Here is a 144,179-nt window from a genome sequence, read left to right on the forward strand (position 1 = left end):
ACCTCAAGATAAGGAAGAACTTTACACTGAGGGTGTCACATGACTGGAACAGGCTGCCCAGGGAGGTCATGGATTCTCCTTCTCTGGAGATATTCCAAACCCACCAGGACATGTTCCTATCTGCTCCAGGCAACCCTGCCTTGGCAGAGGGGTTGGACTGAATGATCTCCAGAGATCCCTTCCAACCTTAACAATTCTGTGATTCTGTGAGGTGCTACCACTGTTACTGATGGGCTCAGCCTTGGCCAGCAGTGGGCCCATCTTGGAGCTGCCTGGCATTGTCTCTCTTGGACATTGGGGAAGCTTCTGACACCCTTTCAGAGAAACCACACCTGTAGCACCCCCGCTACCAAAACCTTGCCATGCAAACCCAATATAACCTGTCATCTGTAGGGGGACTACCACAGTACCCTGAAGAAAATAGACCCCCTTTAAGTGGTTTAGTTTAATTTTTTTCAAAAAAGGAAATGAGTAGCAACAAGATCAGGCTGTTGCCCCAGAAGCAGCAGGTAATTCTCTGACTAAAGCAAGGCAGCAGGTCAATGAAAATATGTTGGCTCAGTGCATGAGAGTTTTCACTGATCTCAGCAGTGGGATGACTCACAGTGGGATGGGGTTGGGACAGAGCTACAGAGTAAATAAATCTATTAGCCAAGCAGGGGGCACCTGAGAGTGGAGTTTTCACTCAACAGCTTAGGAGAGACAGTTTCAGGGATTGCATCGAAAAACAGAGGCACCATAGGGAGACTGTCCCTGGCAGCTCCTATAACCAGAAGCCATGTGCCCTCTCCAGCAGGGAATTATGGTTTATGGGCAGGGTGAAAAGGAACAGTGACCTTCCTGTCACTTAAAGGCCTGTTACGCTTTTTCCTGGCAAGTGGCCATCATAAGCACTGCCAAAATTATTGGCTCTCCAAAGAGCTGATATCTCCACAAAAAATCCAAAGGGAAGGGGAATGTAGCAGGTCGACCTTGGCTGGCTACCAGGCATCCAACCAGGATGCTCTCCTTCCTCAACAGGGCAGGGGGAGAAAACAAGACGACAAATCTCATGGGAAAAGATAAGGACAGGGGGATAGTTACCAGTTATTGTCATGGACAAGCAATAATTTAATTTGTGGACAATTAAAATAGAGTTGGATGGTGAGAAAGACAATAACGAAAATACCCTCCCCTTTCCCCCATTTCTTCCCAGGACCAACTTATTCCTTTACCCCCAACTCCTCTGCCTCCTCCTTGCTCCCCACCCCAAGTGTTGCAGGGAAATAGGGAATGTGGGGCTGTGGTCAGACCTAATGGCTCCTCTCTGCCACTCCTTCCTCTGCACACTCTTCCCTTGTCTAGCATGGGCTCTCCATGGACTGTAGTCCTTCAGGAAATACCCACCTGCTTCACCTTGGGATCCTCCATGGCTGCAGGGGATCCCTGCTTGGGTACATGGAGCACAGCAGAGGCACCCCCTCCCCAAGGGATGCACCCTGGGTTTACCATATTTACCTGTATCTCAGAGTGCTCCAGGGAGGTGGAAAAAGCCACTGAGAAGTCTGGATCAAGGTTCTTCAGGCAAAATGTTTCCTTTTTTGGAAAATAAAAAAGAGATGTCAGTGGGAAAGACAAAATCCCAAATCCATGTTTCTCTTCAGAAAATAAAATTTCTGTTAGCAAAAATCTAAGTCTGACCAAAGCTCTGCCAGCATTGATGCTGACATGGAGAAGTTCCTTCTTTGCTTTTTGGTCATGTCCTTTTATCCTCTAACTCAGAAAAATGAGGTATAAGATGTCACTTGCTCTGTAAAGGCCTGAATAAATTCTGCCAGACAGATGTATAATGAGGTTTATTTAACAGATCCTTTTGCACTTCAGATGTTTCCACAGCCAAGTGTGCATGTGGAATCCATCCATTTCACTGGAAGCCCATAATACCCACTTGAATTTAGAATACACACTTAGGAAAAAATTGCACTGTATCTTAATAACCTCAGGGGACTTTGGAGGTCAGGAACACGAGTAGACAAGTGGCTATGTTAGCATCAGGCAATAATTCTCTTTTGTAAGGTCTAGCAGCACATGTGGTCCTTGACCTGCTGCAGCACAGTGTTGATTTTCCAATCTTGAGTGGGCCTTTCCTGACCAGAAATGAGCAGTTGTAACAAACTGTACTGCAATTTAGTTAATCAAACAAACATCCACTTGACACTGCTGTTTTCACTAGTGACTTGTTAATACCTTTGGTCAAATCTTGTGCATAGTGCCAGCAGGGGACGGATTAAACGGTAATTCAGAGTTCAAGGCAAGGCTCATTTGTGTAACTCATTTGTGTACCATCAAGGTTACCCATGTAGCTGCCAAGCTTCACATCAGAGTGAAGAGAGAAAAGGAATAGCCAGCACAGTCTAAGTCATCCGTGAAACACTTCAGTCAAGAGATTTCTGACAGCATCCCTTTATTTACAAAACTACTGATTTTCTTTCCTCAGTGCTCACAATGAAAGGTAGATATGGAAAAGCACTCCTGACATCTTCCATATGTCCACGTGCCTTCCAGTGGGCTGGGAGACATGTGTGAACAATTCCTTCTGGCAGGACACAGCTTTCACAGAGGTCCTGGTCACGAAAGCAGCCCCAGGGCGTCTGCGTCTCCCAGATGTAGGGTCACTCCTGAGGCTGAGAGTCACTTCATCCCTTAGTCTTGGCACTGCCTGAAAATCTACTCTGTTTGCAGTTTGCAGGACTGCATTCCCAGGCTGCTGCCTGAGATCAGGTGGAGAACACTCTTTTGGGAGTTCATTTCTCTGGCAACCTGTATTTATTGTCCTGTTTTCAAATTATTTACACAATCTTTTCAGCATTATTCAGTCAGTGCTTGATTAAACTTGGTTACAAACCTTTATATCTAAATAATTTGTATCTTTCTTTTCCCTAATATAAACAAACTTCAAAGCAGGTATCACAGCATAATAATTACGTGGGCAGCTCACGTGTGTAGAAGAATATTTCATTATGCCTTCAGCTTCTTTTTACTCTCAAGACAAAAGATGAAGGGATCAGGCCATCCCAGAGGTGTCAGGAGCAAAGATTTTGTTAAGCAGCCCCTATTCAGGCATAAGACAGTAGGTTGGTAAGACAAAATATTTGGGTTTCTCTTTTTAGCAGATGCAGGTGATGGGCATGGAAGGCTCAGAAGGCTTCGAGGTGCTTGTTGACTTTCATCTCTGCATCAAACTTGTCAGAAATAACAGATTTCTGGGAAACCAGGGTAACCTTGACTGTATATTGCCTTCTCTTTTAGGGTTGAGTAGGTTAGTGATTTACACCTGCACGTTGTGGCAGGTAGAATGGGAACTTTATAGGCAAAGTTTATCAGGGAAACCCTCCTGTTGAGTCACAAGGTGCAGAAAGGATTCCCTTGCTTTCTAAACTCCTCAGAGAGGAGCCTGGCTGTGGCTGGATCCAGTTCTAATCCCAATCCCAGATCTGGCCAAACATTTATGTCTAAAGGATTATTTAGGTGTACTTGAGCCTTTATACAACTTTGTCCTACAGGATTAAGGATGGTAAAACAAATATATTTATGGAAATAAAATAAATTATTTATTTAAATTGACCATGATAATGATTATTATTAGTCTAAAAGATCTTGATCAGAATTATTTACTACACAGTATGGGTAGCTATAACTATTACTATGGTGCACTATTTTTTAAGCAATACTGAAGCAGTTGTGTTAAAGGTAGCAAACCAAATTATTAAGTGGAGGTTGATGGGCAAAACAAACAAACAACCCCCTCCCACACACATATGCACACACATACACATTATCAGTAGTATCACCTGCTGGTTCCTTTATCAGGTGCTTCGACTGTTACATCCTCACCTGTACCAGTTTCTATCAGTCAGGAGACATTGTTCTTCCTCAGGATGTTTAACTTTGGGGTTGATGAGTCAGGCTGATTTTAGCATTCTTTAACACCAAAGGAGAGTGACCCTCCCCTTCTCTGTTACCGCTGACAGATTTGCAAATAGGGTATTGTTTGAGCTCCTTTATCCCCCCCTCCCGGCAGAACATCCTGCCACACACATCAAAAGCCTGCCAGAATCCAGAAGGATCTGTTAGATCCATGTGAGAAGAAGGCCAGTGTTTCCCACTACTCTGCTGCCTTCGTGGCTTAGTGACTGCCTCTGCCCAGTCTGAATTGAAAGGAAATAAGCTTCGCCTCAGCACCAGCAGCTGGAACCCGCAGATGCCGTGGGAACTCATCTGAGTATCAGTGTTTCCGCGCTGTGTCCTCGATCTGTCGGTGTTGTTTGACATCGGAGCCTGGAGCAGGTCGCTGACACCAGCCAAACAGTGTAAGTAATGTACACAGTCATCTGTTTGGGTTTGCTTGTCTCGAGAGACAGGATTCTTGAAAATCCGTGATGTGCTGTCTTGAGATTCAGCGTGATTGTGGATACTGGTAGGAAGCCTCAGAAAAGGAAGAATATCATAGTTTTAACAGAATAGGGGACTGATATGGTGGTTGAAGAAAGGGGGGGACTTTCTGTCTCGTTAAAGCATAATGGTTACAAAATGTGAGATTCCTGTGTCTCTAAATTACTGCTTACTGAGGCACTTCAGTGAATCAATCTCTGCAAATAGCTATCCCATTTTAAGTTCTCTCTAGGCATCCACTAACCCGGCCTCCTGCTCTGACTCTGAATGCAGGAATTGGCTGCCACTGGCTACTGAATTATAGGCTCCAGCATCATCACAGTGACATTTCATAACAACAAAAATTAGCCTGGGTTTAAAATGGGAAAAAGAAAAAAAAGGAGAAATCATCTGAGGGGAGAAGGATGATTTTCCTTCCAGTTTCCGTACATGTGACAGCATGGCACCTTCTAAGTCAGCGTGAGCAGGACTTGGTGCCAACACACTGAGATGAGCCGCCTACCACTTCTCACGAAATTGGAGGCGAGAGGGCTCCCCTCCAATTGTCCAAGTGTAATTTTACCAGCTGCTGGCATTCGGGAGATGTGCAGTGGTGTATTGCGCATGCTAAGGACACACAGTGGTGTTGGCTGAGCCTCCATGTCTCTTTACAAATCACATTCCAGTAAACCGAGAAAGGAAAGTTTTAGGGATCGGGGAAATGCTGCGAGCACCTCACAGCATCAGCCCTGAGCTGCCTCTGAGGCACTGGTGCCAGGGTCATTGCTGCCAGTGCCAAACCCAAGCTGAGAAGGGTTTGTCACATGCAGGTACATGTTTCTGTCTCCCTGCAGTCTTCTCCTCTGAGTCCATACAACAGCTCAAGGGGACACAGCTTTGAGAGGATTGCAGAGCTGATCCAGCTGGAAAGTAAACCAAGCAAAACGTACTGTGAGGATTTTTAAAAAATAATTCATCTATTCTATTAATATATGAAATGATATATTATGTCATATATCATTGCTATGTATGTTTTCATACATGGAAGTCTATATTTTTTACTATACCTGCCCAAACATCAAAACTTGCCATTTTTAACCTAGTTCAGGTTAGTTCCATGGCTTAACTTCCTGTGAAGCGTAGCATTTTTAACACACTCATATTTCACAAAGCCTCTGCTGTGCACTGTTGCAAGTTCATTTTGATCTCTGGCACTGCTTTCCAGCTGGGAGTCCAGGTCAGATTCTGCCACCTCACAAACACACAGCCCAATAGCCAGGACACATCCTCCCTAGCAAGCACAAAATCCAGGCAGTGACAGTGATGGCCACCCAAAAGGTTACCCATTTGAACAAGCACTCCTGGCTGGTCTGTGACCTCTCCTCAGGGAGACACAAGGCACGGGGGTGTTCCCTGTGAAACCTGGAGGTGCCTGTTCTGCTCAGCTCCGTGGCTGTAGGAGAAGGGGCAGAGCAGGAGGTTGGTGGTGGTTCCCTCTCAGCCTCCTCCCAAAACAGAGCTGCTGAAGGTTGAAGGTCTGTGCCCGTGCCCTTTGCAGGGGCCTGGCCTCGCTCAGGAGAAAGCCAGGGTGTCTCTGCTACTGTGGGAGCTGCAGCCCCAGAGTGGTCCCCGACTCCTCCCACATCTTCCATTCGCTAAAACATCAAGTTATGCCATAGTGTAACAGCAATGACTTTTAAATTAAAACAGCCCTGCTTTTGAAGCCAGAGGTAAAGAGATTATGAGTCTTTGGAAACAGCTCATTAGGATGCTGGAATTATGCACAAGTGAGTAGGAATCTTAAAGATAATGTTCTTTTTTTTTTCTTTCAAATTATTGATACTGCAATCTTCTATTAATTTCCCTGTAATTTGTATATGCACTTAAGAGAACATATACCCTCCATCCATCTTGTCAGGCACATGCACCCAGGATTTTGCCAGGAAGAGACTGAGAGCACAACCCAAGGTTAGTAGAGGAAGCTGCAGCAGCACCCATGGTCATAGGGAAATCTGATGCTCTCCAGCAAACATATCAGAGTTCTGTGACACAGGAGGCACACGGACCTTGTGGCTTCACAGCTTTTTTTCACCCCCGCATTACTTCAGTGGAAGTGCTTCAAGCACGCCACTGAAAATGTCAGAGAACAAATCAATATCATGGAGAGGGGAGTGGTGTTGATGCACTGCTGTATCACGTGTGAAGGGAGGGACTCCTGTCTGCTGTGGCTTTGCTGCTGCAAATGCTACAGCCTGACACTTTTCCCTTAGGGAAGAGAGAAGCGTTGGGATTTTAGTCTTACTGTAGCTAACCATCCTCACTGTAATTCAGCTCAAAGCTCAGAAACCATGACAAGCTGTCTCCAGAGTGTGCCATAGCAGGCAACCAAAGTGCTTGTTTAGGAAGGACAGGAGTGACTTTCATATACTTGGAAAAAAGCCTGGGTTGAAAATAACAGTTTTCAATGGATTCATGGAATTCACTACCTGCTGCCCCAGAAGACACATCTTGCCTGCAGCAAGGAAGGCCAAAGCTCTGTGCCCACAGCAGCAGCCGGGGAGGAGGACGGGCATTCATCCACCTGGGAAGATGGAACCCAAATGGGCAGCTTCAGAAGGATAAAGATGCAGCAGCAGCAAGTGGGAAGCTCTGCTGGGCTTTGGGACAAAATGGTGTGAAGCAGCATTAGAAAAAATCCAGTAAAAACAAGTCAGTGGTTCATACTTCTCAGCACAGTTGTGCCAGACTCCTGAAAAATCAGACCAGGGGCTGTGAGAGTGCTTTGTCACTGTGTCCCCCAGCTCTTTGTCGCTCTGTAGGTACCCAGTTAAGCAGTTAACTAACACATCTTTCTCACAGGAAAAAAACAAAGGAAAGGGTCTGTCTTCAACAGAAAACTTTGCCACGTGGCATTGTGTTATTCTGGTAACATAAAAGGGAATTCTGACAACAAACAGTTATGGAAGATGAAGAGGGTTTTTCCCATTTTTTTTTAGCATTCTGCTACTTGCCGTTACTTGGTAATCTTCTGTTATGCTTCCCTCATGTGCTAAGCCTACCCATTTTATACTATCTATACATTTATATACTGCATAAACACACATACTTAAATATATATGGGCATTTTATACCCCCAACTATTTCTTTGCTTTTGATCTTATAAATATTTTTCACTTGCTTTCCAGAGTTTTGAGGCTTCTTTGTGCTTTTGCATGTTATCTTCTTAGATTTTTCCGGGCTTTGTTCTGATGTGGAACACGACCAAGCTCCATGCAAAGTCTTGGAGCACGTTCACCGTTACCTCTTCTTCTGGATTTAATTTCCCCCACACCCTTGACAGCATTCTTCATGTGTTTCTTGGCTGGCAATAATCTACTTAGGATGCAAACGCTTGATGACTCTGCTGAGAGCTGGACAAGAAGAAACTTCCCCTACTGAGCTGCCGTGGCACTCCCAGGCGGCCCCTCTCATTTCTCGAAGGAAGGACGTGGGCTGTCAGGCTGCTGGGAGATGTCCTCCACCCATCCCCAGCTCCACAGGCTGCAGCAGAGATGTCGGGAAGGGCCGAGCCTGAGGCTGGCAGGTGGCCACGGTCAGGGGTCCCATGCCCTGGGAAATGCCCCACACCATTTGTGCCCCCACACCACGGGCTTGGCTGCCCACTGCTGCCCACACGGAGCCTTCAGCTCCGCCACGTGTGTCAGTGCATCTCCCTCCCACACCCCTGGCACACGTGTGTCTCTGCTCAGGAGCATCACTGGATGCTATAAAGAGTGCTGGTGTTCTCTCTGGTGTGTTTGAATCCATTGTCAGAGTGACATCAGCTGGGAAAGGCTGGTACTGGAGCAGGACTTTATCTTTTAAAGAAGTTTCTTTCCACCCAAAACTAAGTTCCCCCTACGGTGTGTAAAAAGACACCTCAGCTCTTCTGAAATCCAAAAATCTTGGGCAAATTATTACTTTCCATAATCTGAAAGCAACCAATGACCTCCCTCTTCAAGAGCATTACCCAGATTAATACCAAATGAAGTTGTACTTTAATTATTCATCATCACTGTAAATTCTTCATAGATGAAATGAGCAAGAGCAAAGTGGAGCACAGCAGTGCAGCTGAGGGACAGAGCTGGGCACAGGGGGGTTTCCTCTTTGAGTCACACAGGAATGAAGATTCAGAATCAGCTCTTGTGAGGGCTGGAGGTGACAACTGTCTTACAGAAGGGCTGGCTGCCCGGTGTGGTTTTTTTTTCTCTGGTCCTTCTAGAGATAGTAACTGTATTTAATGTTATATTAAGTCTACAAGCTTCTCATTACAAGGCAAGGCAGTTGCAACACAATACTAAGGGATTAACACATGTTTATAATAATTTTTGCTTCTGGCTACCAACAAATTATTATGGAAAAACCTAACGTGTTTCATATCATCTGGGCATAAATCAAGATTATATCTCTTTCTGGAAGATATCAACAATTGCTGTAAAGTACCATGGAAAATTCTGGCATATATAAATGAGCAGGAAATACAGCAAGATTTCTTCTTTGGCAAGAAAGCATGAATATTATATTTCTGAGTATTTGATAGACGTGGGTGGAGAAATCCTTCTCAAAGAGGAAGATAGGTTAAGAAATTCTTGGAGGCTCAGATCAGCATTGAAAAAAGTTTCTTCTTCTTGGGGCAGCAGGCTAATGTTTATGAAATTTTTCAGCCCAAAATCTCCATAGGTGCAGCTGAGCTCATCTTTTGGGAAAAGAAGGTCTAAGAGCTCTCACTGTTGTAAGACATTTGCTGCTCTTACATCTATTATTAATTTGCTGAACTACCACTACCAGGGCTTTGGATTAGGATTTTGTTTAATGACTAAAGTTTTCAGTTCTAGCAAGTGACAACATATTTTCTCTGTCTAAGATAAGCCTTGCAAAGGGAAATTGCCCCTTTTCCATACAGAAAACTGATTGCCCTGAAGGTCACAGAGAAAAAATGCATTTTCTAGATAGAATCTATTTTAAGAGATGATGGAATTGTCCCCTGAAAACCATTCTGCGCGCAGCATGTCTTCTGGAAGAAGGGAAAAAGCTGAACTTTCCAGGAGAACATCACTCCTGGACTTGTTTTGGCACCAATGCCCTTTGGCAAAAAGGCAGGTGCTGAGCCAGCACACCCCCTGGGAGCATTGACAGGAAAGGGGAGTGCTTTTGTCTTCAGTTCTTCCATTTCATTGAAGACTTTCCAAGGTGATATAAGTAAAAGGAAGGGGCAAAGTGCTTACTGGAGTAAATAGCTTCAGTAATTCCCAAACTATTTGTGAATATCAGATTGAGTTGGTATGAAGTTTATGAGTTTCTCTGCAGTGAACAAACTTTAATGTTGCTCCTGTTTGAAATAAAATTGTCAGTGGTAGCTCAAGCAATGGAAAATTGCAGCAAAAATGTAGAGCATTAAAATATGCTTCTCTCTAGCGAAAGCTCCTCTACAATCACAAGGGCAAATACAGTTAAAAAACCCCAAAAGACAAGATCCTCCAGTAGGCAGAGGCTTCAGGATCGAAGTCTTTAAACGGGTCACTTAAAATACTTCTCTGGATAAGAGTGTACTATAACTGTGTTGGATGCTGTCTACTCCCTGGCATCACTGCTCCCCAGACATATCTGTTAGCTGATATTGAAAACAATTCTGCATAGGATGCCCAAAGTTTAATCATGGCAGATTTGCAGAACCCTTCACTGAAACCCACATAACGAGAGATGACATGGTTCTAGGTGTGCACTGTTGAAAATGATAGAGGGAATACTCGTTTAACTGTTTACTTCCTGGCCCAAGGGCATAATCAAGGCCAGTTCCTTCGGTCAGCAGCCAGTGAGAATAAAATCAAGAACTACCTTGACACAACCTGGTTTAGTTACAGAGGCTCTGTGGGAGAGGGAGCCAACAGGACACAGTCCCTTGGCAGCACCAGGCTGCTGCCAGCCAGTAGCTACGGCTCTTACTGCACTTTTCTCAGAGCTGCTTCAGCTGAGTCAGGATTTCTTTGCTTCCCTGCATTTTTATTTTTCAGTGGATGGCTCTATTTCTATCCCCTCTGGCTTACCTTGCACGTTCAGCCAACATCAGTGTTCTACTTGCATTTATATTCAGTCTATTTAATAACTCCTCCAGCCTGATAGTTGACATTTCTGAGCAGCTTTACACCTCTAAGGAAGAAGTTTTTATTTTTTCCCTCAATTTGTTCTCTTTAGACAGATCTGACTTAACAGTGATTAAAAAAAATTAAAGCACTCCCTGTTTTCAGCTTTCTCTACTGCACAGTGAAGTCCCAAGGATGCAATTCTATCTGACCAAGCAAAGCCTGGGGGGACACACCTTCCCCTATGTATGTATGTAATTTATTCATATATTTATATATTTATTTTAATATATTTATTTATGTATTTATATCTATATGTATGTATATTTATAAACTTGTACAGCACTTTTCTATCGGGAAATGTTCAGTGCCTCAACTCAAGCCAGTTTTACTTCAGCCCTGGGCAAAGCCCCTTGATTACTCTGGCAGAGCATCCAGGCAAAGCTCCTCTCTCCTCTTTGTACCTGCCAGCATGGTCTAGTTCACCTTCTGGTCCAGGGCAAAAGTCTATTGCCACCTGTCTCTTTTTATCAGCTTTTTACAAAATTAATTCCTATTGCTCTTTTCAGTTTAGTGTCCTAAACCAGCTATGGGCAGGGTACTGTGCTCTGGCTCGTTACTGCCTCTCCTTGAAGAACTATCCTTTTGACAAAGTATTTCAGCGAAACTAACTGTTGAAACCTGTTTTCCAAAACAATTGAGGCCTTTCCATTCTGACATATGCAGGCCCATGAATCACAGCTGTCTGTTTTTTTTTCTGCTTCTCCAGCTGCGCAAAATTCACCAAGTGGCCACAACAGCATGCTGTTGATTGCAAAAAGGCTGAATTAGGCTTTATTTTCCTACCTGGGCACAATAATTTGGGCATGATCACACTGACCCAGCTCTTCAGTTTCACAGAACTTGTTTTTCATGCTTGTAACCCTTTAGAATTAACTGGCCGATGGGTGGAAAAGTTAGCAGAGCAAGAAAGACAGACACCAATCTTCTCCATAAAAACTCCTCTACTCTGAACTATCCCCCAGGTGATTTTTTTTCTTCTCATTCTTACAAAGCTCACTTTAGATCTGGTGAATTATTCCTGAGGACAAGTTCAAGCTCCTGTTACAGCTTCTAGTTCCTTGTTGGGTACAGTTCAGGTCATCTTATTAATTTATGGTTCTTAGCCAAGCTGCTTCCCATCAGTTCTGCCTCCCTCAGCTCTTTTTATGGGACAAGAGCCAGGAAAGACTCAAGTTTCACAGTGAGTTTCACTCCTCTCTGACTGTCCCTGACCTCCCTTTGCTGCTCTCCATGGGGACATCAAAGTCCCGAGGTGGGTATTATGGATTCCCACACGGAGCACTTTCTGTGGAGCCAAACGGGCTGGACGCCACAGGATGTGGGAGTAAAATGGCTTTGAGTTCCTGGAATAAAATGTTGCATTGATGGAGGAAAAAAATTAATATCTTTTCTATCCAAACCCTGAAGTTTGAAGAACTGCACCCCGTAGGTGTCTAATTAATGTCTGGTTAATCTCATTAAATCTCAGCTCTCACATTCTCACTCTTCCAGATTAACTTTTGTTTGCAGCTTTCACCCTGACAAGATCTGTATAAAACACACTGATTTCTCATTGCCTTCTGCAGCTGAAGGTTTATGCAAACCCAGTTCCTGTGAAGCAGCTCCTGCAGAGCCCTTGAAAATGAGAATATTGAAAAACAAGCTTAGCAGGATGAAGGGGGAAATAGCTAAGTCACATATTTTCATCCCAAATTACCTTTCCCTAACTGGGAGGAATTTCTAGAAAACAGATCTAATTTCTAAGAAACACTTTTAATGCCATCCATGTTTGCTTCCATTATAATCAATATATACTCTCTCTCTCTCGACATATATATACTCAATATAATCAATATATTACATATTCTTGTATATAATTTACATAATTTGCTTTTTGTCTACTGAGATGGGGGTATTCCACCTTGAGCAGTGAATTCTGACAGGTTGGTCCCATAGACTAGAAATACAGGTCTTAAATGCTAATTTCTTACATTTAGATTACAAGGCAGGTTGCAAAGGTAAGAAATAAAAAAAGATGTCTTAAGATTTCAGATCTATTATGGACAATGTGGGGTTTTTTTGCTACCAAACACTCCCAGCTCATTTAAATAATTAGTAGCAAATGCCTGAAGCAACTCAATAGACAAAATTAAATGTTTCCACAAGTTTTCTCACTCTCAAAAGCTGTGCTAAACTAAACAAGCATTTTTCCTGATGTTTCTAAACAATTGTTTCAACTTCTGCAACCTGAAAATGACTGTAAACTAAATTTTTATTACTATCTGGTGTCTAGCAGACACTGTTTTACGAGTAAAGAACAGTTGGACAATGAAAAACTAATGCTCTGCAGGGAGTTTCAGCTTTTCTGGTAACAGACGACCACTTACATGCGGATTCCAACTGTTTCTGATACAGAGTTATCTCCTCTTCTAAACTGACTTAATTTTTATTAAGTAACTCCACGAGTAAGTTGCTTAAAACTATGATCAATCATTAATTCTTCGGGTTCTTTCTTTCCCATCACAGCCGGTTACAGCAACACCTCCTTCAAAAAGAACTCATGTGGATGCTGTGTGCCACGAACCACAAACCCAACAGCTGATACCTGTTTTTCAAAGTAAATGAGAACTGGTTTGTGGCTCACAGATCTATCTTCTGGTACAACTGCCATTAGCACCATTTAATTCTGGTTTCCAGAAGACCAGCTCCACAAGTAAAAGACAATTTTAACTAAAAGGCAGACCCTCAATACTTCTTTCTCCCTCCTCAGTGCTTTTTAACTTTAGTTTCAAATCATTAATGGCTGAGATGTCAATAAAATTACAAGATGATAAAATTTCAGTTTGGTGCCTCATTAGATTCTGTGGCCTCCAATTCTGAAATAATGATGCAAAATGTCACTGAGTCATAATATGTCTAATGCATGGGGTTCTGCATTACAACCCTCAAACCCAGTCAATCATTAAATCCTCTCCTTTAATTATCTCTTATTTAGCATCATTCATTTAATTAAGAATTACCTCCAAAAGAATTTATACAGTATCAACCCAAATACATTGTAGCAGTCTTGATATAGATATATTAAACCCACAACCCTTAAGAATATGTATGATCTTGAAAGACAAAACACTGCAGTCTAGTCAGTAAATATATTCCCCTTAAACCTTTGTGAATGGACCTTGTAACGCTCTTCTTTATCAGGCAACAGAGTTCCGTGTCAGCTTATTTCGCTTGCAGGCTGTCTGTTGTAATTCCCTACACTGCTCCAGTAACAATTTCTGTATGAGAATAGGAATTGTAAAACCAGCTCACACTGGCATAAAGATATTAACACCTATAAACACAAATAAAAGGTCCTCGATTAATACAATACCAAACATTTGTTAAACGCACTTTAAAATCATGGAATCATTTAAGGTTGGAAAAGCCCTCCAAGATCACGAAGTCCGACAAGTTACTGAAATGTTCTAAACCCAGTATTTTCAGTCCATTACATGTTGCTGGTGCTAAGCTAAACATAAACATTTTGAAATCAAGTGATGTGGCAGGTTTAAAGGTGACAAAATATTTCTGTCTTGAATTTGGCAGTCCAGATGGAGGACTTCAGAGGTATCATGAGCAAGTTTCTACTGAGAAACAATTTTAAAATAAAGTAATAGCAGCATAACTAGAATTTTGTCTTCGTTTTAACAAGGACAGTACTAACAGTTGAGTTAGCAGGGCCACATGAAACGAGTGGGGACACCTGCAGGAATGAAAAAGTCCAAAGTTTACAGATCAACATGAATCTTTCTGATTTGAACACCGAAAGCATAAAATGAACCATTTCATAGGGCTCCGCTTAGTCTGACTATTAAGTTTTCATAATTTTTTTTTAATCAAAGCATCACTTCGAGATTTACAATGAAGATATTAAAGAAAGCTGCTTAAGAAAGAAAGGAAGGACACCAAGTTCCAGTTTAAAAGCAGAAACACACAGCCAAGTATTGAGTCAAAGAACATGCACCTTCAGAATATAAAGTGAGTGCCTTCTTCCTGTTCTGAGCTTCTGACCTTAAAGAGAAAAGATAAAAAATGGCAGGTGAGCTGCTTGCACCTGAATGACATTACAAATGGCTTTCTGAAAAATTAAGGAGTCAACAGGCATTAGCTGTATAACATTTTTATTTTACTATATTGACATTTTATGCACAAATATTTTATCAGAGTAAAAATAGAAAATAATTGTTTCATGTAAAATTACCAAAAAAAATGCAAACCACAAAAGAAATACGTAATTATTAGCAGAGTATAAGTGTCTTTATTTAAAGAGTAAAAAGTATGCAAAAAACGTTCTGTTTTACAAAAATTGGGAATATTCTTTCTGTGTTTTCCTTCTGGCAGCAACAGAACAACCTTTGACAATATATTCTACATCTTTTGTTTCATTGAAGACATCAAGTTAGTCACAGACTTCTCCCTCAACTACAGAGAATGTGATGATGATTTTATACCATTTGAAAGATTCTTTCTTTACTAATTAGAACTTGGTGGAAAAGCAGATGGAGGCACAACAAAGAACCCAAAGGACCATCACACCTACTAAAAGCTGCAAAACAATAATGGGATGTATTTACAGACAAAGGGGGGGAGCAGGAGTTTCCCCCACTGGACTCATCATGTAACAAGAACATGCAAGGGAATAAAGTTTTGATTAAATTTCAATTTTGCTGTTTATCCTCCCATAGCCCAGTTTGATACAGAAAGCTGGTATTTTAAGCTTCTCTTATTATACTGTATTTTAACTAAAAAGGCTTCTCAACAACTCTGCTAAATAGAACCAGTGACTTGTACTGGACTTATGTTTAGTAATTAGAGCTGCTGCCACCAAACTACCGCCCTCACATCATTCTTGGTAAGCAAACCCTCATCTCTCTGCACAAGCCACCTTGAACACCTCAGACTGCTCTAATATCAATAAATGGACTCATGTTGACCTCTCATGAACAGATGCACTTATATTTTTTGCTCAGGGTTTATGATTTTTTTAAAAAGCAAAGTGAAGCCAGCATGCTCAGCAGATGGAGTGCTTTGAGAGCGAAAACAATAGTGAGTGGTACCAAAAGAATCTGGCAAAAAAAAAAATTAATTTTATACTCCTAGTGATGATGAAAAAAGTAAGCTAGAACTACATGCAAGATTTCTAGTTAAGGAAAAACTATCTGGAGATGAGCATCCACCTACAAACAAAAAGCTTTGTCCTCAAACACATCTTTAAAATACACGAGTCTTGACGTTCTCTCCCTTCTGCCTCCAAGTGTGACCATTCCTGCTCTCCCTACTCAGCACAAACACACTTTATGTTCAGAACCTCACTGTACAGGGACTTTGGGTTTAGGAGTAGCTGGATCCCTCAAAGAATTAAAGGTCTTCCCTTTTAATTGTTAAGTGTTACCAGAGGGACTTTCACTTACAAAAAGTTGGTAAATACCAATGGTGACATAATAATTATACTGTTTAGCAACAGGAAGGGGAAAAAGCAACCCCCAAATCGCACCATTTTCAGCCATCAAAAGCAGCACTCATAGGCACCAGTACAGAAGCTAAAAAGCTGCAGCCTGCTTTTTACTGCATGTGTAAGTTTGCATGAAGCATAGCTCAGAATTCAGGATACGTTCCAACTATTTCTAATTATCATCCCCTCTTCAAATTGCACCCAGCTCTGGGTCATGCATTTGGCTTAAGAAGCTTTGAAAATACCACTTGAAGTTCAGAGAGAAATAAATTTTAAATAAAAAATGCCTCTTTGTATTTTAATATATACCAGACTGTACAATGATTGGGAAATCAAACTTCAGCTCTCTGTAAACTACTTTCAGATTGCTTTTTGTTCCTAACCAGGGACTGCTGACTGTGATTAACTTAAGTCTTAGCATACTAAGGTTGACTACTGTGCTGGTTTCAGCACCTTGCAGAACACAGCATTAACCCCTTCCTGCCCCCCCCCAAAACCAAACTGCTCTTTGGGTGAGGGCTGTTTTTTCAAGTTTTTGAATGACCTGATGGGGGGTGGTAGTGGAGGAAGAAGTTTATCTTTGCTTTTTGTTAAATGGCAAATGTCAACGACATATTTCAAAACAGGTATTTGCCCTCATATATGCATATTATCTACATATTACAATGAAATACTCATAATTGGCTTTTCACCTAAGCCAGATCTAAACCTGGATCTCCTTCTTCAGCACTGATCTCCAGTTAAGCCTAGTCTTAGTTTCCTTTGCTACTCCAGAAGCTATTTTAAGAACCTGATGCTTTGTAACATTGAGTGTGTCTTTCGGCTCTGCTTGATTAACTGAGAATAATGAACATATTTTAACTTTGAAAGCATCAAATGCCATTTGGTAGTTCAGCAGAGAACAAAAGACTGGGAAGGGCTGTGTTCAGACAACTCGTCAGCCTTTTTGCTGTGAGGACTTATTTTTGTTAGAAGTGCTGCAGAAATGACTTTGCACAGCCATGGTCACAGAACCCGGAGCGGTCCCAGCTCTCACCAGCTGCACACCACGGAGGCCCTGACTCACAGCTGCAGAAGTTGAGGGGATCCCTTAACTTACATTGAAATATATGCTGTTAAAAGATCCAAATTTATGTGAGTCCCAGTTCTTTATAGAAAATCATGCCCTACATTGTACAGTCAAGAAACAAAGGAAGTTTCCAATTCTGATAAAGATGGGAGCAGCAACTGCTCTGGTTACAGAGGAAAGGCCTCAGGTTGCCACTTTCAAGTCCCAGTGCTTAGTTATCTTTCTCTGCTTGCAGGGATGCTGTAGCCAGTGCCACTGCTGTCACTGGCTGTGCAATGCCGTGGAGCTGCATCTTGGCCAGTTTCTTCTGCTCGCACTCCGTGACCAGCCGGTTCAGCTCCGCCGCGCTGTACCCGATCAGGGTCTTCAGGTCACACACAAACTTGTACACAAACCTCTTCCCCTGCACTTTGCAGATCATGTCTCCGTCATAGTAATACCTGCAAAAGGGAAACGGAACCATCAAGGCGAACTTTCAGCATCTGTGATTTCCATACACATCAGTTATTTATTTAAGGTCGCTCAGAGGCCAAAACAGGATTCCTTTTCTCATCGAGATTCTCATAATTTCATATACCAAGGCAGTGTTTAGGCATTTTCTAACATGAGAAAAGGGAAGAGGGTTGAAAATTGTCCCTGCACTTTGATATGTTAAGGAGAAATAAAACATAGTAATTATTTTATAGGCAGTCAGAAGCACCAGTTCAGAAATAAAAGTCTCAGAGCAGTTTAAAAACAGCTCGAGGGGGAAGAAGTTATATATATAGTTTATATGTCAAACTTCATAGCTTTGCCTTAGTAAGAAAATATTGTCTCCCCATTCATTATTGTCCTTTGCTTTACTCTTGTCTCTGCTTTTCTGAAGAAAAAAAAATCGTGTTGGAAAAAGGTTGCAAATTAGCATTGTGGTTTTTATGATAGGAAAGCAGCCATTCTCCCCTTACTGTTTTCAAAGGTGGTAATAAAACTATAAAAGCATGGGTTGGATTTGGGGGGTTTTTGTGTTGTTTGGTTTGGTTTTTTTGTTCTTTTTTTTTTTTTCCCTTTTTTTTTGTCTTGTAGGGTTTTTTTTTGGTTTTTTTTGTTATAGTTCATATGCTGGCAAAGCTAGATCTTTGCCTTCATTTACAACTACAAGTGACTTCTCTAATTACAAATACTTTTTCTATTGTGTGACAAAAGAATTATCAGACTGGGCAGAAATGCAATAAGATAAAGCCTACATGACCCACTGCACCCCAGAGATGTTATAAAACTTTAGGTTGCACTAATAAAACAGAAGTTAGAATTGTGCAGTTTTGTTGCTGTCCTTGTCTCACTGGAGGCATTAATAGAATGCCTGTCACATTTCTCATTAAGCAAACCTAAGTGGCTGGGGTGGAACTTGGATTTGATGCATTTAAGAAGCTTGTGATAAATTTGGAAAAAGAAAAAAACAACCCAAAATCCAGCCCAACCAACCAACACAAATTGCACAATTTAACTGCCTCAAAACCATCACCCAAATGTAGCACAAATGAACCCGGATTTCTTGACTGCCTAAAACTCAATCCTCTGAGTGACATGTTTATCAAGGAAAGATGATCCTCATTCACTGGAAAAATTGAGTCAATTACAAGAGCAAGTTTGTAAAATGTGGCCATGGCATGTCAAGTGCCAGTGTTCATAACTGTTTTAAAGTTAGCACTTACATTTATTGTACAATCCTGTACAATAATGCCTGTCTCAAAATAACGTAGAAAAAGCCTTTACAGAGCTGAATATACTTCAAATTAATTAGTCTGCGTTACTGATATTATCAGAAAGGAAAAGGACCCCAAGAAATCAGATAACATTTATGTGAAGGCCCAGAACCATGCAAGATTCTCTTATCTCAGGCTAGAAACACTCAAGTTGAAATCAAGGCAATGTGGCAAGAGGATATTTTCAATATTACGTTGAAGGTGTTTCTGATTACAGCATTTGCTTATTCAAAAATATAAAGAGCTAAAAACAAATACCCATGCAAGTTTACAAAGCCTTAGTTACTGGAACGTTCCAAGACACATGAAAACTTTGTTTCAGAAGAATACAGAGGATGAATTGCTTTCCTTGAGTCTCACTTCCCTACTGGATAACTAAACAGATGCTGATTTTTAGAAAATTTACCAAGGTACCTGTAAGAAAAAAAGCTGCTCTTCCCCTTCCCCCCCTGCCCTAATTTCTATGTTGGCTGCTTTCCCTACAGCTGGGCAGAAGAGCCAGCACGTTTCTCAATAATAGCAACATCATTTTCTGTATTAACCAACAACTGACACAGTGATTTCAGTACATTAGCAAACAAAACACATCACTGCTTAATACAACATTAGCTTGGCAACAATGTTTATCATGGGAGTAGCAAGAGCCATTAAATATCCTTTCAGACATTTAGGTGTTAGAAAACACGTCAATATTGATGCAGCTGCCAAAATGGCAACAACTGTGAGGAATGTGATTTCTGTAATTTTGTGACTAAAATATAAACACCAAACTTCTCTAATAGTGATTTATGCAAATGATTGTGCAGACATCCCTTTAATATCCCAGGGATAAGAACATTATTCTGAAGTTCTTCAGCTGCCTTCGAGATCTTCCGCAGAGTTTGCTGACAGAACCCAAAAAACATCAGCACAGTTTAAATGATTTTTATGTTCCAGAATGTTTTCATATATGCCTTCAGTACACAAACTCACAGATACACAAAACCAGGTTGGAAACAGGGGAATGGTATTGCAACAATACAGGCTGGGCAGCAGCTGTACTGGGAAGGTTCTGCTTTGGGCAGGAGGTTGGACCAGGCACCTCCTGAGGCCCTTCCAACCCAAGGGATTCTTGAAAAAACTAACATTCTAATTTAATATACAAATAATGCAAGAACAGCCACACAGGGCCAGACTAAAGATCCATCTAGAACAGGAATAGACTCCAAACAGACCAAAACATGACACCTAAGGAAAACCAAGAGAGTAAATATATATCAATGTTCTTCCTTGCTTTCAACGAGCTGAGGCTCAGGAACTCTTAGAAGTTGCATCTTTCCCCACCTAACATCCTCCAAAATATTTCCCTTTCATTAATTTTTTTCCCCTTGCCTCTCAAACACATAAAATAATTCTGGCATCCACAATATTGTGCCCAAGGAAATTCCAAGACAAATGAAAGGGTATAGTTAAGCTGTGTATCTGGTGCCTGCCAGATGTTAATTAAATCCTCCCTACAAGACTAAGAAAGCCAGAATACGGTAACTTCACCATCATTTCTTACAGAGGTATTTTTAAAGTAGAAATTGATTTGTTTTAAACAATGCTAGAGATGTTTACTTAATAAAACCCTCAAAACCCAAAAAACCAGCAACAAAAAGTAGTCAAAAGTGAAAATGCTGAAGAGCAAATCACAGATCTCAGACTTCAGTCAATATGCAACTTCACTCATATAAAAAGAATTCCTAAAACTGCTTAAATAATTTGCAGGATTAGGTAATAAACACCTTTCTTGAAAACAAAACAGGAGAAATATATTTAACCATATCACAACAAGAAATCAGAAGTTCACTCTTAATGATTTTAGGAAATTTGGACGAAGTTTCAAATGCATCCAGAGACCAAAATAATCAGGGACAAGAAGTCTAAAATTCAGGAACTTGCACTATTCCCCCTCCTGGAGTACATCCCCTACAGTGATTCAGGAATACAGGTCCCTTTTACCAATGTCAAACTATAAAATCACACTGGAATGAAGACACTGAAACCTTTCCACTTCTTCAGATGAGGAAAGTTCACTGTGATGTTGAATTGCAGCTGTTGAAACTTACCTGTCACCTGCACTTTTCAATTTAACACCCTCACAATAAGAACAATGAAAGGGATTAATGAATATGTGAAGTTAGAAAAGGCTGTTACGTACTAACAATTACATAATTACAGGAAAGCATCTGCTTTATTCCATAACAAGAGCAAGAGGAACAAGAACAGTAAAACATAAAAAATAATAATTCACACACTTCTGTTTCTTTCACCAATAATCAATACTGTTTGGCATGCTACTAAGAGCATAAATGCTGAAGATAGAAAAAAAAAAAGCATATTTCTGAAAGTGAGCTACCCAAATTAACAATCTTGAAGTAAGTCTATTTTCTTTGAATCTGATGGGAAGAACTAGCTTCAGAAGATTTATTTGTTCCTTTATTAAAAAAGCTGCAAGTCTTGCACTATGGCAGTCAAAGATGGAAGTAGCCAAATGAAAGCAGATCATATCTGAGTCCCTGAAGTTTCTTACCTCAAGGCCCGACTCAGCTTCTCGTAGTTCATCGTGGGCTTGTTTTTGCGCTGTCCCCACTTTTGTGCAACCAGTTCAGGCTGATTCAATTTAAACTCTCCTTCGTCCCCAACCCAAGAGATACAGTCCCGAGCGTCTTTGTCAGTGAGAAGTTCTAACAAAAACTGCCACAGCTGGATCTGCCCATTGTTCCCTGTTGAAATAGGAGCAACAGGATCCAATTTCAACTTGTCTTTTTTTTTATGTTCCCCTCACAGATAAACATTTTCGACCAACATATTTAAGCAGAACAACATAGAATATAGGACGGAAGGAAAACCTGCACTTAATTAATCTCTTCTAATGATTCTTTTGCAAACATTTTCCTGGAAAGTCACCAGTATACATCCATTAAAAAAACTGATAAATTCAGGAAAAAGGTAGTCAAGATTTCTCATAAATCTGTCCCTAGAATTTAAAAGAAAACCCCCAAAAAAACCTCTACTGAACAAAATCACACAACAAAAACCTCCACAAAACAAAATTTAGACAAATATTTATTCCTAAAATAGAACAGATTTAGCAAGAGCTGCTTATTCTTCTTCACACATTCCTCTTCTGTAATAGAAGCCTTTTTTTTAAAACGTAATTTGGTCTCCAATTTTCAACATGAAATATTAAAAATACAAAAGAAACTCCCAAACTTCAGCTTCCATCAACATCTTTCATGTCCAATCATTGAGATTTCTTTCTAACTCAAGGACCTCTAGTAAAATTCCTAAATTCTCAATGAGATAAGGAGAGCAGACTTGATGACTAAGGAGAGAAATACAAAGTATTCCCTGCTAATGTCAGCCAATAAAACCTTGGCCTAAGAATTCTGAATGACATAATTATAGACTTTTATGGACAATCTGAAACAAACAAAAACTAAAGGAGGGGAAAGGATTTAACAGAAAAATTCACAACAGTGGAGAGAACCAAAACAAAAATGACAGCAAGAAAAAATAAGGTAAAGAAATTAAGATGTGTTAGTAATAATGAAAGATCATGGAACAAGTAATTCCAAAAATAAACTGCAGATTTAGTGTGCAGTTTTCCATGATGTGAATTCTTTTAACTAAACAAGAAATATGAAACTTGCTAAATTTTGAAGTCACCAAACTGGGGGGGAACAGAGGAGAAGGGGAACAAGTAGAGCAAGTACCAGTTAGGCTGGGTTTCTACAACATGGAGTTCATTTTGTCCCCTTTCTGCAAATGGAAAGGAGTTAAAAGCCTGAAGAAAAGCTATGCAGTGGTTTCAGAGGACAGACTGTTAAAGGATGGGGAAAAGAAACCATTTTATGCATTTTATTTACTGCAGCACTGAAAAGCTGCAGCACCACATCAACATGGTGCTGGTGTGAGCTGACCAACCTGCCAGGGCTGCACGTGCCTACCACGCATTCTGTTCCTTTCCTACCACACACCTCACATTTGGTGCAACAAAGATGTGTTCCACCAAACTGTAACTCAAACTAATGAGTTAGTGTTCGCTGCATTTCCATGTAAAATTAATGGAGACGGTACCTGTTCTGTTCCCAGGGGAACTCCTGTCTTCCCCAGAGATCCTTGGAGCTCTCTGCACTTTGGCTGCCTTTGCACTGCTGTTTATCACTTTAATGGTGGTCGGGGTAGCAGGTTGTACAGAGGCTGGAATAATCTGCACAGCTGTGGAGCAGAGAACGTTGCAGAACATCAATTATAAATGGCACAGAAGCACGTATATTTTATTTATTACCTGTATTATCAAAACATCTAGAAGCTTGGGGTTTTTTTTTTCCTTTGCTAAAAAGGCACACCGCATAAGTCACAATGCTAAGTATAATTTAAAGAATTTTTATCTCTTACAGTGAAAACTGTAGTTTTAGATTCGTTGTAGAAGCGCCACATTACAGATAAAACATCAGCTTTATTTTACTATCACGTGTGTTACATGTTTCCATTAGAAAACCTCAAACTCCCTCACGCCTTTGTTTTCATCTTTATGCTGTTCCCACAGGATCTGCCCTAATGTCCTTTTCTCTACAGTCACTGTACCACCCTCCAAACCTGGTATTCAAACAGTAAACACCCTTCTATTGCCATGGAGGAGGATCCAAATGGCCTACTCCAGCTGGCTTCAACCAGACACGACCCCAGCACGTAACACACAGTCTGTCTATTTAATTTAAGCTGCTTACAAGTCTTCTGAAAATTGATTCATTTTAATAATGGATGGAACTTTTTCAGCTGACAGAATGAGTTTCAAATAACAAATAACTTCAAATATATTAAAGTTTCTTTAATGTATTATTTCTAGTATTGGTTTATAAGTAAATTTTCCCTTCCACACGCCCCTTCAGTTTTTTGGAAATCCTTTTTTTTTTTAAATTAAGTATTAAAATTAATACTTTGGTATATCTGTTCATTAATGCAATATATAACCTAAAATCCCAGAATAACTAAAAACCTCAAATATGTATCCCAGACAGCTTATTTCAAGTGGATGGAAAATCTACCATCCCAAATGAAAGTTATAATCTTCCACAGTTCAGGTTATACACCACCTTTCAGTCACCGACAAAACATAGAGAAACTCAACATTATGTTTGGAAGTTTAAAATATGTCCTCCTCCCCTCAGAAAACTACTCTCTTAAGTGATTATCTAAATGCTGTACTATCACAGAGCTGAAGCAAAGGACAGTGCTAAACCTGCCGTGAGAATTAACGCTGATAGAAGCACTTACGCTGATCAATAGTAACAGTTGCTATTTCTCCAGTGTGTTCTTGACTAGCCAACACATCTGCAAGTTAGAAACAAAACCAGTACGTTTTTATTTAACCTACAAATTTCAAGTCACTGAAGATCAAAAGCTTTCATCTTTCAGAGAGGAAAAAAGTCAAAATTTGGTATCCATCTACATGGATAGCTCGTGGTCCTATGAGTAGAGGCATTTAACATCTGTCACTCAATTTTTAGAAATAAGGGTGTACATGGCAAATTTCAAGGTATCTCATGCATTCTCCATCCCTTAAAACCTTTGGCTATATCATGTAAATGAAGATGGAAATAGCTTTTAGTCTGCCAAATTACATCCAAGCATGGTAAATGTGAAATGCACATATACATTAGTGTATTATGCACATACAATGCATCACTCATCAGTTGTGTTGTGTACCATCTAAGGGTTTCACTGCCTCTGCTTAATAATCTTTACTTCCATATGACACAGAAATGTACACTAAATAACTCATAATTGGTATTTAATTACAGATCAAATTCAGCAGATGCACAAACTACAAATCTCTATTAAAAACAAAGGAGGAATCATCAGTCACTACCTTCTACTAATGATGAAGTTTAACAAAAGACAGGCAGTGTTTAGTATGCAGACATCTTCCATGGCAGCAAACATTCTCTCTAATACCTCCTGTTACCTCATTTTTACTTAATATTAAGTAAAGGAAAAATAACTGCTCACAACTGGTTTCATCTTTAAAGAAAGAAAGGGAAACAGAGAAGTGGGGAGGGGGAATAAGCAAAACCAGTTACAGAAAATTCGGCCGTACACTTTCGGAGAAGCTCCAGGTGGCTCCAGAGGATTTCTCCCCGCGGGACACGGTGGAAGAAGTCTTCCTGGCTGAGGCTGCAGAGCTCCCTCCCAGGAATGCTGAGCGTGCAGAGGTCGATGTCGGTCATGCTGAACTCCTTCATCACCCACACCACCCAGTGCAGCACATGGTCTGTCGACCACTGCACTGGGTCTGCAGAGAGAGGGATGAAACTGCAAATCACCTCATTATGTACTGCAAGGTCCCTCCTCAATTATATAACTTCCATAAAAGTAAATGTGTAACATTAAGAAGTAGAGTTGCCATCAAGAAGCAGGGTTACTGCGACCAAATCTGACGGGAAATTTGACAGCTCTTAAAATGCAGAGGGAGTGGTGTGGGGTGGTGGAGAGATGGAAAGGGCAAAAAGGGGATATTCCTTAGCAAACATTTTTACATCTGAACAGAGCCTCACATATCTCAAACATAGAAAATAATTACTTTTCTTTTTCCATGCATCTTTAGTTTCAAAGTAGTCTCTCTCACACAAGGATACTCTCCTCAAACATGTTGATCAGTATGCAATTCTGACAAAATACTACATTTTAAACTTGTTCACGTTATCCCACTTTCTACAATAACAAGTCACCACTGCACTGTGTTTGGTTGGGATGGATTAATTTTCTCCTCATCATGCTGTGTTTTAGGCTGGTGACCAAACCAGTGTGTCATAGGTTTACCTGTTCTAAAAACCAAGCAGGGAATTTTTCTTTCCCCTGCCTCACTGTAAAAGAAAGATGTTGAATGGGGGAGGGTGGTTTGCCTTGGGTGATTGATCCCCACAAAAGAACTAAGTGGCAGGCCTCAATTCCAAGCTGAGGGGCTCTCCTATTGACTGTGGGGAGGGGTGATGATTTTTTTTGTTTACTTCTCTCCCGGGAAACGAGGGCACTTCACTTTTGCCTTAACTCGGGCAAGGTGTGTGTTGGGGGGACTCCGAGATCGTTTTGTTCTCGGCCTGGTCACCTGGCTGTTTTCTGACCCCGGCTTGCCTGCGACCTGCTCTGGCCCCAGCCCGGATCTGCTCGGATTTCATCGGGAAGACTTGACCTATCTTCAGGGGAATTTTATGGGGAGGAGGTTGCCCTTTTCCCTCCTCCGCTTTGTGCCCACCGACGAAAAGGGGGAAATCCTGGCCACAGCCAGCTGCGGGCAGCGTTTGAGTATTTGTGGGAAAAACCTGCCTTCTTTCCCCTTTTCCCCTTCCCCTTCCCGGTGGGGGGGCGGGATCTCCATTTTCGGCTTCTCCCGTGAACCGGAGCCTCATGTGGGCACCGCCAGAGCCCGACAGCGCCCCCTGCCGGCCAACACAGAGCACTGCAGGCTCTGCCCCCCCCCAGTGATCCAAGAGCGTTCCCCGCCGGTCGTGACTGGAATTGCACCAAAGGACGGGAAGGATCGAACTGTTTCCTTTTTGAAGGGGATTTCCGGGTACAGGATTATTGTTTAGTTGCTTTTGTTGTTCTGCCAACACACATATTTCCTTTAGTAAAGTGTTATTTTTCCTTTCTCCGCACTTCCTCAATTGGAGCCTCTTAATTTCGGATTTACAACTGCTTAAAGTTTGGTCTTCCTCATAACTCATCCTCCTTAGCAAAACACTTCTATCTCATTAAACTGAGACAGGGGATCTTCTTTAGTAAACGTTTTTACATCAGAACAGAGTCTCACATATCTCAAACATAGAAAATAATTATTTTTCTTTTTCCATGCGTCTTTAGTTTCAAGAAAAGAGTAGTCTCTCTCACACAAGGATACTCTCCTCAAACATGTCGATCAGTATGCAATTCTGACAAAATACTACATTTTAAACTTGTTCATGTTATCCCAGTTTCTACAATAACAAGTCACCACTGCACTGTGTTTGGCTGGGATGGATTAATTTTCTCCTCATCATGCTGTGTTTTAGGCTGGTGACCAAATCAGTGTTACAAACACTGAGATGTTCTGGCTACTGCTTAATAAAGGGCAGTTACACAGCATCATTTTTCACTGATGTAAAACCATGTAATGTAATCCTTTGGCAAAAGACACACCACAAAGGGTTTGGTCTTCAAAACATTATCAGCAGTGAATTTTTGCTAATTTGTTCTCATTGACAGAACACAATCTGCAAGGAAACATAAACCATTACTTTTCCCTAACCACTTCTGTGGTTTCCAAGCTTCTGTTGCTCCCTTTTCTGGTTTTATTTCTCTTAACAATTAATACTTTACTTTTTCCTAGGGACCTTTGCAATGGCACCAAATATTTGGATTCTAATGGCAGAAATTCTTTTAAGAAATAAAAAATTGTAATCTCTAATAAAACCCACCAAAACATGACACAAAGAGAAAGCCACATTTTAAAGACCTGCTATAAGCTCATTCTCCATCTGCAGCAAAGCTGAGAAGCCTGTAAGGATGAAAACACTGAACAACTACCTTTCCAGATGATTATTTACTGACTGGACTCGACTTTTAATATCAACACCCTGTAGTCTGAAAAGATTCAAGAAATAGTTTCAGATTATACTGTAGAACCTAGGGGTACCTGATTTCAGCCCAAGTCCGTGCAATATCTACTCAGAAAACATTTAAAATGTTATTCTTTCTAGGAAGGCACTTTAACATATTTTTCAGATGTCAAGGGAACACAATTATTCATAATAGAGAGACCTCTGTCATAATGACCTAGCACGATTTTCCTGAAAAATCTGCACTCCTATGACCCAAAATACATTAAAATTTTAAAGCCACAGTTGTGGGTTATAGGGTTTTCTTAAAGTATCAACATTATGAAAGTTTATTAAAAACATTTTCCAACATAACATCAGTTTAAGTAACTTTCTTCTGATATTAATGTGAGAGCATGCTGAAAAGTATTAGTCTGCTCCTGATAATCCCTCACTTTTTTTTTCCAACATTTTGCGTCAAATCCCTGATTATCAACAGACACAATATGATGAAAACTATTTTTGAAGTGCTTGCCAATAAGAACAACAAAAAGCCATGAAGAAGCCATTGCTTTAGTTATCAAAAATACATTCAAAATATTGGCAAGCTACATGTCCTGCAAAGACCTGTGACTTGACTGGAATCCTCAAACACTTCCAAATATCCCACTTGCCAAATACATTCCAGTTTTACGGGTCTCCTCAGATACTACAGCTTCCTGTGCTGAATATGCCTTGACAGTACATTTCTGACAGCCACAAGAAGCAACTGAGCTAAATAATCTCCTGAACATGATACAAGTCTAAACCCCACAGTTTCCGCTCAATTTTAAGCAGGCATTCAGAAATGTTTGTTTCTAAGCTACCGTTAAAAGAGGAGCCTGCTAAGTAACACCATTAATTCAAAGGAGAGGATCATCTACCAGAATATGTACTGTCAGTTCTGAATCATCTTCTTCCAGTATGCTGAAGTCCAGTATGGCTTTCCATGCAAAATCTGATTTAACACCAGATTCAGCATCCTCCTGTCCATGAACAATTTGTTTTGCTATTTTAAGAGCAACCCCCACCGAGTACTGAGTCCAGTTCAATTTCACACACATGTTAAGAGCTTTATCATTAACATACACCTTTTTAAGGAGGGCAGGAAAAAGAAAAGGGCTTTCTAAAAACTGCATTGACAAAAAGGTTATGGAGCAAAAAATTCTGGTTTAATAAAACTCTTACGAGCATTCACTGTACTCCTCTTTAGTCTTCAGATTAGGTATTGAGAAAAAATTATTTCCTGTGAGGGTGGTGAGGCCTTGGAACATGTTGCCCAGAGAAGCTGTGGCTGCCCCATCCCTGGAAGTGTTCAAGGACAGGTTGGATGGGGTTTGGAGCAACTCGGTCTAGTGGGAGGTGTCCCTGCCCATGGCAGGGGGGTTGGAACAAGATATCTTTAAGGTCCCTTCCAACCCAAACCATTCCATGATTCTACAATTCCCTTATGCAGATACTTGCACTGTACTTACCCACAACCTAAGCTGCCTTCTCTGAGGGCCTGAGCACCAATCCCTCTAACACAAGAACTCAAACCCTGCCCAAAACACACACCATGCTATGTGTTATTACCGTAAGGAATTCCAAGGCGCTCCTGCTCCTTCCGGTAGCCTTCCAGTGCTGCAGCCCATCGTGTCACTTGCTCAGAGGTCTCATCTGAAATTGTTGCAATATGTTTTGTTCCATCCAAGGTTATCACTTGAGCTTCCTCAACAAGGTGAGCTTCAGCCTCTCCAGTATGAGCATCTGGATCAATCACCACCTCCACCGTCTCCACAGGCTTCACAATTTCAAGGATGTTCAACTTGGGCTCTATCCCTAGTTATGGGAAGAGCAAACAAACAAACACAAAACAAAGCTGGTAATGCCAATATCACAAAAACATTGTTTTAAAGCTTTCTGATTAGTAGGGTTAGCATACTCAGGGAAGAAGCAGGACACAAAAACAGCATTAAATTTCTGTGAGAGTCCTAAATTAGAATGACACATATCTTATTATACAGCATATACTTCAGCAAGGTGAATACAAAGCTGTTCCTCTTTCCTCCCCCCAGTATTACAGCTTCCTTTTCTATTTAGGTGATCTGTTTCACAGATCTTGAACAGAATGTTAAGCATATGGGCATAAAGTATAAGTATTTGGGGCTATAAGAAATATACCAAATAATAAAAAAAAAAAACCACATCAAAATCAGCAACCCCCAAGAAGACCCAGAACAAGCATCCAGCCCTTTCCTCCAACCACGAGGCATTATTTTCAGCCTTTACAATACTCTCTTGGTATCTCTGGGGTCTACACACAGCAGCCAACATTTTTTTTCAGTACTCTGTGGCAGGCAGTATAACAGCAAGTTAAAAGAAAACTAAAAAATTCTCTATATTTCAAGCTTCATCAGCTATTCATGTTTTGGCTTTATGTCTGTCATTTCAGATATTAGATCATGGAGCTGGAAGGTATGTCTGTAATTATTCTGCAGCAATAAAGAACACATTCACTAATGCTTTGTATCACCACCTTCTCTGCTGTCTTCTGAGAAGGTATTTTGTCCAACTGGTGCCTTCACCAAATTTCTGACATTGTATTGAAGATTTTTCAAAATAATTTCAATTTTTGTGACATATAATTTCCATTACAACGGCATTTATATTTCCACTGTAATGACAGCTAACTTTAAAGATATTCTTATCAAACATATTTGCACAGAAAAAAAACCCTTTAAAATTCCATCTTATTATCACTTGGAAAACCTTGACTAGGTTAGGCAGATGAAAGTAGGATTCACAGAACATGATATGGCCAGGATAACTTCAGTATCTTGAGCCATAAAGTCTTACTTTTTGTCCCTCCTGTCTAATCTGCATTAAAGCTCGATGTGAGATGGTAAGTTCTGCAGGTAACAGCCTTAACAGCTGAAGCTGCAATCCAGTCATAGCTTAGAAGGGAAAATAAATGGAGTACATACCAGTACTACAAGTAAGAACAAACCAAGTCTTTTTCAGACAAGCATTCCTCTAGATTTTAAAAGGAATTCAGCTTGAGAAAAACATGAGAAAGGGAACACAACAAACACCCTAAGTACAAGATGCAGTGATGTGAAATCAAGGAAGTGAAAATAGATGCAGACAACCAATAAGTGGTTCATTAGATGAAGAAGCAAAAATGAAGGAAAAGCAAACGAGTACCTTACTTAGGAGAGTGTTTTATCTAGGACATCTAAAATTAACATGCAGAGCACAGGCTTCTTTCAAAATCAGATAAAAATGGGTAAGGGAAAATACTAAGGGTTAAGATGTTAAGATTCTATTTTTGATCTTCAAAAAAGAAAGCAAAGAGAAAGTTTTCTAGAGAGGAACAGTTCACCATTGCTCAACAAAATAATTCACTGTCTGTCAAATAATTACATGTCAGAAGAACTTTGTGCTTTATCCACAATACAAACATGGAGATCACAGCAACGAGTCTCTGTATAGTAATCAGCTTACAAGTAAAAATGTTGTGAATTAAGTCTGATACCTAACTGACTGTAACACTAGAGCAACATTAATTCCCTGGGTTTGTCAGCATCTCTCCTCACACCTCTTCTCCCTCTACCTACTGCATACGAGAATGGATGCCCAGTATTCCTCGGACACACCTAAGCTGTGGAACAAAACAACACACACCCCAGAAGCATAAACTGGTACAAGGAGTATAAAACTTCAAGGACATGAGCTACCAAGACATGTGCAGATGTTGCCAGGATGTGTCCCTTCACTGCCAATTGTCTGAAGGTAGAGAACATACTCAGGTGAAGACTGACCTACAGGCAGCCTGTTTTTTTCCATTCTGAAATGTCTAGTATTAACCACAGTCAGACACAGGACATCAGTCAAACTGCACTGTTAATCTAGATCAGAAATCCTCATACTGTTACTGTCACTATTGGACTCAGATTTATTTGGGGTTTGGGTTTATATTTGGGTTTTTTACTTACAAAAGGATATGAAGTTCCTATAAAAAAAACCCACTTCAAATAGCATTAGTCCATGACATTTATTTTAATTTTACTACTTATAATCACAGTACAAAAGGAAAGAGATTCTGAAGCTCCATGAGCATTCAGTGATTTTCTCAGTTTTACAGCTAGGAATAGGAGATTAGGTTTGCTCACAAGTATTCCTACAGTATTAGCTTGTCTGTACAACACACAAACATAACTGCTTACCTTGCCTGGATATCACTTGCACACTGAGTTGCACTGTTCCATCTGTTTTCACTCCTTGATCAAAAAGGCTTCGATTTGGGTCCAGCTTGATAAAAGCATTAAAAAAAATTAAAAAATATGTATTAGCCTCACAGTTACAAGAAACTTATTCTCCTTCAAACTTTTGAAACGCTTGGTGCCTGCAGCAAATCTGAAGTGTGCAAACATTTTTAGTGCTATGTAGACATAGTACATGACAAAAGGAATTTGATCTGTATTTGAAACTTGCTGCTCTATTCTGTTTAAGGCAGTTTCATGTAGAGGGACATTTTTTGACCTAAAAGAAGCAAAGCAATACTGGGGGTACCTTCACTACCTGAAAACTATCTACAGTTCCTTTTCTGAGTTTTAAACACCTTCATAAAAATTCTTGTCTTTACAACAGTATTCTCCTGTTCTTTCTGGAAAAGCCACAGATGTCTGATTATAACAACAAATAAAACATGTAGCTATACAGAATGCAAAACAGTTATACTGTCTAAAACGTGGTGGGAGGGATTTCTTGAGTAATGCTTTGCTATCTCTACACCTGAGGAATATAAAAACCTTCTCACTTCACTCAGATTTAAGACAAGATTAAACTTACAGAAGTTCAGGCAGCAATGAATGATGTGGGCTACCTCAAGGCAAAGAAGTATTGTTGCCCTCATTCTTCATTCACTGGCAAGGTGCTTTCTTACCCTTACACCAGGAACAAAATAAAAATATTTTTATTTTATTCACACTGAACTTGTGTGTATATATTAAATGGTCTAATGATAATGAACCTGGTGTAAAGTTAAACTCTTACTTGTAATTAGCATTCCACATGAAGCATGAATTCCACAGAAGGGAAGAAAGGGACAAAGTATTTAAAACGCTTCTCCATTAAGAGGTTAAATCTTTCTTAGCCTTTCAATTTACCTGGATATCTTGCAGACAAATTTCATGTGCATCCAAGGAACACTGCAGTCTGGGTTCCAGCAACTTCTTAAGATTCCCAACGGGTTCATTGATGTCAATAGCCTGACTCACAAATTCTGCTGTGGTGTAGGTTTGCTCGACGATGCTTTAATACCAATTTAACAAAAGAAATCATTACCTACATGTTACTGAAGCAGGTATAGGAAAGCTTGATAAAAGTTAGAAGTAAACTAGATAAAAGTTAATACTGACTCTGAAATCTTAATACCATGCAAATAAACTCTTAGCTTGGGTAGAGAGTGAATTGGTAAATTTGGTCTCATTGATTTTACAGTTGTGTAACTCTTCTTTCACCCTGTCACAGCTGAAAACCTGGGTTAAATACCAAGATTCTGACCACCTTTTTCAAGGGACTGAGTCATGATTAACATCTTGTAGCATTTTGACCTGCATCTAGAGTAAACTAATTCTGCTTGTCTTGTCTGGACTGTATTTAAAAGATATTCAAGTTAAAAGCAAACACAGAAACTTAACAGACAGGGAAAAAAAGGAAGGAAAAAAATACTCATTGTCATACAGAGTAACTGTCCATGTCTCTTCACCAGTCAGCACAAGGACAAGCTTAACACATACAAGAGACAACCAGAATGAAACTACAGCAACATGGAGGCTTGAAGGAACCAACAGCCATGTGCCATGGTTGTCCTGCACTACAGCAATGACAGTATTACCACAGGCATTCAGAAATATCAGTATTATGGGACTACTGTCATAGCAATGACTTTAGACAGTTGGGCTCTCTTCATTTACAAAGAAGGAAATCAGAAGGTGAACAGTCATAGTTTGAAAGCACTAAAAATACACAAGGAGCTCAGAATAAGAAGAAACTAGTAAGTGTTTTTAAATCAGTTCTCTAAAACAGGTTCCTAAAGAGCAGCTTACCTAACCAGCCTCAGTTATTTGTATCCAATGCATTAACTGAGCTCTGGGCTTTCAAATACAGTTATAAAAATTAGGAGAGAAGCATTAGGAACTAAAGAAAACAGATTGAGGTAAACTCAGAGGATATCAGAGTTCAGTACCTACGGTTTCAACGGCCCTAACAACAATTATAGTCGATACAGAACATCATTTCTGCTCTGTTAGAAACAAATGACCCTGTAGAAATCCAGTATAACACTAAAGCAATGGACTGGAGAAACTGGAAGGTTCATCTCAGTTACAGAAGGATACACTGAGGCTGAAAGGTCTGTAGCACATAAACACAGACTTGCTCCTACAGATATGATGGTAGGAAAAGAAGTACCAATAATGTAGCAAGAAATAACAGTCTGGATTTTAAATAATTAAAATCGAGGGACATGACAGCACTATACTGATTTCCTATAGTGGCTGCATTTCAACTTTAAGAAAACCACAACTGAATTAGATAACAAACAGAAAAATAAATTAATTATTTAATTAAGTGCTGATTAAGGATTCCAGAAAGCAGTACATACCTTTCTTCAGTGCATTCCTGTTTCTCAGTTCCATCAATTTCTATTTCTATCAGCTCCTCTGCCTCTCTCTTAGTCATGGCTGAAATGCCTTAAGAACACAGCTAGGAACAGAAAAGAAATTTTTTTATAAGTCACATACCAATAAGACTAGATAATGTTTTTTGTCCTATTTTTAAACCAAATACCAGAATATCCTTTTAAAGCCAAGAATTCATCTAAAAAATAAATCCAAGCTTACACAGATTTCACAAAACAGATGAGAATACCTGTTCTTCAAACAAATGTTCTAGAGACAAACCCAGGACTATAAATGGACATAAGCGTGGAGCCCAAAGCCTGATTCTCTCGGAGATACCCAAATTTATTGACTTTTGTTTTGTTTTGTTACGGGCCACCTACAGCAAAGAACATCTGAAAATCCATACTACCTTCCTAGCAAGGCTGAAAGTTGCTGCTTATAAATTTAAGCAGCATTTTACATGAAAAGCTGCAGTAGGAAGTCAGAGAGAAGATCCATGATTTCTTCATAGGTAAATGAACTGAACAACAAAGTGCTTGTTGACTGTCCTATCTTTCCACCCATCCCTCCCATGGGCGACGGGTTGACAATGTGCACAATGAATGCATCTTGTTAAGGCCCAAACTAATGCAGGACAGTAGCAATGAAAGGGAAAGCTACTCTGTGATATTATCACTGACACTGCAGATTTTCATGCCTTGTAGAACACTGGAGTCTGTTGGGAGCATCAGAGGGAAAGAAAGAATTACTTTGCATTTGGTGTGTAAAGACACAGCTTGCTTGGTATTACTGTGTTTCACTAACCAGCCCATACATCATAACTATGAAATAAAAATGACAGAGAACCAGGCCAAATTATATTAACAGTTTACAATAAATAACACCTTCAACTCAAAACAAAAGGAGCAGGAAATAAGAGCACAGAAGAAGAAAAATCACAGCAGAAAAAGCAAAACATGCTACTATTTAAATATCCACAACAGAAGAGATTATCAAGGTTTCCATCCTGGAATCATTCTTTCCCAGAGACTACTCTATCCCAAACCTGACTGTTAGCATAAGAATCTTGCTAAACAAGTTAATAACGGAACTTATTAAACTTTAAAACTTCTCTAAAGGAATTAATAGCCAACTACATTCAACAGCTGCTACATAAACTGTTTAACGAAATTCAAACTACTCATCATCTCCTTCAAAACCTATTTTGGAAGATCAGCTGCAAAGAAATCAAAGGCTGCATGTGGTGCCATTCTGTAAGAAGCTGCCAAAGCCAGACAAGAAGTAAAAATTCACCTTATCAGTATCTCACAAGAAGGAAACCCAGAACCTGTTCTGTTCACAGATCTGGCACTGTGAAAATCTCCAAAGTGCCAGGTACTGTCCATTGAACAAGGCCCTGGGAGTCCAATTCCTACATCCCTTAATCTTGTGTATCATCTTCATGATAAGATTTCCAAAAATGCAGACAGGCTTAAATATCTAAAAATAAAGACACCCACATGGATGCAGGTGACCTCTCTGGCTGTTAAAAAATATTTCAAAACCAAGGTTTGAGCAATGTCCCTTGCTGAAAACTCCCAAAAAAGCAAAGTGGTATGATTAAAAAAGAATGAATGTCTTTTCTGCATTAGCAATCAGATTCAAAACCCAAAACAAGAGTAAATTTTTTTTTTTTTTTTTTTTTTGTGATGAAGAGAGTTTCCCAGTAAGGTCACAAAAGGGGTTAGGCTGGGATTTCTGTTCCTTGACATATTCATAAGTTATTTATTGAGAAAACTGTGCAGACTTGCAGAAGGAACTCACCATCTTGAATGATTTCTGGCAGAAAATATTCAATATTGCTAAAGGGAGAGCAAATATTACTGCACACAGTAACTGTTCAGAATTAGGCAAGGCATTTTGAAGCCCCCATGGATTGGATGCCAAAAGGGCAGCTGGACTAGTAACTGTTCACTCACTCTTCAAAGGCAGTTTGTGTTTGCATCTCTCCGGCTCTGGTGTATTTTTGGATCCCTTGGGAGGTGGGAGAGGGGAGCACAGGCACAGAGAGTAGGTACACAAGGAGGAAAAAAGATGCTTCCACAGACACGAGGAAAATGATGGGTGGAAAGAAGAACAACATGATGGAAAGATGTAAAGTCATTAAATTTCAGAGAAGCCTAAGGGGAAAATTATTCAGCCTTTCCTATGGTAGAATAAAGAGACTTCTAATGATACAAACATTTCAGATGAAGTCTAGCAAAGTTTACTGCTACAGGATGATGCAGAGTTTGAAACTGAACACAGGTTCACACAGGACTGAGCTGCCCGAGCCTTTCCTGAAGGTTCCTGAGAGACAAGAAGACTCAAAGAGCCTGGTTTGCCTGGAGGGTCACGTGGTAGGAACACTGCAACAGCAGCATTTTTTTGGAGGAACATATAAAACCGTGCTGGATTTGTGGAAGAGATATGGGCACAAACTCTGCTAGTAGAATTAATGTTTGCTATTGCACCAGGTTATTGTGAAGTGGGGATCAGTCCTGGACTCAGATGCATTATCAGCTGGTACTGAAGTCAGGCACTGGAGTTATCTGTGCTCCTGAGAAGCTCCAATGTGTGCAGCACATATGCACCATATGCTCCTATCCATCCCTATTATTATCCAAACTGTAAATACCAACAAAAAGTAGGTAACAAAGCAGACAGCCTTTGGTCACCTTTTACAACTTGGCCAGTTCATATTTACAACAAAGACAGCGGACCAGTGAACGGGGTGGGGGAAGTCACGCCAGATTTCATGTGTTTACCTTCCTTATCCACAGCCCGAGGTGAGAAAATAGACGGGAACTGGGAGCTGTGGCTGTGCAGAACATACCTGGCAGAGCACCAGAAAGCAAACTATGCGAGATCACAGAATCACAGAATCAGTTAGGCTGGAGAAGACCTCTGAGATCATGCAGTCCAACTTATGCCCAAACACCACCTTGTCAATGAAACATGAGCACTGAGTGCCATATCCAGTCGTTTTTTGAACACCCCCAGGGATGGTGACTCCATCACCTCCCTGGGCAGCCCATTCCAATATCTAATCCTCCTTTCTGTGAAGAAATTCTTCCTGATATCCAGTGTAAGCCTATCCTGGCACAGCTGGAGCCTAATGTCCTCCTGTCCTGTCGCTGGTTGTCTGGGAGAAGAGACCGACCCCCACCTGGCTACACCCTCCTTTCAGGTAGTTGTAGAGAGTGATAAGGTCCCCCCCAGCCTCCTCTGCTCCAGGCTGAGCCCCCCAAGCTCCCTCAGCCGCTCCTCACAGGACCTGTGCTCCAGGCCCTTCCCCAGCTCCGTTCCCTTCACTGGACACGCTCCAGCCCCTCAGTGCCCTTCCTGCAGTGAGGGGCCCAGAACTGGACACCCCACTGGAGGTGCCTTCCCAGCGCCGAGTACCGGGGGAGAAGCACCGGACGCCACATGCCCGTAGATTTCCATCCAGCCCAGGGCTTTACACGCGGGATAAGCTGTCCCGCCCCGGGGAGGCCTCGCGGAGCTCGGTCCGCGCTGCCCGAGTCCCGCGCCGGGAGCTCCCGCTCCTTCATCCCGGGGGCCCTTCCCCGCGCCCGCCCAGGCTCCATGTCCCCGCAGGCCCCGCTTCCCGCGGCGCCTCCGTGTCGTTGTTTGAACCCGAAACGGAAATGGGATCGCGGAGCCGCCGGGGGAGAAACGGAAACAAAACACGGGCCGGGCCGCGCTCACCCGCCGCCGCCACCGTCCGTCCGCCCGCCCGCCGCGCCGACGCGTCCCGCCGGGCGTCCGCGTCCGGCAGCTCCCGCGGCTCCGGCTCTGCCTGCGGTGCGGCTCCGGGAGCGGGTCCGGGAGCGGGTCCCGCCGGGATCGGGGGCGTCGCGCGGGCCCAGCGCGGGGAAGGCGCGCGACTCCGCCGCGCCCCCGCGGGAACTACAGCTCCCGGCAGCCCCCGCGCGGGGACTACCGCTCCCGGCGGCCCCCGCACGCTCCCGCGGCTCCGGAGGGCTCCGGGCGCTTCCCCTCCCCCGGGAGCGGCTCCGGGCGGGCGCGGTGCGTGCCAGGCTCTTCCCAAGCTTCCCCTCCGCGCTCCCGGAGGGCGCCGAGCGGGGCCGTACGGTGTGTGGGAGGGGGGGGGAGCGGTGTCGGGGGCGCGCGGAGGGGGCGGGTCCCGGCGTGCACCGCGCGGGGGCGGGACCGGGTCCGGGCTGAGGCGGCGGCGGCGGCGGCTCCTCGGCCAAGGTGACTCCGGGGGAACCTGGGTTGGGTTAAAATAGTAGCTTTTTTTGCTTAAACGAGATGAAATCTGAAATTCCTGGTTTGTCTGGGTGGTTCCGTCGCGGTGCGGCACCGAGCGGGCCACGGAGAAGCGCCCGCGGTGTCACGGTGCCCTCGGGTTCGGCGGCGGCTGGAATTTCTACCCCAGCCTCCATGTTGCTTTAAATATCCTTTAAAATACCCTTTAGGTACCTTGAAATACTTTTAAATACCTTTCTGGTTTAAAGTTCAGGCCGAACCTACGTGTTTGTTTTTTTTTTTGTTTCGTAATGCATTTACATGGTGGTAGCTTAATTCCGTATTCCTGTTTCGTTGGGTTTTTTAAAGCCTGAATTACCAGTGTCATTATGATCCTGCGGCTTTCCTGCCTTTAAATATCCCACAATACAATTAAAATACCTTTAGATACCTTTCTATTTTAAAGTCCAGCTCCAAACTACTTTTTTTGTTTGTTTCTTTGGGCATTTACATCGCAGTGAGTAATTCCATGTTCCTGCTTTGTTGGGGTTTTTTTAAAGGCTGAAGCACCGGTGCGATCATGATCCTGCGGCAGATTCTGCGTCTCTCCTCCCTGTTCCGCTCCGCTGTTTCCGTGCAGCTCCGCAGGAACATCGGTCTCTCTGCCATCGTCTTCAACAAGACCAAAGAGCTCGACCCCGTTCAGAAGCTCTTCTTGGACAAGATCAGAGAGTACAACACGAAGAGCAAGTGAGTAAAGGAAATTATTTTAAGGGGGGGAAGCTGATGCCAAAAGGGGGAAAACTATTGATTTTGACATTAAGGACGTGAAACGTGAACTGTTTGATTTTTGACTGCACTTTGGTAGCTTTGTAGGCTGGCCTCTAAATACTTAAGGCTTTCCTGCAACACTTACTGATGGTGTCACCAGCGAGAAGGTTTGTTCTTGCATACTCAATGGGAAATGTCACATTTTTTCCCTTAAAAAAGAAAAAAGTTGGGGGGTTAAGGCACCCAGTTAAGGCCTCTTGCACACTATGTGCCCATACCAGTATGTTGATTTTTACCCACCTATATGCTCTGTGAATGGGGGAAACCAAAACCAAGCGTTTCTTTATTTCTTTTGTCTGGGCTAAACCATTATTCTCCAGTCTTGTTTCCAACAACAATCAAGAATTAATGGAATTATCAGGATAATTCATTTTACATCTTCAGTTAATATGCTCATTCAGATGGAATCTTAGATTCTTTTAATGTTTGAACTAACTACTGAACAGGAAACTAAAACTATAGTAATACTCTGTTGGGAATTATTCTTGGGAAGGGAATAAGTCACTTCTTAGCTCTACTGATAGAAGTTGTGCGTTTCCACACCTACTACCAGTCTGTGTAGGGAGGCAGATTTTTGGTGGTTTTATCCATCCTAAGTTACCTGTGCTGGTGCTACTGAGCATTGGTAATATACAGTTACTATTTTACTTGGTTTATATTTGCATCCCAAGAAGTTCCTGCTGTGGATTTTTTTTTTTTGGCTTCTCTTTGCAAGAACAGTTAAGCTTTACTAACCAAGGTCACTAATTCAGAGACAGCAGAGGTGCAAATTGGTTTTTGTTAGGAATTTGCAGGTGGAACAAGAGAAACTAAAAGCCCTGAGAGCCTGGATACTCAGTGTAGTTTTATGTCTCAGAAGGCCACATCTGTAGCTTGGATTTTCATCACTGATAACAGAAAGCCTGTACTTTACCCTGAGAACCTTGTTAATGTGTAAGGTAAGGAGGCCCTAAGGTGTGTCATGTCTTGAGTTTCAGAAATACTTTAAATGATTTCCTTTGGTTGGTTATCAAAAAGATTTTTAATTCATACATGGGCATAAAAATGTAGAACTTCTACATGCAGTGTTAGAACTGAGTTGTTAATCACAACTTCTAATGCTTTTTTAGGCAAGCAGGAGGGCCTGTTGATGCAGGACCTGAATTTCAGAAAGAAATGAATGAATCCCTTGCAAGACTCCAACGGGCGTATGGTGAGGGAGACCTAACCAAGTTCCCAGAATTTAAATTTGAGGGTGAGTTAACAATCTTATTGAATTCCAGTTGCAAGTAAGGACATACTCACGGGTTTTCTTAATTTCCATTTTGTCTTTATTTGGACCATTAATTTAATGTAAGATGCCTTCTGGGAATCTCACTGCTTTTGCACAATTCACATCTGATTCCACTTGACTCCTTTTTTTAATTATTTGCCTTTTCCAGTAGAGATCTGGACTTCCTTACACTGATGCTTAACAAAACTTACTGTAAGATCAAGGTATCTTAATTGCCCTTCATAGACCCTAAAGAAAGAGCCCAAATAGAAATAGCCCAGGGCCTGTATTTTTCTTCTCATCCTGCCAAAGAGATCAGCAGACTAGAGTTTGTAAATCAGTTGTCTTACATCATGCAGACTGTGATTTTCAGATTTTGTGAGTTCCTCTGGAAAGCCACTGATTTCAGAAAATGAACAAAGAACCTAACTTTCTTAATTATGAATGCTTTGTGGCTAAATTGCATTAAACCTTTTTCTTCAGCTATTTGGATCTGACTTCTGTTTAACTGCTCTAAGTTTGTTTTAGCGTGGAAGGGAAAGAGCAGAGAGCATGAGGCTTGGTGAGCATCTGGCAGCCAGCCAAGGCCAAGCCACCATTGTAATTCTGACCAGACTAACTGGTCATTCTAATTTAGAGTAGGAACACATCTAAAAATATTTTGGATTTCAGTAACATTTCAGTTAGGTAGAGTTGCTGTCAGGTTGTTACTGGTGCAAATAAAACAGAGTATCTGTAAAGTAGGATCTATGTTTTTTTTCTTTTTTTCCCCCAGTTTTAGGGATGTGGTTTCTTTATATTCATGTATTCTTTATCTTATTTTATTTCTGTGTCATATGGGAAACAGTGCATATTAAAATTTCAGATTTATTTTTGTAGGGAAACAAAATTTTTGAACATGGGAACAGAACAAAGTGGGGACACACACACAACTGTTCTTTTATCACTGTTGCCTGTCCTTAATCTAATTTCAACAAGGTTTCAAAACTGAATGGTTATATGGATAGGAACTTCAATTTTTTTGTCTTAGGGACAATTACTAAGCCAAGCCTTACCTCTCAGACTTAGTTTTAAGAACAGGCATTAGTAGCCCACCTGTCCAAAGCCCTAACTTCTTCTGAGTTTGTACCTTTGACATCAAGAACTCCTTCCTTGGTGTTTGCATGTGGAGAGTGGATTTGAAATTTTCCATGCCTTTCTGTTAATATACAGTAATAACACTAACCAAGAGGAGTGAAGAGCTTGGTTTCTTGTTCTTGTATCAGAGTTGAGTAGGAAATATTTTGTCATGGTCAATAATGTTCTCGTTGACTTCTCCAGTTTCCCTGCTGCCTTCTCCAGCACCTCAGGTGTTGCTAAAAGCTGTTTTGGCAGAATGTTACTAAGTCTTAGCCTTTATGGGTAACTCCTGCAAGGTGGAAAAGACCTGTCTCTGGCGTAGTTTTGTTTTTAGTGCTGCCCACGTTCAATCAGACTTTGATGCAAAGTAAGGGGGGGTGTAAACTGCAATGTTACAAGAGCTTCCTTTAGTTTGCCAACTTAATGGTTAGTTTTCTTTGAATTACAGATTAATCGTGGTGTTTGAGGATTGAATAAAAAGAGACTAATGTGACTTTTCTCTTTCTCCCTCTAGAGCCCAAATTTGAGGAGGCTCCGAAGTGATCTCTGCAGCCGTGTACAGCCATGGAGTTGCTGAACATGGCACCTGTTGTATCTTAATAAATGCAGTGTTTCAGTGTGATTCCAGTGGTGTGAAGAAGTTCTTGACTGTATGGTGAGTGTAGTTAGCTGTGGTCATCAACTCTGAGTGTCTGAGGCAGCTGAGTAGTGTTTCTCAGTGTTAACTGGAAAACTCCTTTGCTGAGCTACATTTCAGTGGTGAAACATTATAACACTGATATTGATACACAGAGAAGAAACTCCCTGTTATTCTGAGCTTTTCACATCCGAAAAGCTTCTGCACGAAAAAACCTCCATGAACTCTAAATCTGTAGCAGAGCCCCTATGTTAGTGATGAAGCTGCACAGCCAAAAGCATGGGCACAAATACCCTAATTCTGCTCTGCATCAGGGAACACACAGGTGATCAAGTGTTAACCTTACAGAAGAAACTGAAAGCTGTTAATGAGATTGTGAGATTTAAATTTCTGTGACTGAACTATTGACGTGAACACTTCAGCTTCTGAGGAACTATTTATTTATATATAATAATGTAACTATAAAAACAAACATTTCAGCAGTTAGGGTGTAGATACTACAGCTTGAGTTGTACTGGCATGATTTTTCTTCATAATGAAATTACATATGCAGCCTGCAGCAAGAGAGAGAGAGAGACCTCCACATTAGACAATTAAACACTGCTTGAGCCTTAATTAGAGGAAGGTTTATTCTGTCAGGATGGTGAGTTTAATTCTGCACAGCTACAGACTTATAGATGGATTTGGCAAATCTAATACAATTTCAAGGTCCTAGTAAATCAGAATTGCAGGAGAGTTTGAGCCCTTGACAATGGTGGAGATGGAAGTAGTAGAAGTACTGGTAAGGTCATCTGTGGAAGTAACTTGAGTAGATTGTTCCAAGCTGCAGGAGTGAATCTTGTATTGCTGCATGTGAACAAAATGAGAAGTTGTCACAGAGATTCAATATACAAGTTAATTTATAGTTTTTTGGGCGTTTCTTTTTTTTTAAATGCCATCACAGACAGTTAGGTTGACTAGATCTGAACACTGGCAGTTTCTATTTTCAGTATGTAAAATGTGGAAACAATATTTACAGCGTAGAGGTCAAAAGATCCCTTTGTGTTGTGGTTTAACCCCAGCTGGTAACTAAGCACCCCACAGCTCCTGGCTCACTCCCTGTCCCCTTCTCGCTGCCGTGGGGAGGGGAATTGGAAACGAAACTGGTGGGTTGAGATAAGAACAGGTAAATTGAAACAAAGTAATAATAATTGTAATGGATAGAGAGAAGAGAGATAAAACCTGAGAAACACAAGTGATGCACAGCACAGGTGCTCATCACCATCCCCCAGCAGCAACTGGCCCCTCCCAGCCACCTTCCTCAGTTTATATACTGGGCACAACAGTCTGTGGTGTGGAATATCCCTTTGGCCAGTTCAGGTCAGGTGTCCTAGCCCTGTTCCTCACGGCTTGTACACCTGCCTGGTGGCAGAGCATCAGTCACTGAATGGTGTTTGACTCAGGGAAGCACTACTGAGCAACAACTAAACATCAGTGTGTTGCTATACTGAATCCACAGCTCTGTATCAGCTACTAGGAAGAAAACTAACTCCCAGCTGAAAGCAGGACAGTATCTACTGCTTATTCCATACCATTTATATCATGCCAGGTCCTGCACTTTCCAATACATCACCACCTTTCCTGTCTTTTGATAGATACACAGATATCATTTCCTTGGTCTATAGACAATCCCTGTAGAAATCCATTGAGTTCATTTAGTCCATGACTTTTGGCTCCATCTGTCATAACAGTGTCTCAGGGCAGGAAAAATGGTGCGTGGTGTTGGATTGTTGCACGTTGAAGCCAATTCTGATTCCATCACTGCTGCGCTTGTCTGGTTTCATCAAAGTTCATTCTTAATGTCACAACTGAAGGGGACTTGGGTTTGGATCCCAAAATCTGGAGTGGTGGAGGCAGGCACTATGAGGTGCCCAGGCATTGGTGGGCACACGGTTGATACAGAAGTGATAATACACAGTGTTATATAGCAATTAACATCACACAAATTCATTGGGCTGTTCTTACCCAAAATCAAACCCAGATTTCCCCATCCTTCTGCCTTAACAAGCGTGCCCAGGTCCTTGAGCAAAAGCAATCCCAGGGATGGGTTTGCCTTTACCCAAGGCAGCAATAACCCAGACTGTCTTGCCCCGCATATTTTTTTATGGGCATTACAGGAACTTTATTCCCTTCCATAGTACATAGAAGCTTTGGTAAGGCAGGGCCAGCCCAACTGGCAGGCTCTCTGGTGCTGACTCACCAGGTGGCCTTTACCAATGCATATCCCAATGTTTGAAGGTCCCCCCACCCATTGTTCTCGGGGTAGTCTTTAGCAGTCCATTGTATCATTTGATCTTCACAGAGGGGATACAATCTACCCACTCAATGCCATGTTCTTTGGCCCACCTGTCCCCGAGTGTTTTCCAAGTATTTCTTGTTTAATTTATTCAAAGGCTTGGTGTTGCTCAGGGCCCCATGTGAAATAATTTCTCTGAGTCATTTGATAGAAAGGGCTTACAATCAGACTGTAGTTTGGAACCTGCATTTTCTGAAAACCCACAATGCCTAAGAAAGCTTAGTTCTTGAAGAAGCAGATTAGTATTTCTTTCCATAGGATCAAGAGTAAGTTCAGCCCTTCCACTCTGCCTGGGAAACTGTCCACTGGAGACTGAAGCAGCAACTTTCCTGGAAGAACTCCCATTTGGGATTGTTTTCTCTTGCAATTCATGTCTCTAGAGTTGAGGTGGGTCTTTCACCTCAATTCCTCATGTACTCTCTGTGGTCCCTCAGCTAAAACCACAGGGTATCCCATGGTGTGTACCTTCCATATCCTCCCTCTTGAACCAGTGGATGCTTACTGTTACTAGCTGACATGCAGGTCTGTGCAGGTGGAGAATAGAACATAACTTCTCTGAACTGCTGGAACTCCTGGGACAGTTTATCTGACAGTCTCTCCACAGATGGGATGAGAGAGGAAGAGAGGTTGTCTTTGCATTCCTGGAGAAGTGGAGCCACTGCATCCACTGCTGGTAGTGTGGTACCTCTCCAGATGAACATTGCCAGTGGGTTGGTGTGTTCTCTCTACAAATTTCTGCCACAGGGGTTGTGTGTGCAGGACTCGGTCTGGATCTGTGGGGAACTCTGCGTTGTTCAGGTCAAAATAAATCATCTCAGCATGGCCAATTTCCTCAGGCACAGGATACCTTTCTCTACTGCTTCCCACTTGCCTGAGCAACACAGAACATCTTCCTTGTAGGGGTACTTTTCTTTTACGGTTGACAGGAATCATCTGCAGAGGCCGAGGACTTGTGTCCCTCTTCCAATCACCTCAACGATGCCTGCTTCCCTAAAAAGTGATCCCAGCTGCTTGGCTTCCCTACCCTCTAACTCCAAACTGTTAGCCCAATTATCCCAGCACTGGAACAGCCAGGTGGTCCTGCACTCACTGGGACAATGGCTGAAATCTTTTTGTATATCCCACAGCTCACTCAGGGATAAGGATTGGGTGGTTGCCTCTTGGTCTTGTTGGCCTGTCACTGGAGTCTGTGAAGGCACAGTAGGTGCTGCTAAATTTTAAGTAGCCGCAGCACTTCTGGCCGGGGTTTGAGTAGCCACAGATTGTTGCTTAACCCTAAAGACGACCTGGACCACATGCAACAATATGTTGGTTGCCAGCGAAAGGACCAGGCTGGTTTCAAGGGTGGTAAAAGGATATTGAAAGTCTTCAGATTTCTCAAACACTACTGTAATCATCCTGGAGGGGAAAGAAGGTGTTTTTTCCCCGCAGGCTGGCTCTCCGAGGGAAAAAGGCAATAGATGTAATTGTGGATAATTTCCTCCAGATGGCTCCCGAGGGGCGGACAGGACACGGACCAGGCGAGGCTCACGGCCAGCCACTCATTCATATCACAAGCCGGTACGACAAAGAACACCACAATGACAACCTTAGCCCATGCCCAGAGCAAACAAATCAACATGGTGACCAGCAACTATTAAACCAACGCAATGAACGCTTATAACAAATCTGTTTTAACACGCTCTGATCAGACCTGTCATTATCTCAACCCTTTTGAGTCACATGTTGGGTGTCAAAAAGGACTGTTGTGGGTTAAGCCCAGCCAGCAACTCAGCCCCACGCAGCCACTCGGTCACTGCCCTCCACCCCAGCCCTGGTGGGGAGGAGAACTGGGGAAAAAAAAAGTAAAAATTGTGGGTTGAGGTAACAGCAGTTTAATAATTGAAACAAAGTAAAATTTAATTATACTAATAATACTAATGATAATCATAACAACAATAATAATTGTAATGAAAAGGAGAGAGAGGAGTAAAGCCCAAGAAAGATAAGTGATGTACAACACAGTTTCTCACCACCCACTGACTGATGCCCAGCCTGTCCCCCAGCAGTGATCTGCCCCTCCCAGCCAACTTCCCCAGTTTATATACTGGGTATGATGATGTACAGCGTGGAATATCCCTTTGGCCAGCTCAATCAGGTGTCCCAGCCATGCTCCCTCCCAGCTTCTTGAGCACCTCCTCACTGGCCAAGCATGAGACACGGAGAAGTCCTTGATTTTGTGTAAGCACTACTTAGCAACAACAAAAACATCAGCGTGTTATCAACATTATTCTCACATTAAATCCAAAACACAGCACTGTACCAGCTACTAGGAAGAAAATTATCCCAGTCGAAACCAGGAGACTTTGATATTTTTGTATAACAAGTATTCTTTTGATGTCCCTCACAGAGGCTGAAATCTTCTAAATAACAAAGGACTTGGTATGCTTGAAATCCTAAACAAAGCAAATAAGGCTATATAAGCAATAGTTCAAACATTTTAAACAGGTGAACAGAATACATTTCAGAAGAAATTAAGGCACTGAGATTGACAAGAAGTATGTCTGAGGCACTGTTGGTTAATGTTTACTCTTTTCTGGAATGAAAAGTCTAAGGAATGCACTGCTACACAGAACAGAAGTAATAACCTATTCATAAATGCAAGTATTAAACAGCTCTGTTGAGCATCTGATTTGTAAGTGCATTAACACAGATAAGCAGATACCACAGCTCTTCAAAACTTGCTCCTTCCCACTCAGAGCAACCAGGTAGTTGGCCTCAGTAAGTTCCTTATAGACATACTAGGTTAAGGAACAGGCCTATGCAATTTAGTATGTTCTGTTTTGATTAAGAACAGGGGTGCAGTTCAGGGAGATTTTAAGGCTACATTAGTACTACTAATGCTACTTAATAGCCTTAAAGTATGGATTGTGAAATTAAGTTGCTCTTAGTTTAAGTTTTACTTGGAGCACCATTCATTTTGCACCCATCTGAAAAGCTGGAGCAACCGACAAACAGTTAAAGCCTCTGAACCACTCTAAAAGAGGGGAAAAAAAGTAGTATGTTCAGTTTCCATATGTGGCCAAGTCTTTCGGCACCCATTATTCTTAGAGGAGTTAAGGCCCAATCTTTTTCTCACATTCACTACTGCCCTGGACTGTGTTAATTGATATGTAGAAGATGGCAAAGTACTGAGCAAGGTGCTGTAGTTGTGTGGCACTTGAAACTATGTGACAGGAAGCTGTAAATGCATCTAAAACTTTTTAAACACAGTACTGAACACAAAAGACTTGCCTTTTCACTTGTAGATTGATAGTTTGTCTTCTTTCTGTTAACAGAGCAGGAAAGGAATACAGGTTAAATAGTGACTTTTCTGGTATTGGTTTTAAGCATTTGGGAACCTTATGTATGAATGCATTTTTCCAGATTTCCAGTGACCCTTAGGGTTTTCCTCCCCCCTTCTTAAAAAAAAGTTGCAATAACAAAATCCATTGAATGCTTTTGGATAGCTGTCATTATCTCATAAACCACTGCAAATCACATTCTCTACCTTGTCTTTTCAAGTCTTTCACTTACACTTTTTATCCAGTTCATGGCCAGTATAAATCACATCATCTTTCTCTTTAGTATAATATCCTTTCTTTTTTTTTTTTAATGCTATTACCTAGAAGTGCTAAGATAAACTTTCGAAAGTAAAAACAATAAAAAAAATACTGGAGGCCTCCTCCAACGAAGCACACAATTTTAGCCTCCTGTGGGAGCACTAAAATAGCTTGAGGAATTCTGACTTGCTACTAAGAAATTTAAGCAAGTGAAATAAATCCATATCAAAGGAGCAGACTAGGCACCGTCAGAAAGTTTCCACCAGTCATATTTTCACAAAACACTTCCTGAAATAACCTGTAGACATGGACATGAAGGCAGTTCAATTTGGTTCTGATTGTCTTTTGTCTAGCTTGTAGAAGAGACACATGAATGCCTGTAAGGTGAATTAGGGCTGTAAACTATAACTATAAAAGACACATCTCTGCACACTGATCACAGCAATGTAATGATTCACTGTCTCACCAGCACACTGGTTCTAATACGAGAACCAGCTGGTGTGTAGGATCGGGTTTATTTTTGTGTTAAGAATCATGTAAAAAAGGTCATAAAAATCATTACAGTTACTAAATCACCAGAAATGTAAGTGAAATTTGCAGTGATTTGTGTACTACATGCATCAAGATACTTACTGAGAAGAACTTTCCTCTGAAAAGGAAAAAAAAAAAAGACATAATTAGCACCAGAACAGTTTCCTTCACTGTTTTAAAGTTCTTTGAAATAATTATTTCTAGCTTATTCAGCTCTCCAGTTTCTAGAAGGAGTTTCTGAACCAAATATCTCTTTTTGGTGTAATGAGTTTAAACAGGAAAAAAAAGATTAGGCTGCTTTTAAGGCTAAATAAAGCTCCAAGTGAACTCTAACAGCAGCTCTTTGTTACTGAGACAGGTGAACTTTTCAGATCCTGACATTTGTCATCCCTTTTTGCTGTGCTCAACTTCAGGCACCAATGTAAATGCTATAGAGGGTTGCTGGGTGTCAAGCCTTTTGCAGCAACCCCTAAAAACAAACTTTCTCCATCACCCAGAGGAAAGAGACAGTTAATTTAGTTTTCCTCTCAGCAGAACTCAGCTGGTCAGACCTTGTGTACTAAAACTGGCTTGTTTTTATGTTCCCTTTCTTTGCCATTCCCTCTCAAAACTAGAGCGGAAAGGCTCCAGGAACCGGGTTTTGGCTTGTTGCTTTTCCCTAAACTGCTGTTTGGTAGCTGCAAGCAACTGCACAAACGTCTCCATGTCATTCTTGATGTATCTTTTGGAGTAGAAGTTGGCAGAATAATAATGTCTGCACAAAAAATGCTTTAGTAATGCTCTCCAGCTTTAGTACCATGGAGTTAGAGCTTTCATGAAAAGGAGGACATGATACAGTCGGCAGAATCATAAAATTATAGAATTGGTTTGGGTTAGAAGAGACCCTAAAGCTCATCTCACTCCAGTCCCTGCCATCGTCACTAGACCAGGTTGCTCCAGGTTGGTCTAATCTGGCCTTGAACACTTCCATGGCTGGGGCAGCCACAGCTTCTCTGGGTAACAGAGATCTTTTGTGAAACTCTGCTATGTACAGACATTTTTTTGACACAAGGAAGGAGTGACTTTATTTTACTTACTTGCAAAGTAGCCTTTTTTTTGGGCATAAAATACTCCAAGGCCACACAGTGCCATTACCAGAGCCACAAATACTACAGCAGCAATGATACCACTTACATTCAGGTCATCTGTAATTATAAAACACAAGGCCAGTGTTGTAAATTGTAAACATTTCCATTTGCTGGATTTTTCCCTAATTGCTACAGGCACCTGTTTCATCTATAGGTGGTCTTTGGCCCAAGCTGGATAAACTGATTAGTAACACTCAGACATGGATAAGAAGTCTAAAAGCACTACTGTATCACAGCCATGTGAAGAGAAGTGCTTGATATACATGAACTCCTTACGTTGGGTGAAAAGTAAGGAAAGAGTAAGATGGGCCACAGGATACATATTCCTTATCATACCTATCCCAAATAAGCCTTATGCAAGTCACGTGTCTCTAAGGGAAAACACCTTGAAATCTTTGTAAGTATTAAATCAAGTCTTTTCGTACAGTTAATTTGCCTAAAACAACTGAAACAGCTGATGGCTCCAGTTCTGAAGAACACTTCAAATGAGTTATTTACAATTCAATGCTTTTTTAATTTTTAAAGAGCAAGGTTTTTAAAATGGAACACAATAAAGCCAAGCTGTCTGAAGTTAAACTCTACATCAGGCCATACATACACCTAGCCATTTTTATTTTGAAGGTGGTGGCTTCGGTTAAGTCATGACATGGGCCATGCCCATTTCCTGATATAATCACTAAGAGCTTCAGACAATCATCCATTTTATGAAAAACAAAAGCATCAACAAGCAGAAACATTTTCACAGGTTTTTGCAATGTGTCCAATTACCTATTTGGATCCTTACTTTAAGCATACATTAATATATGATTGCAAATTTTACTCACAGACCTATAAATTTTTGTGTACTGGTTGACAGCAATTTAGGACTCTACGTGAGTATTTCCACAACAGAGGGATTCCATCTCAGTAGCCTGAGGAACACTCGCTCACAATCCACTAGGAGTGCATTAAAAGCCATGACACAGTGATTTTCAGCTAAGTTCTAAAAAAGCACCAGTCAATCACTTTATGAAACACTTGGATGAGATCTCCTCTGCAGTAGTTATTGGAATTTGTTACCGTTTGCTTTCCTATCACATCTACAAGAGGTAGTTGTATATTTTGCAAAAACTTCCATGCATTTTGGGTAATTACAGACTCTTGACCCTTCCAGCCTTTGTTAATTCCTTATCAGCTAACCAGTGTTACACTTCACCCATGCTGTACAAGTAGAAAAGATAGAGGCAGCAGGCTTTATTTATCTATTTGTTTATTTTTAAGATACACTGACTTCTTCAGTGTTCCTCTGTCAGGTATAAATGAATCACTCAGTTAACCTTCTATTCTGTTACATTCAGATCTCACATAAATACATCCTAAAAGGGAGGCTTTGCATGAAGAAAATACCCCAGTGGACTGGCATGTTATCTTGTAAGCCTTCTACAAAAGCATTTGGAAATATTAAGGCTCTCATATGGCTGCTGCTCTTCTGTGAAGTTGTGTTTAGCAATCTAAGAGTTGGCTACTGCAATAATTTTATGGTACTAAACTAGCTGCTTTTCTCTGACATACAGTGAGATATGTTTGTGCTGTAAGAAAGGAAAGCTTTAAGTAGCCACAGCAACTACATATAAGGAAGTCATAGTATTATTACTCCTCCCCCCAAATGCCATAACCAAAATAAAAAGATTTAATTCAGTCTGGTCTTAGGTTCTCAGTTGCACCATGCCATTAAATAAATCCTACTGCAAGACTGTTTTCCACCCTTATTTTCTTTGACACATACCGACTTGCATTCTCTTCACTGAGCATCTCTGAGATAATCCAATCCCATTGGAGGCTTCACAGAAATACTCTCCAGTGTCATTCTTTGTAACTGTGTTAAATAGCTGTTAAGAAAGAGTTCAAAATGAGTGTTAGAATGGAAAAAAAAGATCGACATTTCCCATGGGATAGAAATTTTGACATGTCAATGGGTGCAGGGGGGGAGTGTTTGCTTTAAACAAATAAAACAAAAAAAAAACTCTGAAGGAAAGTGCGAAATTTCAGAATACCTGAAATATACCTGAAAAATACCTGAAATCAGAGCAGTTGGTTCATTTTATCAAACAACCCCATTTGCTGATTCGTCAAAAACACTTGACACATACTACTTACAGTGCTTTGTCAACTGAATTTTTTTTGAAGTTTAAGCCTTATTTGGGGGGTCCCCACCCCTCCAAAAATGGCACTTTGTCTCTTCTTCCAGAGGAAAAATGCTAAACCATACTATTTATCAAATACTACTACTGTAAAAATGAAAATGAGGAAGCAAGAGGTGGACAGAGACTGACCTCATGTCAATTCCAGTGCTTCCCTGTATTCTTTTTTAGACTTGTTAACTGTTTTCCCTTTAATGTATGCCATACTTTGAGATTTTAGAAGTGATTAATAAGTTTGAGTAGACCAGCTGATTTCCACAGTGTGATGAAAGATCCCCAGCACCTCTGAATGCTGAGTCACAGCATTCAGAGAACAACTCTTTACTTCTAAAAAACCTCAGCTGGCAATGCACCCGAAGTAGTATCAAGTTTTTTTGAAAGATCAGCTAACGGGAGAGGGGTGAGGAAGAGACAGCCAGTTCTGAGGGAAAAGAATCCAACAGCAAAACCCACAAAACACACTACAACTAAACAAAGAACCTACTAACCTTACTCACAGCCCCAGTTCATTCCCACCGACTTCACAGGTCCTGGATGGGAGCTCGTAAGTGTCACTGGATCGCAGAGATTCTGTGATCTGAGTGCTTGCAGTCCCCCTGAAGCTGCTATTTCAAACTTTAAGTTCTACCAAATATAGCTCTATTGCCACACCGAGCACTCATTCTCACCTGGCATTAGTTTTCTAACTGACAAGGTGAAATCTGTCAAGTATTTTCTCAATCCTGCTCAGTTCTTATTGCTGTAGACTCACACTTCACCTGGTTTGTCTGTATCACTCAACGTCTACAACCTGGCACTAGTTTGAGGCAGAAACTACTTTCTACATTTGTTAACACATATTTCAGCACGACATTAATCTCTGACAAAGACCTTGTGCATTTTTGGATTAAGACCCCTGTGCATCATTGTACTAAACAGTAAATGTGGTCTCCTTGATAGCTGGCTATCACAGAGCTGGTTATAACACTTACCAAAGTGCCAGACTTCTTATTCATGGTGTAAGTTATATTTGGTGTTCTAGCACTGCCTGTTCCTGTCTTTTCCAGCAAGGCAACACCGTTCTTGTACCACTGGTACTCAGATGGAGGGGAGCCCTCAGTCTCCTTACAGCTCAGCTGCACCACTGTTCCCGTCATCGCGGAGCTCGGCACATCACACACTGGAGTAGCTGGAGCAACTGGACAATGGAATTGCACTTGTTACACACTTATAAGTACTGCCTGCACGACAACAGATTGACAGTTATGGTGAGGAGGTGAGCACTTGTGTACATGCTCAGCATTGATGTACCACATCAATGAAATGAGGCACAGGGGAAGAGGCTGAAGGCAGAGTCCTGCTACTGAGAGCAGAGTAAAATTTATGAGTTGCTAAAAATGAGAGAGCAAGCCTCCCCCACCACATGCTGTGTCATTCTGCCTCCAATCTGTGCACTCTTGCCCAACCCCACAGAATTTGTTTCATTTTTGTTTCTTGTGTGAAACCTCTTGTTCATAGACAGAGATGGGATAACTCAGGGAATCTGCAGCCCAGCAATTGCCCCCTTCCCTGCCCTACTATTTAAAAACAGAAGTGAGGAAGAGGAAAAAGATTTTTTGTATTAAAAGAAGTCAACTGGTTTTTGAAAAGTGACTGTCAGAAAGAATCATAAAGAATGGCAATCATTGCAGCCATTGTATAAATCCCAGGTTGAGGACCAAAACCAATTTGTTACTACATTTCGGTTTAAATTAAAAGCAAATGTTTCCACACAAAGATGTGGGAGAACTGTTCATTCCTTCTCCCATGCAGATGAACACCTCTTTTCTGATTTTTAATACATGAACAGGAAAGGAACTTAATTTTTTATTTTTTGGTACTTGATGTTATGTAGAAGAAAACTAAAGGTGAAGAGGCATGCATGGAACACTAAAAGCATATGTCACACCTTAACAAGTACATATAGTTTTTTCTTGGTTGATTTTAAGATAAAAAGCAAAAATGAAACAAAGTGAAATACTAACTAATTCACATTAACTTTCAAAAAAGTTGTAAGCAACAACGACACTCTTCCTCCTTTTGGGCTGGAAGAAAGAATGAATAAGTGGAGTTATCTCACTGTTGGAGCTAATCAGAGGTTTGTGAATTTACCATCCTTTATGAAGAACTTTGAGACCTTATTTATAATTTTAAAAGATCAATTTTTTTTATGGAAAAGAATACAAAAACTACAAAAGCAAATATTTTCTTTTCACCCTATACAGGAAAAAGAAGAAAACCATCAACCTCTACGACTCATCTACTGGGAAAAATACCAGAAACAACATGAGAAGAACGTGCTCAGTATTCACGTTTCCCTCCTTTACCCAACTGGGGAAGAAAACAAACAAAACCCCACAAAGAGCAACCCCCCCGAGCAGCCAACACTATCCCTCCTGTAAATAAAGTCCACAAAATGCCAGCTCACTGGTTGTCATTGCACAGACACTGCAGCAGTTTCTCCTTCCAAAACCAGGAGGAGACTGTAGCATATTGGAATGAACTTCTGCTTATGAATATTTAATAAGTGTTGACAGATGCTGACTTTCCAGTGCCAAACACCATGATTGTCTTATCCAGGTTCTCAGCCACTGAGCGACTTCAGCCTTAGTAGAAATGGAAGTTTCACCACTGTGTAGATCAGCATACTTGCTAAGTTTTGAGAACTGAAACTCACTTTTATATCAACAAAACCTTAATTATGTTCCTTTCTAATGTAAGTGTGACTTTTGCAAAGCTGTTTTGTTAAGTATGTTGTAGAATGTGCATGTGCACATGTATTTATAATCCCAGCCCAAAGAAGACCCAAAACCCAGTAGCCACATGCCATGTGGACAACACTACTTTCAACACCCCAACACACCATCATTCAGTTTGTTTACAAAAGCCCAAGTAATAAAGTTTGTACCCAACACTGTGAGGGTAATTATAGCCTCTTGCAGGCGTGGGTGCCCTTCACTCTTGTCACTGATTTCGCAGCGGTAGGTCCCAGAATCCCTTCTAGTCACATTCCTAATTCGGATTCCTGGGTTCAGCATCTCTGCTCGGCCTCGAAGATCACCTTTAAGGGAGAATAGAGAGGTTTCTGCTCTTTGCTTATAGAATCTTAGAATCACAGAATGGTTTGGGTTGGAAAGGACCTTAAAGACCACCCAGTTCCAACACCCTGCTGTGGGCAGGGACACCTACCACTAGACCAGGTTTCTCAGAGCTCCACCCAACCCGGTCTTGAACACTTCCAGGGATGGGGCATCCACAGCTTCTCTGGGCAACCTGTGCCACTTTAATGACCCTCACGGTAAGGATCTTCCTCTGTATATCTAACCTAAATTTCCACTCTGTCAGTTTGAAAGCAAATGTCTACAGCTCATTTGCTTATTCTGAAGTCGCATATAATTCATTGATACTTTATGTGATATTGTACATGAAACCATTGCTCGTTTGTTCAGTATTAGTTATCTATCACCAACATGTAATATTTAATCCCCTTCCCAAGATAGTAAGAACCTTCCACAACTTGTCCATTTAGCCCAAACATCCCCCTCACCCCAGTTAAAAAACCTACATCTGCTGAATGGTCTCCAGTTGGAAAATTGAATGCTTTTTTCTGCAGATATTTCAAGAAAATATTTATAGCAGTAGTCAGGAGGCAAAAAAGAAATCTCTTTCCACTAGAGAAATGGCAATCACTAACTTAATTACCTTACAGAAAGAATTGTGAGTGAAACCACAGCAAAGGATTTGACATTTTAACTTGGCAAGAAAAATTTGATGGATATAGCAAAGATATTGCCATCAGATTTCTTACAATGAGTTTGGGTTCTTTTAATTCTACAGCTTGTTATGAAATTAAAGTTACATTCACACACCGAACCACAAGTTCCAGTGTTTCTCTAAATTAAATATATGCAGAAAAAAAAAAAAAACATTCAACAAGGTCAGCACATCTGCAAGCTCTACAAACTAATAAAATTGCTGTGCTTTTATTTTACTTCTCAACCTTCATTTATTGTGTACAAGGTAACAAGAGACCCATATTTCCTCCAACACACAAAGCCAAGGTAAGTCCTTTTCAGAACATATGAACAGAAATTCTACTTTTGAAAAGAATACAAATAATTTAAAATATACAGCTGAGTTTATATTTTATGTATATAAAAATTCCTGCATTATTCATTTCCAAGCCTCCAGCTCTACAAGAGGCTTCAGAAACCTCTTTTTAGGATAGGAGTGCAGAGCCTGCAGTAGTTTTGGGGAGTTCATATCTGCATACAATTTCACTGTTGAAAAATGCCAAGGATTTGCAGTGCCATTTTTCTTAGTCTTGAGTTTTATGATATTTAAATTCATTAAAAAGGTAACAACTGACAGTTTTATAAAGAAATGTCTTTTTCCCCCAGGAAAGAATTCTTTACCTTGAAAGGACAGCTGTTACATATAGACAGTCAAGAGCCTTCTCCTTCAGTCATTTTCCTAGTGTTATTCCCCAAGAGACAGCCAATATCTATGCTAGAGAATGACATGTTAAGCATCAGTCTGTTTGTAGTACTGTACCTGTAAATTCACCATTGTAGTAGACAAATGAGACTCCTTGAGGCTGGATTTTCTTCCATTCTATTCTTAAGCTCATCCCTTTTGAAGATTTGTGTTTGCAACTAAGAATCGCCTCTAGAGGGAAAAAAAAAAAAAAGAGAGAACACAAATGGGAAAGTTAGAGACTTTACTTGTTTGGTACACATTCAGGCTCCACGAAATTAATATTCCCCCTTCAAAAGAAACTGAGCAGTACGCAAGGGCCAGATCTACTTCTCAAAGTTATGCCTCTCCAGATTTAAACAAACACAGTGGGAAAACTAGTAATTTTCCCATACTTCAGTGGCTTTTGGATCAAACTTCAGCAGCTTTTGGATCAAACTTCAGCTATTGGGGACTAGATATTCCCATGTTGGATGGGCAGAGATTCTGTATTACTATCCTTATTTTAGTTACTTTAGTTAACTTTCTTCAGTTAGCAGACCACTGTTAAAAAAGGACTTTTACCCTGTTATTAACAATATTTTTTTAATTACCATTCTGAATTCAGTATTAATAGTTTAACTGTTTAAATATGTAACTTAATGCAGATAGAAAACATTCACTAAGATGGTTAAACATTCTTCTAAGTATCTTATGTTTATGTATTTAGTTACAATTCCACTTTGGTTATTGTGAGGGTATATGGAAGGTGAGAGCCGCTTCATTAAGGCTCCCCATCAAGGACATTTTCACTTCAAAAGCGGTCATAAGTAAAGGGGCAGCAACAAACAAAACCACAGAGACACAAACAGGGACACAAATAGAGAATGACAACGACCATCAGTCTCCAAACAGTCTTAAACCCCAGTCTTAAAGTGCTGGGATGTAGTGTGGGCAAATGGAGCAAGTGGAGCTAGTCAGGGTCTCTGCATCGGTAGCTGGAGGGGCCACAGATACTGAGAGTGTGTATGGGTGAATTTCCAAGCCCACAGTGCAGGGTTGTCTTTTTACATGAAAGGTGGCTTTAGCAAATTTAGTTCCATCAGCTGGGGTCACACTGGGGCAATGCGGGCACGCCTGGACTTGCAGTGCTGGCTTCTGGAAGTGGGGGTGTGCAGGGTATGCAGTGTTTGTACTTTCCCAAAGCTGGTGTGCCTGGAGGTGTGTGTGTGATTCACCAGCAAACCTCCAGCTGGGTGAGCTGCTGAGCAGGGCAGGGGTAGGGGATGGGCAGAGGGGCTATGCTGGGACTCAGAGGATCCAAGAACACACGTGTGCTTGTGAATCTGGAACACTGTGTGAGGGTTTTTGCCAGGGAACTTCAATCTCCATCAGGCAGAAAAGAGGAAGGAGGCTCTGCTGTCTGTGCCTGATGCACTGTGTGAGCCTGGGCAGCAGTGAGTGCTGCTGAGGGCAGTGCCTTGTCCACGGTGGTCAGTGTAGCTGTGCCAGTGTCACCAATGCACACACAGCCACCCCTGGGACACACACACAGCCTCACACTGGCTGAACATGCAAACGGGAAAGCAGCAGCTCTGCCCATCAGCCTGGGACAAAGCCAGGTCTCCAGGCTGAGCTCCAGTGGCTGAGCTCGAGGAACCCCCAGGCCCCTGGAGTTTCTGGCAGCAGAGGCTGCTTATAACATCCCATGGGAGTTACTTCTAAGTTTTCTTGAGTTCTCATGAAAAGAAGATTCATACAATTGTTCACCTTTCTGTCTGACCACTCAAGTTTCCCAGAGAGGCTGAGACTGCAAGAGTTACTGATTATTGGATTATTGCTAAAGTTGCCATAACTGGGTAGGAAAAAAACCAAATCAAAACACCAAAATTAGTGCTCCTAATGAAGAACAGGAAATCCTGTGAGCCCAACTGTCCTCCCAGCAGGGCATTCCAGTAGTTCCATTCTCCATGTAAAAGCATGCTGAAATATATATATATATACACACACACATACACACATATATATTTATATATATATATATATCCCCAGTAAATAATTCTAAAGTCAAGGTATTAATCAGAATTATTTGGAAACAACATCAGAGGAAAGAATCCAGCTATACATCCGACTGGCTCCAAATCTATTAATAAAGTAAAATCTAGTATCTTCCAGAAACTTCTGTAGAAGAAACAAACATAACATAGATCTTCCCACCTTTAGGCCACTCATCTTCCAATACAGGCCAGAGTATCAAGGATCAAAAGCCTTTATAGTTTTGGCAATGCCTATTGAGCTTTCATGAGACAAACATGCACTGCTCAAACATAGTCAACCTGCATTAACCATCACCCTCTCAGGTCTCAGTAAACCAGGCTGGAGGGTAATTAAGAGCTACTGACAGTTCACCTTCTCACCCTTCAGAGTCTGATTTCCTAGGTCTGCTCTGCAAAGAAACAAAAAGCCAGTCTGGTAGCCTTGGTGATAACTCACAGGGGAAAAAATGTCCAGACTAGAAAGAAAAATTGAGGCAGGAGGGCATTCCTTGCCAGAAACATGTTACACACGCACTGGCCGCTTCGAAAAACATACTGTGCACTCAGGAAGCCCAAGGTTCCTGACTTCAGGTTGAGTGGAGGGGTGGAGACTTCCTGAATCTTAAGATTTGCTCAAGTTTCCTTTCCATTTTGTTTTTGTATCCTTCTTACAAAGAAAAACCATCATTCAAGCTCAGCTTGCTTTTGCTGCTGACCTTGTGACAGTTGGCCGGTTTCATGAGCTGGTCTCTATTAGCTGACACAGAGACAGCTCAGCTGAAGTGTTCTCAGCAGAACAAGTCACCTCTGTCTCAAATGAGCTGCCCCTTTCTTACATGTCACATGTTTTTGTTTCAGAAAAAAATAGCAGTGATGCCCATTCACTAATCTTATTCAGAGAAAAGGAATGGGTAGAAGAAAGGGAGCATGCACAGAACAAAGACAACATAATAAAACCCTCCTTAGTTATAGTTCCCCTCTCCCACTTTCCCTCACAGTAACGGAGTCAGTGAGAGGTATTTTCCACAGTAGGTCTACTTAACTTGCATTAAGGTAGACCCACAGGATGCTGTGCATCAGTACTGGCACTGCCAAGCCCAGAAAAACCTTCTGGGATCTTTGAGAGGTCTGCACAATGTTTAATTTGGATTTACATCTGGTCTGGAGGCTATAATTTGGTTATTGAATTATAGAATATCTCCAGCTGAAAGGGACCCTAAGGATCATTGAACCTAATTTCCTACTCCTCACAGGACTACCTAAAACTGAACTGTAGTCATGAGTTTTGTCCAGATGCTTCTTGAACTCTAATAGGCTTGGTGCTATTAAAAAAAGCCATTAAATTATAGTTACTTATAATTAGCGAAATTATAGCTGTTCTCTCTAGTCTCTTACTTCTCTTGTTATATTTAATGCTTCTCCTTTTCAGCAGCTCCCATCATTTTGGGTGGAAGGAGACCAGGCTGAACTTACGGAGTGAACTACCAGGACTGACAAACAAGTCATAGAATCACAGGACAGGTGAGGTTTAAAAGGACTCTGGGGAGCACCAAGTCCAACCCACACTGACAGAAAATGGGGACAAGAACAAGATAACACAAAGTCAATGGAGAGAGTAGGAGCAGGACTCCTCAGGAAAGAGGAAGACAACCTTAACAGCTGCATAGCTTCTGTAAACATAGTTTTCATGTATTGTGTATATATTAAAAGTTATCACAGCAATGCCCATACTTTACCCTTAAACTCCTCTGCTTTTACGTTTTCGTTATCTGTTAAAATGGAAATTCCGGACACTTCAGGATCTGCCAGGGGAAAGAAAAAAAAAAGACAAATCAACAGTAGACACTTGTGATTTCTTATGTGCTTCAACAGCTACAAGCAATATTTTTGAGACCTCCTTGCACTGGACAGGTTAGACATTGTCTGCTAGGGAGACCACAGGACTAAGAGCTAGACCAGGCCTGGCCTTGAACAATTCATCTTTTCTTCTCCATGCTCTGGAACCTGCAAAAAATAGTAGTATTTCTTTTTTACAATAGCATGATAATATTTACATGTGAGAAGTTCTCTATAAACAGTAGACGTTGTTTTATACCGGGGTAATGTCTCAGTCTGTTTCTAACTGGGGACACTTCTATTAATCTGCAAGTGTATTTTCCATTGCGTTCCTACTACAAGGTAGGCGTGTTTGCTGAAGAATACCACATACAGCTTCTACAGGGTAAAAAAATACGTGCAGTAATTGGCAACTACCTCAAAATCTGGTTGAAATGGGAAGGAAAACATTAGACAACATTTCTATAGTTTTAAATCAAAGAGAGAATAAAAACGCCATATGTTCTTGGATATCATATATTTGGAATACTGAAATTCCAGAGAGAACAAGTGAAATAACCACTAGTCCTACATCAACCCCCACCGAGCTATCTTTTATCCCACTGGATCTAACTATGTATCCTCTCTTAAGAGCTGCTCTCCTCTCAGGAAAGGATTCCACTGTGTTCCCTCACAATTCAGAAGTGTTCCTGCAAGGCCTAAGTTACAGCTATTACAATTACTTCACAGCAGGCTACCAAGTGCTTAACAGCAGCTAAGTACAGTTCTTTTACAGAGGTGTACTCTCCCCCCCCAAAACCATCTCAAGTTCCCTTGGGTTTTAGGGCTAGTTTTGAAGACAGCATGGACACTCCTAATGCAGTCCCTTTTCTCCATCTGCATCAGCCAACTGAACAATTGCTACAGAGGGTTTGAACAAGAACTGAGCCTCTCTCCCCATCAACAGTGTTTAGAAACATAGCTTGTTTAAAAGCATAATCTTTTGACTGACAGGTAAATAGCAAGATTAAACTAGTTTCTTTCTCGTGCACACAGACCTCCTTAAGGCATCCATCCCTAAAGAATTAATTTCTCTTTCCTGATGGGGGAAGAGTTGCACACAACCTAACAGATGGATATCCAGTCTTGATCTGAAGACACAAACAAATTAAGAATCTTTTGCTTTTTATGGTTTTGTTTTGACAGTTGACTGCTCCTGTTGAAGAGGATGCCTCACTCCTCCCTTGAGTGAGTCCATTTGGGCTTTCGGCTGTGGGTCCTCACAGCTCAGAGTTAACGTACTCTTCTCTTTGTTTGAAGGTACCATCATAGAATCTTAGAATGGTTTGGATTGGAAGGGATCTTTAAAGGTCATCCAGTCCAAGTCTCCTGCAATGTACTCCTTGATCAAGTTGCTCAGAGCCCCATCCAGCCTGGCCTTGAATGTCCCCAGAGATGGGGCACGTATCACCACTCTGGGTAACCTGTGTTAGTGTTTCACAACCCTCATTATAAAAACTTTCTTCCTTATAACAAGCCTGAACCTACCTTCTTCTAGTTTAAAACATTACCTCTTGTCTTAACACACAACAGCCCCTATCAAAAGGTTTGTCCCCATCTTGCTTACAAATCCCCTTCACTTTCGTTGGATGAACAACCCCAACTCTCTCAGACTATTTTCATGGGAGAGGTGTTCCAGCCTTGGGATCATTTTTGTGGCCTTCCTGTGGAGTCACTCCAACAGGTCCATGTCCTCCTGTGCTGGGGACCCCAGAGCTGGAGGCAGCACTGCAGGTGGGGTCTCACCAGAGCAGAGCAGAGGAGCAGAATCCCCTCCCTCCCCTGCTGCCCACACCACTCTGGATGCAACCCAGGACACGGGGGGGTTCTTGGCTCCCAGTGCACATGGCTGGGTCATGTCCAGCCTCTCACTCACCAGCGCCACCAAGTCCTTCTCAGCAGGGCTGCTCTGGATCTGTTCGTCCTCCAGCCTGGATTGACACTGGGGGTTGCCCCAACCCAGGTGCAGCATCAGCACTTGGTCTTGTTAAACCTCATAAGCTTCTCATGGTCCCATCTCTCAAGTTTGTCCAGGTTCCTCTGGATGGCCCCATCCTTCAGGTATGTCACTGCACCACTCAGCTTGCTGTCACCCACAAGTTTGCTGAGGGTGCACTCAATCCCTTTGTCTGTCACTGATGTAGATATTAAGCAGCACTGGTCCCATACAGCACACCATCAATTTTTTTCTCCAAGATCATTCCTTATTAAGTCTGGCACAACAGAGAGAATTCTCCATCCAAACTGTTCCTATGGCCCTTTCCATTTATAATTTTTTTCTAGTTGTGTTTGGGGTTTTTTTGTTTGTTTTGTTTTGTTTTTTACCCCAGCATCCTTTAAAAACACAAACTACAGTTCTATTGGTATCTATTACCTCTGTGAGTCAAGGAGCAACGGGCAGAATAGGTACTTGAGCCCCTGGTACTGTAGCAAGAGTTCAGTTACTTATTTACTCCGTGTTGCAGTGGGTTGACCTTGGATGGCTGTCGGACACCCACAGAGCTGCTCTCTCACTCCTCCTCCTCAACACGGCAGACGAGAAAATAAGATTAAAAAACTCATGGGTCACGAGAAAGACAGGGAGATTACTTAGTGGTTACCATCACAGGTAAAACAGGCTCAACTTAGGAAACTTTAACTAAATTTATTGCCAATTAAAAATAGAGTAAGTGCAGTGGTTGTGGGAATGAGGGTTGTGGTCAGTCCATAAAACCTCCTCTCTGCTGCTCCTTCCTCCACACACTTTCCCCTGCTTCAGTGTGGGCTCTCTCCATGGGTCACAGTTACTGCCAGGAGCCTGCTCCAACACAGATTCTCCATGCCGCTTTCTAGATATCTCACACCCCCTTCCCTCCTTCCAAATACCTGTCCAACATTTCTTGTTTCTAAGAGAACACAGCCGCACACTTGGCAATGCAAAGTGAATTTTTGTGTGTGCACATTACCAAAAGATCCGAATTTTTGTGCAACTATCCTGACATTAATATGTTTTAATTTTATTGTCCACTTTATGTTATCTCAAAATAATTATGTGGCAGAAGTTTATAATATGAAAATAAATAAGACAAGAAGAAGATAATTCTAGCAATGCCATTTACATACCCTTAGAATACTGAAATAGCAAAAAAAATATTTGCATTACAAATAACGCTTGGAATTTTTTTCCACCCCCCTAAGAAAGGAAATTTTCCTGCTGAACTTTGAAGTTAGAAATAAAAAAAACCCTAAATGAGCCCCCTCATGGCCTGTTGAAACCAGGAGGGAATCATTTCTCCAGCCCTTCGAAAGCAACCATTCCTTCTGCATGTCCACACACAGCCCAGCTCCTTGGTATTGTCCAGGCTTGGTCTAGAGTAAAGCCTGAAGTCATTAAGTAATTTTCTTTTAAATCTATTAGGTCCTATTTAGATTTATGGAAAGAAAATTAGCTTTTGACTTTTACCCAAACCATGTTTCTAGAACAACACCCCTGCTTTCCCCTCCCTCCCTTCCTCCCTCCCATATCCTATATACTAATGCATAAAAATCATGTTTATGTATTGAAATAACACCTTCCTTCATGTGATCATGATGGGGAGGAACATTTTGTTCCGAGACTCTGACAGCAGCTAGTACTTGCTGACGCTTAGGTAGGAAGCCTTTCTAGGACTCCAAAGTGTGGATAAAGCCATTTATAAATTATTGGTACATCAACCCTCTGTCTGGACACAAAACAGCTAAAATACATGCAATTCACCACTGTACTACCTTCACTGTTTCATGGACCTGGAAATTTCTCTCCTCCTCTTTAATACAGATGTCATACAGCTCACTGTCACCATCTACATATTCATAAGCTAGAAGCCACCACAGGAAAACATGTTTTATGACTTCTGGGGCTGGACCATGGTGGTTACTTTTCACTATGGAAGTCAATACAAAATTACTTTGCATGCTTTATATTGGGAACTTGCAATTGCACAAAGTCTCCATATTTCCTGTTACATGAGGGGATTTATAGAATACATAAAGATTCTATTATGCAATGCAGTAAGTATAAAACATGTCAAAACAAAGAAACAAGTTCCACATACACAGAGTCCTCCTCCTCACACACACAAACTTAAGGTGGTGCAGAGACAGCTGACCAAATTAAAACCATTATAATCAAGCAGAAAGACAGGAGAGGTCCTTAAGCCTAGAGCACCTCTTCCTTTAGTTGCCCTTCCAGAAATACCTCTGCCAATTATTTGAAATCCAAGACTTCAGCTTCGGAGTTTAATTCACCATATAGGGAGCAGTAGTGAAAAGATGACATATTACTGTACCAGGAAACCTTTTATTCAGCAAATGCTTTCATACAGACCAGAAAACAAACAAACAAAAAAGCTACTCTTATGTTTAACTAACTCTATTTGTTTGGAAATAAACTCCAAAAATACACACTTTCCATTTGATAAACGCTCACACAGCTGTAAACTGAAACTACTAGCTGGAAGAACCATAAAGGAAAAGCGTATTAGTCAAATCAAATCAAAGGAAACAGTGTGCCTGGAGGAAATTACATGAGAACAGAATCAAAACAAAGTTTAAGTACAAGAGAAAAAGCAGTCTGTATTTCTTTTGCCAAGTTCTAAATAGCAGGTGGTCTACAGCAAAGCTTAACAAAGGGCTTCCGACGACACTGTAAGTTTAGGAAGTCTGACGTCCCAAGAATAAAGCAACAACGAAGCCAGTTCTCTTACTGAAATCTCTGAAAGAGAATAGGAAACCAGACATCTGTTTGGTGTTAGCATCTTTCAGACATGTGACCACCCCAGGATAAAGCCTCAGTGACATGACTAGATGCTGATGCAGAACTTCTCATCCATGGAACTACCTACCATGAGGCACTCCAACAATACCTTGCGTTTTGTCACTGTCACATCTGTTTTGGCTCACTTGTTGCCATACTTCTTCCTAAGAAAAGCAGTCCATAAATGGAGATGGGGGAGGAGAAGTTACCTACCTTTGGACATGATTAGTTGTGAATCACCTAAAGCAGGCTGGACTGTATTCACTCTGACAGTTATTGACAGGCAGCCAGGGCTCAGTCCCACCACCCTTCCCAGCCACGCTCCTGTCAGGAGTCAGTTTTCCATCAGCAGCCTTCACCTTCCATCAGTGCCTGTTGGTGAATGCCAACCTCCAGCAAGCATGCTGGAGAGACTGGGACAGTCTCTCATGAGTCTCTCACAGCCTCTGCAGGAGGCTCCTTCAGAGCCCTTATCTCTGAAACTGGCTATTTAGGCACCAAAACAGCCTGGAGTAAACCCAGCCTCACTGTGTGAAGTCAATCACACGTCAGTGTGGTCAGTCATATCCTGGGCCGCATCCAAAGCAGTGTGGGCAGCAGGACAAGGGAGGGGATTCTGCCCCTCTAATCTACTTTGATGAGACCCCACCTGCAGTGCTGCCTCCAGCTCTGGGGTCCCCAGCACAGGAAGGACATGGACCTGTTGGAGCGAGTTCAGAGGAGGCCATGAGGATGATCAGAGGGTAAGAACACTTCTGCTGTGAAGACAGGCTGAGAGAGTCGGGGTTGTTCATCCTGGAGAAGAGACTTGTTGTGGCCTTTCTGTACCTAAAGGAGCTACAAGAGACCTGGAGAAGGACTTTTTCCATGTAGTGACAGGACAAAGGGGAACATCTCTAAATGGAGAGAGGGCAGGTGCAGATCAGATATCAGGAATAAATTCTTTAGTATGAGAGTGGTGAGACACTGGTACAGATTGCCCAGAGAAGCTGTGGATGCCCCATCCCTGGAAGTGTTCAAGGCCAGGCTGGATAGAGCTTTAAGCAAAGTGTCCCTGCCCATGGCAGGGGGCTTGGAACAAGACAATCTTTAAGGTCCCTCCAACCCAAACCATTCTGTGACTCTGTGATTAAGTAAACATAAACGTGGCATTAAGACCTCAAATTTTGGACATGAGCTATAAGAAGTTATCCCACATCATAAGGGGAAAAAACAGGCAAAAGAAAACTCAATTACAGTCTTTCAGTTATCTTAAGTTACAACATTTCTTGAATCTTAAAGAATAATAATAGAACAGGATTTACTTTTGGCAGTTTATCCAATTCACAAAAAACAACCTTGCATATCTTCAGCCACAGAAGGCAAATAAATGAGTAGTCTGAACGCAGGGTCTGCAGGGTGGGAATAATAAGCCCATCTAAACTCAGATGTGTGGAGTGAGTTTGTCTCTTAATAGGTGTGGTGAGGCTGCATAAAGTATTGCAGCCTAAGAGAGAAGGCACATTTTCTGGCTGGACAGCTAATGGGGTCTAAAACACAGAAGGAACTTGAACAGCTTCTCAGCCATCACTTATGTGCTAACTGTCAGCAGCACTTCAGTCAGGTTTTGGAAACTGCTAGATGAAACACAGCAAGTTTTAGTCGTTCAGACTCCAGAGCTGCTGCAGCTCCCTGAGACCTGGTGATAAAACACAGAGCTTTTGAGAGGAGTTTAACATGTGGTGCAATACACGGCAAGATCTTCAACGCTCTTACTGGCTAACTAGGGCATAGACCTTGCAGATGTTTTTACTCAAGGAAGAAGAGGAGGGACCCTACACTATGTACACATGTGCTATTCCTACATCAGTGGCAAATGAGAAATGTTTTTCCAGCAGCTTGAAGACATTGCTTTTCACAAAGAAGTTTTTAGTCCTTACAACTATAAGGAAAACTGTTCCTTGATAAAAGTAGATGGAGTGCTGGTTTCCTGGCGCTACAAAGAAGCTGTGATGTATCACACTAGTAGTGATTCAAGCACTAGAAAAAAAAATAGGGCTAGTTATTGTCGCTCCTTAGACTGCACTAGAAATGTCTTAGTCTTGACTCTTGGGAATGACAAAAATACAGGAGAAGCTTTTAGATAATCAGTAAACTCAAAACACAGGGGGACACAAGAAATAAAAGCTCACTGTCAGAGTATCACAGTTAAACTTCTATGTTGTAAGCAGTGCCTTTTCCATAAGGACAGTTATTAGTAACCCCATGAAAAGCCCTGTCATGCACCACAATTTGTATGCATAGATACCTGACAGCTTTCCCTCCCCTCATTTTATACAAGCCCTCTCCCAACTCCTGACAGATTTTTTTATTCATGGAGAAATGGACTAGGTTTCTGGAGAAGGGAAGAGCAGGGGCAGTGGGAAGCAAACAATTAAATCCAATATTTGGGTTGGGTCCTCTTTTGGAAGATCAGCTATTACAAAATTAAAATCCCATCTCTATAGCTGAGTATCTGACACATACAGAACTAACCCTCCCCCCATCACAAGCAAAACTAAAAAAAATTCCCCCAAACCTAACAGCATTTTCCCTACTTCCAGCCCAGGCTCAGAACCATGCAGAACTGAATCACAGAATGGTTGGGCCTGGAAGGGACTTCTAGGGATCATCTAGTCCAACCCCCTTTCTAATGCAGAGTTACCAAGAGCAGGTTGCACAGGTTTGGAATATCTCCAGTGAGAAAGACCCCACACCTTCTCTGGGTGATCTGTTCCAGTGTCCATCACTGCACAGGAGAGAAGTTCTTCCTCATGTTCAGGTGGAACTTCCTGGGCATCAGTTCCTGCTTGTTGCCTCTTGTCCCATTGCTCAGCACCACTGAGCAGAGCCTGGGCCATGCCCTGACACCCCCCTGCAGATACTGATAGACACTGATGAGGTCCCCTCTGTTGGCTCTTTTCCAGGCTGAACAGGCCCAGCTTCCTCAGCTTTTCCTTGTCAGAGAGATGCTCCAGTCCCCTCATCATCTTGGTGGCCTCCTCTGGACCCGCTCCGTGAGCTCCATGTCTCTCTTGTGCTGAGGAGCTCAGAACTGGACACAACATTCCAGATGTGCCTCACCAGGGATGAGTAGAGGGGCAGGATCACCTCCCTGACCTGTTGGCAATGCCCTTCCTAATGCACCCCAGGATCCCATTGGCCTTCTTGGCAACAAGGGCACTGCTGATATCAAGGCCAGAATTCAGGTGGTAGGTTGGTTAGATATACAAAACACACATTAGATGTCTTGCTGGGAAGTCAGCACATACTCTCTTCACATTTTGGGTTTTTTTTTTTAATAAAAGATCTCAATTAAGAGCAAGAGCAGTGAAATTAAAAAAAAAATAAAAATCCATAGACACTTAAGTAAGGTAAAACAGCCAAGTTTTAAGATATTCTGCCTGCAGGACTTCTCTTGCAACAAAGTAAGGTGTCACCCTAAAACGTACTTTATGATCATTCCTCCCCTGACAAGCAAGTTGTTTCAGAGGAGGAAAAAAAAAAAAAAAGAAAACAACAACAACCCAACCCCAAACAATCAAGACTTAAGCTAAAGTGACAGTTTAATGGCCAAGCTGCTCAAGTTCAAATACCTTTTCTCTACTGCAACATGATGCAGCAAATAATTTTTCCTGTTTTCTGGTGATTAGTCCCATCCTAAAACTGAAGGTGTTTAAGTTACTAACATATCTATACTGGACATACTATTTTAAATAGTATGCCTGGAAATACAGTTAACTCAGGAAACATGTTCTGTACATACAAGAACTAGCCATCCCCCTCCTACTTCTCTGTTCACAGAGCTTTCAAAAGCTTTGAATAAACTTTAAATATGTTTAAATGCTTAGAGACATAATTTCTTTCTTTTCCCACAAAAATCAGTGCATTCTTCCAACAGCTGTTTGTTAGAAAACCACTGTACTCTTTGACAACTGGGCAAAGCCTTTGTATCACTGTTTTCCCTCCCGTCTCTCCCTTAAAAAAGTTGAACACAACTGGGAAACCAGTAGTAGCTACGTGTGGATTTACTGATTACATATCCAGAGTTTCAGAGCTTAATTTAAAAAGTACCATTTTACTCAGATGTAGTATAAACCCAAAAACAATCCTTCATGCTCGTGTTACAGAAAGTAGGTTTTTAAGCAGTTTCAGTAGCTTTGTCCCTGTAATGGAAATCACATGACAAGCAGAACACAGAACTGCATTCTCACCCAGCCAGGAGTTATCAAAACAGGGTAGAGAAGCTTTTCCAGAAAGCGACTAAGAGCAGGATTTCTACCTGTATTAAAAGCTGGTTTTGGATGATCGGAGGAGCTCTCGTTCTCACAGGGAAAAGAAGTTCCTGTGTTAAAGGCCTTGAACAGAGATCGGGCCAGCAAAAAGGTTTTCATTTATAAAGAAATAACCAAAGAATGAATTAATCCTCTGCTTTTTTGGGGCACTGTTCAGTGCAATCTGGAAAACCAACACAGCAGTCATGGTGCCTTTATCCTTAACTTTCAAGTTAAGCAAAAAAATACCCTGGAACTAAAAGTAATAAGAGACTGAAGCTTTCAGAGCCTATTATCTAAAGTTATCAGTAGGATAACTTTAAAATCACGTTAATGATTCAATTCGGAGCAAAGCCCCAAGGACAGTTGACCCTGACAAAAACTGAAGCGCTTGTAGAGGAGAAACTGGGAAAAAAAAAAAAAAAAAAAAACACGGCAGGAAAAAAGAAAGGAAGAGATTATTTAGGTCAGCCTTTCTGAAGAAAATGAACGCTAAAGTACAAGAATTTCAGATAAACTGAACAGTCTCCTAAAGTGCTTCCAGTAGTCCCCAACACTGAAAGATTACCGCATGAGTAGGGGAAAAAATTACTGTTAAATGTTTTATAAATAATAATCAAAATGTAAAATTCAATTCCCTCCAAAGTTTATTTTCTCTCCTTTTTCTCTGCTCACATAGAAGAGAGGAAGGGTTTGAATGCACAGCTTGAAAATGTTCAATGTAGCACAGAGTTTATTCCAACAGAGAGATTGCAGAAAACATGTTATTAACCAAATAAATATTTATAGCTCGCACTTTTACAAGACTGAAAACTTCACTACTTCTCTTGTCTCCATAGCAATTCAGAGGGAGCTTCTGCAAACGGGGGATGGGGGTTTAAACTAGTCAGGCTCTCACAAGAAAAGCCTATTTTCCAGCCATCTCCCAGTCCTGCTCAGCACTGGTTTCCACAGCAACTCATCTGTGGCTCAAAGGCAGCTCGTAAATGCAGTGCGAGCCTAAAGCTGCTTCAGCTGTTGCTTATTTTAAGATGCATCGGGACGCTGAGGACAAGCGTCTAGTGCCGTCATGTTTCAAAAGACCACGAGAATGGTCTATGGGGGTAGAAGCCCCTTGCCACTGCTGTCCCGCCCACCTCGTATCACACTACAGAGCTGAACAAATTTCCCTTGGCATTTCTAGGGGTAACGATTCAGCAGAACACTTGCCTGTGCAAATACCCAGAAATATTGCAGAATGGTTATTAAGCTGACAAAACAAAGCTAGATACTTAGTGCAAACCAGCGTGTTCCTCTGAAGTCAATGGTACCACGACTGATTTACATCAACTGTAAAATCAGCTCTGAAACACAAGAGAGTTGGGAAACTAGAAGGAAACAAACAACATCCCACCACTCCCCAAATGAACACAACCATTCTGGCCCACAGTTCGAGATAAAGATCTCTGAAATCTACAGCCCTTAAGTGACTTCTGCTGCAATTGCCAAGTGATTTGGAAAAGATAAACAGTTTCATGAAGTCGCCTGATTTATAAACCTACAAGTACACCCATTACTTATCTTAAAAAGTCTGAAATTAGATTTAGTTTACTTTCCAATTTTATGAATCAACATTAGTTACAATTCCAGTAAACACCATATGAAACTGGAGTTCCTGCTCATTCAGAACCAGTGAAGTCAGACAAGCTGCCTTACCAGAGGAGCATGTTCCCAGATGTTAGGAAGAACATCTGAATGCTACAATTTTAAATTTGTTGTAAATAAATACATCAGTAAAGTGAAGAGATGTCTCATCCTACAGTTATTCTTTTTCATTTAAGTTGGAACCAAATTTCCTGTGCCTCACAGAATGGTTTGGGTTGGAAGTGACCTTAAAGATTATCTACATCCAACCCCTCTGCCATTCTCAGTCCCTTCTCGAGTTCGTAGAAGTTTTTCCCTAGTGGATCTTCTCAACACCTTTTAGATTAATCTCAGATTTCTACAAAGCACTTTCACAGCAGAGCAGGAATATGTACAAGTACATACTAAAGTCCGGCCTCTCAAGGTATAGGACTATATATATATCTATATCTATCACTAATCAGAATTGTTGCAAACACATCCTAAGTAGCAGGCAGGAGAGCTACTTGGACCAACTATAGCTAAAGCCCTCTGAAGCAAATATTGACCTAAAATATACTTTTATATACAATGGATACGTGAGTAACTCCTTGTGGTGAGTTTTTAAAAAGGGCTTGACACAGGCTTTCTCTCATTCAAATTTTGCTGACTTTGGGACACACTACCATGACCTCATTCTAGCTAGCATGCCAATTAAAAGAAACCCCAAAAACCTCAGAGTCCTTCCAAAAACAGTAGGATGCTCTTTAAATACAAATACTCAGCAAGAGCCTTGTGCAATGCTTTGTGAATTTGGGATTTCTGAGAAGATGTTTCCAGTAACTGGGGGTAGGGGTGGTGGTTTCACTTGAGTAAATGCCACTCGAACCTTGTATTTCAGGACAGTATCCTATTAAGTGACAGACAGCACTGAACTAGTTTTTCCCTCCAGACTACAGACCAGATTCTTTGCTAACATGAGCAGGGAACATGATGACCACTTAGTTCATCCCATTTCCATTCACACATGATCTTTTACACTGCCAAGGTTGCTCAACAGTGTCTTCCTGCCAGAAGAAACTAACAATCATGTTTGATGACTAGTACTTTCAATCAACATTGTAGTTTACAGTATGAATATGCATCTTTAACATTAATTCTACAGGCCTTTAATAGATAATTTAGTTCTTTAATACCAAATTTTATAGAATCATCTTCTGGCCCATGTGAACAAGACTGAAGCCACTCCTTTAATTCCATTAAGGCTGATAAGTACCAAGAGGAGCTAGAATAAACAGAAGATGTTTTTCACGCTTAAAGGAGGAGGCTGATTAGAAGAAATCCTGCGGAAGGTAACAGCTAGGAACAATAGGTCACAGTATAAGAGGTGCCAAGTTTTCCTTAACGGGGATGAAGAGAGTTAAAAAAACAAAACAAACCAAAACCACTACAGTCTTCATCACATTAAAAGCTATACAAGCAAAACAACATCTGGGTATTCAGATTAGAAAACATTAGAACAACACTGGAAAGTTACACAGGAAACAGGAATAAACAAACTCGGTGCCTCCATTTTTAAATCAAGCATAAATTTTAACTTGGTGATCATCATAGCTTTTCAACAGGAGAGATGTGTTAGGAGTCACATCCTCAAGAGTATTTCCCTGATGAAACACTGGTGCTTTACGTCAGAAGAAGAGAAAGCTCAGTACATGAGCCAATATTCACAATTCAGTGGTTTGCTGCTTCCTGTAATGGGATTTGATGGTCTTGTCTGCAGGTACTTACACTAAGACAGTACCAGCTCTTTCACTGTCACAAAAACAAAACAAAAAAAGATGTTAGCAATCCTGTGATGCTGTAAAAACACAACAAAAAAAAATTTTGAAGCCATTATTTTATTTTTTTAGAAAAAAACATGTGTAATTAAGGATTCAGCCCCCTGGGTCCTCCAGCACAACTTAAGTGCTTGAAAGTCTAGTGGTAAAAATGGATGCCTGCATTACTCTACAGCACACATATCATCAAAACCCATGTGTTACATTACTAGAATACTTGTGAGAGTCAATAGAACAACACATTTCTAGAATACTTGTGAGAGTCAATAGAACAACACATTTCATGAAGCCGTGCCTGCCAGCAAGGCATCTCTTGCTGCTTTAAACTACTGTTTTACCATCTGCTTTGCCTACTTTTGTCCATATTCCCTTTATAACCAACTGCTCATGGGATACTAGAGATGTTCTAGAAACCTGCGTAACACTATTATTGCTTAAACTGAAATTTCCTTTAGAAATCACAGAATTACAGAAAAATTTATGTTGGAAAAGACCTCCAAGATCATCAAGCCCAACCTTTGACTGATCACCATCTTGTCAACTAGACCAGAGCACTCAGTGCCACATCCAGTCATTTCTTGAACACCTCTAGGAATGATGATTTCATCACCTTCCTGGGAAGCCCATAGCAATGCTTGACCAACCCTTCTATGAAGAATTTCTTCCCAATGTCCAACCTGAACCTCCCCAGCACAGCTTGATGCCACGTTCTTTCATTAATTGTCTGGGAGAAGAATCTGACTTCACCTCACTACACCCTCCTTTCATGTAGTTGTAGAAAGTGAAAAGGTCCCTTCTGAGCCTCCTTTGCTCCAGGCTGAGCCCCCCCAGCTCCCTCAGCTGCTCAGACTTGTGCTCCAGACCCTTCCCCAGCTCTGTTACTCTTCTCTGGACACACTCCAGCCCCTCAGTGTCCTTCCTCAATTGAGTGCCCCAGAACCAGACACAGCATTGGAGGTGTGGCCTCATTAGTGCCGAGTACAGGGGGACCATCACTGCCCTGGTCCAGATTGTCTGATTGTAATAAGACTAAATAATACCACTTTGACTGAAGAATGGTCCAAGGACTATGCTGGCAAAGAGATTATACTGGCAAATGCACATCAGCATAAACACTGTGATCACAAGGAACCCAAACACAAAATAAAGTCTTTGGAGTTGAGCTCTAAACTCACAGAAGAAATTTACTTTATCAAGAATCACAAAATATGCTGAGTTGGAAGGGACCCACAGTGATCATCAAGTCCAACTCCTAGAGAATCTGGGCACATCTACATATTTATTCCCAGTGCTGTTGCAGGGCTGAGCTTCTTGCAATGAGCCTGGATGGTACAGAACATCAGCAGAGCTACAAGTGGCTAAGAAATCAAGAAAGGGAACAATATGGCTTTTTGAATAATACATTGCTACCAGCATTTCTCTTCTTGAAGAGGAACTCATCAGTCAAAGCGCGACAGTTCTGCTGAAAGCAACTCTGGAAAATAAGCCCATAAGATTTTATGGTTTATGAGTGTCAGGTGTTGTTTTAGGGTAGAAAAGGAATAGGCTCCTTACAGGACAAAATTATTACTCTTACTGAGGAAAGATTATCCACTTCAGAGCTTACAGCTATATAATGCAACTCTTCACAGTCAAGTCTACACATATCTTCTACTTAACAAGACTAATTTCATAACAAAGCCTCTTGCCCTGTTTAGGCATAGAAGCTTCCTTGGAAAAAGGCAGCCAAGGATTTGGACACAACTAAAAAGCAGACAGTAACTCTGTGTGGACTGTTACAGGCTTGGGGACTCAGACAGAAATACAATTGGAACACAAATGAAATAAGAAGCAGAGTATGCAGTGACAGTGGATCAGCTGAGCTGAAAAAAAAATTTAGTTAAGTTTCTCTACATCTCCTGTCGACAAACAGCTTCCCCAGATGACTTCTGCCCCCTAAAATAGCACTAGCTGATGTCCAGGATATAGGTCTTATTCAGAAAAGGAAAAAAAAAATAAAGCAACTGACTTACAAATGGAATTATGTGAAGGCCTCTTAGACTGTCTAGCAAGTAACAAAACCATACATCACACAGCCCAAAGGGCTGCTTCTTGATATCTAAGCATAATTCCACTATGGATATATCTGCTCACTTTTCTCTATCTCCTCTCCCAGGTGCCAACTTTGATGTTACCAGTGGCTTTGGAGTATCTAAATGCATTTGCTACTAGTCACTCCAATACTACAACAGCATTGTCTTAAAAATCTTACACCTGTCTGCCCCAACCCTCCCTCTCTTAGTACGTTCTCAGATGTTGTTTTGCCCTATTCCAATACTGAAATATTGACTCTCCTTCCAGGAGCCTCTCAAATGATTATGACCTCTGTGTGATTTGCTGACTCACATTACACCAGGGAGGACCATTATGCTGCTGAACAGAAGGCAACAGCAGCATTCATTGCAAGATACAAAGAATACTCAAATACTGACTAAAAATAAAGCATATATCATTTGCATAAAAATATTTACTGACATTTAAATGGAAAGCTACTAAGGCTTCTTGGAGGATAAAGACCTTCTCTGCACAAACTCTTCCAACATCTAACCATTGCTATTAATGAATTTTTATTTGGGCTTTATGTGGACACTAGAGGAAAAAGAAGGAAAAAAAAAAGAAGAAAAAGGAAAAACACAAGACATCTTCCCCACTTTCCACAGGGGACCCTGTGATACATATTTGTTCTTTAAAAAAAAAAAAAGGTAGGAGGTGTGGACAGATACAAAGAAAAACCCAACAAACCAATAACACACAATAAAAGAACTCAAACCAGCAACATTTATCACAATTTTTGGTTTCTGAACAGCACTAGGCAGATACCAGTGATGTATCCCTTTGATATTCTAATACTTCAGTTTTAGAGATAATCCTCCTCTATTTAATCAGTCCAACAGTTAGGTGTTGGACATCTGAAACAAACCGGAGTTGTTTATGTGCAGTATAATTTCCTGATCACTTATAATCTTCTAAGTTTCAAGCAATTAAATATATGTATTTACGTGTTAGAAGTTACTAATATTTATACCTTTTCCCAAATTTTGCCATATAACATCTTAATAGGCAAGAGGTCACATTACAATTCAGCAGCAGCATTTGAAGAGTCCTCAGGCATATCACAGTTATTAAAAAAGCATATATTTCTATTTAGAATTAACATGGGTAAGTTAAGAGTTAATTAATGCACACCCCTTTCCTATAGCATGGGTCAGCTAAGGGCTTTATTTTCTGCAATACCTGACTCACCCCAAGCTCAATACCACAACACCAGTCCATCAGACCCAGCAAACCCCTGTGACAAGAAAACAGTGGCTCAGAGTGCCCCAGCCAAGGCATTACAGTGCCTCAATCCAGAATCATGGAATGGTTTGGGTTGGAAGGGACCTTAAAGTCCATTCAGTTCCAACACCCTGCCTTGGGCAGAGACACCTTCCACTAGACCAGGATGCTCAAAGTCCCATCCAACCTGGCCTTCAATGTTTCCAGGGCTGGGGTATCCACAGACTTTCTGGGCAACCTGTGCCAGTGCCTCACCACCCTCACACGAAAGAACTGCAGGGGCTCCGGGCCAAGAGCACTCCAGGGTCCTGGGACACAAAAGCCATTGCTTCTCATCCCCATCCACCTTTCCCTCTCAGATTTTTCTCTATTTAGGTGGAGAAGCAGACTTCCCAAATACAGAAATATAGCCCTCTGTTATTAAATACCTGGGATATCCAAATCCCAGTTTTGGGAAGTGGTCAGCAACACCAGTTTGAACAGTGTCAAAGCTGCATCAAAGCCCTGTCATGCTCCCTGAAATTCCAATCAATCTGGCACAAGGGTACATGAAACAAGAGCCACAAAACAAAAAGCCAAGAGTTCAAGAGAGAATTTCTCATCTTTGTGGCTGACCTACTCAAGGACTGGAGTAGGGGTAGAAAATCAGTTTAGGTGGCACAATAGTTAACGTGCGAAGAACCAATATTTACTTTTAAGACCATTTTATGGAAACAGTAAGGGTACTAGAGCTCAAAAGGTGCACAACATGCACCTAAACACATCTATGCATCCTACAGATATCATTCCAGATGATACATTTTATTAACTTTGTCATTATAGCTACTAGGTGGCTTTGGTTATGAGCCAGGCCCTCCAGAGATAAGTACTGTCTATACATTCTAATGGCAAACTGCTGTCTAACTCACATAATATGCATTCAAATGCTGCTTTTCTGCATATCATTTCATCTTATGTTTACAAGTATGCCAAGCACAAACACTTCTCCAACTCTAAGCCAGATCTAGCCAACATACACAAGTTCTTAGCATAGCACCCCCCAGACTGTCTCTCAGTTTGTACTGGGCACTTTCTGCAAGCTGAGATACAACACAATCATTTTGGTTTCTTTATTGTATTCATTTGAGCAAAAGTCACTTATCAGGAATGTTCCATCATTACCTCCAACTACTATGCTAGCAGTTTGTGAACAACAAATGTAGCCCACATTGTTAACATTATCTGGTATCAAAACAACCCTGTAATACATAATTTTTCCATCCAGACAATAATATGTTTTGTTTCCCTTTGAGTCTGATCCAGTGGTTTGGACAGGGTCAAAAACATGTTCAACACTTAAGAAGTTAATCCACCCAAGAGCTATGTAAATATATTCATTGAAACTTCATACCTGTAGGGTCTGTTCTTTCCAGCTCAAATCTGACCATTTCTTACCTCTTTAAACAGCCAAAATCAAGTTGTAGCTATTTCAATTCAAGTTTAATCTTCCCATCTCTTACTAAAGCTGCGAAGTTTTGAACTGGTATAAAGCAAGCATTCAGAAAGGTTTACTACCAATTTTTTCTATCACGTTTTCACCTGCAAATAATCTTTGAGTAAAACTGGATGCCTGGTTTAATTCCTATTAACAGCCTTAGTTCCTATTAACAGACTTTAATTCCTATTTACAGACTTACTAGTGGTTCAACAACTACCACTGTTAGATTATTTGCTGTTGTTCAGAAATGGCCATTTTCTCTTTTTCCTTCTCCGAAAGCTCCTTCACCTCCCAGCGTGTGTTAGAAACCGACAAGTGAACAGGACCAGATGTTCAGCTGCCAAGCTCGCCTTCTGCCTGCTTTAAGAAATTTTATGTAAGCACTTGAATGCTTGATGATATATTGTGAGCACAGAGGTGACATAACTCACTGGAGTCCTCCAGACAAAAAAGTGACTTTAGAAATACAGGTGAACACAATCTGCTGTCTCATTCTTTGAAATACATATTCATTTCCCTAAAAAACCTCAGTATTTAGATGAAAGAAACAAAGCATTTGTCTTGATTACAAGACATCATAATATTTGCTTTAAGCTTCCTGAGGTGGAATTACAGCACAGTCACTTACAGTGCTTTGAGGAAGACACAACAGGCTTTTCTGCAAAAATGTTTTGCAAAAACTGATTTTTTACGAAGTACTGGGAATGATAGAAGACATGCCAGAAAATGAAACTGCAACAAAGTTAGCTTAAAAAAACTGGAGGTAGGAGTGTGTGAACTAACATGACTAGAATTCATTACTTGAAAACAAGTTGCCCTTCACCTTCCACATAAGGTTTCCCTCAGTTTCCATTGAAGTGCTCACCCCACGGTACTGAACTAGAATTGAACTAGCCACTGAACTAGAAAGTAAGAACTTGTAAACCATCTCTTCTCCCATACGTATGTAACAAAGTTTTCATGGTGGAGAGAAAAACACCAACCAGCCACAGAAGAAAACCCGGCAATGAGACAGCTCATTGTATACATCCACAGATACACTGTTTTATGCCTTTTTTTTTTTTTTTTGCTTGATATCGTTGTATAACTTCAAGGGAACCTTAATTTAGCCATTCCATATGGCCCTGGCAAACAGTCTGCAAGGGCAAATACAAATGTCTAACTTGTGCTTCAATTGCTTTAATATAGAAGATATTTATATTGTGATGTGGATGTTTCTGGCTGTGTCCACATTTCTTAGTAACTTTCCTTTACATAAGCATTTGCACTGGAGTCACCTCTAGCATTGCAAAGGGAAAGTAAGACACTAAGCCTTACTTTTAGAAAAAGTGTTCCTAAAAGGGATTGCCAGGTGCAGGAAGCCAGTATAGACTGTGTAAACAGAACTGGTCCAACAGAAAGATGACATTTTGAGTGTTGATGGACTTTAACTAGATCATACCAGATGTAAACTTTTATTACTAAAAAGTTGTTCCTGACCCTCCAAAACCATCATCAACCCAAATTCACTCCCCCTCAAACAAGGGAAGCTTGCTTACTGCAGAAGGTTCACATGCATGTCACTATCTCCAGTGAAGAACTATCACTATTATTTACTTGGGAATTTATGAAGAAACTGAATTTTCTTGATATCAGAAGATATTAAGAATTGTACAAGAAGATTCTCCCACACTTTACAAGAAGACTCCTCTCCAGCAACCAGCAGCACCTGGGGCAGCCTTTGAAGAAGGGTGAACACCTCTAACTTTTTTAGCTCACTTCTTTAAAAACAGGTCTGCGCACACCCCAAATAACATTTGGGGTTAGTCAGTGGGTGCGGACAAGTTTGGTAGCTCTAGGTCATGAAAGGTGAACCCAGGTATTTTGTTAAATCAGTCAGCTGAACAGAAAATGTGATGTCAAAGCTCAATTACTTCTGCTTTCTTACCTAATCATTTGCACTGGCATTGGCCAGTTTCTGCAGCAGAACCTGGCAGCTACCAAAACAGGCTGCAGTAGGAATTATAGGTATAATACAGGAAATAATCACAAAAACATTATTGTGTAATTCAGTTAAATGACCAATAGGAAGACCTCATCCAGGCTCAATCAGATCTGCTAATCACAGTGGTAGTTTTAACTCTCATTATTAATGCCAGATGCCCTATGATATTCACAGTTCCCAGAAACAGATATCCTACAACACGAACAAAGAATTGCTGCAACTTTAAAGCTAAGAAAACAGGCTCCCAGAGGCCAGGCAACAACAAAAACAAGTCCTCCCGTTGCATATATCCACCTTAAACAGGGGAAATGAAAAAATGTGACTGTCTTGACATGACATTTCCAGGTATATTTCCTGTCTCTCGTTTGCAGTGAGGGAAGACAGTCACACTCATTTTCTCTTTTGCACATCCAGTAGCAGACTATGGGGCCAGGAACCTAAAATAAGGATACCATGGGGCCATCAGTGACCAGCTCTCTCTGCTGGAGAGAGACAGAGCCCCTGCCTGTCTTGTGGCTGAGTCCTCTTAGGAATTCAGAGCCACTTCCAAGCAGCATGCCTAAATTTAAGGAAAACAGCATGACTTGCTGAAATGCAGCAAAGGCCATGATTTCTGGAAGACATGCCAGTAATTCACAGCCAGTTTCTTCTGAGCCCTGAGGATCTAACCCAGAGGGAAAAATTCTGAAGGTTATAAAATGAGCTAGAGGGAAACATGTCTCCCTTTCAAAGACAGGAAAGTCTTCCCACCAGCTCCCAAGAAGCATTTGGGTGTCTTGTGCAGTGTCACCACAGTCATTAAAGAAAAGTATTAGGCTGAAGACAGAAACACACATAGCTTTTCTGTAGTTAGCTTTCATTTGTTTGTCTATATTTAAGTAGGTTACTCTCCTCTCACATTTTATGTTGAGGGTGTCTAAGAGTGTGCAGTTTTATAGACTGTGAGCAGCCTATAGAAAAGAAAAACTGCTTCTCACCTAAAACAGCAAGAGAAGGAACCTTCCTTTGATGCCTCTTTCCCTCATTGCCCTCAAAACCAGGTAATGCTTTACAGCATTACAGTGAACAGGTATTGTTAGAGAAGTATGAAGTCTTACAAATTTAAGAAATCCCATCTCACCTGATTATGGTCTGATTTGGAAATGAGTTCCTTCCAAGCTAATCCAGCAAAGAAGGTTCAGCTGAAGACTGGGGGTTGTCAGTATTCTCAAATTTGAGTACATCAGTTGTACAACACATATAGTCAAGACAGCATAAAGACTTCCACTATTAATGCCTACAGTTAATGCAGTCATGCAGTCATTGCTTTTTGGGCATGGGGGAGAAAGACACAGAGTTTCTAGAACAAAAAAGCCTTTTGTATCTGACTGAAAGATTCCTGAGGAATAAGGAATAGGGCTTTTTAAGCCAAAATAAACAAACAAACAAAATATCACCTTATTTATTGCTCAATCAAACTAACCTGGTGAGCGCCATCAAATATTTATGCAAGAATACTATTTATTGCCTCTGCACTGCCCTCACACAGACACATCTGCTGGATTAGCCTCCAGAATCACCAACTTAACTTTAAGTTTAATTTTAATGTACACTAATGCAAGAAAAATCACACTTAGAAGCTTGACAGAAAGACCAGCTCATCAGTACATATCTTCTCCAGAGTAGCCATGATGGTTAATAACAATAATTTCTGTACATTTTTTGTCCTGCCAACAGAGCTCACAGGTGCTCTGTGGCACCTTTTAAAATTTTCCCAATACCATCAGTTCCAAAGCTTGAGAGACAACATGATTAAAGACCCCCAACTCCTTTTCCTTCCCCTAAATTAAAGGTGAAAGGCAAGGCTTAGCTCAGAGAAAGCACTAGTTCTGCAGGTCACGAATATTTCTTAGTATGTTCTCACTGAAAATGTCCTGTGACTAACTTATACAGCGTTTAATTTCTGCAGCTCAGCTACAAAGGAAGTTCTCTACACCCACCCCACAATATAATCATATAATCACAGAATCATTTAGGTTGGAAAAGATCATCGAGTCCAACCCTTGACCAATCATGACCTTATCAACTGGACCAGAGCACTGAGTGCCATGTCTAGTTGTTCCTTGAACACTTCCAGGGATAGCAACTCCACCACCTCCCTGGGCAGTCCATTCCAATGCTTTACAACCCTTTCTGTGAAGGCATTTCTCCTGATGTCCAACCTGAACCTCCCCTGGTGCAGCTTGAGACTGTGCCCTCTTGTCCTGTCACTGGTTGCCTGGGAGAAGAGACCAACTCCCACCCACCCTGCTTGTCGGGTATCACTCACTCCTTTTTTTCCCCTCACTAGTTTCTTCCCGCTCCCCATGCTCTCCAGAGCATGTGGGTCCCACATAAGAGACTGCTCAGGCCATATGCCTGACTTGGATGCCAGAATTACTCAGCCTTATTGTTCCTGTGAATGCGCTCCAGCCACAGAAGCAGCAGCAGCAGGCTCCAGGCTGCTGCTGAATTTCTGCCTAGATTTCCTCTGGCTCACAAACAATCAGCATCTGCACAGCCACACACCTACAGTCACTTTCTTCATGCAAAGACTTCTTATCAGCACCTTGCTGGTAAACCTGCTTCTCACCTGGTGTTTTTTTGGGAACTGGGACAGGAAGAGGAAAAAAAACCCAAACAAGTAAGTCTTAGAACAATGTAGGCACCAGACTTCGATGCACTGTACTGCTTCCAAACCACACTCTATCATTTCCTCACTAGTCAAAGCCAGCACTGCTAACAGACACAGTTAATCAGAAAGTTGAGCAGCCTGAACAACCAAAACCTGTCAACAAAAAAACCCCACAGCTCACTGGCTCAGATGCAATTAAGAACAAATGAAGGAAAAAAACACAAAGAAAATAGTATTTATTATTATTTGCTATATGAAAGAGAAAGTCTGCACTAGCTGTTCATCTAACAGCCCAACATTTCCCTAAGGTCTTGCAGAAGCAAAGAGAGAGGAAAAGAGAAACCAACATGAAGCCAGCCAAAGACCTATCACACAGACATCACTTCAAGCCTCTCCTAAACAGGACTCATCTGCAAAAAGAGGAGTTTCCACACTTAAGTTTCTGTTAGGTGAGGAGGAGTGAAAGGTAAACCTCAAAACATACCCAGCATGAGCACCCTGGATGTGCCATATCCGTAATGCACTGAGAACCCACCCCAGACTGACCATTTCATTGCACAACTGTGCTACGTAAGTCTTCTCAAAACACTATTTCCACGTGTACCTCTTTCCCTAAAACACCAGTAAGACACAAGAAGCATAGAACAGGAACACTCTAAGACGTGATCTTAAAGTGACAGCCTTAACACGACTGGCACTGTAACACTGTTAATTCACTGCTTCTCCGCAGGTATCTGGCCCCGTGATCTGTATTCTCTTATTTCCATACGCTTTCTGGGTGCGGAACCTTTTCCCAATTTCTTCTAATATTCCCTACTCCTCGCCAGTTTTTAAGGAGTTAAGACGATATGACCATAAAAATACTGGACACAGAACTCTGTCCTGGAACAGCACCATTCAGCGCCGTCAACAGAAAACACACTCGCGGTCCCTCGCTCATTCACCTTGTAAAGGCCATCAGAAACGCAAACTACGCAGCCCGCATCTTAAAGTTTGCACGGCGGCAGAGAACCGCTGGCTTGCGCTCAAACAGGCCGGGCTTAAACAGGTTACATCTGTGTGAAAACAAGAGACACATGGAAATAATCAGCGCGCACCGCCCCGGCTGCGGCGTTCGCTCGCGTTTCGCTGCTGGAGATGCGAGTTGGCTCCTCTGGCTCCGGGGTGAGGGAGGGGAAGCGATACCCCCCTCTCCCCCCCCGTCCCGGGGTTGCGGGAACACACACAGACACGGATACACAACCACACCTCGGGGGGAGCGTCCCCCCGCAGCCCAGCGCCGTGCGGGGCGGGAGCCGGGGCGCTCCCGGAGGCAGCGGAACGCGGCAGCCCCGCGGGGAGGGGACGCGGCACTTACAGCTCAGGACCCCCAAGTAACCGAGGAGCAGCAGGCGGAGGCCGGGGCTCGCCATCTTCCCGGCGGCGGAGCAGGGCCGGGGGACGCGATGCCCGCGGAGCAGGTGCGGCAGCAGGGGCGCAGCGCCCGCGCCGCCCGGGCTCTGCCTCCTCCCCGCCGCCGGGGCCGCCCCAAACTTTTAACGTGTTCGAGGAGGCGCCTCCCCGCCCCGACCGCGGGAGCCGGGGCTGGACGCGGGGATGTGCCCTGGCCGAGCGCCCGCCCGCCCTGGAGCGCGGAGCAGCGGCGGGCACCGGCTCTGGGAGCATCCCTCTCCTCCCCCGCGCATCCCGGGGGCTGTGCTGTCTTGTATCCAGCGGCCCTTCCCTCCGTTATGTTCGTTTATTTGTTTGTTTTGAAACTGGGAGATCGTCATTAGCTCAACGACATTTGTTGCAACAGAATGAACTTTTCTTTGAGAAAAGCTTAAACTTCTCAAAGGAGAGCGTTGTCCCTGTTAGTACGTTTCCCGAAGGCAAAGCCAGCCGGGGTGGAAGTAGGAATAACGAGGTGGAACCACGGCACAAACACTTGAATGTTCCGGCTGGCAAAAAAGCGATGTGAGGGTGAGGCGCTGTTTTAAACCGAAGGAAGTCACAGTGACTCCTTGTGCCTGTCTGTGCAGCTGAGCTGGACAGAATCCCACCTACAGCAGGACAGGGAGCACACGGTGACCTTCAAAGCCTTTTATATTATTAGTTTATACCAGTCCGGGAGATTTTTTATTAAATATACAGGAGGTGTAATGGCCCTTTAAATTTATGAATCAAGGAGAATTACTCATCGTGACAGTTAATAGTGCCTCTGAGTAGTTTCCAATGACATCTTAAAAATACATTACCACTGATGTAAACCCGTTCTATAACAAGAAAGGTATCACAAGTATTTCTTTGGTAATCCGAACAGTAAGATTGGCTATATTTTGTTAGACTGCAGCAAAACACAGAAAGATTATTTATAAATAAATTCTCTAAGGGCTATTTTAATGGAGACCAAGGAAGTAGGATCCCGTGATGCTCTTTGTGTCAAAATCTTCTTAGCTTATTTTTCAGATGGAAAAAATGTATGTGGCACACAAGTAATATTTCTGAAAAAAATCTGCAAATATAAATATATAAGTATATATATATGTATATGTGTGTGTCCAGTATATATTAACAGTGCAGTGACATACATTTAATAAAATCAAAACTGTCCTATTGAAAACAGAGAAGTTCTTTATTTTGTGTGTCCCAGCACATCATAACTTTGAGCACAGACAATGATTCATAGATTTCAGTAGGACTACTTTACTATTTGAAGTCAGATAGTGATAGAAATAGTGTCTTGATATAACATTTAAATATATGGGAGCAGACTGGTGGGAAAAATATAGAAATGGTGAATGTTAAGAAATGGCAGCATGGAATTAAACTAAAGGATAGGTCAGAGGATGGTTGTTGAAGCTGATGTTGATGAACAACTTAATATGCCCCGGCCACTTGCACTGGCAGCCTGGAAAGCCAACTGTGTCCTGGGCTGCATCCAAAGCAGTGTGGGCAGCAGGGAAGGGAGGGGATTCTGCCCCGCTGCTCTGCTCTGCTGAGACCCCACCTGCAGTGCTGCCTCCAGCTCTGGAGTCTCCAGCATGGGAAGGACATGGACCTGTTGGAGCGAGTCCAGAGGAGGCCATGAGGGATGGAGCACCTCTGCTATGAAGTCAGGCTGAGAGAGTTGGGGCTGTTCAGCCTGGAGAGGAAAAGGTTGTGTGAAGACCTCAGAGCACCTTCCAGTATCTGCAGGGGGCTACCAGGGAGTTACAGAGGGACTCTTCTTCAGGAACCGTAGGGACAGGACAAGGGGTAATGGGTTCAAACTGAAAGTAGGTTTAGATTAGATATTTAGAAGAAATTCTTTACTATGAGGGTGGTGAGACCCTAGCACAGGTTGCCCAGAGAATCTGTGGCTGCCCCATCCCTGGAAGTGTTCAAGACCGGGAGTGATGGGGCTTGGAGCAACCTGGTCTAGTGGAAGGTGTCCCTGCCCATGGCAGGGGAGGTTGGAACAAGATGATTTTTAAGGTCCCTTCCAGCCAGGCCATTCTATCATTCTATGTAATGGCAACGAATCGATGAAGGGGAATGAAGAGATTAATTGGAAGGAGAAGGTATCCCATTAGATGATGGGATGAAGTTTAGACCTGTACCATAACCTTTCCACCACAGTAAACATTCAGTTCTAATTGGCCAAACACATAGATTTACATATAAGCTTTAATTTGTATTTTGTAAACATGATTCTTATACAACAGTAAATTCACTTAAATCCACAGGGTTTATATAAGCATGAGGTCAGAGTAAAGTTCCTTTTTTCTTTTCACTGTTTCATTTGTCTTGCAAGCGAAGCAAATGCCTAGTACAAAGGATTGTCTCCCTCACATTTCTATGACTTTTTGTAGTACAGTTTATACTTGCTTTCCATTCTCCTCTTTTATTTCAACATCTAGATCATGGTTTCTCTGCTTGCTTGATACAACTGCAGGAAATACCAGCAATTAAATGTCAGTATTCTAAATGCATTCACAGAATTACTGGAAAAGTGGTTGTAATGCACACAATTAATTTAATATATACACTTTTTCTGTATGTAGATTGCTGAACAATGGGATTCTTAAAAGTATTGTTAAGTACCTTGTTAGAAGAGCACAAGACTGCTCTCCATATTTTTCATCTTTTAAAGTTGAATGTAGCAAAAATATTTTCATTAAAGAGCACATAGAGGCCCACATGGAAGAATTTGTTTGAGATGCTCAGTTTAGCAGTTATTCTTGGAGAACTTTCCATAGAACTTTCCATAGAGACTCCTTTTTAGAATAATAAAAACAATCTATGATTAACATCTGCACACAAAACGCTGGTCAAGAATAGTTATCTTATTTTGTAATAGCTGTTCTAGTCAAGTTCTTTGTATAGAAAAGCCTTTAAGAATGGAGTGGAATTACAACATGATTTCAAGATTTGAATGTTTCTTATTGATTTCAGGAATTCATTAAACAAAGGATTGTCCTCATTTTATTTGAGGATATTTTAGATAAATCTACGTTCTTACATTGCAATGGAATTCTTTCTCCTTTTATTGAAACTTTCTATTGCAAATGTGAAATGCTGATGATAATCTGTTCTAATAGTTAGAGTTTACCTCTTCTGTTATGGTACCATCACTCTGTCAAAGAGTTCTGTGAAAAAAAAGTTTTGAAAAATAATTTGCAAAAATTCTGTGAAAAGCTATAAGCCAAAATTCTGACTCTTCACTTTAGGAACATTTAATTTTTCTTAGCTATAGGATGATAAAAATTAATAAAGAGAGGGCTTACTGTTATTGGAATTTACATTGTTTAGGTTTTGATCAAGAAGACACATTTGAATATTTTCCCATATTTAAAGAAGAAGAAGAAACAGATTTTTCCATATTTCTAAAAAGAGAAATAATATGTTTGAGGTGGTCAGAGATGCCATTTGGGATTCGGTGTCATAGCCTGTGCATTAAATCTCTGTACACATCTTTTTTCCAAGCACACGAAATTGTGGTCACACATATTTGCTCTAGTAAGTGCTGAAGACAGGAGCACAGAGCTGTAGAGTAACAGCTCTGATGTGGTTCTGGTCACAGCAATGGGACAAATTGATGGAAAATTCTTTTGTAAAACTGCTAAAACAGATTCCATTTAATAACTAGCTTAATCACCATATGCATATTTTATGATCTGTGTTTTTCCTGAAACTCATTGGTTGATGTGCTATGTATTTTTTGTGGTGCTGAGACTACCAGCCTGCAGTACATTGAATCTATCAGCTTGAAAGCCTTGCTCTTTAGTGTGAAGAATTATCAGCAGCCACATGCCAATATATACAATTTAAGGGATATTTTTTTTTCATTGGTAATTTTGGTTATCACCACACCTAGTTTTTTATAATGTTCTGGGATATTGCTTTAACAGCTGTCCACTCCCCTAGTTACAGAAGGTCTCGTCTCCTTTCAACTTCTGTGGCATCTTGTTAATTTTTTTTAGTTGCTTCATGTTACTTGTTTTAACTCCTGTTTGGGGGAAAAAAAAATCCGAATTAGCTGACAGATTATCTGCTTGTTTTGTACTTTGAAACTGAAAACTCTGAGCAAGTACAGTTTTAAGAAAAAAATAAAATAAAATTCATATATTCTTTTTTTTCCACCAAGCTGTCGTGGATGGCTGTTTAAAGCCAGAGCATGCCATGGATTAGTTGCCTGGCTGTAATGGACTAGAGCGCTGTGAAAGAACACTGTATCTCTAGACTGTTAAAGTATTTCATCTCTAATGTATCTGCCAAACCTGAACCAAGAAGGCCACAAAATGTGAGGGTAGAACAAGATAACAGTAATACAAATTAATTGTTTCCAGTAGCTTTTAACAGTGAAACCCCCACCCTCCGCCTCCATTTTCTGGAATGTCTTGTATGATTTTATCTTTGACTTGCAAAGCACAGAATCAATGCCTTTTTCTTTATTTCAACTGAATTTGCAAGATTACAGCAACTGAGTAGGCAGCTCAGTAGCAATCAAAGGTACATTTCTAAAAACATCCATTAAATAGGATGGCATTGTAGGACACTTCCCAATTCAACCTAAGCAACAGTGGACAATGTATTAGCCACAGTGCTGATGGTGGTGGATTCAGAATTTTTTGCCACAGTGTTTATAATGCTTTACTGCTCACTGGGTAAAAAAACTGGCTGGATGGCTGAATCTAGAGAGTTCTGGTGAGTGGTGTTAAATCTGGTTGGCAGCCGGTCACCAGTGATGTTCTCCAGGGCTCAGTGTTGGGGCTAAGTCTGGAGAGCAGGAAGGCTCTGCAGAGGGATCTGGACAGGCTGGATCAATGGGCTGAGGGCAACAGGCTGAGGTTCAACAAGGCCAAGTGCTGGGTCCTTCACTTGGGACACAACAAGTCCCTGCAGCGCTACAGGCTGGAGCAGAGTGCCTGGAGAACAGCCAGGTAGAGAGGGAACTGGGGGTGCTGGTTGATGGTGGCTGAACATGAGCCAGTGTGTGCCCAGTGGCCAAGAGGGCCAATGGCATCCTGGCCTGTGTCAGCAATAGTGTGGCCAGCAGGACCAGGGCAGTGATTGTCCCCCTGTGCTGGGCACTGGTGAGGCCATACCTGGAATCCTGTGTCCAGTTTTGGCCTGTCACAACAAGAAAGACATTGAGGTTCTGAAGCACATCCAGAGAAGGGCAGTGGAGCTGGGGAAGAGTCTGGAGTGCAAGTCTGACGAGGATCAGCTGAGGGCACTGGGATTGTTCAGCCTGGGAAAAGGAGGCTCAGGGGGGATCTTGTCACTCTGTACAACTGCCTGAAAGAAAGTTGTATCCAGGTGGGGGTTAGCCTCTGCTCCCAAGTAACAAGCGACAGGACAAGGGGAAACAGCCTCAAATTGTGCCAAGGGAGTTTCAGGTTCGATATTAGGACAAATTTCTTCACAGAAAGGGTTTTAAAGCATTGGAACAGGCTGCCCAGGGAAGTGGTGGAGTCACCAGCCCTAGAAGTGCTCAAAAAGTGAGTAGACTTCACAATATAATTTAGTGGGCATGATGGTATTCAGCCAAAGGTTGGACTTTGATGGTCTTGGAGGTCTTTTCCAATCTAAATGATTCCATGATTCTGCGGTGTTATGAAGACTGCTTCTCAAGGTGTAGTTATACTGCATATTGTTTTCCAAGGCCATTGCTGCCTCTGGCCATGGATTACTGCTGTCACTTCGCTTGTGCACAGAAATGAGTATATGAAATATTGTGAACGATGTGAACAAAACAATCTTTCAACAATACTGATCCTGCAATTTGTATCTCTTCAGTGACCTTTTGTTCAGGGCCTTGTACAGTGCTGCTACTCTTGTCTACCTAGAGGGCAAGAAGTGAGAAACAGCCCAGAGTGGCAAAGGAGGAACAGGAATTTTTAAGCCAGTTTTACTTTTGAAGCAATTTGAAGTGAGGTCAGAGCTGGCCTTGGGACCATGAGGGCGATAAACCATCACAGTTTGTCGCTTATGCACTCCTTTCGAGCCACATACCATGGCATAAGAACAATTACAGGGTTCCTGTTGCCTCAGAGGGCAACCTCTCATAATCTGACCATTATAAAATAACAGCCACAGTTTTCCTGAAAGTCAAAGGGCTTTATGAAGATGGATACCTTACAATTATTCTTGGACAGTTCTGTTACCCATCTCTTCTCTATACCACAAATGTGCTCAGTGTTGTGACACACCAAAAGCCACTGGACTTCAGTGAAACCCTTCCCAGAGTACTTAGTTGGAAGACATTTGTCTTTGGGCACTGAGGGATCAATAGCTGGGGAATTGCAGCAGGTCTGTACATCCCAGGCAGCTGAGAGTAACCCCCATCTACTCTCAGCTCAGACCACGGGGTTTGAGTGCACCCAGGATTTTTTAGCCTCTCACTGTCATCTTCAGTGTTACAAGTCCCAGACGATTTTTTTAATCTGCATTGTGCTTCCAGAGCAACATCAAATGAGTAAAAGGAGGGTGCAGATATTCTACCATAATTTTTCTGATGATCCATCTGAATAAAAAGCTTCAAATACTTGTACAAAATAAGGTTTAGAGATTAGAAAGTAGCAATTTAAAACAGAGAAACATATAATAAAGTGTGCAGTATCAAATAGGATTTTATTCCTGTCATTCAAGGCTCCCTCAGAGTGACAGAACAGGGTTTGTTTCTGTCTTCCATTCTCTGAGCATTTTGCATGTATCTCCTCATAGAATAAAAGTGTTCTTTTTATACCCTACATTGTTAACCTTGTTTTGCTTGTAGTTTTTTTTTTAAATGATTATGTGGTGTTATCATTGACCACATATGATTCCTCGAGCCACAGAATAAAAAGTTAATAGAAGAAACGGTGTAGTTGAGCTGTAATGACACAAATAGCAACAGCATCGTTATGTTTTAAATAACTTGTATTTAACTAGTTTTAACAAATGAGGAAGCAGGATGATTGACTTGCTGAAATTCTTAACTTATCAAATAATGTAATGAAGGGCACAAATAGCTACTGTACTTTGCATACCTGGTTTTCGGGATGAGAGCCCAGGTGAACTGGGAAGCCAAACCAGGGGGAGCCAGCTGCTCCATGGATGTGTTGCCCCAGTGGAAAATTCTCTGGTTTTTTTTTTTTTTTAGTGTTGAGTTTAATTACGTGTTTTAGCTCTTAATGGCACTAATTCAGTGTGACTGTTTGATGCTGGCTTCCTGATGGCCATGGTTTTGTTGTTGCCAACTGAGGATCGAGATGAAGATCACCATCAGCTAAATTGTTAAGCATCAAAGCAAATTCTTTTATTTCACAGATTTTAATAAGTTTTAATCCAAACCATGGTTCTCCTACATGGGCAGTAGCTAGTTTCCACTTGAGTTCAATCTTTTGGGGAGGAAGGACAGCTGGGAGGTGTGGGAGGTTGACCCTGGCTGGATGCCAGGTGCCCATAAAGCTGTTCTGTCCCTCCCCTGCTCAATTGGCCAGCAGAGAGAAAATACAAAAGGCTTGTGGGTTGAAAGATTACTCACCAATTACCATCACAGGCAAACCGGACTCAGCTCAGGAAAATTCATTTAATTTATGGACAATCAAATCCAAGTAGAGTAGTGAGAAACAAACCCAAATCTTAAAAACACCTTCCCCCCACCCCTTGCTTCTTCCTGGGCTCAACTTCACTCCTGAATTCTCTAGTTCCTCCTCCCTCCCAGCAGCACAGGGAGATGGAGAATGTGGGTTGTGGTCAGTTCATCACACGTTGTCTCTGCCACTGCTTCCCCCTTGCAGGGAGGACTCCTCACTCCCTGCTCCAGCGTGGGCAGGGGAGCTTCTGCTCCAGCATCTGGAGCACCTCCTCCCTCTCCATCTGCACTGACCTTGGTGCCTGCAGGGCTTTTCCTCTCACACATTCTCGCTCCTCTCTTATCTCCCTGTAGTTGCTGCCACACAGTAACTTTTTTCCCTCTGAGGCACTGCCACCATCACTGATGGCTCAGCCCTGGCTAGCAGCGGGTATGCCTTGGATCCAGCTGGCATTGGCTCTGTCGGACACAGGGGAAGCTTCTGGCAGCTTCTCACACAAAAATACAGAAGGGGGTCTCCCCTGTAACCCCCTGCTGCCAAAGCCTGGCCACGCAAGCCCAGCGCAGGTGGTCAGTGTTGGCAAAGGGGGGGCTGGCACTGGGGGGCTGGAGTTATATGGTTTTGGGATGACATTCCTGCGCAGGGTAATCCACAGAACTGCTCCCCAGGGCAGTGGCCACAGCGCTCATGTGAGCACTCACAGAGCTCATGGAGTGTTTAGACAACACTCTCAGAACCCCAGAATGAGTCAGGTTGGAAGGGACCCCAGTGGGTCATTTGGTCCAACCTCCCTGCTCAAGAAGGGTCATCCTGGAGCACATGGCACAGGATTGCATCCAGATGGTTCTGGAATATCTCCAGTGAGGGAGACTCCACACCCTCTCTGAGCAAACATGGTGTGATTCCACAACCTCTTTCTCAGGCACATGACGGGATTCTTGGGGCTGTCCTGTGCAGGGCCAGGACTTGGACTCTGATAATAGAATCATAGAATCATAGAATGGTCTGGGTTTGAAATGACCTTAAAGATTATCTTTTTCCAACCCCTTGCCGTGGACAGAGACAACTTTCACTGGACCAGGTTACTCAGAGCCTTGTTCAACCTGACTTTGAACACTGCCAGGGATGGGGCAGCCACAGCTTCCCTGAGCAACCTGTTCCAGCACCTCACCACCCTCACAGGGAAAAATTTCTTCTTAATATCGAACCTAAATCCACTCTGAGTTTGAACCCATTCCCCCTTGTCCTGTCACTACAGGCACTTGTAAAAAGTCTTGCCCCCTCTTTCTTGTAGGTTCCCTTCAGGTACTGGAAGGCCACAATTTGGTCACCCCAAAGCCTTCTCTTTTCCAGGATGAGCAATCCCAACTCTCAGCCTGTCCTTATAGGAGAAGTGCTCCATCCCTCTAATCAACTTGGTGGCCTCCTCTGGACTCACTGCAACAGGTCCATGTCCTCCCTGAGGACCCCAGAGCTGGAGGCAGCACTGCAGGTGGGGTCTCAGCAGAGCAGAGGGGCAGAATCCCCTCCCTCCCCTGCTGCCCACACTGCTTTGGATGCAGCCCAGGACACGGGGACTTTCTGGGCTCCCAGTGCACGTGGCTGGGTCATGTCCAGCCTCTCATCCACCAGGATGAGAGAATCATCCTGCGATGATCCCTGTGGGTCCCTTCCAAACCAGGATGTATTCCACGACAGTTTTATCCCGGGCCCTCCAGAGGGAGCGGTGACAGCGCCATCGGCAGCTCCCGCCGCCTGCCGGCCGCGGGCGGAGCGCCGGCGGAACCGCGCGAGAGCGGCCGCTGTTTCCGGCCGAGCCCGGGGGAAGAGGCACCGCGGCGGCGACAACATGGCGGGGCCCTGGGCTGGCCGCGGGCTGCGGGCCGGGAGCCGGAACGGGAGCCGTGAGTGCGGGAGGGAGTTGGGGGACGGGGACGGGGACGGGGACCGGGAGTGCAGAGCTGGGGCGAGCTCGGGCTCAGGCTCGTCCTGCGGGGGTGCCTTGAGGGGCTGAGGTGCCCTGCAGAGGCCGCAGGGGAGTCGAGCTGTCTGAGGGACGGGCCTTTGCAGCCAGGGAGCGATATTAACGTTTTCACAGAATCACAGAATGCTGGAGATCATCCAGTCCAACCCCCTTCCCAAGGCAGGGTCATTTAGAGCAGGTGACACAGGAACGCGTCCAGGTGAGCTTGGAATGTCTCCACAGAGGGAGACACCCTGCCCTTCCTGGGCAGTTCCAGTGTTCTGCTACCCTCAGCATAAAGAAGTTCTTCCTCGTGTTGAGGTGGAACTTCTCGTGTTTTAGTTTATGGCCATTGCTCCTCGTCCTGTCGCTGGGCACCACTCAAAAGAGTCTGATAGCATTCTTTTGGCACCCGCCTTTGAGATACTTATGTGCATTAATGAGATCCCCTCTCAGTTTTCTCCAGAGTAAAGAGGCCCAGCTCCCACAGTCTCTCGTCATTAGAGATACTTGAGACATCATCTTTGTGGCCCCTTTTGCTCCTGAGTCTTGTGTTGTAGCTTTGTGCAGACACTGCAGGGACCGAGTGTGGTCACTCGCTGGAGCTGCTGAAGTGCTCACCCTGTGCAGATTGAGACAGACATGGGGGTGATTGGCAGCAGAGTCTTCCTTTTTCCCTTTTTTTTAGAAAACAACAGCTTATAAAGAGGCTCTGAAAACTCAGAATGGGTCACACAGAATAGATCATGTTGGAAGGGACCACAGTAGATATGTGGTCCAACCTTCCTGCTCAAGCAGGGTCCATTGCTCAGGATTGTGTCCAGACAGTTCTGGAATATATCTAGTGAGGGGGATTCCACACCTGCTGTGGGTGATCTGTTCCAGTGCTCAGTCACTGCACAGGAAAGAAGTTTTTCCTCATGTTCAGGTGGAACTTCCTGAGCATCAGTTTTCTGCCCGTTGCCTCTTGTCCCATAGCTCAGCACCACCGAGCAGAGGCTGGGCCATGCCCTGACACCTCCCTGCAGACACTGACAGATACTGATGAGATCCCCTCTCAGTCATCTCTTCTCCAGGCTGAACAGGCCTGTTTCTTTCAGCCTTTCCTCATAAGAGAGATGTTCCGGTCTCCGAGTTGTCCTTGTTGCCCTCCACTGGGCCCGCTCCAGGGTTGCTTACTCCAGGATTGCTGCTCACACTGGGTCTCTCCTTCCCCCAGGGTTCCTCTCCACGCCAGCCGTGTCTCGGCTGGTGCCCGAGGAGATGGTTCGGATGCGTAACGAGCTCTTCACCAAAGAGAAGGAGAGACAGTTGTCGCTCCACCCACGGATTGAGAAAATCGAGGTGAAGTACACCGGGAAGTCGCACCCTGGCACCGTGTTTGTCATGAACAAGGCTCTGTCTACACCCTACAACTGTGCCATGCGTAAGTGGGTGGGCTCCTGAGCTAACACTGTGCCCCTCGTGCTGAATGTTGTGCTGCCAACTGAACTAGGAACTGAGTTAATTTTTGGAGGATCTGTTAACAGCTGATCTTCCCAAGTCATTTACAGAAGTGAAAGTTGCAGTTTGTAGTTACAAATGCAGGGGGCTGAACTGATCCTGAGAAATATGGTTAATAACTGTATAATACTTTTGGGCTTTTTACTTTCTTTAGATTTAAGTGAATGGCATTACAAGAAATCAGTTTTGGCTCTTGTGGATGGAGAAGTCTGGGATATGTACAGACCCTTGACCAAATCATGTGAAATTCAGTTCCTTACCTTCAAAGATGAAGATCCAGAGGAAGTAAACAAGGTAAGTTAGTATGTTATTCCATTGTAGGTGACCCTGATTGTGTGTCTCTTATCTCATTGCAGGTGTCCTTGATTATGACCACTTGATTCTGTGTACCCCTTTCAGTTCCATGTCTGTCTGCTTTCTTGAACTTTGTTGTCATGAAAGTTCAGATATTTTTAATGGCTGGTTGGTGCATCATTAGGTTGTCATTAGACCAGTGTGTGGGCTATGTGATGTGCTGGCATCCCTTTCAACCTATATTGTTGCATTATTCTATGATTTCAGACTTATCTCCAGGGAAACATCTGGATTACTTTCTATGTGCAGTTTTGTTTTGATTTGATTCTGTCTGGAGCATCATCTCTAAACAGAAGTTTAAATACTAAAGAAAGTAATCATAGAATCATAGAATGGTTTGGGTTGGAAGGGACCTTAAAGATCATCCAGCTCCAACCTCCTGCCATGGGCAGGGACACCTTTCATTAGACCAGGTTGCTCCAAGCCCCATCCAACCTGGCCTTGGACATTTCCAGGCATGGAACGCTTGGCTAGACAGCTAAGTTTGTGCATCATTCAGTTAAATTATGGTATTCTTTTGGAATAATTAGCTGATATTCAGCTGCTGTGGCTTGTTAGCTTCGTTAGGTAATGAATGCATGTTTTGAATTTCCCTTTGCAGGCGTATTGGCGTTCCTGTGCCATGATCATGGCGTGTGTGCTGAAGCGGGCATTCAAGGACGAGTACTCAGTGAGCCTCGTTAAAGCTCCAGAAGTGCCAGGTGATAGAAGTGTTCTATATTCATTGTCTTTTACTGCTTCTTAAGTGAATGTTTGATAACCAAAGTTATCAATAAATCAGAGGCTCCTTTCCCAGTGATTGATGGTACTTCTCATTGCTGTGTGTGTTACATGCTGTTGCTGTTGCCTTTAATTTATAGTAATCACACTAAAAACAATTTCGTTGTCAATGTACAGAAAATTGGTCCACGTTTCAGACCACTTAGGATTTCATAGCTGAAGTGAGTACCTCAGCCTCTGTTTTGTGAAGTGACATGAGTAGAGTCTCTAGATATGATGTGATATGTTTCTGTGAAATTTGCTCTAATAACTGCATAACCTTGTGAGCACTTGAGTTACTAAGAATGACAATCTCTACACCAAATTGGAAGATTATTGAAGTACAAACGGGGTTAGCAACAACATCTACTCATCTGTGACCTGATTTAAGATTTAGGAAAGTGAGAAAATGCACAATGCTTTGTTTCAATAGCAAAGCCTGCATGGTTATGCATTTGATATATAAGAAGGTTGGCTGCTGGTCCTTACAGGTGGAATCCTGTAACTGATTCTCTTTTTAACAATTTCAGCATTTGTCTTGATTGGTAAGTACAGGTGGATATTTCAGTTCTGCCAGAATTTGGAATAATCTTGGCTATACTGAGGGCTATATTGTAATACTGTATCTGTAGAAATAGTGTGAGATTACTGGGTTCAAAGATTTGATTTCTAAATGGCAGTAACTGAATAAATATACATAAAGAGTGTTGTAACAACTACCACAGAAATTTGTGTTGCCTTTATCAGAAATTTGTGTCATGCTTGTGTCATGGTAAAACATTTTACTTCAGCTCTAATATTGTCTGGTTTCTCTATGCAGTAAATTTGTCTTTATAATTTAGTTGTTCAAATTTAGTATATGGTGCTTGCAAAGGAAAGATGTGAAGTATTTTCAAAGTGTGTGTTTTTGTGGGGTTTTTTTTCCCAGTGTTAGATGCAGTTTTGTTAAGCAGTATAATTTTTCCCCTCTTTAATGGGGTGCTATTTTACTGAGTCGTTTCAAATTACTTTGTCATTCAGTGAAATTAAAATTATAGAGGTTTATTCTGCCTTCCTATTGTGTAATCACAGCTGAAAATTTTATCTTATGATGAATTTCCTGAGATAACTCTGTTTTTCTTCTCAGTTGTTTTGCTGTAAGACTATAATGTGACAGTGAAATACACACTTTGTTACAAACATTAATATTTTTGCGTTGGAATTGCAGTGATCTCTGGAGCTTTCTGTTATGATGTACTTTTGGACAACAGACTGAATGAATGGAAACCAACAAATGTAAGCACTTTTCTTGCCTGAAAAGTTGCATAGCTTGTGTCCTTGTCCAGTGGCTGTTTTTTAATGGGGGAGAGGGCACAGAGGTTTTTTCTTCTTTTGGATGGGTGTATCTACACATCAGGAGTTCCCTTTGGGAGCTGATCTGTGCATTTACAATGCACTCGCTGTGTTGCAGGGTGCTCTCAGAGTTCCTTTCAGATGAAACTAAATCTTGAGCTGTCCTCCAGGTGCTTACAGGTTTTAGGTCTCTGGGGCTAGAGTAGTTTCTAGTCTGAAATAAATTTCAGAAACAGTTGATGCAGCTGTTGGGACCTCTGTGCCATCTCTGTTACTGTGCAGATCTGGTCCTCCTCAGCCTCTCCTGTCTGGTAATGTAGATGCAGCCACAGTCTTTGTGTGAGTAGAGCCCTCCAAAAGTGAAAATGTGTGTAAAATGTGTATTTTCAGCTGGTGGTTTTACAGCAGAATCAGTTTGTTGTTGAACAAGAACTATGAGCACATTCAGCTGAAGCTCCCATTAATAACTTCCTTATATTTCATACTCTGCAGTAAATCTAATAATCTGAACCCTCTAAATCTCAGACCTATTTGGAATTACAAGTGTTTTACTCATCTGGTGCCCGTTCTTGTTCTTGTGCCCAAATACCAGCAGAGGTGTGTGTGTGACTAACAAAGCAATATTGGTAAAATGGAGAATTTCTCTTCGGCATGATCTTGTAGCTGAAGTAACTTACCTAAAAACATCTTCTACATTACATTATAAATGTAATTTCTCCTCATAACAATCTATTTATGTATTAGTAAATCTGAGTTCTGCAGAACTTCAGATTCTGGACCAAGGTGATTAATTTCTATCTATTAAATATTCAGTATCTTTTTTTTTTCCCCTTTGATTCAATCCAAATAGAGGACATTTACAAGTGACATCACCACTCTGGGAAACAAGATATACAGATGAATATTTAGCAGTAGCAAGACTGTATGTATATATATCATGTAAGGAAAACCTGAGAAGTTTAATTAGTATATGTTGTTTCCAGTGGACAAATGCCTATTGGTTTTGTTTGGACATTGAATCAGTCCATTTAACAGTGATGATCTATAGCAATATGTATTTAGGATTTATAACGGATGATCTTTGTTGTTTTGACTAAAATTTAGTGTTTGCTGTGCTTTATCCATTCACTACAGCTGAGAAACAGTGGTTACAGTTTTATATGCCCTGTTTTTTAGGAAAACTTCCGTTCTCTTACAAGAGATGCCAAAAAGCTAATCTATCAAGACCTGCCCTTTGAAACACTGCTTGTTGAAGCAAAAGTAGCACAAGAAATGTTTCAGCATAACAGGCAAGTGTCTGAAGTTGCCTTTGGTTCAAAAAGGCAATTAGAAATCAATTCAAATCTCTGCTTGGTTTTGTAAATCTAAAATAAGATCTGGCAGGTGAAGTGAGAAGGTACTTTTCCCACTGCTCCGAATCAGCCTGTCTCTGTTCTTTTTGTCACACTAACTTATTTAATTTTTAATGTTCTCTCCAGAGGTCAACACCTGGCCCCTTTACTGGATGTAGTTTTGTAACAAACTGAAAGACTGTAAGACTGCTTTTGTCCACTAGTGAGCTTCAGGGTTTCTCTACTATTAAACTGAAGCTCTGGTGGTTAACCTTGATGTGGTAGTTTCTCAGCCTTTGCTGAAAGGCTTTCATATTTAAAGGAGGTTTCTCATGTCTTGGTATCTTCAAATGAAGATTTGGTGAAATGCAAGTTTTGAGCTCTGCAGAGGAGAAATGGCTAAAATACTCTGGTCTGTGCTACAAAAATAGTCTTGTTCAAAACACTCCATTCTATGCTGAGAAAAAAACAGTTTAACAGTGTTTTGGGAAAAAAAAATCTTTGGTCCACAGCTTTTTGGCTGGAGGAGTTGGAGAGATGTGGGGGGAGGAATGATAAATAATTTATAATTTTGTGGACCAAAATAAAACTGTGCTGAAGCTGAAGTTGCAAAAATAGCATGTTTTTTAGCTTAATGCTGAAGATGATATTAATGTGACATACAGACCAGCATCTCTTCACTATGTTGGCATTGGCAGCAGGTGGGAGGTGACTTTTGATAGTAGCTTTAGGCATTGTGTGTAGAAAGCACAGACAACACCTTGCTGTACTGCAGGTGACCAGCTGTTGAGGGCCACACATTGCATAAAATCAGTGTAGGTGATCTGATGGTGTCTTCTAGTTTCGCATGTGACTTGAAAAACTCTTATTTTTTCTTTGAAGTAGTAGATTCATTTGGTCTTTCCGAATTTGATCTCCCTCTGTTGAGGGAGCACAGCCCTCCTATACCATATGTATGGAATAGACTGGAATGGACTGTTTCAGTAGCAAGGGACCTACAACAATATGTGTTGTCATTAGGAATTTAAACCTGTCTCAAAGCTCACATAAATACAAACATTTTTCAGGGTGCTCCTTAAATTGGTTTCTGAAGTATTCTCATAAGAACTGGGTGCTAAAAATGGGGATTTTTTAAATAATTTTTTTGTGTTGTTCAGATACAAAATGGAGGTGATAGAACAAAAAGCTTCCCAGAATATGGAAGGAATTGTAACGTTACACAGGTGAGCAAAACTGAACTCTCATTCTGTAATGATTCACTGAAAGATTTGATCATATTGCAAGTACTCTCTGCAAGCGAGAAGAGTAAGTTACTTACGATGGTTTTAAATTTCAGAATCACTTGTATTCATCGCTGTGCTGTGCTCTCTGTAGGGTTGTTTGGTGTGGTTTGTTTGTTTCTTTTTAATAACCATTATTTTGTGATACTATGTGATACTACATTTCTATTTCTTGTTATGTTAAAGGTAGCAATTGCCAGAGCACTCTTACTGCTTTCAATGGTTTTGCACGAAATCTAAATAAACCTCTAGAGCTTGGCAGGTTAAATAACATGCAAGCCAAATACTTGTTTGTAAACAAGAGTTAGCATTGTATGGTGGATTTTTCTTCTAAAGTCGTCAAGATCTTCCTAACTGGCAAGCTACTGCCTTATAGTGGTGGAGGTGAGAATAAAACAGCCTCCTGAGATACATAAAGTTCTTAGGCTGGAGGCAGGAAGCTTGTATTGTATCTCAGGCAATTAAAAAAATTTCTCTCTAGCTCAGGCCTAGTGTAGGATATTCCATTTTCTAGATGTCTAAATTGATTTTACATTTGATTTTGGAGTCCACATCTCTCTGAAGGAACAGATGTCTTTGCAGTGATGGTTCTTGAAATTTTAGAACAATGTTGTGTCTGTTGTTCTCTCCTTTCTCCCACTCTCGTTTGCTCAATAATAGGGAAAATGGGCTTACCTTTTGATTTCTGGGAGAGGTTTGTTCTGAGTATTTGTATGCTGTACATCTTTCTGTATCTCGCTTTTCTTAATTGATTTGCAGTTTTTCAAGACCTGAAAGGTCTTAAAAAAAACCCAAACAACCGTGCAGGTTGTAAACACTCTACTGTGGAAAATGAGTGGTTTTGCAGACAAATATTTTTCTGGTGCATGACAGTTATCCCAGTTTTAGGGCCAACATGGCATCAAAGATTTGTTAAACCAAGGATCCTTTCCTAGACTTGAGGTTTAAATTTCCTAAGTTCATTTAAGGAAATAGTGTGACCTGTACTTTTTGTTCAGGAAACCTAAAAATGCTGAATGGATATTTGTTTAGATATGGTTTGGAATTTGTGTGGATTTTCTTTTTGTTGACTGGAATTGGCTAATCAAAAATAAAACCTAATCTGCTTGTACTTTTCTCTGAATATATTTACCATAGGTTGTTGGGTTTTTTTCTCCCATCAGGTTTGGTGACTTTGTAGATGTTACTGAAGGCCCCCATATTCCAAGGACAAGTTTCTGTTTCCAGTATGAGATAACAGCAGCCCATAATCTTCAGACTGACCAATCTGAATTGATAAGAAGGTTCCAGGGTGTGTCCCTGCCAATCCATTTGAAGGTAATTAATTTGTGCAGGTTTTCCTTCTTTAAATTAGGGCATTTTGCTTGTTTTCTGATCTTTTATTATGTGCTGTGCTGGCAGCTGAACATAATTCAGAGGTGAGAACAGGAGAAAAGGAAGGCCCTTGATGAAGACCATGTTGGATATTTGGGGGTTGTTTTCCTGGAATTATTGTGGTTGTGGAATCAGAACTAGAAAAGTTTGCATCAGAGGACCCTTGATGTTATTTTTCAGTGCTGAAAGCGTTGTTTTGGTTGTGCAGTTTCTGCCTGGATAGTTCATTCACCTCCATGAAAGAGCAGAACTTGGAATTTGTACTCACGATGCAGGATATAATTCAAAATCTTCCAAGACACCAAAGTAAAACTTAACAACAATAGCAGAAGACGTCCTAGTGCTAAAAACAAAGGCTTTGCAGAACTGTAGGTGGAGGAAGAAGTCTTTCTTCCCATTCCTGTTGACTTACAAGATTTTGACCTGTGGTGTAGCACATGTGCTATTGTCTCAGTTGGGGAAGTTTTCAAGGGTTCCTCAGCTCATCTCTGTGTTCCCTTCCTTACCGTAATTCTCATTTTTGCCCATTAACCCCTCAAGGATTCCAAACAGTCAATGAATTGTGGAAGCTTGGAGTGGTTTGGGTTGGAAGGGACTTTAAAGATCATCTCATTCCACCCCCTCTGACTGGGGCAGGGACACCTTCCACTAGATCAGGTTGCTCAGAGCCCATCCAGCCTGGCCTTGAACACTTCCAGGAATGGGGCATGTGATGGTGTAGTGGGTTGACCCTGGCCAGATACCAGGTACCCACTAAAGCTGCTCTCTCACTCCCCCTCTGCAACTGGACAGAGGAGAAAAAAAAAAACCAGCTAAGGATACATGAGTAGAGATAAGAGCTGAGAGAGGTCAGTTACTGATTACCTTCATGGGCAAAACAGACTCAAATGGGGATAATACTTGTATTTATTACTAACAGGATAAAAGCCAAAGAGTGAGAAATAAAACAGTCTTACAAATCACCTTCCCCTCACCCCTCCTTCCTTCCATGTTCCCCCTCCTCCCCCCCAGCAGTGCAGGGCAAGGGGAATGGGGGTTGTGGTCAGTTGTTGTTTCTGCCACTGCTTAGGTAGAGGAGTCCTTCCCCTGCTCCTGTGGGGTCCCTCCCACGGGAGACAGTCCTTGATGGACCTCTCCAACACAAGTCCATCCCTCAGGCAGCAGTTCTTCCCAAAGTGCTGTCCCTTGGGTCACTCCTCCATGGGGTGCAGTCCTTCATGAATGATCTGTACCGATGTGGGTCCCCCACAGGTGCTGCAAGTCCTACCTGGGAAAAACCTGCTCTGGCGTGGGCTTCCCTCTCCACGGGCCACAGGTCTCCGACAGGACCCTGCTCCATCCTGGGCCTCCCATGGGGTCACAGCCTCCTTCATGCATCCACCTGCTCCAACATGGGCTCCTCCATGGACTGCAGGGGGGTCTCTGCACCCCAATGGTCCCCCATGTGCTGCAGGGGCACAGCTGCCCCTCCATGGTCTGCACCATGGGCTGCAGGGCCTCAGCTCCGGCGCCTGGAGCACCTCCTGCCCCTCCTACTGCTCTGACCTTGGTGTCTACTTTGTTGTTCCCATGTTCTCACTCCACTCTTCCCTGGCTGGAATTTCTTCTGCACAACAATCTTCTGTTCTTAAATATGTTGTCACAGAGGTGTTACTATTACTTCTAGTTGGCTTGGCCTTGGCCAGCGACGGGAAGTCCATCCTGGAGCTGGTTGGCATTGGCTCCACGGGACAGGAGAAGCTTCTAGCAACTTCTAACAGAAGCCACCCCTGTAGCCCCTTCCCGCTACCAAAACCCAGCCACAGAAACCCACTACAGATGGGCAGACATTTATTCAAGTCCCCCAAAGGAATATGGGCAAATCAGACACTGAAATTGTTGTCTGTAGCATCTGAGCTAGACATTATTATGGCTTTGTGCCATCATTTCTATACATTTTTCGGAGTCTGTTCTATCATAAGATTATTTTTTACCTCACTAACATCATTTAATGACATGTCACACAGGCTCACCACACCGTGTGGCCCAGACTGCTGGAAAGATCAAAGAGGCTGGTAAGTCTCATTAGCGATTAAGTGCAGCTTAGCAAATACCAAGGTGTGCTGGGGTAGAGAATTTGAATGATTAGAGGTGGGTATTATATTCAAGAATGTATTTTTTGGAATTGAAATATTCACGGGTGAAGAAAAATCAGAAATCTAACTGCTTGTGTCGTAGAGGACCTGCTAATATTGTTTCTGGAGTCTGGTTATTAAAATACATTGTGCTATTTAAAGTAAACCCCATACACTATTCAATTGATATAATTGGTAGAATTAAAAAAAAATGGAGCAAACTGTATCAGACCTTACATCCATGGCTTCTAAGAATCCCACATATTTTTAATATAAATATTTTAATTAATAAATAATTTAATATGTTAATTATCACCTTATATTTCAAATTCATCTCTAGAATTATTGTTGGTATCGTACAAGTGTAAAATTTAAAATTAGTTTTTCCTGTTTCAGTCATGAACATGGGAATATTTACACTTACCTAGATTTTGGCTAACAAGTTTTCTGCCACAGATTTGAGAGAACAGATATCAACATGTTTCTTATGAATAAATACAGGGATAAAATCTGATACCACTGGTTGAATCACAGAATGACCTGGGTTGGAAGGGATCTTAAAGATCATCTAGTTCCAACCCCATGCCATGGGCATAGACACCTTCCACTACACCAGGTTGCTCAGAGCTCCATCCAACCTGGCCTTGAACCTAGGTGGAAGTTAGAGGAGATAGAAGGGAATGCTATTTCAATAAACCGCATAAATACATCAGTTTAGGCATTTTTTTCCTGTTTAACACCTACACGGCAAATGACTTTCTTGCAAATACTCTTCTGTTAAAGAACCAGTGTTTCAAAGTTGAAATGTACTTACCCACGAGAAGCTTTACAATGTTTCAATAAATGCAAAAGGCAAATTTGTAAGATAAATGGAACTAAAAGCTACATGTAACCAGAGAGTCACTATCAAGGCATGTTTAAACATAGGAAATCTCTGTAAGAATTAAACAGCAGATGCTTTGGAGCCTTCAGATCAAACATTTTACTTATTTATGTGATGGGAGAGAAAAAGAAGTGCTGTATGTCTGCTAAAACTTGTTAGCCAAAGATGTTTTCTGAGCCTACCCCACAGTATTTTCTATGAACTTAGTTTGAATATTCTTGTCCTTCAAATTGTTTAATTTTGGAAAAAATAATTGTCTTTTTAAGCTATCCTATGTTGTTACAGTGACAGTATGAGGGGATTTTCAGTATCAAGGAGAATTAAATAACTTTTAAAATATAACAAAATTTATGTGTTTCTGCAGGTCACTGAAGAAAAATACATGGAAGCAGCAGCAGAACATCTTGAGGCAAAAGATGGAACTGAAGAAGGAAAAACTGTGTCATTAAATTAACTTGAACCTCTCAATGTACATAATAAAATGTGTATTTTTACATGACTCATATAAAAATGTCTTGGGTAAATAATTTGAATTATGTGGACCTAAATCATGTATAGGTGTAAAGAGACAGGAATTTATGAGACTTTTCAGTCCATTTCAAAGACTTCACTTAAAAAAAAAGGGTAGAGGGGAGAGAAGGTAGTGTTTTATCTGCAATAATTCATCTTGCAAGTTGCCCCTCTCCTTACCTTGATGACAGCAGTTGTGTGTATCTGTATGTTGTTGCCTACTGAAACAGAAAGCTGAGACAAACAGTATCTTAAAAAGATACCCTTAAAAAGTTCCAAAATAGTATTATTTTACTAATTTTGGTTTCCTGTCAGAATTGAATTAGATACTCTATTGTGTTTCTGGTTGCAAAGTCTCCATTCAGTAGAGAACTGTGTAATTGCCACTGCTTGAGTTTAGTTATTTCTTTCTGCTGCACAAGTGCAGTTAAATCATTTTCCAGAACAGTATCAGGAGTGTAGTTCATTACCTTCATCCCCAGTGTAGTAAGATTTGTTATGCCTTTTCTTCCTTTGATATTTAAATATGGTGACTTCAATTAAATTTCACAAGGGTATTTTGTTAGATGATGTTTTCTGGCATTTTATATTTTTGTCCCTGACTCATTAGAACTGTTCTCATTATACCAGAGGAGATTTTTATTACTTTTTGAAGTGCAAATATTTTCTCTGAATTTTATCCCAATTATTATTTTTACCATTGACTGCATCACTTCCTTTCTAATTGAATTGGCACTACAGTTTTGTGAGAGCAGGGTAGCAATTCAGTAAAATACATGTAGGTAAGGAAGTCTGACCTACCTTAATCAAACTAAATAACCACTAAATGCAGAATGTTTCAGAGCATGGAAGAAATGCAGGGGGTAATAGTAGCTTTTGCTGAAATTGCAGAAATCTTCTTAAGGTATGTGTTAAAATATGTTTGCTCCTACATGTTAAATTCAACACTTCTTTACTCCTTTCAAGTACAGCCCATGTCTTCTCAGAGTACTTGAAAAACTTGGAGCTTTTTTCCCCTCCTGATTAATGTTACAGAGGACTTTCTATAATGATATCAGATGTTAATTTTTTTACATGAGATACTTGATTCAAGGTTTACCTTAAAAGTACACACATGCATTTACACATTCTGTATATTTTCATTAAACCTAACTTGCCAGAGTATGCTTTGGCTTTGAACGTGTTGCTCTGGTGCTGCTGAAAAAGCAGGCCTTGATTCTTGAGAAACACAAACGTGCTGTTTGTGTTGTATTCTTTATAATGCAGTACCTGCTGTCTCTGCTTAACCCAAGACTGTAGTGAAGTTTTGCCAGTGGCATCCGACTCAGGAGGTCTGTTTTGAATCCTTAAGCCAGTTATATTAAAACCCACACAGTCTTCTGATGTCTACTCTCAGTTCAGAATTCCTCCTGGATTCCACCACCTGCACAGAAGGGTGAGAATGCTGCTTCCCCTTAGGAAATTTTGTAACCTTTGCTGAAATTTCAGAGCTTTTCTGTTTTTTCCTTTTTTTTTTTTTTTTTTTTGAGGGGGAGGAAACTCGGCCTTTTTAGGGTTTTAAGTTTTAAAAGGCATACAGCTGGGCTGAAAAGTCTGGAGGGGGAATTTCCCTTTCCTGATCTTTACTGGGTTAGGATAAGTGGGTGTGGGGCTGGCAGGAAGGGGAATTTGCAGCAGAGCCTGGGGAACCTGCTGAGCTTTGGCCACTGGGTGGGAGCATCAGCTTGGGGAGGAGCAGGAGAGGCACCACACGGGTGAATCCCAATGGAAGGGGCTTTTATGAGTACAGAACTGCAGTACTGAAAATGCTGTTGAGGTCTGCCAGCTGATGAGGTCTGAAGCAGACCCTTTCCCGGAGCTCTGTGCATGAAAAGGTGGAAGCTCAAACTTCTGCAGAACTTGGTGCTAACTCGCATCTAGGCTTCTGTTGACTCCGGAAGGCAGGTCTTCCTTAAAGAGAGATGTAGGTGGAGGATGCCTTTGAGAAGCACCAGGATTCTCACAGAGGACAGTAGCAGTTAGGAGAACTGGGTAATAGAAGGTGATGTCCACTTCTTTCTCACCACAGCACTTTTTGAAGTAGGAATGTAGATTCAAGTCCCTGTTCTGTCAGACAGGGATTCAGAGCCATATGTGCAGGGGGAAACACCTGTGTTTTTTGGGGGGGATGGATCATAAGGTACTTTGAGTACTCTCTACCTGATCTGTATGAAGTGATGGCACTGCTAGGAAAGAGTCCTGAACATTTCTTGAGTGAGTGTGAGAGCAAATGTGTTAGGGTTTAGGGTTAGGGTTAGGTTTAGGGCAGCCACAGAGCAGCAGGGAGATCCTAACCTTGAGTTCAGGGCCATTTCTCTATTTTACCATTGATTGTTGGTGTGTAAAATGCTGATATTGCCTGCCAAGGGGACTGTTGCAGCAGCTGGGTTAGAGTAATACTTCCTTTCTCTTTTTGCCTTCAGGTTTTCTGAACTTCAGCTGAAGTGTGGGGTGGTACCAGCCTGGCTGTTTGGGGCTGTGCTCCAACATACACCTGGAACTATCCCTACATACCAAAGTTAAAGCTATGGGGTTATATAAAATACCAAAATGGGTATGGCAAAGCTCTGGCTGGGTATGGCAAAGCTCTGGCTGGGTGTGGATTCTGTATGTGTGTGCATTGTCCTGCCCATCCTGGGGCCTGGTCCAATCTTCTCCATCAGAAGAGACCACAATTGGTCAGTTCAAAAAGAAACAAGAAAGTAAATGCTGTTCTTTTCTATACCGAACACTAGGAAACTGCAGGGATTAGGGCTGAGTAGATGGACAGAAGAGACTTCAGGATTAAGCCAAGTCCCCTCCCTGAGTGTTTCTCTTTATTAAATTTCATTTTGGGTGTAAAGAGGCAATTTTACTCTACCTGTTCAGCAAAAGAACTGCAGACCCAGGTAAAAGTAAGGAAGAATCTAGGAAGGCACCATTCAGCAAAAAGGAGAAAGGGGAGGGCAGGGTCACTTAGGCCAACATACATGAGCAGAAGACAACACTGGCTAAATTCTGATAAGGAATAAATAAAGAAGAATTTTTTGGGGGTGAAAGTAGTGAGATACTGGAATGTGTTGTTCAGAGAAGCTGTGAATACTTCAACCTTGGAAATGTTCAAGGTGAGGTTGGACAGGGCTTCGAACAACCAGATCTAGTGGAAGGTGTCCCTGTCCATGGCATTGTAACTAGATTGCTTTTTGGTGATTGTGTCCCCCTGGCTGTGTGCATCCCCAGGGGAGCCACTGAACTTACAGCCCGATTTGGAAAACGTTTATTGCCTGCAGCAGTTCTGTCTGAGTGGAAAAATCACTCTTTGTATGTGAGACTCTTTTGTATGTGAGAGCATTGATTCGGAGGTGTCTGTGGTCTCGGGTGCTCTGTGATCTTACCTCGTGCTGGGGGCTCACAGATAACAGAAAAAGGTGTTTGTATTGGTACAGTACAAACATTAACCTGATTCCTTAATTAATGATGGGTACTTTGAGGTTTTTGGTTTTCCCTTCTGCTCCTTCATCAAAGTAGTATTTCATAGCTAAACTATTCACTTAGCAATTAAGTAGAGTATAAGAGGGAGAGTTTTAAAGACTGGCTCTGTCTCTCAGGTTTTGTGACTGTGAGTATTCAGTAACTCTTTTGACCTTCCACAAAATAAATACGGCAATACTTTCCTATTTCTCTGCAATTTTCTAAGACTTCTTCTAAAAGTTGGAATGCACTGGTAGTCCTAAAGTAAACTAAAGATATTTTCATTTTCTCCTAGTAACCCATTGACCCATTTCTCCTGACAACGAAATTGCAGAGAAACATTTTCCGTTATTTTTTTTTCTTACATGTAATAAAATGCTATAGAAATGAGTAGAATGCACGGTTATACATGCCAAAAGTTTAATTCATCATTTTTCTTTCCTAAATAAAAATGAAGAAATGAAATATTTGTGTGGGAAGTAGGGCCAGAAGAGCTAAAAAGCCATAAGACAGAATAAAAAGCAGGTTGTTGCGCTCAAAATATTACGTTTGACACCTAGTAAGGGCTTGCTGATACACAAAGCTGCTTTTTCCCCTGCTTTTCCAGACTAAACCTAGCAAGCATTCTAGCAAGCGTGTCTGTCTGCAGAACAACTCATGTTTTTACAGGTAGAGTGGAGGTTTTCCCAGCGCAGCACTGACTGATTCACGATTTCTGTTCTCCTCCCACAGCAGCAGTTTGCTCCGTGTGAATTCTGGTAAGAGGCTTGGTACAGTGTTAATGCTAACATGTAGGAGTCAGTCAGAGGTAAAAACCCCTATCACGATTAGCATTAACAACATACAGCCTACAGAAGAACTCTAGAGGCTGGAGTATGAGACATAAAGAACTGAAACCACTGGTTTTTTCCCCTTGACATACCTAAAAAAAAAAAAACAAAAAAAGAAAAAAGACAAAAAAAGACATGCATATTAAAAAATTATGTCAGAGGAAGTACAGGCATCAGAGAGAAAATTACTGTAGTTAGTTAAATATACAGAAACTGTCTGCTGTGCATTTTAAATGAGACAAACTTGCAATTGTTTTAGTAACTTTTATAAGAGAACCAGAATGCACTGAGCAGTGAGAGCATTGTGCTTACTTGGAGCAGAAGGAATACAGGTGATTGCATGGTCTTGCCTAATTTTGTATCCCTTTATATATCAGTTAATGAAGACTGCTGATATCAGCCTAGTTCCTCAAAATGTTTAAGAACCCAAAGTAAACAAAAGCAAAAATTACTTGGATTGATTTTTACTTAAGATGAAATGCCTCTCAGGAGAGCTGACTCTTTAACAGGAGGTGAGAAACAGAGCTAAAAAATCAGTTTCATCAGTATTCGAGGTTTATGATTAAGCAATTTACTTCCTTTAGATTCTGGAATAAATGATCACTGAGAGGAGAGAAAACCTGTTGAACAGATTTACTTGCTGATCTAGAATTCATACAGAGAGCTCCTACATCCTCATTCCAGTAGGTTAGAATGAGATTAATGACTATAATTGTCTGTGTTGAACAATATACTGTTTGTTAATTGCTTCATAATATTAGCCAGTCCATTAACTGATGCTTTGACCATAAAATTAATGTGCTGAATTTTTTTACCAAAGTCGAACATTTTTTTTTTACTTCTTTTTCAACCTACTGTGAGCTCTTCCCTAGAAACTAACAAGGAGACATAGTTTTAGAAATCATTAATTCTTAAAAATATTTTCAAAATGTGCAAAGAAATCACACAATGAAATAGAAATACACTCAGTAGAAGAAAAGTTAGAGAATCCTCATTATGCATCAAATTATCTGATTTATTTTTACAATTTTTAGTTACTTACATCAGTAATAAGGGTGGAATAGTTGAGACAGTCATTCCAAGTAGTTTTATAAAGGCCTAAGTGATGCTCAGTTAGTTCTCTGCTAAGTATGTCTTGAATGAAATATGTTTTCTTTCTCCATCCTTCTAAAATAAAATATCAGCTCCTGGGTAGAATTCATAAATAGTTGAATCTTGTTTGTTTTCTGTTTAGTCTCCCAGTAACTAATTAAAAAAAGCAAAAAACACCTTTCTGTTGTTTAATCAAAAAGTAACCAAAAAAACCCATATGGGAAATGAGGCATTATATATGAGGCAGTTTTGGAGATCTTCTTTGTATGTAAATTTAAAGAAACTTATGTACTTTTATAACTTCCCTACTGTTACTAGCACATGTTTTAAGAGGAAGTTAAAATGTCATAGTAAGACTGTGATCTAATTTAGAGATTTTAGGGAAATTACCTTTCACTTTGTGCCACTCTAAATGAAACCATGGCTGTGATGTGCAAGTAGCAAACAAAAATTCCAAGGTGAATATAAAATTTTGGTAGGCAGAAAAAAAGCAGTTTAGAAATTTCCAAACCTCAAATTTAAGATAATGATTCAGAGCCTTGGTGAGTGTTCAGACTAAACTCCTACTGAAGTCAGGCACTGGGACCTGTAGTGTAAGATTTGCATTTGTGGGCAATGAAGTGAACAGTTTCTAAACCTGTGATAAAATGTGTGTGTGTGGAGGGTGAGGGGTGTGGGTCAGGGGAGGAGGATGAGAGATACAGGTTAAGGTATTAATTTTTTTTTTTGTGTGTTAGGAAGAAAGCAAACAAATAATTCCTGTCAATAAAAGGCTCCTGTCTTATCTAAATTTGTTCTGGATTGAACCTGCTTTCAGCGGGGATTTGAATTTGATGACTTTCAGAGATCCCTTCCAACCTAAATTATTCTTTAATTCAATTATTGTGCTTTTAATGTCTATAAGTCCCTAAACCCTTATTGGCTTGCTGTCACCCAGTGAGCATACATATTTATGAAGGGCTTGATACTAAACATCTGTTCCTCTTGTGGGAACACTAGATTTGGCATTATTGAGATTTGGATAAGGATCACACTAGGCAGCAGGACAAGAGCTTTCCTACCAGAAGCTCCTGTCACCTCCAAACCTACTGCCCCGAGAAAATCTATAGAATATATAAATTTGGGCTCTCTTAAGTGTATTCCACATTGCCACTCTTTACACCACGCTTCCCAAACCCTAATTCTTTCATATCTTTTACGGGTTTTGCTAAAAGAGCAAACATTTTTATCTGTGGTTTGCAGCAGCCATTTGTGGTTGACAGCACTTTCCTCTTCAGTCTGCTTGTGCTCAGACTTGGAGAAGGGATGTTTTTGAAATTCATTACTTGAGTAGATCTAATAATTGTTTCTCTAAAGAAGCTGAATGAGTTCTGTACTTGCCTATGCCTACTTTCAGCAGTGAGGGAAGTGAGAGACTTCAGGCAGCACTTGGTCTCTGCAGAATTGCTCCAAAAAAGTAGGTAAGCTTGTAACCATAACCACAGACAAGACCCCACTTTGGGACTTTTCTAATCCCATAATCTTGGGTTTATGTAATGGAATAGTTTTCCCTAGATTGCTACACTAGCATTTCAGTTTTGGGTTTAAAAGCTGCATAGCATCTCTAATGCTGTTTTGCTTCTGTGTGCTAAAGGTGAAAATAAGAATCATGCTTTATCAGGAAGTGGTGAGGAATGACACGTGTTTCCTCTTGCTAACCTTTGTAACAGCCTTTTGTACAGCTGTCAGGTTTCCATTATATGAACAAATACCTGTATTACTGCCTGCTATCTTCTCACACAGCTTGAAAAATGTGACCTTGCCATCAGCGGAAACAATGACCATCTACTCATGCTTAAATATAATAAAATAAAATCCCCTATTATTCCCCTTGCAACATTAATAAAGAAAAATCTTATAAGATCTGGTGTGATTTCCCTCTTCCCCTTTCCATCACTCTCTTCCTTCAGTCAGTAACATCAGAGTAACACATGTATCCTTCCTATCTTATCTGCTGATCTCAGGTCATTAATACCATCCACTCATCTGCTTTTCTGTTCCTTCATCTGTTGCAGTGACCTCAGATAGGTTTGTGTTTTATTTTCCTTTTCAAACTTGTTATCTGCTTTCATTGCTATTGCCTCCACGGAAGGTGTCCACTTAAAAGGTCAGATTCCTTTCAGATGGATCACCACAGTAGTAGTTCACAGTACTCAGTTTCAATGTGAAAAGTGCCCCTTTCCCCACCTGTACATTTGTGCATCATTGTACCTCAAGGGTCTGAGTGGAATGACACTGGTCCACTGAGGAACTAGAAGCATCCAGCTCATTAGTCTTGTTATGTGATTCTTAGCCAGTCCAAATGACCAAATTCTGATTTACTTATTGGTCATCTAGAGGGGATCCTTTGTCATGTATCTGGAATAAAAATCAACCTTTTGTCTTTGTTTTGCTAGCAAGAGGACATGCTAGCTTTGATAGTATTTTCCAATATAATTTTTTTTTATGAAAAACATATGCAGGTTAGGAAAGTAATTTCAACTCTGGAGAACAACCTTTTTATCTAATAAACTGGCTACCAAATTTTACAAATAGCAAAAAGAATTTAGAACTTTCCTTTTGGGAAGCCTTGTCTGATGGTGCTTAGGGTTGTGCTATCACCTCTGCTACAAAGTCCTTTTTTGGTGGAAGAAAAGGCAATTACCAAGGCCAGAAATCTGCAGTGCTCATGCGCTTGAGTTTGTAAACTCACAGTCATGTTGGAGAAATCAAAATGTGATAGAACCCAGGCCTGAGGCTTTGATGTTAAAGAACAGAGACCCACTCCGACCACAACAGGCTTTGAACAGGCCTAGTGAGCCCTGCATTCACCTGCACATAAATGAGATACAGCTCACAAGTACAATGTCGGATTACCTGCTGAAAATAAACCAAAGGCCTGATTCTGGGAGAAAAAACCTGAAGGAACTCCAGGGTCTTGTGCCATCAAGCAGACTGTGTGAATAGATTTGTAGGGGGCGTGAGGTGGGACCCACATCACACAACTGCATCTATAGCAGAACTAAGTCTTCTGTCTACGCTGTCTCTGTGTGTCCTTCCTTAACATTCACCTGAGAGAGAGAGAAGTGGGCACTGGTCAAAGAGTAACATGCCTCATCTATTTTATATCTGTCTTAGAACATTGCCAAATGCCCTCTGGAAAAGCCTATTTCCATTTATTTGTAAAAAATGAATTTGGTAAAGTATGTGAGAGTGGCTTTTGAATCCGTCGTCTTCTGCAGTCACGAAAAACCCTTTTTTTGGTTAAAAAATAATACCAAAGTTAAATGTACCGTTTTCAGAGATGTTTTTACCTTTGAATAGGAGAAATCTAATTTTCACTGAAAGAGAATTAAAGCTAATATAATTAGCACATTCTGTGAATCTTTTTATCACCTACAAAAAGCTATTATATGTAACCAATACACCAGACATCCATTTTCAGATACCCTATTTACATTTTCAGAAGGATTTTAAGTCCTCTGTCTCCTTTAATTTCTCGGAAATTAAAGCTTTTTAAAACACTTAGAAAATTATTGAATTCAGGTCTCTTAAGACATTGGAAGAGCTCCAAAGGTGTGTACGTGGATAGAAGAGGTTTTTCTCTGCTGAAAACTTCCCTCTAAAATGAAACATACCTCCACTTTGTGGCTTAAGTAGCTGTCTAATTTTTTTAATACTAAATTTCAGCTACTTTGCTTGTTCCTTTGTAACTTAAAAATTGCCATATTGAAAATCTAATAAAAGAAATTACTAATCTTATTTACTGGCTGCCAAAATTTGATTCCAGAGCAAATTTTTATCACTAAATTAAACCTTGGAGTTTTCACTAGACAGGTATTAATGTTGAGCATGGAGCTCTTGTTTTGTTGGTATGGTTATACATTTCAAGAAAGTTATGTGAAGTTCTTATATGGGCATTTTAAACACATTCATTTTAAAAAGAATTGAAACAAACCATAACTAAATGATGGAAGTCTAATGGATATATTGTAACGAAGGCATTTCTCTGCTGCTTAATTGTGAAATGAGGATCAGAACTTGTCCATAGCCAAAACTACTTATATGGTCAAAATTAAATTAGTCAAACTTGTCTATACAGTTACTTTTTCCCACTTCAAAATGTATCTGGCAAGATGTAGGCAAGAGAATAACTGCAAATTAATCATAATACTCTTCCAAATAGGTGACTGAACCACTGAGGACATTCTATTCCATGTTTTATGGTCTTCTAAATTATTCATCTCAAAACAAAAGGAGGGGTGCAGGAGCTGAAAAGCAGCACACAGACACCTTTCCTGTGTGTGCTGGCCCACCAACCATGTGAGGTCACCCACAAAAGTGAATTCAGTGACAGCGAGGGGACTGGGTTTGTATTCCCCTGACTGTAAGATCCTGGATGTCTGGAGACATATTCCCATAAGGATGCCTGCCTCAGTATTTCTGCAAGGGTGACAAAGTTTGAAGCCCAACCTCTCTGACTCTTGAGGCTTCTAAACTCTGCCCTGGGGCCCCCTCCCTTGGCCTGATCCCATCTCCCTTAAAGGATGAACTTCTCATTTAAAAAAAAAGAGCACATGCAAAAATAAACAAAAAAGCCAAAGAACCAAACTGAAAAACCTACCTGCTACGAGGCACTTTCTTTACACAGAGATGCAAGAAAAACCAATGCAGCAAAAAGGCCACAGACTTCCTTTGTTCCATCTCGCAGGTTAACCATGATCACTCAGCTTGGCTTCTGTTTTGTCTTTTTTTTTTTTTCTTTTAAAGAGAGAGAGGGAGAGTGAGAGAGAGAAGGAGAGAAAGAAGGCAAACAGAAAATGAGGCAGGAGCAGTTGCCACAGAGGTCTGTTGGTCTGGCTGGTCGCCTGATATCCCTGCAGCACAAGTTAGGTGAAGAAAGCCCGCTCCAAACAACTTGAGACCCTTTATAAGTCATGGAGGTGACTCATAACTAACCGACTTGCCTTGCCTTTAGTAAATCCCCTGCTTTCCTTTTCTTAGAACACAGCTTAAAAAAAAAAAAAAAAGAAGAAGAAAGAAGAAAAAAAGAAAAGAGAAAACCCAAGGAAAACAGAAAACTCCAACCAAATTGAGGATTTTTAAAAAATGCACTGTGTACTTTCCTTCTCTCAGACAGCTTGACATCAGCTCTTGAATTGAGTAATAATAATAAATGCAAATGATTGTTTAGGAGTGCCACTACACTTAAACAAGTTACGGGTATACCGTGCGAGAGAGAGTTCATGGGAGTATCGTCAGAGATCTGGCTGGGGAGGGAGTTCACTGTGGTGAGCTGTCTGCTATTTTTCTCTGTATTACTTTTTTATCCAGATCTGTCCTGCACAGACCTTTTGTGTGACAATTGACCCTGGCAGATCCAGGCAGAAAAAAAGAAAACCTCGAGAAATGTTCAGAGACACCCGACAGCTGTAGCTGGAACAGCTGCAAACCTCTAAAACCAGGGACAGGTTCCAGCCAAATTAGGGGTTACATGGAAGACTGTAAACCAGTGGGTTGTGGAAGCCTGTTGCTAAAATTATATGGCATTTTTAACACCATTGGAAGACCACTGCAAATTACTGGAAAGACAGATCAGTCTAAGTGAACAGGAGATACAAATTTATACAGTCCTTATGTTCTGAACATATTCCCACCAAAATCCGGTTTGTGTGAATTTCCAGCAATGAAAGATGTGGCTGCTACCTCCTAATTTTCCTCAGACACTGAGGGTTGTATCCTTTCAAAATACTACATTTTCTTTATGAATAACAGAATTTCTTTTACCTCGAGCTTTGGCATTTCTGTGATTTTTATTTATTTATTTTTTTAATTTTCATTTCAGAACTCTAAGGTGGCTGTAATAAGATAGTTCTGTGTGCCAACCACTGAAATATAAGGAAAAAATTCTGTCAAATTCCACTTTGCATACATTAATCTTCTCTCTGTTTTAGGTGTATAATTATAAATGTCTTCATTTTCCCTTTTGAGCCCAAATAAGTTTTGAGTTCTTGTCCTCAGATCTGTACTTGTGTGGTTCCATCAGACCCTCATGCCTCATTAACAATGTGATGGATTTTGACTCCCATGGTTACAGAGAAGAGTTTGAAGCTGTGACTGGAGCAGTGATGACACATCCCAGGAGAAGCAGCTCTGAGACACACAAACAATTTTGTCTCCAAGGTCCCCTGCTCTGGGACATTGTCATTGCCTGCGCTGCTGGAGGAAGGCAGGGCAGTGAGTTGGGCTGTGCTCTACTGCTCATGTATCTGGATGAGTGGGGAGGTTATGGCAGACACCTCTCTGTGGATAGAAAGGAGACTGGATTTCTCTTGGGCACTTAGCGGGGAAAAAACAAAAACAATGAGCTCCTTGATTCTCTCCCCCAAATGTCTTCTCTTACTTGGTACTTGATGTAGGGCCAAAACTTGGGGCCAGCTTTTATGAGAACAAAGACAGAGCCTCCATTTCAGTGAGATTAGACCCTGAGATTGTTTCCAGCATGAAACACGACAATTTCTTATTTTTTACCTCAAATTCTTTTTTTTTTAACTTGCATTTTTACCTGATTTCAGTATAAATTGGAAACCTCTATTCCTAAGGAGATGAGACTCACAGAATGACTTGGCATGTGTATATCTGTGTGCATATCTGTTGATCTCCTCTCTAATAACTAGAAATCATGGATTAATTTGAACCCACAATGATGAATGACATCTTGAGGATATGAAACTCCTATAATTTTTGTGAAAACATGTGTGCAGATTAGGAAATACCTTATTAAAATTCCCACTTGTGGAAAGGACAGTAATTGGAGTTCAGCTCTTATTAAATATCACATAGTCTGCATGGGAACTCAGTTACAAATATATAGGTAATGAGATTTTATTCTTTTGGCCACTCACAAAATGACCTGCTTTGTAAGGGATTATGTTAAACGTATGAGAACACCAGTTCATACATTGATCAATAGACAATTTTGGGTTAAAAAGCAAATAAAATCTTAATGTCACTAAGAGCAATATATGCAGGTAATGTAGGCAATTAGGCATTGATGCCTAATTAGGGGTAGCCTAATTAGGGTTCTGTGTGTGCATTTATTTGAAGGTAGGCAGGAAAGCAGCTTCAAATGCCCAGATCAGTGGACACTGTGAGGTGGTCTGGTAGCATTCCTGTGGCCCAGGGCCTTGCTGAGGCTGTCCTAAACTCTATTCCTGCTCCTCTGGGTTTCACTCCCTACCTAAACTCTTTTTTACACCTTACAGTAATTATCATTGTGGTTCTGCACTTGAGCACACTCCCATAATTTCCTTGGAGAGGATAAACACTCTTTGTATTTTCAGGCATAAAAATATGTTTCCAGTGGTCACTCTGAGATGCAAAGCAATAATGCCTCCCAAGAATGTAAGAAAAAAGCCTTTTAGAATAATTAAAAAAAAAAAAAGGTCTCTGCCAGTATACCATGCATTTTTAAATTCCTAAATTGTTTCTAGTTGTCCAGTTGACATAGAAACACAAATCTCCTGGCTGACAAAGTAAAGATGGTTGGGTTTTCTGTCTTCTGTGATGCTCTGTGAGATACACCTGACCAACAGAGGGCAATGCATCCATACAGGGAATAGACTACAGTCCAAAACTTATGGAAGTCAGGGAAAGTTTGAGCTGAGTATGACACTGGTCAGACCCATAACACTCAGTACTAACTTCACTAGAGATAGTGGTTAAGGCTCACAAAAAATCTATCAGAAACAGAAGCAGATCACAATTTGAGCTCTATTAGAAAATAAACAATGGAAAAGGTGGAAAGGCTAGACTTAATTAAAGCTGTTTAATGACAGAAGTACCATCTTTAAATAGAGTTTGTTCATCAGAGGCTTAAAATATGGGTAACTGGAAGAGTAATAAAAATCTAGATGTAGCAAACTTCTCTTTTAATTAACTGCAATTTTCTTCAGAGTCTTCGGACTCATCTGCTTCTCCTTTTTGAAATAAATTGTTTTATTCCTTTAATGAGGTATTTTTGCATTAAAAATTCCAAAATTGTTAAAATTGGTCTTTGCAATAAAAGGTGACTATAAATTTTGATTTTCAGTACACTTTTAATACTTTCGTGGACATTTTGACATTGAATAGGCAACATATTTTTTTGAACATAAGTTCCCTAAAAGTTAATATTTCAATTGGCCAAAAATTATTTTATATGGTTTAATTGGTTTTTGTCACATTGCCTAGATAACATATCATTTGAGACAGATTTTTGAAGCTTTTTCAACCCATCTCTCCCTATTCTCCTCTATTCCTGCCCAACAGCCTCTAGCACTTCAAATTGTGCAGTACTGGGTCTTAATGAAAACTGAATTGCTTTTACAGGAGAGCAGTTTTTTTCTTGTGGTCACCAAAATTCTGCACGAGTTACTCTTTAAATGTCTATCATCTTTTCTGTGATACTGAAATTGAGTTGATAAGCCATAGAGGAGCCAGAATGTGATTTCTCAGATCTGTCCTCCTTTTCTGATGCAAAGGTCCTAAGTTCTAGGTACAGCTTTAAACACTGATGAACAGTGCCTTCCCTTTCTTGTCCATCTTCTTGTCCATGCAATGGAGATGTTCCTTTCTAAAGCTGCTACAAAAGCAAGATGTCCTTGGAGATTTACTTCCAGTGGAACTCGTGGTCTTTTCTGAGGAACTAGAGCTAGAGCCAGGGTCCCAGGAGCTGTGGAGGCTGAGGAAAACCTTGTGGTCCTCCTCCATTCATGTCAAAATGGACAACGAGAAACCCAGGACATGCCAGAGCAATAGAAAGGCTGCACAGATGCTGGAGTGCAGCTTGGAGGGTGCTCCAGTGAAAAAAATGGAAATCAGGATTTGAACATGAACTTCAGAGCCCCTGTGCTCAAGGCCCCGGAAGGACATGGCACTGATGAAGAGAGCTGTTTTAGAAGCTGCATCCTAGGGGAAACTTCCTCCTACTTCTTAAAGGGAAAGACTCAGTCCTGGAAAGCAATGAAAACTGGAAGTAGGAGGGAGGACTCTAATACAAAAGGGGAATGGGCAGTTCACAGTTATTGTGAACTGCCTCTGAGATTATCTTTACATGGAAGAATGGGCTATGCTCATGAAGTACACTTTTTAATGCATCCTGGATAAGTCTAAATGTGACTGAATAGAACTCAGGTATTATTAAAAATACATTTAATGATGCCTAAATACTGGGTGTAGTTTCTAAGTGCTTTGAGTTGTATTCAGCCATCAAAGAATAATGTTTGGATATGTATCCTAGTGTCATTTTCAGCTTCCTCAACTTACAGCTGGAGCTTGCATATTTTCTGGATATTTTCTATATTACAGCCTTTTACTCTTGAGGGAGAACCAGGCTTTCAGTACTTTTAATAGCTAGCAGACTGTGAGATAGTCCTTTATTTTTCATTATGTTTAGCATCCATGCTTTGTCCACCTTGTTTCTAGGAAGGAAGGCAATAAAACATGAATTGGTACTCAGTCACCACTTGATGGAGAGCAACCCTGGCTGTGCACAGGTGCTTTACAGAGCAGCCTTGGTGGTGCTTCAGGGCCTTTCCAGGGTCAGGGACAAGGGTAGAGGAAGAAGCAGGGGCCGGGAGCTGATGAGGAGCACAGGGCCATGACTGGCTCCTGGCAGTGCTCCCTGTCAGTGCAGCTTCTGTAATCCTCTTCAGCCTCTCTCTCTTCAGAGATACCAGTTAGGGGACAATATATGACAGCTGGAAGAGAAATCTCTGCAAGGTTTGGCAGGAGGAAAAAGGAGCAGGGGGACGGGAGTACTCTCTAAGTAATGAAATAACAAAAGGTTCTTTTGTAGCAGAGTTGAGAAAAATTGAATTTGCATGTGTCTCCTCATGGTTCCTTAGGAACTTCTTGGAACTTTCCTGTTCAGCTATCTAATATAGTCTACAATTACATTAGGAAATGAAGATATGACTGAGGAAGTTAATCACCACAGAAGTGTGTTTAGTCAATGTTTAAGCTTGCAGAAAGACATATGTAATGTTAAGCAGGGAAGTTTTATATTTCTTGTGCCTTGATAGGCACAGGCTGAAGGGACAACACAGCTCCAGCTTGGAGAAATGACCTTCACAAACCCCTTAGGCCCCTCACTTAGCTAAAACATCCTGTAGGGGTCTTAGCTGGGATAACAGATAAACTTAGACCCAAAATTAAAAGAGAAATTTTTCTCTCATCCTAACCCAACTGTTGCACTTGCACTTTTGCAGAGAAGGGGAAAACAGAAAACTCTGACTGCCTTCAGTGTTTTGGAACTTCCTTGTACCTACAGTTTGTGTGCTACCTGACTTCCTTGCGTGGCATTTGAGAGTAAGTACCCTGAATAGCAGGGCAGTACTTACATGATTTTAATATAACATACTCAGAAAAATGTGTACATCACACATAAGTGCCTGCAAGCACAGACATGATATCAAATCCTTCAGTTCTTATTTCCTCCTGAAAATCAGAATTACATTTTTGGGAATCAGAAGAACAGTTTTACAGATTATTGAGATCACTTAGGCTGAAGAAAACTGTCAGTCTGTGGAATTTATTATTTTAGAAGTTTGTATTTCTGAGAGTTGTAAACATGGAGAGGTTTTTTGCATAAGCCAGGTTGATGCTGTGAAAGAAATTATATATTCTCTCATTTGTACCTTTCCCCACATAAGTGGGTTTAAATGTGAAATTAGACTAAGGGACAGCTGAGTCCAACAATAAACATTAACTGTTTGAATTTACTAAAAAGTTATGATTATATTCCAAAAGTACATGGTGGTGTATCATCAGCAAGAGAGTGGGAAGTAGAACAGGAAGAAGTTGTAGTTCAGAATTTATGAGAATATGACTGAGTACAAAGCAAAAGAAAGGCTAGGCAAGCCTCTTGTTTCCACAAAAGAGAAGAGTTGGCAATATTTTATCTCTGTTAGGGGTTATCTGCAGCTTTTTCGGAGTGCCACTGGAAGGTCAAAAATCCTTTCCCTGAAATATGACCCATTTTGCTTTTGAAGATGATTCTCATGCTGTTCCTTTCTGACCTGCATCTGTATGTCTCTTCAATGGTTTTGTTTACTCTCTTTGCAGTATGGTCAGATGCAGTGAGATAAGGTGGTCTTGTAATTGAAGTTCTTTTCAACCTGGTATTATTCAGTGGTTCCAACAGCAGAGTTCAGGTAGAATATATCACAGATAAAGAATTTTTTGGAGAAGAATGTGAAATTCATAGGTAGATGACAAAAAATTCAGATAGATAAAGTTACTGCTACAGGTTTTGGGGTTTGAATCTTGAGTTTATGATCCCTGTTCATCTCTTATTATGGTTTAAGCTGAGGACCTCTGTGCTGTCTTCTCCCATTTGTACTGTAAATTTTATTCATGTGAAATATTAGGATACTTCTAGGAGAATATATATTTTGATAAACCATTATCTGCAGAACATTAAGAATTATTAAGAATTCCACAGTGCAAGATATCCTTATTACAGCTCCAGACTTTCTCTTTGTCTGGATGTCCTGGGAAGTTTAGATAAGGGTTATGAACTTGCATTGCCTTATTCACAGCTCCTAATCTCTTGCAGTCTCCACATCTTTAACAATCCAGCAAGAGACTCAGCAAGAACTAACCAGAAATATTTACCACATTTTGAGAATTTAGAGCTGAATCTGAGTTCATAGCACAGCTCTGCTTCAGCAACATACTGGGCTGCCAAATCAAGAAGAAAAATAGATGTTAATTTTCTAGGCTGAGAGAGTATATTCATATGAAAATAATTATTTTGCAGCTGTTAGAAACAGCAGTGTTATAAAGAAGGGCCACTTATGCAAACACCCACATATACCTTTTGTGGATAAATAAATTACCCAATGAGTTGATAAAAATGTTCATAAAGGAAAAAAAACCTCCCCCCAACCACTGCTGTTTCCCACTGAGACTGTTTTTCTTTGTTCTAAGACATGCAAAGTTACAAGTGTGTAAATATATCATGTATTGAATGGGTTAATGCATTTTATCTACTTCTTTTATACTCACAGGAAAACTACTTAGGTCGATTTCCTGTAACACAGAGAGCTGTATCACAACATGAAACACTCAGCTGACAGTTTTATGGCAAGAAATGGAAGGAGCAGCTCTGTGAGAGTGTGCTTCAAAGAGAATAACGTGGGTGGGGAATTTTTGCAGGCTACACACAAGTTCAGAAATTTCTGAAGAAGTTGGTCTTCTTCAATCAATGATCTTTCTTTCTGTAAAGTACATGGGATTTTGTGGTTTTTTTGTCAGTGATGAGTACTTCCTTCCCAGAATGCCCTTAATGACAACACTGGTTGGTACTACAGAGACATGGGATTAATAATAGTAAAAAGTAATATGGTATGCTTAGTAATATGATAATAAGTATTTTTATGTTAGAGAGAGAGATATGTTGAATAAAAAAATTACACATTTGGATGTATTCTATGCTCTTGTGTGTTTCCAGAAAAACTGAATAACTTTATAAATTGTTACAAAATTGCATTTTCTCTTTAAATGTCAGTAAGGTCTATTAATAAGTATCAATAAGGCTTATTAATAACAACAATAGTAGCAATAATAACAACTAATAATTTAATCCATAACTAATCTGCTGAATCATAGTCATTAAAAATTCTCATTAGTTATAAGCACTCTGCATTCAGAAATGTATGAATAGGTAAGTAAAACAAAAGCAACATGTAAATGGAGAGGGCTGGTTTCAGCGAGGAAACACACCTCTGGGAGAGGACTTTAGGTAGAACGGATGTCACACAAAACTGAGTTGTAGCTGGGGGCAGAAAACCATTGGGTAGGGAAGATCTCACTATAACCAATATCACTATAGCTACACTTTTATTTAGCTTTTTAGAAGAAAGGAAAAGTGGGGTGTCCCTTTTTTGGATTGACATCCTGGAAGCTTTGGCTGCAGGGAGGGCAGGGTGTTACATTTAAGAGGGTGTTTCAGTGCTACAGGGAGCCCCAGGGCTCCTACTCGCAGCCTTCTGTAAGTGGTAATGGAAGAACTAGAATAATCAAGTCTCAAGGATCTGACAGCACGTGTTACCAGCATCAGATTATCTTGGGAAACCAACTAGTAATTACGTGCCTAAAAACTGTGTTATTAAGTCACAGTTAACATGGTCTTCAAAAGAGAGGCTGTGGTCTTTAATGGGGCCAACAGTTTTACTTTGAGTCACGACCTCAACTGATTTCTTCTCTGTTAGAAGGAGGGATAAAGGAATATATGTCTTGTTCGAAAGAGAGTAACACAATCCCACACCAAGAAAAGTTACAACTGCATTTGTAACAGCATGTGCTGCTTTCAAAGAAGGACATGGTAGCACTGAGGACTGGATAGTCTGTGGTTTTGCTCAGGTGAGGAGCACTTCTTCACATGGCCAGTCCTGTTGTTGTTAACTAGAATTACACTTGTGTCTGTTAGTGGTAGGATCCTTCTGCATTTCTGGAAACAGGGAAAAACAAAGAAAATTACCCCAGACCAGAGCCTGCCTCAACAGCAAACACATGAGCAGAAAAGTAGCATTATACCTAACAAACTGGTTAGCAGTGGGACAATGCAGCAGAGTATATCTGTATCCACGTAGGCCTTGCTTCTGTGAATGATGTGTTGTTTCAAGCTTTCTCATCAGCCTGAGCACGGCTGACAAAGGCACACAGGATTTCCCCCCGTAAAGTGAAGCTGGAGGTGAGATTCTTCAAGTGCAATGCAATTAGAGGTCTGGGCTAACAGGGGCTGTCCCAGCAGCCATAAGGCTGTGGGTAGGAACTCGGACTCTGGGAGAGGCTCTGGCACACAGGGGTGATTGGAAAGCCCCTCAGTGCACATCCCTGCTATGAAGTGCAAGGCCCAGCAGACAGAGAAAGTCTGGCTTCAGCAAAAAAAACCATAAAACTGCATAGTGAGGCATAGAGGGGACCTAGGTTCTAGCTCTTACAGAGCTGCTGGAGGTTTTACTAAGGTGTCTTAAAAATCCTACTTTAATTTGGGGCAGTTTGGTCCTGGGGCAGTCCTAGTAGGAGGGAAGCAATAATCTGGGGCCACAAGCCTCATTGAGTGAAGCTCATGGCGGAGAGATGAGTTGGCAGGAAACCACAGGGAATACTGCTCCCTATTTAGTGAAAATCTTTTGAAACAGATATGTTTCCACGAGGCCTGTGATCATCATAAAATTGCATAATGTTGCTGGATTCTTGACTAACTCTATGTGATGTCTGCAAGTGCCAAACACGTCAGTCAGAAGCAAGATGCCAGCACATTGACAGGTTTTCCTGTCCCTTCATGCGTTCTGCATTTTAGGATCATGTTTTCAGTTTGTTTGTGTGCAACTATAGGGGCTTGCAAACTTCCCTGGGTAAAAACTGGAAGTATGAAGTTACTGCAGAATTCCTAAGTCCAAGTTTGCTAAGGAAAACACCCAATAAACAACCCAACTCTTCAGTGCTGCACTCTGCCCAGGTGTGGGCAGATACCTACCGCACGACTTCATTTTTTTTATCTTGTCCTCCCTTTCCCTGCATTCTCTTATCCTGCAGGAAGAGCAGGTGACAGAGCAGAACAAGGAAGATCTGGTATCAGCCAAAGCATTTCCCTCCATCGCTTCAGCTCCATGCAGTAGTTGACAACGGAGCACAAGCGAAACTTAGTGGGAAATATTCCCTTCTAATAATTTAAAACATCAGACACCTATGTTGCGTGCATTTGATGTTACAAAGAGATAAATTACTATGAATTTCCAGTTCTTTTTAGTGAGCACAGACTCAGTCATCTGGCTAGAAAGTTTGCTGCCAAAGTAGAGCTGGTGAGATGGAAAGGGATGCTCCAGTTGGAGGAGATGACACACATCAGTACCTATTAAACCCCTCAGCCTGGGGGAAGGTAGTTTGGGATGAGGAAGCTGATTTCAAATAGCAGTCCATTCCTTTTAGGACTTTACTGTGAAGATGTAGCTCAGTCTGCTATTGGAGGTTGAATGTGGTCACTGTGTGTACATACATAGGGACCCATCCCTTCCCTCTCTGCCCCAGTCCATGGCCATCAGATGACTGTGTGCCCTTCTCAAAATACTAAATGTATCTGTGAATAATTTTCAGGAAAAATAAGAAACATCAGCTAGAGGATCAGTAGTTCTGTAAATTAATTTATGATGCCAAAAGGCATACAAGGTTACAACACACAGACACAGACACAGACACACTTATTTCCTGAGTCCCTAAAACTACATTATCTTCCTTTCTATAGGATGTGTTTACATTCCAGTATAAAATGAAAACCTTCAGGTATCAAATGTTTCCTCTTTCTCTGAAGTTTCAGCCTTTGAAAGATGAGCATTTATAAAGCAGAGCCCACAACTAGCAACAAGGAGTGTATACTCTATTTTCATACCCACCACAAGCATATCATATCCTCTTTTTCAAGTGACATACCTTCATACACAAAATTTTAATTTCTGAAGTGACTCATGAAATGTATGCAGGCTCTGTTTATGCTTTCTTCACCTTCTTAACAAAGAATGCCAAACCACTGAACGTTAGGAAGCATTCCTACTTCATTTCTTAGAAGTTTTTGCTGTTCCCCTTTCTAATGAAGGCTGCCGTTACAGTTGTATGTCAAGAATGATTCATAGGACACAAGATAAGTTTACATATACCTTACTTTGTGTACTTTCACTTATTCATGAACTTACACACTCATTCTTGTTTTAGATTTTATTTAATTTCTGTATAATTATGTGTGTTCATTTACTTACAGACACACCATTTATCATATTGCATAGACTTTTGTGCCTAACATATGTTGCCTGGGCACTTGGAAAGAAACAGATATTCAAAAAAGAATCCTAAAAACCAACTTGTCAAGGTACATGTATTTTTGTCTTCTGTATGTCATACTACAGAGGGATGCCTTTATCTTACATTTGCTGCTGACCTAATTTTACTGGTTTAGGTGCTTGATAGTCATTTGTATAGTAATTTATTTGCCCTGCTGCTGCAGGTGGTGACTTCTCAGATTTCCAGATGTTTGCTAGCACAGGCTATTGGATGTTTGAAAATCCCAACAAGTGGTACAAGGTATAGGGCAGAGTTTAACTACTTCATATGAAAACTAGAACCAAGGAGGTTTCGGTGCATATGGAAGGTCAGTCCTTGTTTGAGACTTGATGCATGTGTATGTGAACAAGTCTATTAATGGAATCCTTGTTGCCATAGATGTTCCAGGGACAACCATTTTAATGGACTTGGGACTTTCTACAGGAGATTTGCTGGTTTAGACCTTTGACGAAGGATTCATCTCTTATAAGACGGACTTCCATGGTACTGACAACTGTGTCTGGGTTAGTTACACCGGATTCTCTGAAAGGTCTGTGAGAAGAAAACAGACTTTTTTTTGACACAGTTCATCTGGCCTGGCTTGGATTTCTACTTTAGATTGAGATCATTTGTATCCTAAAAGACCTATTTTTCTCCATGACTATACAGAAAATCTATACCTTTATCTCAGATGCTCAGGTCTACTTATGCTAGACACTACATTTTTTCAGGTGAATCCTGTTCCCAAAGCCTAGGCCAAGTCACTGGTAAATCAGAAAAGTCTAGTGAAGTGCAGTAACCTCAGCATCCACCTCAAGCAGGGGGCTATACGGGTATAGTGATTGAGATTACCAGCTTTAGCAATAAAAACACAATTGCAAAATTTTTGTGTTGTTACTCTATTAGATTTTAGCTCTGTATTTACTTTACAAAAGTGCTTTATTTTTAACATATGATGTTGTAGACAAATACTTGAAGTTACTGTGACATGATCTAAATAAGTTTGTAAGATTCTGAGGTTAAAAAAATAAAGAAAATATCTGAAATTCATTTATGAAAGCTACTACATGGAATTTATCAATTTGCAGCTTTATTTACAACTGGCTCAGATGTGTCATCTGAGTAAATGTACCTGCAATGATCTCTATTTGCCAAAGGCAAATAAAGAGGGAGCCTGGACATCCTCTGGCGAGGTGAGGGCATCCTTGGCAGGCAGTGATTGCAGTTAAGTGATGAGTTTCTTATTTATGGAGTGCAAAGTAAGAGTATTTATCTTGGTCTAGATATCAAACCTTTCTGTGGATATTTATATGAAGATGTCCAAATTATGATAACCATATCTGAGCTCTGAAAGGCTTGTCATACCCAGATGATCAGCTCTGTTTAAAGTTTGTACACTGAATTTACTACCCACTTGTCTGCTCCCCTAGTCTGGAAAAGCCACAGGCAAAAAAGAGGGCTGATAGGGAAGGGAAGGAATTTCCTCACAGCTTTGCAGAAGTACATGTTATACCTTTATTTAGGTGTGCATCTAAGAGCCTACTGTAATGTTGCATTCCTACCTCCTGATAAATAGGTAAGACAATACACATTTATATGGAGTGCAGGGAATACTTTTTTTTTACAATCTGAACTGTAGACAAGTCACCCCATATCCCATGAAATCAGTTGACCTACTTGAATGTTTCTGTGTTGCATGCTCCTGAAAAATTCTGTTGCTCCCCTTTTTCAAACAGGAAATGCCATTTAATTTTATCACATTTTTAAAAACAGGACTGTTTTAACCACAACATTTGTGCTGTGGAACAAAATTACTATATTCTCACTGACTTCTGAGAGCTGTACATGCACAGGATAAGACTAATTATTTTAAAAAAAGGTCTTACTTGGATTTCAGCAAAACTTGTAGAGTAGGGCGACTTAGAAGGGCTTGGAAAATGAAAGATGTTTCATTCTAGTCAATTGCATCAATGCAAATTTAGGATGCTCAGTTCCTCCTGGGGGAGTAGGGCACTAGGTAACTTAATTTGTCAATTAAATACCAAGTCAGGTGTGATATTTAATTTAAAACCACAACAATAAAACTTTCTCTTTGGTGAACATGCTCCCATTGTTTTTTTAAAAAGAAGTATGAGATTTCCAGACTTTTCAGTTAGAACAGATTTTCTTAGAAATCATATAAAATAAATAGAAAGAAATTCTATATTGTCATCTAGAATATGTAATTAGATGCAACACTGATGGAGGAGGAAGCCAATTTGCTTGCAGGGTATAATGTGGCATTAACAACAAGTAATTGTTAGCTTCTTAATTGAGTGGATTCTTAAACATAGTTGGTTATTCAAGCACATATTAACTAATGTCTTATTTTCTTAATATTGAAGCCCATGGGGCACATACCATAAAAATAGCAGTATTTATTTTGTTTGAATATTATGTAAAATTAATAAAGATTTAAATAAGAGAATTAATGGATTTATTCATGCTGGTCCCACATACATATCACAATGTTGTATCCAGGGAAGACATCACTTGCTTTGGTGTGAATTTACTTCGTGAAAGCTGGATCCAGTGTATGAAGGAAGAAAATATGAACTGTTTCTAAGAATAAAGAAATATGTGTCATATACATACCTTGGCATGATACACGCACTTACTCAGAGACATTGTGAAGACATACTGTTAAATTAAATAGAAAATCTTGTGCAACTTTATTTTTTGTTGCATGCAACTATTACTTATTTTGGATTAACCAGTGACTCAAAAGCTAGAGAAATGATTTGAAGGCAGATTTCTCCATTTGAAGTAGAAAATCTCATAATTTAAAAAAAAAAAAAATTCCAATTTTAAGTAAACTTGGAACTCAAGTAATATCTTTTATTCAAAATTAAAAATCAGGTCCAAAAATGACAAACTAGTCTGAGCTGAGAGAGTCTTAGACAAATGTCCCTTCTCCATGTTTCTGTTCAGAAAATGAATCTGATTTTTGAAGTGGTTGGCAGTCATTTTAAGCTGACTCCATTATAAAAATCATTGTGGGGTTTGTTCAATATTTCTTTTGGGAACGTTACAAGGAAAATCTAAAACCTCTCATTTTCACACCTTTCATCCTGAAACTTCATGTACTAACATGAAATTACTCAGGTTTCTTACCACAGGGGAATTGTGAGCTTCCAAACTTGTCTTCTGCTCCCACAGAGGACAAAGTGATGCCTTCCCTTCATTTTTGCTGAGGCTGTAAGTCCATGATATTTGTTGGGCACAAAGAATTGGCAACTGGTTTGCTTAATGTGTCCACAGAGAGTGCATCTATTCTCTCATTGTGAAACACTGAGTGTAGCAAAAGTAATGATGCCTGTTTGTGTTCTTACAACTTTTTTTTATTAGTTCATTTTTATTTCCTCAAATACACTTCAAATTATTTTATTCCAGGAGCATGTCCAGATAAAATATGAGGTATTTCAGCAACATTCAGTGCCTGTGGAGTTCTCCTCAACAGGACATGAAGTGTCCTACATCTCAGTTTCATTCCTGGTGCCCTGGTAGTGTCTTACTCAGCAACCTGCTGCTTTGACAAATACTTTAATGAGCTTTGGAAACTTTTCTCTGATCATAGAAATCCTGATAACAGTGCTTGGCTTCATGCAAAAGAGTAATTTCAGCAAACCTAATGGAACTGTTCCAAAGTTTAAACTGGATTATTTCTGTTTGTAGGATCAGAGCCTGAATTTCTGCAGGATTCATGGAGATCACTGTGGTGCACAGGAGAAGATGGTGAAATAATGTTTTAGATTCCTTGTAACAAACACCTGAGAAATGCCATTACCTAAAGACCATTTACATCTCATTTTTGGCTTGGTAATCTGTTTCTTTCTTGGGACCTGCACGTGTAATTAGTAATTTTTTTGTATTTGAAGACCACTAAATCACAGACAGAGAAAGAAGGTGGTGGCCATAAGAGAACCATTATTTCCTCTGGACACCTACATGACATTAAGTTCCCTGATAATTCCAGCTGTTTCTCATGTCTCAGTGTAGAGATATTTTACTGTTTGAAGTATATGAATATTGTTCAGTGATCATACTGATTAATTATATTTTTTCATCTCTTGATATTTGCTTATGTTAATTTTGTGAACCTTTGTGCTTTTGCCATAAGGAGAAAAAAAAATAAAAATCAAGTTTGCCACCAAACTACAGGCAACAATTTAAAAAGAATTATTAATTTGATGAATATTTACAAACAAATGTATCCCTTTGCTATTACTGCAGTCTTAGAGCTATAACAAAGCAACTTGGCTTACACAGAATGGACTTGAAATACATACAGAAATAATGGCAAAAGAGAACTGTGACTTAGAAAGTAGTATGTTTTTTAGTGATTTTAGGCCCAAGATGTCTGGAACCAAACATCTCTGGTTTTGGTTAGGGCAGGTTGGACACTACTATGATTCATCCTGGCAATTCTCAGTTGATTTTGTGCAGTAAGTGGGGATTCCCACTGAGCAAGGGTAATTCTAAAAGAGTGCTTGAAAGTGAATTTCTGCATCTCAGCACATTTCTGACCTCAACAGCATTGTGAAGATCAAGACTTTACCATCCTACATGTTCATCTGCTGATGTACTCTGGCACTCATTCATGTTCCCTCTACCCCAGTCTGGGACATACTGCACTCTGCAATGTGGGGGAATGATACCACTTCCATGTAACACTTGACTTCTGACTCTAATACTGCTTTCCTCATTGTCAAGAGATGTCAAATGCCCAGAGATTAAAAAATTTTAACGAATGCACCTTCTTTTTCCCTTTTGTTCCAAACTCATCGCTCTTCATCAGAAGGCAAAAAAGACAAAATTCTTTATGATTTCACCCCTCTTGGCTTCTTGTCCTGTTTATCCAACATGCTTTCAGTCATTTACCAACAGTCCTGGTTAACCCAGGAATGTCCCAGTTGACTGGAAGTTAGCAAATATGACACCCATCTACAAGGACCAGAAGAAGGAGGATATTTGGAGCTATAGGGCTGTCAGCCTGACCTCAGTGCTGGAGAAAGTCATGGAGCAGATCATCTTGAGTGTGATCATGCAGCATGTGCAGGACAACCAGGGGGTCAGACCCAGTCAGCATTGTTTGTGAAGGACAGGTCCTGCTTGATCTACTTTATGGCCCTCTCTGAGAAGGTGACCACCTTAGTGGATGAGGGAAAGGCTGTGGATGTGGCTACCTAGATGGTAGAAAAGCCTTTGACACTGTCTCCCACAGCATTCTCCTGGGGAAACTGGCTGCTCATGACTTGGAGAGGTGTACCTTCCACTGGGTTAAAAACTATCTGGAAGGCTGGGCCCAGAGAGTGGTGGGGAACAGAGCTAAATTCAGTTGGTGTTTGGTCACAAGTGGTGTTCCCAGGGTCAGTACTGGGGACATCTCCTGGAGATATAATATCTTTATCAATAATCTGACTCTGGGATTTTGGCTTCTGAAGAATTTTCAGAGTTCAACAAACAAGTGTGAATGCTACAGGAGACACATGGAAGAGAGAAGTAGAAAGAGCAGCCAAAATAGTGCTGTTTAAAGCAGCCTTTGAGATTGCCATTTTGGCACTTTTAAGTAGATGGAGCTGGTTTTTTTCATTCCGAGAAGTAAGCTAGTACATTAACTCTAAAAGCTAAAATCAGGTAAAGAAAATGTGTCTCAAATACAGGGCAGATCAAGTTGCATTGAAAGGCTGAAACTTAGCAGATGACCTCCAAGCTGTTTGCTGCAATCTTAGTCTATTGAGAAACCAGACTGAAAATCTGGATGATCAGGAGTGAACTGAAGCATATTAGAGCACACTAGCTCCTGTTTTTTCGGTGTATCTACTTTTCCTCAAAAAACCCCAAACCCTGCGAGTCATCCTGGAGCGCAGTTGAAGCACCTCTAGAGTGACTCGTGGTATGTGGAAGCTCTTAGCATAGATGTAGCTGGTAAACTGGTGACAAGAATGTTTGTCCTGGAAAGGTATTCCAGGCACTCATTTCTACTCAGCCTTTGCTTCAAGGTGACTATTCAGACCTAGAGATGGAAATTTGTTAATGATGTTCCAGTTTATAGCAGGAAGATAAGCATCAAGTTTCTCAGTTTGTCTAGAGGGGTTTTTAACTTTCATCCTTCTAGACCACAGGTAGGCATGTTAGCCTCTGCTGGGAATGGAAAAACAATGACATTTATTTTGTGTCCTTGGCTTTCAAATGACTTTTTTCTAGGTGATAATACTTTGTCTTAGGTTATTGTTGTTAAAGACTTATTTTCTTTATTTTGCTCCTCCCAAAAAACCCCACCGTTGTCTAGAAAAGGGACATCTAAAAGCCTGGCAGATGGGTTTAACATATTTAACAAAAGGAAGGATGTGCAGTTGTTTTATGCTACCTCATGGCAGTCTGTTTTTATTCCCTGCAGAGACTGTGTTTCATTCAAGAGGTAAAGCATTTCAGTGAATTCAGTGAATACAATAGGGAACCTGACTGACTTCCTTGAAGTGAGCTTGAAAACAGTGGAATGTGGGGTTGAGGGCTACTAAAACATGCATTTTTCAAAAATGAAAAATGGAATTCCTCACTAAAGAGTAGCTCAGTGGAATTCCTCACTAAACACTTTGAGGAAAAGTGTTATGGCCTCAAAGTCCTGCACAGTTATTTTTGTACACTTTTGAAAAAAACCAGATGACACTCAGAAAGTCTGAAGGAGAGGAGGTACATCACAAAGGGAATATAAGGAGTTATAGACTTTTATCTTTTATTATTAAAAAATACTGAAACAAGTGATGAAACAAAGAATTTATAAACACCTACATGCATAGAATCATTACGAACAAATTGTGTCAAGTAGTTTCATTCACAAAGGTAAACATGTTCTTTTGCTAGGAAAGTTGCCTGGTTTTATGTATTTTGACACTTTCTCCCATGACACTGTCATAAACAAACTGTAGAAAAACAGCCTAGATGAAACTGCTATAGTGGTGGTTTGAGCTAGGCCTTCCTTGGTGACAAGTTTGTAACCAAGGAAGGGTCCAGATTTACCCAGTATTCCCTATGATTTTTATGTAAACCAGACTATAAGAAGAAAGGAGGAGATGCCTTCGTTCTCTTTTCTTCTGGCAGCTTGGAGGTGCAGGTTCCCTGCTGTTGAGTCTGCCGTGTTGGGGAGCGAGGCCTGGTAAGGCCTTGTCGACCTTGGGAGGCGGAGGTTGCCGGCGATTGTTCTGGAGCGACTCTCGGTTGTCCCAAGGAGAGTGCTAACTCTTTAGCTGCTAGATCTGGGGCTATTGATTGGGATATATATATATTTTATTTTGGTTTTGTTCCCTTTCCCTTCCCCTTTCCCTTGTGAAATTGTATATATTTTAATTGTATATAATTGTAATATAAGTGTAAATATATTTATATATATCACTTTAGCTGTCTCTCTCTCGTTTTGGGTTTTCTTGGTTGTTTTTCTCCCTCTTCTCCCTGAGGTTTGCGGGGGGTGGGGTACTCTTGTAGTAAGGTTTGGAGACTTGGCAGGGAGCCAGCTTCAAACCATATCAAGTACAAAGCTGATTGGAAAACTGTTCTTACAGAATATTAATTAATGATTCATCACCAGAAGAGGAGAATCCATTTTCATTAGTGCCCATGATGAAAAAGTAGGGAGTATGACTTCTAAATTTACAGACAACACCAACTACACTAGAAGACAAAACTGCAGTTCAAAGCACTCCCGGTAAACTTGACAAAAAAATCTGGAGAAGGGTGCAATGCAGTACAGACAAATGTCAGGTTGTGCCTTGAAAGTCAACTTTGTGGTATATTAGCATGCATTCAGCAACCAGAGTATTTCTTTCAATACTCATGCTTCATGAACAATACAGAACAACTTGAGAAAATTTAGAAATAAGCAACAAGAGTGGTCCATCTCTTAATACATGTGACCTATGAGGAAAGCTTGAAAGACCTGGAGTTGTTTAGTCAGGAAAGAACTGATAGTGGTGACTGATCAGTCTTGAAAACCAGAAGAAACTAACAGAAAGAGGAAAAGAAATAATCTATTCTCTGTGTTCTTGATTGACAGGATAAGAAACAATAGACTCCAAGGTAAAGGATAAGAAACAATAGACTCTAAGGTAAAGGATAAGAAACAGTAGACTCCAGTTAGTTAACGTAAACTCTTTGAATTGAAAAACCCACACACCCCCCAAAATATTTCCCAACAGGGCCTGTACCTTTATAAAGGCATACCTTTATGAAGGCATATGCCTTTATAAAACCATTACTCGAAATTTTTAAGATCAGCTGTTAGGACTTCAGTTCTACAGCATTTGGTGAAGGTAAATGGACTATACTGTGTCTTTAAATCCATCCATCTCCTCGTTTCTGTGGTTCTGTGATAAGCTTTTCACAGAGAAATCAGAAGTTGCTGCTTATAGAGGTGTTAGTCTTGAATTCAAGAACTGTCTTTTGCGCTTCCTGTGAGTGTGTCTTCGGTTAGGAATGATTGTTTTTCTGTCTTGCTCTAGCTGGGGACAGTCAGGCCAGTATTTAGTTTGTACTTCTGCACTGGTAAAACCAATAGTCTGGCATGGCTGTGTTCATTCTGACTCACCATTCTCATTATCAGGGCCCTGAGTGCACTAATAAGCCATGAAACTGCTGACTGGCCTCACCTGGGGCCTCCACCCACACCTGTGGCTCCAGGAGCTCTATATAAGCTCAGCCCTGGGCTTTCCCTTCTTTTCTGAGGTGTGATGGAATGGTGCTGATTCTCAGCTCAGGAACATTTCCCCTGCCTCTTTCCAGAGCTGACTGGGGTGACCATGTGGTGTGAAAGGTGATTTTTTTTTTTGTTTTTAATAGCACAAATAAGTATTGTGGCTGGCTGTCAGGACAGCAATAATTTCTGTTTGGCAAAACACACGTATGACTGTGTTTTACCTCTTCTAAGTTTAAACCTCTGAAGCACTAATTTTTGTATGTCCTGCTTTGACAACACAATTTTTACCTTTCATTTATGCTATGCCTATCAACAGGGTCCTGAAGTATTTTACAGAATGAAAGGGGCAAAAAGGTCCAGACAGAATAATCTGCAGAAAAAACCCACCTTAATAGGGAGGGTGTATTTTAGATTATAAATTTCCCAATCATGTCAGGATTTTAAAAAAATGCTTTTTTTTCTATAAATGACATCAGCTTGGAAATAACCTACAACTTCTCTGGATAGAAGAGGTTAGCACACACTCCTGATAGTAGAATTAATCAGACCTTTCACTTCTGTTATGCATACCCTTGTTAATACAAAGTGAAAAGCTTTTAACTACAAGACAAAATAGCAGGTTACATATATAAGGAAGAGATTTAAATTCTCATTTCAAGTCATAGGCATTAAATTCCTGAGGGAAAACAAAAACTTCAGACAACAAATTCAACTGTGTAGTTATATTGTCAATTTTAATGTAGTAATTTCCAAGGTCCTTCTTTAACTTGGAAGTACATGCTTAATGTTTTTACTCTTTAAATCTTGTTTGTGCTGGAAGAAACAATTAATACTGACATCTAGTAGACACGTAATGTTTGTACAGTACTTATTTTTTTAAAAACAGCTTGAAGAAAGTGAGAACAGAAATTATGAAAAAAGCCCCAACCATATGTAGACCCAAATGTTCCTTTTCCCTGTCAGTATTGGAAAATATTACTCGAGTTGTTTTCCTTCTCTTTGTAAGTTGTTTTTTTTTTCACTTTTAATCTCCTGACTGTAAAAGAAACTTAATACTCACATGAATGGAAGAAAAAAACACTTGGAGCCTTACTAGTCCTGCTTCAAAGAATGAGGAAACAATGGAGAAGCTACAGAAAATTATGTCTTCAAGGGATTTCCAAGCAAAGATTTATCAATCTTTATCAAGAAAAGAACTGGCAATATTTGGATATTCAGGTACATTTTAGAGCCAAAATGCTTTGTTGAATTTTTGATCATCCTAGAATAAGTAAAAGAGCAGAATATAAAAGTATCTGGCACTTGCCAGAGCCTTGCCTCCAGAGAAATCTGGCCTCTCATACTGAACCGTTCATTTATAATCCTTTTATAATAAAAAGATGACGATATTTTTTTGATATTGCAGAAAGATTAAAATTGTAAAATGTTCTATAACAATTCAAAGAGCAGTAGAAATGATGCTCAAGGAAGTCACACTGATCACTGAGAGGCAGCAACAAACAGGTGGGAAAGTTCTGATCAGTGAAGAAATATATTAGTTTTTATCAAGTGTGGCTGTCTAACAGATATCTGGTTGCTCTGAGTAAGACTCCTTTTACCTAATTTGTTCGTGTGGCATTTTTCTATAAATAATAGGGAAAGATAGTTCCCGTCAGTTGTTGGTTCAACCTTACTTTCTTACTGACCTCTTTTAAGATGCCCTTAATTACCCTCTGGCTGTGACTGAAAGGCAAATTTGCTATTTACAAATGCATATTGGGCTTTTGGACAGCTTTCACTGAATTAGCTATTCATTTGCATTTCTTTCCTCCTTTGTCAAGAGAATAAAAAAGGAAACTTGGTCCTACTCTGAATTTCCATTTGCCAGTTTGAATAAGAAGTCAGGCCTGCTGAATCCTTGGTGTTGTAACAGTGGACAGTGATATCACACATATGATATCCACCCTTCTGCAATAAAAGTTGGGTGAAGGAGATATACAAGGTCTTTTGCATCTGCAAAATGAACTTTCAGTGCTTCCACTGGGGATTTCCAAGCACTTTGCATCTCATAATACATGGTGAAAGTTATAGCATCCAGACCTAGTAGCCACAGTGAATCCATGTCTTGAACAGTAAAATCTGTAACTCTATGCATTCTGTGGCCTGCATCCCTAATATTCAATATTCCTATATTCTCTAAACCCCAAGGCTTTTTTTTTTCCCTACACTGAAACTACCAGCACTTTTCACCTGTATATATTACTGAAAATTGTGCAAATACAATTAGCTAAATTGCTTTAAAAAGTTTTTGAGTATGAAAGTCCCCTGCAGAACCACAAGTGCGTTCACAGCTCTGCTCCATACACTAAAGAATAATAATTTGAGTGCAGCTATGATTAAAGTTTTTGGGAGAAAAGGAAGACTTGTACTAAAGTGTCATACCACAGGTCAGCAGGAGGATTGTCCATAGAACATAACTTTTTTGAAACCCAGAAGCCCCTTTTTGCTTGTTGAGGTCGTTTTCCAACCCCTCTTAGGATGATCCTATACACGTATTGTGACTGATCCTCCTCCTTGCCTTTGAGAATTCAACAGTACCTTTTCTTTACAAGCTTAGCCTTCCTCTTTCCCATGTAGCTATTATTTTTTCAAAATTCAAAAATGGACCTCCCTCCTGGCAAAATAAATTTTCATGTTGACAGTTTTGTTCAATCTAGTAAGTCATCACCTATTGTCAAAAAAGTCTCACAATTTTAATCATAACCCCTTGGTTGATTTTCTAATGATTTTGCCAGCCTATGATCAGCAGAAACACAGTTTTGCAAGTCACCCATCTTCCATCCAAAAGTTTAGTTTTAATTATTTCTAGTAATATGTGTTCATAAAGATGCATCAGTTGTATTTGAGTACAGATTTAGCAGCTTAACCTGTGATAGCTCAGTCTGAAAGTTTATGTTTGGATCATAGGGCTTGATTAACTTTGGAATGAGATGGATATTTCTGGTTAGTCCTCCGCTGTTCTCTTCAACGTTCAGTAGTCAATGTAGGAAGGATTTCCCCTATAGTAATTAGTAATCTGAAAAAAGAAAAATGTGTCTGAACCACAGAAGCAGCCTTTTCAATTAAACTTCATTTTAAATGTTAAGTAGTCTGTACAACAAGTGAGTAAAAGCTTAATCATAAGTAAATTATCACTAAAAGGCAAGTTGATGAGGTGAATTGAAGCCAATCTACCATAGACAAGCAAACCACAAATAGTTCTGGTATATGAAAGACTACTTTTTCATAAGCTGATGGAAATTCAGTCTCTAAAAATCTTCTAGTGTTATTAGTGCACAAAAGTTCCCTTTACCCCAAAGCTACAGGCTTTCTTGTTACTCACTGTAGAAACAGACACATAAATAAAAAATTCTACCTTTGGTTTAACCAGTGCAATTGCCTTTGTATCTCAGAGTGATTATTTGTGTCTGCTTAAATGCACATTACGAACAGCTAAATTCCTGTGAAAATAAAACCATACGCTCACTTTTCTGGCAGAATTGATGTCTGTATTCTATCCCAGTGATAAGAGCTTTAAAAAGTAACAATCTCATGAGACAAGAAATCCTAAATCGAGTGAAGTGATTTATTTAGAATTCTTAGGGTTACAAGGTGTTACTGATAAGGTGTAATTGTGAGTTTGTCCTAATCTAAAGATGAAGAAAAAAACCAGTTTCAAATTTGCTGGCACTATCACTTATCAGTTGATTACTGCAAAGCTGTAGAAGTTATTCTATATTTGTCATTCACTCAGTGATGTGATTGAATGAGATTACCTGAAATTTAAATACTAAAATTTTAATCTGTCTTGTGTAAAAAGGAATGTGCTTGCTGGAAGATCTAGCACCTTGAGCATAAAAAAAGCAAAAATTAAGATTTTCGCTAAACATTAGTGCTGAACAAGACTCTTATGCATACATTCTTTGAGGTATTCTGTTTATTTTTTGTTGTTCCAAATTTATGCTTACTTAGTGAGGAGCTATTTAATATGTTTTATTAATATCACAGTGTGATTCAATACAATATTTACTCTAATTGGCCTTCCTTGAAGACAGAATACTGTGTCATGTGATCTTGACTGTTGAACAATGATAAATTTATTTGCTTGATACTGCAACTCTAAAAATATTGGCTTGTTTTTACGGAGGGGAAACTGAGGCACAGAATAATTTTAGGTCTGAAATGTCTCAGTCTTGGATGCCTACTTTGAGATGTCTGGAGCTAGACTTCTATCAGAACACTTACTGTGACAATTTTTCAGACTAAGGTACAGTTTTTACTGACTTCAGTTTCCCCTGTGAATGATCAGCTTTGACGACACAGTAGAGTCTCGAGTCGGGCATTTAATGAGAAACTTGTAATTAGTGAACACATGAGAGTGTCTGTGGCAGAAGCAGGGATAAAATGTAATTTAGTGGGACATATTTCAACTGTCTTACTCAGAAGACCCTCTTGATTCCTATTTCAGTTTACAGCTCGCAGTGTGAATGACAAACCAAACCAAAGTGTTAGGGGCAACTGCTTCTTTTACTGCGAATGAGTGACATGTTCCCACGGACCATTCCTGTCATATATTGAGAGATACAAATCTGTACAACGTGGAGTGGTATAATTAAGACTTTTACAATGCATTCAAGCAGGGATATGAAATTCAGGTGACAGATACCAATTTAATCCTCATATTTCTTAATTTTAATGCAATTAATTTTGCAGCAGTCACTTTAAAAATATCCAGTTATGCATAATTTTCAAGGTCTTAAAATACAAGACAAGGAGCTAGAAATGGAAATTAGGGCCTATGGCAACACATAACTATCGGCAGGGTTAGTGCTCCTAAATCAGTAAGTCATAGTTCTGGCATTTAAGCTAAAAGGAACTGATAAAACTGACATTCATTCTCTGTGTGGACTGGAGTGTTAAAACTTCTATTTGGCCAGTGAGCTTCACATGTATTCTCCAGTATCAGAGGACTTTGACCTTGGAAATTTGATTCACTGATAGGGAACCTAGTCTCTCTTAATATGCTATTAATTTTTGATTTTTTCAGCTTATTGGTCTTAGAAATTGTTTGATATTTCTCTATGTTTTCCTTTGTTCTGATCCTAGATGCAAGTTGTTTGAGGCAGAGACAGTCTTTGTCTTGTCTAAGTGGTATTTAGCACAACAGGATTCTGGTGATGGTGCATCCTTCTGTGTGGCTGCAGTTCTGGTATGTGCTGTTGCAATACAGATAAACACACATAACCACTCTTCATTCTGAAAATTAGGCCAGGTCATCCACCAATGAAATGTGTTACACAGAGATCTAGCACTGTGTAATGTGTTATATATTCAGTTTTCAATGATCATAGCTCATCCAATCCCAGCTCATCTGCAGGATGTATTTACTCATGGTTAAAGATTTTTTTTCCTCCAGCATATTTCATTCAAATAAAGGTAAAAAGTAATTATTTTCTTATAACTGAAGAAGTTAATTTATTTTTACCAACCTCTCACTTGACACCGTTCAGATTTTCTGCAATAATTCGTGAACAGGAAAAGAGGAGACAGAATATTTAATTCAGAAAAAAGTCGTTCAGAAAAATATAAGTGTCTGGAAACATAACTCTACCATGAAAAAATCAGTCTGTTTCTCAGAGCACCTGAAAACTCTCATTTTCAGTTGACCTTATCAAATATTTTATGTGAATTATTCTTTAGAAACTTGAAGATATCTGATATTAACCATCTAACTACTTTTGAACAATGACTACCTTTAAAACTGCACTCTTCTTATAATCATCAGTTATTTTTACTTCAGTATATGCAAAGAATATTTTATAGTATCAATATCATGAAGTTCAGCAAAGGCAAACCCAGAGACCTGGGCCAGAGGTTGGGTCCTGACTGGCAAGAAAGGAGAGAGAAAAAGGGTACGAAGAGCAATACAGGAAACTCCAATTAGATACTAGTTTTTTTTTTTTTTGTTTTGTTTTGGTTTTTTTGTTTGTTTTTTTTTTGCAATAAGGTATTCAAGTTCCAGAGCAGGTGTCCTGAGGAGGTTGTGAAATCTCCATCCTTGGAGCTGTTTGTAATTCAGCTAATCAACTAGCTTTGAGTTCACCCTGTTGTGAGCAGGGTGTTGGACCAGATGACCTCCAGAGGTCTTTTACAAGCTATATAGATCTACAATTCTGAAAAACTCTTTTCCTGGACAAGATAAACTTGTAAAGTAAGACTCATCAAATTTTTTTTTTGTTTTAATTACAACTAATGCTGACCATCTCTGGGTAGTGAGGGCTATGATATGCTTATCTATGATAAAGCTTTGGATGATCAAAGTGAGAAGCATTTGCACACTGAACACTTCCTAGTGCAAAGCAGTCTAATGATACCATGGGTCACAGTCCCTCTTTTTTTCTGGGATAGTACACCTTTGATTGATAGCTACAGTGCTTATAAAAGTGAGTAAAGTCTTCCAGTCCCAGGTACCTGTTTCGATAAAATGACAGAAAGTGATTCTTTCATCTGTGTTCTCCAATCACGAGTCAGTACTGGCCCTGTACTGGGACTGCTTTGACTGCTGGTAAAGCACTCTTGTGCAGAGTCAAAGAGTTAAACAGGTTATTTAATTTCCATTTTAACCACTCATCCCAGCTGTGTATGAGGAATTACGACAGTTGCTGACTATTTGTGCCACTTGGCACCAAGTAATATTCAGTGAACCAACAGCAATGTTCTCTCAATGAACACCTGTAATTTCTTTACCATGGTGAAAATTTTTGGATAGTATTAACAGTTCTATTCTCCTGAAGATGCCAATTCAATCTTTTCTCTCCAAATATAATTTTCCTTTTTCATCATAGAGAGAAGGCTACAACTAAGTGTCTCGACAGTGCTCTAATGTACCAGTCCCTTCATGTAAGAATTAAGCACATTTAATGTATTAACATAGGATATGGTCAGGATGGAATGGTAAACACTTTACTCTTTCTCTGCAGTGGGAATTGCATGTGCCTTCTTTTCAGGGTACAATCTCCTAAAATCCCACACCATGGGATGACTTTTCAAGAAGTCATCTCAGGGCCCCAGGAACCTGACCATCCATTCCTAACACTCTAATTTCCTTCTGATTTTGGGGTGTGTGTGTGTGTTAGCTCTATGGAACTGGTTGCAAATGAACTATATAAGCCTTGATCATATGTGATCAGGCTTGAAGTTCTCAGGGCAGGGAAAAATTACCAGGTTCTGTCCTTGGGCTCGAAGGTGAAATGAAGTAAGCCAGCAGTTTCTGTTGATACTGATTGATCAGGGAGTGGCTTTTGACTAGATCTGATTAAGGGTTTCTAATGAAAAATGAATGTGGTCTCAATAAACTGAACACACACAAGTCTGCAAAGTAGAAATTTTGATTCCTAACGTTTCAATTCTCTTGCAAAGTTTTGCTTTCCAATTGGGAAAACAAGCTCAATATTTAATTTCAGACTGAATCTACCTGAAAGGAAACATGATGGTTTGTTGAATTGAGTTGAGTGGTTTGCATTCAGGTCAGATTGTCCGACTTGATGTGGTAGCTCCTGGAAGCTGCAGCTGAGGAAGTAATTGTATGTTTTTAATTCTCCTAGGAAGAAATGAAATTGAAATAGGTGAGGTTGACCATGTGCTTTATCTGCAGGTCCAATTTAGAATCACAGATATTTAAATGTGTACATTTTGAATGGTGTTTGTGTGCATGTACATATATGTACAAACGTATACACTTCCAGGAGAAAAATACAAGAAAAATACTTTTATATGTAGGTAAATATATATAAATCTAATAAAATGTATTTTTATTTCTTTTGGAAAAGCATGGCTGAAGCTCAGAGGAGAATGAAAGAGATCTACCAAGTCAAAATGTCCTTCTCCTTCCAGATATTTTGACCTGATACATATTGTTTTTATTTCAACACATGGCTGTGCTTTATCTGAACAGTTCATGCGGGTATGGCTATTACTGGCAGTCCTGTGCCACAGGTACAGACCAGGAAAATAAATACTGAAACTTAGTTTTAAGTATAGAAATGAATGAGCTTATGTTCTTATGACTCTCTGCGATAGAGCCACAAGATGGCAGGAGCACCATGCCAGTTTCTTTCTACAGCATTTGCATTCTATTTGCTTACTTTTCTTGTATTGTATTGCCATTTACATAGTTTTGATGGTTTAAAAAACCAACTCAGTTCAACAGCAAGTCATTCTAAAGGTTTCAGGTCTCTTATTATGTATGCCAGAATCCGGAGTAAATGCAATAGTAACATTAAAAGCTAGAGTATCATACTAGTGGAAGAATGAACCCCTTTCAATATGTAATTTCATAATATTTTCCTTATTTAGAAAATAAATTGTATCTCCATCATATTTTCAATTGCTTAGAAAATTCATTTTTAATTCTTTGAGCAAGTTCATGATGTTAAAAAGTTCTAATTGACTGGTAAAGCTCTCCTAATCTAATCCTCACATTAGAATTCTGAAAAAAACTAAAAATGCAAGTTAATGAGGGAATACTATAATTTGTGTGCTCCTGAAGGGATGTACACCAGGTGCAGTGCTATTAGGGGCTCGCCTAGAGCTGGTGCAGATACAGAATGTTGCCTGAAACTTGACAGATGTGAACAGTTTGGGAAGTTTTCAGGAAAGCAAAATGAGTTTTAACTCCCCCCCCCCTTAAAAATATTAAACAACTATTTGTGAGGCACCTCTAGCATATCTGTGTTTTGAAGAAGCATTTAAACTAGGAAGAGGATCTTTTGGGATCAGCAGTTTTCACTGTCACTAAGAGATGGGCTCAAATTTGACCATATGATTAGTTTAGAGGATTGTCAATGTACAAGTACTTAGCACAGCTCTGTTAAGAGTTTGGAAATTTAATAATTACGTGAGTTTTCTTGCCTAAGTGTGTTCTAGCAACATCACAGGCTTTTCCTGTCCGGATACATACAGTAGCCTACAGAATAATTTGTGCATAAGCCCTCTTGGGCTCCATGGACCGAGATCTTTCTGTGCAGTTGTGGATGCTCCCTGAATTTCTGCTCAGTTCACTGTGTGAGATCAAGGTCCCGCAGGAGAGACAGCATGTGTCCAGTATGTCATCAGAGACTGAAAAGAAAGATTATGTAGGTGGTGCAGAGAAGAATGAAAACTGAAGTGGAGGGAAATCACAGTTAGAGGAAAGAGAAGGGAATACAACAGGGTTTTTTGTGTTAGAAGAATTAACAAGAAGATAAATTTTACAGAAGAATACAGAAAAGAATGTACTACACTGCTTAATAAACAAGAGGAAAAAATGCATGAGACATTTTCAAGGGTGGACTGATGGAATCAATGTAGAAGTGTCATGGCAAGTA

General features: G+C 40.7%; 4 protein-coding genes across 9 annotated transcripts; 2 read left to right on the forward strand and 2 right to left on the reverse strand.

Annotated features, from left to right (window-relative positions):
• Nucleotides 1-14,845: 14,845 nt before the first annotated feature.
• Nucleotides 14,846-37,952, reverse strand: GABPA (GA binding protein transcription factor subunit alpha). Of its 4 annotated transcripts, none has more exons than XM_027648727.1 (10): nucleotides 37,916-37,952; nucleotides 34,168-34,268; nucleotides 32,669-32,813; nucleotides 31,727-31,811; nucleotides 29,094-29,339; nucleotides 25,004-25,198; nucleotides 24,181-24,237; nucleotides 22,981-23,121; nucleotides 21,431-21,623; nucleotides 14,846-17,574 (listed from the first exon to the last, which is right to left on the reverse strand). In XM_027648727.1, exons 2-10 carry the CDS (start codon nucleotides 34,242-34,244, stop codon nucleotides 17,346-17,348), a joined length of 1,368 nt encoding a protein of 455 aa, XP_027504528.1. In that variant the 5' UTR covers nucleotides 34,245-34,268; nucleotides 37,916-37,952; the 3' UTR covers nucleotides 14,846-17,345. The 4 variants fall into 4 exon arrangements, with proteins under 4 accessions (XP_027504528.1, XP_027504531.1, XP_027504529.1 ...); XM_027648730.1 differs by lacking the exon at nucleotides 37,916-37,952 and adding an exon at nucleotides 37,610-37,740; XM_027648728.1 differs by lacking the exon at nucleotides 37,916-37,952 and adding an exon at nucleotides 36,973-37,120.
• Nucleotides 37,953-38,329: 377 nt separating this feature from the next.
• ATP5PF (ATP synthase peripheral stalk subunit F6) lies at nucleotides 38,330-42,243 on the forward strand. Of its 3 annotated transcripts, none has more exons than XM_027648674.1 (4): nucleotides 38,330-38,425; nucleotides 38,980-39,169; nucleotides 40,360-40,484; nucleotides 42,136-42,243. In XM_027648674.1, the coding sequence occupies exons 2-4, from the start codon at nucleotides 39,000-39,002 to the stop codon at nucleotides 42,162-42,164; spliced, it is 324 nt and encodes a 107-aa protein (XP_027504475.1). In that variant the 5' UTR covers nucleotides 38,330-38,425; nucleotides 38,980-38,999; the 3' UTR covers nucleotides 42,165-42,243. The 3 variants fall into 3 exon arrangements, with proteins under 3 accessions (XP_027504475.1, XP_027504474.1, XP_027504476.1); XM_027648673.1 differs by having other exon boundaries at nucleotides 38,403-38,425; nucleotides 38,938-39,169; XM_027648675.1 differs by lacking the exon at nucleotides 38,330-38,425 and adding an exon at nucleotides 38,631-38,649.
• A 626-nt stretch (nucleotides 42,244-42,869) lies between these two features.
• JAM2 (junctional adhesion molecule 2) lies at nucleotides 42,870-83,803 on the reverse strand. Its single transcript, XM_027648672.1, has 10 exons — nucleotides 83,689-83,803; nucleotides 60,258-60,323; nucleotides 56,585-56,698; nucleotides 54,939-55,091; nucleotides 52,984-53,189; nucleotides 51,598-51,700; nucleotides 49,782-49,889; nucleotides 48,808-48,823; nucleotides 47,867-47,900; nucleotides 42,870-47,028 (listed from the first exon to the last, which is right to left on the reverse strand). Exons 1-10 carry the CDS (start codon nucleotides 83,741-83,743, stop codon nucleotides 46,996-46,998), a joined length of 888 nt encoding a protein of 295 aa, XP_027504473.1. The 5' UTR covers nucleotides 83,744-83,803; the 3' UTR covers nucleotides 42,870-46,995.
• A 9,379-nt stretch (nucleotides 83,804-93,182) lies between these two features.
• On the forward strand, nucleotides 93,183-104,779 carry MRPL39 (mitochondrial ribosomal protein L39). Its single transcript, XM_027648671.1, has 10 exons — nucleotides 93,183-93,279; nucleotides 94,558-94,764; nucleotides 94,996-95,135; nucleotides 95,797-95,896; nucleotides 97,162-97,229; nucleotides 98,463-98,575; nucleotides 99,775-99,840; nucleotides 101,061-101,214; nucleotides 103,278-103,325; nucleotides 104,633-104,779. The coding sequence occupies exons 1-10, from the start codon at nucleotides 93,225-93,227 to the stop codon at nucleotides 104,720-104,722; spliced, it is 1,041 nt and encodes a 346-aa protein (XP_027504472.1). The 5' UTR covers nucleotides 93,183-93,224; the 3' UTR covers nucleotides 104,723-104,779.
• The last annotated feature ends 39,400 nt before the right edge of the window (nucleotides 104,780-144,179 follow it).

This window comes from Corapipo altera, unplaced genomic scaffold (genome assembly GCF_003945725.1).
Source record: "Corapipo altera isolate COAL_440 unplaced genomic scaffold, ASM394572v1 58, whole genome shotgun sequence".
NCBI classification, from domain to species: Eukaryota; Metazoa; Chordata; class Aves; order Passeriformes; family Pipridae; genus Corapipo; species Corapipo altera.

Excerpts from the sequence above, each read along its gene's own strand:
- GABPA (XM_027648727.1), bottom strand. The coding sequence starts at position 34,244 with ATGACTAAGAGAGAGGCAGAGGAGCTGATAGAAATAGAAATTGATGGA. Across the intron at positions 31,812-32,668 it reads TTTGTCTGCAAGATATCCAG|CTGGACCCAAATCGAAGCCT; the intron begins GTAAATTGAAAG and ends GCTTTTATCAAG. Across the intron at positions 17,575-21,430 it reads AAGCTGAGTCGGGCCTTGAG|GTATTACTATGACGGAGACA; the intron begins GTAAGAAACTTC and ends TCCCTTTTGCAG.
- ATP5PF (XM_027648674.1), top strand. The coding sequence starts at position 39,000 with ATGATCCTGCGGCAGATTCTGCGTCTCTCCTCCCTGTTCCGCTCCGCT. Across the intron at positions 39,170-40,359 it reads GAGTACAACACGAAGAGCAA|GCAAGCAGGAGGGCCTGTTG; the intron begins GTGAGTAAAGGA and ends ATGCTTTTTTAG. Across the intron at positions 40,485-42,135 it reads CCCAGAATTTAAATTTGAGG|AGCCCAAATTTGAGGAGGCT; the intron begins GTGAGTTAACAA and ends TTCTCCCTCTAG.
- JAM2 (XM_027648672.1), bottom strand. The coding sequence starts at position 83,743 with ATGGCGAGCCCCGGCCTCCGCCTGCTGCTCCTCGGTTACTTGGGGGTC. Across the intron at positions 53,190-54,938 it reads AATTACCCTCACAGTGTTGG|TTGCTCCAGCTACTCCAGTG; the intron begins GTACAAACTTTA and ends TCCATTGTCCAG. Across the intron at positions 47,029-47,866 it reads ATCAATCTACAAGTGAAAAG|GATTTCAAGCATACCAAGTC; the intron begins GCAAGTCTTTTG and ends TGCTTTGTTTAG.
- MRPL39 (XM_027648671.1), top strand. The coding sequence starts at position 93,225 with ATGGCGGGGCCCTGGGCTGGCCGCGGGCTGCGGGCCGGGAGCCGGAAC. Across the intron at positions 94,765-94,995 it reads ACCCTACAACTGTGCCATGC|ATTTAAGTGAATGGCATTAC; the intron begins GTAAGTGGGTGG and ends TACTTTCTTTAG. Across the intron at positions 97,230-98,462 it reads ATGAATGGAAACCAACAAAT|GAAAACTTCCGTTCTCTTAC; the intron begins GTAAGCACTTTT and ends CCTGTTTTTTAG.